Source organism: Salmo salar, chromosome 14 (genome assembly GCF_965601325.2).
Source record: "Salmo salar chromosome 14, fSalSal1, whole genome shotgun sequence".
In the NCBI taxonomy this organism is placed as follows: Eukaryota; Metazoa; Chordata; class Actinopteri; order Salmoniformes; family Salmonidae; genus Salmo; species Salmo salar.
The window spans coordinates 75,471,103-75,587,264 of record NC_138304.1 but is presented as its reverse complement, the minus strand read 5'-3'; the positions used below and the strand labels follow the sequence as shown (position 1 = coordinate 75,587,264).

At 41.4% G+C, this 116,162-nt stretch overlaps 2 protein-coding genes across 2 annotated transcripts; both read left to right on the top strand.

Annotated features, from left to right (window-relative positions):
• The first annotated feature begins 48,276 nt into the window (after nt 1–48,276).
• Nucleotides 48,277–52,978, top strand: LOC106570151 (zona pellucida sperm-binding protein 4). The gene is made up of 12 exons (XM_014142184.3): nt 48,277–48,700; nt 48,779–48,897; nt 48,998–49,214; nt 50,361–50,483; nt 50,562–50,734; nt 50,827–50,924; nt 51,247–51,395; nt 51,501–51,678; nt 52,212–52,347; nt 52,504–52,583; nt 52,743–52,799; nt 52,876–52,978. Exons 1-12 carry the CDS (start codon nt 48,355–48,357, stop codon nt 52,883–52,885), a joined length of 1,686 nt encoding a protein of 561 aa, XP_013997659.2. The 5' UTR covers nt 48,277–48,354; the 3' UTR covers nt 52,886–52,978.
• A 6,040-nt stretch (nt 52,979–59,018) lies between these two features.
• On the top strand, nt 59,019–90,630 carry LOC106569863 (cytosolic non-specific dipeptidase). Its single transcript, XM_014141540.3, has 11 exons — nt 59,019–59,165; nt 61,451–61,594; nt 65,367–65,529; nt 71,325–71,413; nt 72,174–72,374; nt 77,797–77,881; nt 78,200–78,360; nt 78,674–78,838; nt 87,271–87,412; nt 87,522–87,669; nt 89,739–90,630. The coding sequence occupies exons 1-11, from the start codon at nt 59,106–59,108 to the stop codon at nt 89,803–89,805; spliced, it is 1,425 nt and encodes a 474-aa protein (XP_013997015.1). The 5' UTR covers nt 59,019–59,105; the 3' UTR covers nt 89,806–90,630.
• The last annotated feature ends 25,532 nt before the right edge of the window (nt 90,631–116,162 follow it).

The window sequence follows — 116,162 nt, the reverse complement described above, 5'->3', positions numbered from 1 at the left end:
TTATTTCATACAATTGAATTAACACTTTGTCAATAAAGGAACCTTTGCAACAATGAACCACGTTTATCCATGCTTGTGTCGTTAACTACTGATGTTTTAATAAAAGCATCCAAAATGTCAACCTTTCTTTAGAAAAGCTCTTTGAGTACATCAATCGGTCAAAAGGCGCAATATAAATCCAATCCATTATTATTAATGTGCTTGCTGAAGGCAAGACCACTAGATTTCTTACATACTTCTTCTAATTATTAGATATATTTAGCCCTCTCTAGCACTTAACCACTTTAAGCTATACACATGGAACTAACTTTCAAATGTGCAGATGTCCCCAACTTAAATAGCTTGAGAAAATATTTTAGATGGCATTTATACTTTTTGTACTACAACAAAAAACAAATAAAGTAACACCTCACAGCACAACAACTCTCCCCTGTGTCATACTTGTGTGTATGTACTGACATGTATGTGTAACTGAAATATGAACTCACACGCGCACACACACAGACACACACACACACACACACACACACACACACACACACACACACACACACACACACACACACACACACACACACACACTACATGTTAATTTCTTTAAATGTATATAAATTGTAAAGTATTTTGTCTGTAATGTCTTTTTCTCTATATGTCGGAACCCAGTAAGACTAGCTGTCGCCATCGGCATCGACAAATGGGGATCCTATTTAGTCAAATCAAATAATATTTCAAATCAGCACCCAATGCATTTCAATGGCAATAAAATGGACAAAGACTTAGATGGAGAAAATTTGGCCACGCTACTCCTCCTTAACCGTTTAAGCTATCAACAGCAATCCAACATTTATGTGTTCAGATTGACCCATTTTAGATTGCTTGTCAAAAGCTTCAAGTTCTCAAAAGCGTTTATAGATTGTAACAATTCAATTTGCATAAATTGGCATAACACTTCATGGATTCAATGACAACCATGAGAACACAGTAATAAACATTTAAAATGCTGCTGCTCATTAACAATTTCAGCTGCAAACGTTTAAAACAGCTTTAACATTTTCAGAACTTTATAAACTATAACAATTTAAAATGAGCATAAATTAGCATACAATAACCCGTCAAAAACATTAGTTACTCTTGAACCGTTCAAGCTAGATAGACCGAACCAACTTTCATATGTTCAGCCTATCCTATCCTTATCCATCAATCAATCTTTCCACCTACCTACTTTTTCCAATTATAACCAGTCACTACCATTACTATTGCAGTGACTGCCAATACTATAACTTTTTGCACAACAATAAATACTTTAAGACAAGCTAGCAAGCACACACATTTTCTTTAGGAAATGTAATTTTCCATGTATTATTATTTTCTCTTAGATTCGGTACAGTGGTGGTTTTTGTTAAACTGATATTCAAGCTCAAAACGCCAGTCCCCACTGAGGATGATGTCCTTGGTGCCGTCAAGCAGCAACTGTCCCCTCGATTCAGGACCACTCAAACCACCTACCAGAATGCAACTTATATCAGTGAGTTCAACAAATTAGGCTTCATGAAGACATTTATCTTCACTCTATAAAATAATTTCTTAATAAGTAAACATTCAACTGCTCCTGCTATCTAAATACTTCTTGAATATTTTTTAATGTTGTTGAAACTCCTAAATTGTAGCAGTTCATTTGATCTGTTGCTATAGTGACCATTTTTTTGTGTGCTCACAGAACTTACAGATACTTCATTTGCCATCGACCTTGGTTTCAAAATAACCAATGTAACCCTGGAGTCTCTAAGTAATAGACTCACATTCACCAATGAGACCTACGTCCAGATACAGGATTCAATTAACATACTAGTAAGATACTGTACTTCTATACTTAAGATACATCCATGGTCATGTTCATGTCATGATAGTAATTGACAACTTGATGTTTTGTCCCCTTTTAGCTCCATAACCTACTCAGTGAACCAGACGGCAAACAGTTTCAATTTCCCAACGCCAACTTCATGTAAGTACAACGTCATGCCCTTGAACCAACCCATCTTTCTCAACTGCACTCTTTAGAATTTCTGCAGATTTCATTTAGCTGCTGCTTGTACAGCTAAGCTGGATGAATGGAACATGTTTAACTCTCACACAAAACCCATGTTTACGTCCACAGTGCTGTTGGCACTGAAATCAGGGCAAATGTGCTGTATGTATACAAAGAGGACGATGTCAACCAGCCTAGTAGTTTTCTACAGGAAGTCTTAAAAGTCTCAGGTATGCTGCTTTTGTTACCATACTGTTGACATTTCTATGTTTTTTATGACAGTGAGTTATCAAACACCATGTAACGTGTATAATACTCAATCTCGAAAACACTTATATATCTATGTTATATGACATATTACACGTTTATAATCCCTTCAAAATGTATTTTAATTCATTTTCTAGGTCTCCTGACCACCACTGTTGCCCCAACAACAACTACCAGCACCACACCACTTCCTACCCTTTTGCTGACTACACCTTTCAATACCACAAGTGTTGGAGGTTTTCCTGGCTGGGCTTTGGCCATTATCATTCCTTGCGGCATCGCTATCATTCTGGTACCCCTGTGGATCCTGCTATGTGTACGTATAGGCTTTTATTCACATGTGTACTGTGAAAATAGCATACAAGGTTTTTAATCAAATAAGCTGTTTAATTTCTTCAATGATATGTTGCATGTGAATCATGCTTCCCCATCTTTCTTTTGCAGTGTATGCTATGTGGCTGCTGTGCAGCTGTAAGGAGACGCTGGCACAGACGCAGATCTTACAATGTACAGTACACCACCAGAAACGGACTCTTCTGAGGTGACAACACTAACATCAGTGGGCAACTGTCATCACAAGAACAGCCAATTATCTATCTATATCTGCTAATCAGGAGACTTCATTGGGTGCTTGCATCTATTTTTTATCACGAAAAGAAAATTCATAATGGGCTTAATAATCCACAGGCTTTTGCGCATTGTACAATATTTTATATTATACATCTGATTGTTAATCAAGGTTACAGTTGAGCTGAACAGTATGTATGTTTATGAATTTATTAGCTATGTACTTTATGTGGTTTCAAGCTCTGCTGTCCACTGACTAAAACGGTTATCAGTTATTTATTTAATGTATAATAAGGTAGATTAAAATATTTATTTGAGTTTTGTTATTTCCTCTCTTGATTAACTTAACTAACTTATTTTCAACTGCAATACAGTACTTGTTTCTTCATCACACAGTTTGACAAATGTAATAAAGGCTTTGCAAATCAGTATTAAGTAAACATTTTATGAATTGGTTTGACTCATGAGGGTGATTACAGCCAGCACATCTAAACATCAAAGGAAGTCAAGATTGTCCGACCTGGCACCTTACGCTCAGAAATATCTAACACAATTTAATATCTACAGTACCAGTCAAAAGTTTGGACACACCTACTCATTCAAGGGTTTTTCTTTATTTTTACAATTTTCTACATTGTAGAATAATAGTGAAGATATCAAAACTGTGAAATAACACATATGGAATCATGTTGTAACCAAAAAAAGTGTTCAAAAAATAAAAATATATTTTAGATTCTTCAAAGTAGTCACCCTTTGCCTTGATGGCAGCTTTGCACACTCTTGGCATTCTCTCAACAAGCTTCACATAGAATGGTTTTCCAACAGTCTTGAAGTAATTCCCACATATGCTGAGCACTTGTTGGCTGCTTTTCCTTCCCTCTGCAGTTCAACTCATCCTAACCATCTCTATTGGGTTGAGGTCGGACAGATTTTGGAGGATAGGTAATCTGATTTAGCACTCCATCACTCTTCTTCTTGGTCAAATAGCCCTTACACAGCCTGGAGGAATGTTGGGTCATTGTCCTGTTGAAAAACAAATGATAGTCACACTAAGCGCAAACCAGATGGGATGGCATATTGCTGCAGAATGCTGTGGTAGCCATGCTGGTTAAGTGTGCCTTGAATTCTAAATAAATCACAGACAGTGTCACCAGCAAAGCACCCCAATACCATCACACCTCCTCCAAGTCTCTTCTTATTATTGGTGTCCTTTAGTAGTAGTTTCTTTGCAGCAATTCGACCATGAAGGCCTGATTCATGCAGTTATCTCGCTCTCGCTCTCTTCTCTCCCCTCTCTCTAATGTCGAGAACTGTTCTATAATTTAATATGTTTCTTGTTTGTCTATCTTTTCTATGTCTTTGTCTACATGTTTCTATATATTTACAACAAGCAAGGGGAAGATATCAGAATAGCGACATTGGGGAATAATAATATATTGTACGGGATACATTTGTACTGTAGTGAAGCCGTCTCCATAGTAATGCCTCTTTCATGATCATGTGAAACGTCAATTGCTATGAAAATGCTGGGATGTGTTTTTCAATGATGTTACTGTCACGGCTGTCGAAAGGAGCAGACCAAAGTGCAGCGTGGTTGTAGTTCCACATTTTATTTAATCCGTGAATCTTTGCAGTAATTAAATAACTGAATAGACAAAACAACAAACCGTGACGCAGAGAGAAACAAACACTACTCAAAATATAATAACCCACAAAACCCAGGAAGAAAACCCCTACTTAAATATGATCTCCAATTAGAGACAACGAGGACCAGCTGCCACCAATAGGAGATCAACCCAAAAAACAACAACATAGAAATAGAAAAACTAGAACTTAAACATAGAAATACAAAACATAGAAAAACACAAAACACCCCCTCTCACGCCCTGACCTACTCTACCATAGAAAATAACCTCTTACTATGGTCAGGATGTGACAATTAAAGGTAATTATGATGCAACTATGATGGTGATACGATATGGATTACAATTATCATCCTCAATATTAAGGCTATACGTACTACATGTTATACACATAGACTCAACCATGCAAATTGGCGGGGTTATTATTTATTTGGACATCACACATTATAGTCTTACTCTTAAACAGACATCGTACACACACTAAATCACATCCAATATACACATCAACCTACTCAGATTTACTACACACATAATATCTTGTCTCAATTTTCTAACATCTGTGGCATTGGCTCACAGGCAAACAGGCAAGGGAATAAAACAAATATTGCTAGAACCTATTCCTTGAATTCTAAATATCAAACATTTGAAAGCTCTAATTTTGACCGTCATAATACCTCTTATGGCAGTAACTTTACAAGCACTGATTATGGTCAATTTAGACTGAGAATAGTATCAAGTTATGGTAAGGGGTGAAATAAGTATAGCCAGTTATAATTGTAACGGTTTAGCAGATTATATAAAAAAAGAAGATCAGTCTTTAAGTGGCTTAAAGAAAAGGAATATAACATATACTGCTTCCAGGAAACTCACTCTGCATCCTTAGATGAAGTTGCGTGTAAAAAGGAATGGGGTGGTGAAATAATTTTCTGTCATAAACAAAGGAACTCAAAAGTTGTGCTGATATGAACTAACAAAATAGTCAGGAAATAGTCAGCAATTAGTCAGGAATGATTCACAAGGAAGGTGGATCTTTTTGAATATGAAAGTGGACGAAAAATACATTTGGCTCATTAATCTCTATGGTCCAAATCAGAATGATCCATACTTCTTTGAAAGTATTTATACCAATTTATTGAACTTACAGGCAAACAAATGATCAAATCATTATGGTGGGAAGAGTCAATGGACCATAAATGAAATCACTCTACAAACTATCATCACTGTGCCCTTAAGGAAATCACAAATGTTGTGGATATTTGGAGACTAAAAAACCCCGACCTAGTGAGATATACATGGAGGAGACTTAATCAAGCTAGTCATCTTGGCTACTTTCTTGTCTCTTTCTCTCCTGCATCAAAGGTTAAAACAGTTTCAATAGGAGACAGAATGCAATCGGATCATCATCTAATTGGCCTTCACATAATAAGTTTACTGGAGGACACCTTATTTTTAACTAAGACAAAATAATTTATAACAGAATTTTTCCAGTAGAATATAGGTTCAGCAAATCCCCTTATTGTTTGGGATATCTTGAAATGTACCGTCAGAGGTCATTCAATTCAATATTCATCAATAATAAAAAAGCAGTTTCTGGCTAAAGAGACAAGACTAACAAGGGAAATAAATGAACTAATAGTACAGGTAGATAAGAATGAAAACGATACTACAGAGATACAAAATAAGTTAGAGGAAAAACAAAAAGAACTTGAGAAACTTATTCAAGAACTCTCTAATGTAATCTATTACAAAAATAAAGCAAACTGGGTGGAATATGGAGAAAAATGCACAAATGTCTTCCTGTATCTCCAACACAGGAACGCTAACAAAAAGAATTTGCAGAAAATCGTTACGGAAGACGGAGTCATCTATGATTCTCTGAAATATATTTTAAAAGAGGAAGATAAATATTTTAAGCAGATGTTCTCTTTTCTGTCTCATCCTCTCCCACTGAATGAAGATTATGGTAAGGAATTCTTTCCAAATAGTAAAATAGTAAAAAAAGAGGAAAATTAACAAATGTACAGAAAGATCAGTGTGAAGGCCAAATTACAAAGGAATAACTTTTTGAGGCTATAAAAATCCTTTCAGTCTGGAAAATCTCCAGGGCTTGATGGCATACCAGTAGAGGTATACAGTGGCATTTTTCCTATTTACATACATCCTATTTCGTTGCCTTACAACCTGGAATTAAAATGATTTTTTGGGGGGGTTGTATCATTTAATTTACACAACATGCATTGTGCATTGAATCCCGCCCTAGGTCTTTATGAATCAACAGAACAGCAATATTCATAAACCACATGCAAAAAAAAAAACATTGCTCCAACTTTTATTTCAGATAAGACTAATAGAAAACAGACTAAAAGTTGATATTTTTACACTTTGAAGATGCAAAATATTTTTATTGTGAAACAAACAGGAAATAAGACAAAAAAACTGAAAACTTGAGTGTGCATAACTATTCCCCCCCAAGTCAATACTTTGTAGTGCCACCTTTTGCAGCAATTACAGCTGCAAGTCTCTTGGGATATGTCTCTATAAGCTTGGCACATCTAGCCACAGGGATTTTTACCCATTCTTCAAGGCAATACTGCTCCAGTTCCTTCAAGTTGGATGGGTTCCACTGGAGTACAGCAATCTTTGAGTCATACCACAGATTCTCAATTGGAGTGAGGTCTGGGCTTTGATTATGCCATTCCAAGACATTTAAATGTGTTGCTTTAGCAGTATGCTTAGGGTCATTGTCCTGCTGGAAGGTGAACCTCCGTCCCAGTCTCAAATCTCTGGAAGACTGAAACAGGTTTCCCTAAAGAATTTCCCTGTATTTAGCGCCATCCGTCATTCCTTAAATTCTGACCAGTTTCCCAGTCTCTGCCGATGAAAAACATCTCCACCGCATAATGCTGCCACCACCATTCTTCACTGTGGGGATGGTGTTTTTGGAGTGATAAGAGGTGTTGAGTTTGCGCCAGACATAGCGTTTTCCTTGATGGCCAAAAAGCTCAATTTTAGTCTCATCTGACCAGAGTACCTTTTCCATATGTTTCGGGAGTCTCCCACATGCCCTTTGGCGAACACCATACGTGTTTGCTTATTTTTTTGCTTTAAGCATTGGCTTTTTTCTGGACACTTTTTGGTAAAGCCCAGCTCTGTGGAGTGTACGGCTTAAAGTGGTCCTATGTACAGATAGTCCAATCTCAGCTGCTTTGCAGCTCCTTCAGGGTTATCTTTGGTCTTTTTGTTGTCTCTCTGATTAATACCCTCCTTGCCTGGTCCGTGAGTTTTGGTGGGCAGCCCTCTCTTGGCAGGTTTGTTGTTGTGCCATATTCTTTAATATGGGATGTTCAAAGTTTCTGATATTTTTTTTAGAACCTAACCCTGATTTGATCTGTACTTCTCCACAACTTTGTCCCTGACCTGTTTGGAGAGCTCCTTGGTCTTCATGGTGCCGCTTGCTTGGTGGTGCCGCTTGCTTGTGGGGGCCACTTGCTTAGTGGTGTTGCAGACTCTGAGGTCTTTCAGAACAAGTGTACATAAACTGAGATCATGTGACCGATCATGTGACACTTAGATTGCACACAGGTGGACTTTATTTAACTAATTATGTGACTTCTGAAGGTAATTGTTTGCACCAGATCTTATTTAGGGGCTTCATAGCAAAGGGGTGAATACATATGCACCCACCACTTTTATTTTTTTTATTTTTTTTATTTTGTCACGTCCTGACCAGCAGAGGGTGTATTGTGTTAATCTTGGTCAGGATGTGGCAGGTGGTTTGTGTTTGTTAAATGTTGTGTGGGTGATTGGGACTTCCTATTGAAGGCAGGTGTGTTGAGTTGCCTTTGATTGGAAGTCCTATATAGGTGTGTGTGTTTTTCTTTGGGGTTGTGGGTGGTTGTTTGTGTGCACTGCGTTGGTTTGAGCCTGCCACACTGTTACCGGTGTAAGTACTGTTTATTGTTTTTTTGTTCAAGTGGATGCTTTACATGTTTTCTTTAACCTGTTAGGGCTAGGGGGCAGTATTGACACGGCTGGATAAAAAACATACCCGATTTAATCTGGTTAGCACTCCTACCCAGTAACTAGAATATGCATATACTTATTACATATGGATAGAAAACACCCTAAATTTTCTAAAACTGTTTGAATGGTGTCTGTGAGTATAACAGAACTCAAATGGCAGGTCAAAACCTGAGAGATTCCTTTACAGGAAGTGGCCTGTCTGACCATTTCTTGAACTTCTTTTCCATCTCTATCATTTACTAAGGATCTCTGCTCTAACGTGACACTTCCCACGTTGTCCATAGGCGCTCAGAGCCCGGGAAAAAACAGAATGTCTTCATTCCAGCCCCAGGCTGAAACACATTATCGCCTTTCTCAAGTGGCCGATCAAGGGACACTGGCTTATGCGCGTGACCCCGACCGCCCCCGCCTTTGGGATTTTTTCCTCTGTTTGCCGAAAAGGAGATTCCCTGTCGGAATATTATCGCTTTTCTACGAGAAAAATGTCGTAAAAATTGATTTTAAACAGCGGTTGACATGCTTCGAAGTACGGTAATGGAATACTTAGAATTTTATTGTCACGAATTGCGCCATGCGCGCGACACTTCTTTACTATTTCGGATAGTGTCTGGAACGCACGAACAAAACGCCGCTATTCGGATATAACGATGGATTATTTTGGACCAAACCAACATTTGTTATTGAAGTAGCAGTCCTGGGTGTGTATTCTGACGAAGACAACAAAAGGTAATCAAACTTTTATAATAGTAAATATGATTATGGTGAGTGCTAAACTTGCCGGGTGTCTAAATAGCGAGCCCGTGATGCCTGGGCTATGTACTTAGAATATTGCAAAATGTGCTTTCACCAAAAAGCTATTTTAAAATCGGACATATCGAGTGCATAGAGGAGGTCTGTATCTATAATTCTTAAAATAATTGTTATGCTTTTTGTGAACGTTTATCGTGAGTAATTTAGTAAAATGTTAGCGAATTCCCCGGAAGTTTGCGGGGGGTATGCTAGTTCTGAACGTCACATGCTAATGTAAAAAGCTGGTTTTTGATATAAATATGAACTTGATTGAACAAAACATGCATGTATTGTATAACATAATGTCCTAGGGTTGTCATCTGATGAAGATCATCAAAGGTGAGTGCTGCATTTAGCTGTCTTCTGGGTTTTGGTGACATTATATGCTGGCTTGAAAAATGGGTGTCTGATTATTTCTGGCTTGGTACTCTGCTGACATAATCTAATGTTTTGCTTTCGTTGTAAAGGCTTTTTGAAATCGAACAGTGTGGTTAGATTAACGAGAGTCTTGTCTTTAAATGGCTGTAAAATAGTCATATGTTTGAGAAATTGAAGTAATAGGATTTTTAAGGTTTTGAAAATCGCGCCACAGGATAGCAGTGGCTGTTACGTAGGTGGGACGAATTCGTCCCGCCTAGCCTAGAGAGGTTAATAAACATGAGTGTCCACAATCCCGCTGCGCCTTGGTCCTCTTCTCTACATAACAACTTCTGTGACAAATTTTCTGAAACTAATCCATTTTTTCATTTCACTTCAGCAATTTGAACTATTTTGTGTATGTCCATTACATGACATCCAAATAAAAATCCATTTAAATTACAGGTTGTAATGCAACAAAATAAGAAAAACGCCAAGGGGGAATACTTTTGCAAGGCACTGTATCAAGTCTTTTTTTATATACTAATAGCTCCATTGTTAGATTGTTTTAACTATTCCTATAGAAATGGTAGTCTGTCAGGTACTCAGCAAGAAGGTCTGATTTCACTATTATTAGAACAGGACCCAGATGGCAAATATAAAGGCAGTCTATCTAAAAAAAAAAAAAAAAAATGGAGGCCCCTTACACTTCAATGTGGTGATGCTAAAATACTAGCGAAATGCAAAGCACGTAGAATTAAAAAGGTTTTACCAGGTATTGTTCATCCTGATCAGACAGGTTTTTTACATGGACGATACACTGGAGATAGTATATGACAACTACTAGAAATAATAGAACATCAAACATCTAAGAAGCCAGGCCTGGTATTTATAGCAGATTTTGAAAAGGCCTTTGATAAAGTAAGACTGGATTTTATTTATAAATGGCTGGGGTTTTTTCAATTTCGGTGATTCTCTTATAAAATAGGTAAAACTAATATATAGCTACCCCAGGTGTAAAATAGTAAATAGCGGCTACTTCTCAGAAAGCTTTCAGTTCTCAAGAGGAGTTAAACAAGGTTGTCCACTGTCACCATATCTATTCATTATGGCCATCGAAATGCTAGCTATTAAAATCAGATCCAATAACATTAGAGGATAAGAAATCCAAGGCTTCAAAACAAAGGTGTCCATGTATTCCGATGACTCAAGTTTTAAATAAGTCCACCAGCTAGACCCCTGCAATATCTCATTGAAGATCTAGATGACTTTCTGGACTCTCTGGACTAAAACCAAATTATGATAAGTGTACAATATTACGTATTGGATCTTTAAAAAATAACTTTTACATTACCCTGCAGTTTACCTATAAATGGGCTGACGGTGAAGTAGACATTCTTGGTATTCATATGACAAAACATATAAATGAGCTCTCCACAATGAATTTCAGTAGAAAACTAGATCCTGCAACCATGGACAGGTAAATATTTATGGAAAAATTGCCCTGATTAACTCTTTGGTCATAGCTTAAATTCTTGTTAATATAACTGCACTGTCCAATTGACATGAGCTATTACTGCAAAAAAAATGCCAAGCTTTTGATTGAGGAGAGCTCCTAACAACAAAACACTTTTTTCACCGCGATAGGTTTGATAAATTCACCTCTGAAGGTGCATTGCGTACTTACATTCTGAAATAAGTGTAGTATTGTTAGATGAAATCCTTTTTGTTAACCTAAAAAGGTCCATATATCATGCACGATCGATTTTGTATTTCCACTCGTTCAATTTGCAAAAAAAGGAATCTCTGAAAATCTCACCCTAAACGTTGTTTCAACGAGTCAAATCACATTTGTATGTATTCCTCAGAGATCCTAGAAGGTAACAAGACTTCACTATATCATTAGGGGTGTAGTATATCCTATAGGACACCATATTTGGTTTGAGAGCGACGCCATCATGGCACGCCGATGACGTGGGCAGCCATCACTTGAACGACTGTATCTTTGTCAAACAAGCACCAATCGTGGTCAAACAAAGCTAGCTAGATAGCCAATGAGCTGGGCTTTACGGGAGTATCCGGAAACCATGTACAGTTGAAGTCAGAAGTTTACGTACAACTTTACCAAATACATTTAAACTCAGTTTTTCACATTTCCTGACATTTAATCTAAGCAAAAATTCTGAGGTCAGTTAGGATCACCACTTTATTTTAAGAATGTGAAATGTCAGAATAATAGTAGAGAGAATGATTTATTTTAGCTTTTATTTCTTTCATCACATTCACAGTGGGTCAGAAGTTTACATACACTCAATTATTATTTAGTAGCATTGCACTGAAATTGTTTCACTTGGGTCAAACCTTTCTGGTAGCCTTCCACAAGCTTCCCACAATAATTTGGGTGAAGTTTGGCCCATTCTTCCTGACAGAGCTGGTGTAACTGAGTCAGGTTTGTAGGCCTCCTTGCTTGCACACGCTTTTCAAGTTCTGCCCGTAAATGTTCTATAGGATTGAGGTCAGGGCTTTGTGATGGCCACTCCAATACCTTGACTTTGTTGTCCTTAAGCCATTTTGCCACAACTTTGGAAGTATGCTTGGGGTCATTGTCCATTTGGAAGACCCATTTGCGACCAAGCTTTAACTTCCTGACTGATGTCTGATGTTGCTTCAATATATCCACATAATTTTACTTCCTCATGATGCCATCTTATTTGTGAAGTGCACCAGTCCCTCCTGCAGCAAAGCACCCCCACAACATGATGCTGCCACTCCCGTGCTTCACGGTTGGGATGGTGTTCTTCGGCTTGCAAGCATCCCCCTTTTTCCTCCAAACATAACGATGGTCATTATGGCCAAACAGTTCTATTTTTGTTTCATCAGACCAGAGGACATTTCTCCAAAAAGTACGATCTTTGTCCCCATGTGCAGTTGCAAACCGTAGCATTTTTATGCCGGTTTTGGAACAGTGGCTTCTTCCTTGCTGAGCGGCCTTTCAGGTTCTGTCGATAAAGGTCTCGTTTTACTGTGGATATAGATACTTTTGTACCTGTTTCCTTCAGCATCTTCACAAGGTCATTTGCTGTTGTTCTGGGATTGATTTGCACTTTTTGCACCAAAGTACGTTCATCACTAGGAGACAGAAGGCGTCTCCTTCCTGAGCGGTATGACAGCTGCGTGGTCCCATGGTGTTTATACTTGCATTCTATTGTTTGTACAGGTGAACGTGGTACCTTCAGGCATTTGGAATCTGCTCCCAAGGATGAACCAGACTTGTGGAGGTCTACAATTTTTTTTCTGAGGTGTTGGCTGATTTCTTTACATTTTCCCGTGATGTCAAGCAAGAGGCACTGAGTTTGAAGGTAGGCCTTGAAATACATCCACAGGTACACCTCCAATTGACTCAAATGATGTCAATTAGCCTATCAGAAGCTTCTAAAGCCATGACATCATTTTCAGAAATTTAACACGCTGTTTAAAGGCACAGTCAACTTAGAGTATGTAAACTTCTGATCCACTGGAATTGTGATATGGTGAATTATAAGTGAAATAATCTGTCTGTAAACAATTGTTGGAAAAATTACTTGTGTCATGCACAAAGTAGATGTCCTAACCAACTTGCAAAAACTATAGTTTGTTGACAAGAAATTTGTGAAGTGGTTGAAAAAAGAGTTTTAATGACTCCAACCTAAGTGTATGTGAACTTACAACTTCAACTGTATATAATGAATATGAATTGGGTGGGTTGAGATGATTAAATATAAAAGCACTAAACCTCACTCTAAAAGCTTAACTTATTCCAAAGTTTTACTTGAACCCTAAATGGTTCTCAGGTATATTACTAAGAAATGCTCATTCATTGTTTAACACTGTCCTTTTTACCTTTGTGCAGATTGCCATGTCTGATTTTTGATTAATTGAAAATTATGCTTTTATCAAAGTATCTCTTTCAAACAAGCATTGCAGAGCTGGCTACAATTTAAGTGTCATACCCCTAAAAAGATATAACTAATATTACAACAAATATTATGGCTGAACTCAAATGTGCTGGTTGATAAAATACCTGTATTTATGGGATTTTTTTTTAAAGGGTATTGTTAGGGTTGAACTGGCTATTTGTTTGTATAACCTATATAATATAACGGAGAAGCTATGCTACAATATTAAGTATATAAACTATGGATAAGTCAACTGCTGAAGACAAGAACTACACCCGGCAACAGGAAGTGCGTCACGAGGTTGGGACCAGCCTGCACGCCAACGATAGGATGAGTAAGTTTAAACCAGGCTCATCCTCCCTCTGACAGGCCAGCAGTGAGCGGGAACTATCTCTGTCAGAGTATATAAGAGAGAACAAAGGATGTGACGTTCTCTTCGCTGTTTTGCCCTGCGTGGTGTTACAGTGAGACCGTATATACGAACAACATATTTACCATTGAAGTGTTTGCAATAATTAAAGTACATAGAAAACATGAGTTACTCTTTGCTAAATAATTTGTTCTAATACCAGATTCGAATTGACGCAACCCGACAGTATTTTGTTCTTAACCTCTCTGGACCAGTGGGACGCTTGCGTCCCACCTACTCAACAGCCAGTGTAATCCCGTGGCGCGATATTCAAATACCTTAGAAATGCTATTACTTTAATTTCTCAAACATATGACTATTTTACACCATTTTAAAGACAAGACTCTCGTTAATCTAACCACACTGTCCGATTTCAAAAAGGCTTTACAACTAAAGCAAAACATTAGATTATGTCAGCAGAGTACCCAGCCAGAAATAATCAGACACCCATTTTTCAAGCTAGCACATAATGTCACATAAACCCAAACCACAGCTAAATGCAGCACTAACCTTTGATGATCTTCATCAGATGACAATCCTAGGACATTATGTTATACAATACATGCATGTTTTGTTCAATCAAGTTCATATTTATATCAAAAACCAGCTTTTTACATTAGCATGTGACTAGCATGTGCGCCCCACCGAACACTTCCGGTGAATTTACTAAATTACTCACGATAAACGTTCACAAAAAACATAACAATTATTTTAAGAATTATAGATACAGAACTCCTTTATGCACTCGCTATGTCCGATTTTAAAATAGCTTTTTGGTGAAAGCACATTTTGCAATATTCTGAGTAGATAGCCCGGCCATCACAGGCTAGCTATTTTGACACCCACCAAGTGTGGTACTCACCAAACTCCGATTTACTATTAGAAAAGTTTGATTACCTTTGCTGTTCTTCGTCAGAATGCACTCCCATGACTTCTACTTCAATAAAAAATGTTGGTTTGGTTCAAAATAATCCATAGTTATATCCAAATAGCGGTGTTTTGTTCGTGCGTTCAAGACACTAGCCGAAGGGTAAAGAAGGGTGACGCGCCCGACGCATTTCGTGTCAAATTTTTTTTCTAAATATTCCATTACCGTACTTCGAAGCATGTCAAACGCTGTTTAAAATCAATTTTTATGCTATTTTTCTCGAAAAAAAGCGATAATATTCCAACCGGGAGTCGTTGTTTTCGTTCAAAGAGAGAGAAAGTAAACATGGTGTCGGCTCGTGCACGTGCCTCCAGTCTCATTGTCCTCAGATCGACCACTTACAAAATGCGCTACTGTTTTTCAGCCAGGGCCTGCAAAGCCACCATTCATCGTTCTGGCGCCTTCTGAGAGCCTATGGGAGCGTTAGAAAATGTCACGTCATGCCAGAGATCCCCTGTTTTGGTTAGAGATGATCAAGAAGGCCAAGAAAAAGTCAGAGAGAGCGCTTCCTGTTTGGAATCTTCTCAGGTTTTGGCCTGCCAAATGAGTTCTGTTATACTCAGACACCATTCAAACAGTTTTAGAAACTTTAGGGTGTTTTCTATCCAAAGCCAATAATTATATGCATATTCTAGTTACTGGGCAGGAGTAGTAACCAGATTAAATCGGGTACGTTTTTTATCCGGCCGTGCAACTACTGCCCCCTATCCGCAACATGTTAATTGATATTGTAAATTGGAATGGTAGAGTTATGTCTTTCATGGAGTTATCAGAATTGTGTGGGAAGGTCTACTCAATCCAAGAGTACAACCAATTGATTACAGCATTACCCCAAACATGGAGGAAGCAGGTAGCAGGATGAGGTTGGGAACTGGTCTGTCTGCCCAATATAAAGGATCAAAACTGTCTGAGGAATAAAAATAGCATAAATAGGGAAGTATACCAGTTTAATTTGAGGACCAGGATGTTGACAACTGTGCCATTGTAACGTCCATCGTTAGCGTGAGACCAAGGCGCAGCGTGGTTTGGGTTCATCATATTTTAATATAAACGGTGAACCAGCAAAAACAATAAACAAGAAGCAACACAACGAACAGTTTCGCAGGCTACTAACAGCAATGCAAAATCAACTTCCCACAAAAGACAGGTGGAAAAAGGGCTACTTAAGTATGGCTCCCAATCAGCGACAACGATGTACAGCTGTCCCTGATTGAGAGCCATACCAGGCCAAAACAAAGAAATACAACACATAGATAGGGAACATAGAATGAACATAGAAATAGAAAATATAGAACATACATCAAAACCCCGAAACACACAAAACAAACACCCCCTGCCACGCCCTGACCAAACTACAATAACAAATAACCCCTTTTACTGGTCAGGACGTGACAGCCATACAGATTGCAAAATAGTTGGGAAGAGATTTTTGATGTACCGATTCCATGGTACAGGGTGTAAGAATTGATATATGAAATGACGCAGGATTCAAGACTTCGTGCTTTTCAGATAAAATTATTATATAGAATTATTGAAACCAACAAAATATTGAATATTTGGGGCATAAAATCATCGAAGCTCTGTAGATTTGTTGTGAGGATACAGAATCAATAAACCATTTATTTTGGTATTGCCCTCAGGTAGCCTGTTTCTGGTCTCAGGTTCAGGAATGGCTGAAAATGCATAACATTGATCTAAAATGTACCCTAGAAATAGTCCTGATGGGAGATCTGGAGAGACCGGGTCAGTCAATTACTAATATACTAATACTTTTAGTAAAAGTATTTATCTTCAACTCGCAATCTGTGGATTCTATTCGATTAGATAGATTGAAATTGTAGGTTAAACATCACTGCATATTTGAAAGATTTACACTACCGTTCAAAAGTTTGCGGTCACTCCAGGATGTTGGCCTTCTAGGCAGAGTTGCAAAGAAAAAGCCATATCTCTGTCCAGTGTCTGTGTTCTTTTGCCCATCTTAATATTTTATTTTCATTGGCCAGTCTGAGATATGGCTTTTTCTTTGCAACTCTGCCAATAAGGCCAGCATGCCGGGGGTCACCTCTTCACTGCTGATGTTGAGACTGGTGTTTTGCGGGTACTATTTAATGAAGCTGCCAGTTGAGGACTTGTGAGGCGTCTGTTTCTCAAACTAGACACTCTAATGTACTTGTCCTCTTGCTCAGTTGTGCACCGGGGCCTTCCACTCCTCTTTCTATTCTGGTTAAAGCCAGTTTGCGCTGTTCTGTAAAGGGAGTAGTACACAGTGTTGTACGAGATCTTCAGTTTCTTGGCAATTTCTCGCATGGAATAGCCTTCATTTTTTATAACAAGATTAGACTGACGAGTTTCTTCAACAAAGATGGCTGACAAAACATTACGGTGGAACCAAATGTAAGTTGTTATAACGTCATAACGAGTCAAGCAAAACATTTACAATTGAGAGGAATATTTTAGTTAATGTAGAGACAAACGTTTGTGCATATTTTTTTGTGATCAAGTTAATTTACGAGAATCGCTATTTAGCAGGTTATCTGACTAGCTTACATTAGCCAGCTAGCTAGTGTTAGGAGAATGAATTTGTAATTAGTGTTGTTTAATGTTTTAGGGACTCCTGAGAAAACCAGCAAATCAGGCTGTCGTCTTGTGAAACAGTGGATGTAAAGAATCTAGCTAGCTAAAGCATTTACTACAAATTGAATGACAATTATGTAAGCTTGCCTCGCAATGCAGCTGAAGTAACATAGCTAACTAATTACTTGATTATTGTGTAGTGGAGGATAAAAATAACTGTTTGCCTATGGATGTGTAGCTAGCTACAGTATGTAGCCAATCTGTGTATGGACCCTGAAACGTTTGGTATGAATATTACTTCAGAACCTATCTATGAACCTCAGCTATCATAGTTGTTGTACTACTTTTAAACTCAGACAAAACAGAGATGCTTGTTCTAGGTCCCAAGAAACAAAGAGATATTCTGTTGAATCTGACAATTAATCTGGATGGTTGTACAGTCGTCTCAAATAAAACTGTGAAGGACCTCGGCGTTACTCTGGACCCTGATCTCTCTTTTGAAGAACATATCAAGACTGTTTCAAGGACAGCTTTTTTCCATCTACGTAACATTGCAAAAATCAGAAACTTTCTGTCCAAAAATGATGCAGAAAAATTAATCCATGCTTTTGTTACTTCTAGGCTGGACAACTGCAATGCTCTACTTTCCGGCTACCCGGATAAAGCACTAAACAAACTTCAGTTAGTGCTAAATACGGCTGCAGGAATCCTGACTAGAACCAAAAAATTGGATCATATTACTCCAGTGCTAGCCTCCCTACACTGGCTTCCTGTTAAGGCAAGGGCTGATCTCAAGGTTTTACTGCTAACCTACAAAGCATTACATGGGCTTGCTCCTACCTATCTTTCCGATTTGGTCCTGCCGTACATACCTACATGTACGCTACGGTCACAAGACGCAGGCCTCCTAATTGTCCCTAGAATTTCTAAGCAAACGGCTGGAGGTAGGGCTTTCTCCTATAGAGCTCCATTTTTATGGAATGGTCTGCCAACCCATGTGAGAGACGCAGACTCAGTCTCAACCTTTAAGTGGAAAAGGAGGAGGTCAAAGGGGGGTGAGTGTAACCGGTGTGAAATGGCTAGCTAGTTCGCGGGGTGCGCACTTATAGCATTTCAATTGGTGACGTCACTCGCTCTGAGACCTTGAAGTAGTTATTCCCCTTGCTCTGCGAGGGCCGTGGCTTTTGTGGAGAGATGGGTAACGATGCTTCGAGGGTGGCTGTTGTCGATGTGTGCAGAGGCTCCCTGGTTCGAGCCCAGGTAGGGGCGAGGAGAGGGACGGAAGCGAAACGTTTACATTTGGATAGAGTAGAATATAATAATTTTATTGTGCCAAGGATGCAAGTCCTATATACACATGTACTGTAGTTATTACCACGCATGAGGTTCCCATATTGTAGCCTGTACATTGAATATATTCACTGATCATGTACTCTTCCTTGGCAAATAAATGTGCGGTTCAGGTATAAATCTCTGAGACATTATTTTTCAGTCATATCAAACTCCATTATTTGAATGATGCTGTGTCTGCATGTATGTATTACAATTATACACTTCAACAGTGTTTACCACTCCTGCTCCTGGGACATCAATGATTACACATTGTAACTATGCAATAGACTAGAAACATGATTGATATGTATTTCATATATACAGAAAAAAAACGATGCATATCTAACTCCCTTCATCTGCGGACACAGGATAATATTTCAATGAGATACTTAATTTCAACCAGTGGAGAATGTGAAATGCTTTATTGAAAGAACTTCATTATCCAGGTGTTATAAATGCATAAATGCATTATAATTACGATAATTGTAATATTATATTATGAATACAAGTTCAATCTGTACTTCAATGCACATATGGTGTGCATTATAAAACGAGGAAGAAAGACAAGGTGGGGAGAGAGGTGTTGAAGACAAAAAGGGAAAGAGGTAAGAACAGGGACAGACAGCATATGATTCATGAATTACAGTGCTACCCTGATATTCTCTCAGTTCATCACAATTGCGTTGTCTCCTAACCAGCCTTGGGGCCCCAGTTGACCCGAAGGTTATCTTAAGAGTGGGTGAGGTGGTGATGACGGGACTGGCTTCCTCTCTCACATCAAAACATACCTGAAGACGAGTGACAGATGGATAGAGAGAGCATGATTAAGCCTTGTTTTTTTATTCAAATTTATTCTTATTTCAATGTAAAGCATCTCTTTAATAATACTTTCTGTTGACCTGACCAAGTGACATCTTACTTATGATCATGCTGTGCCCTCTGTGTCAGCCAGTTCAGATGCAGGAGGGCTTCACCAAAACAGCTGATATAACCTAGAGGATTTAGGGAGAAGGGGGAGAGGGATGAAGTGAAAAAGAGAGACTGGTATTGTGTGTGTGTGTGGTCTCACCTGGTGTCCGCACTAAGTGGCTACAGAGTACTTTATGCTGAAAAACAGACACATGAGGACAAACAATAGAAGATAATGTCAATAGAAGATACTGTATGTGATGGAGACACTTACCTGTAACATTTAAATATAGAGGGCTGTGTCTCACCACTTGGTTATTGCAAGGCTAACCCCCAGGGAAATCATGACTTGGCAGCAACAGATAGTCCAGTGAAAATGGCTGTGTTCACGTGGTGTAAATCTGAAAATTAGCAGCTGACATCGTACGTTTAAAAAAAAATGAATGCATGTAAGACAGGTACAACAAGACAGGCCGAGATGGAGAAAAAGAACACAGAACAGTTTAATTACCTCTGGTTATGGACACTTTTGCCAGCAATAAAGCTTCCACGGAAAAAAGCTTCCTGTTCCTCGGACAGTGAACATATGACAATATCTACATTTTCGACCCCTTGATCTGTTCGGTCTCTGAAAGTAAAGTAAACAGCTTATTTTTTATAGATATGAAACAATAACTGAGATATGACCATTCAATCTAAAGCAGCAGATTTTTAGGATACGTCAATACAGCCCAGTGCTGCTTACCTGAGATGCCATCTTTGTAGGTGTCCGCTTTGACTTCCTTTGTGTCGGAAAAAAGTTGCTTTCAGAACAAGGTTTTGCTCTCGACAAAAAGACACAACCGAAGATGCTGCCATATCCTGCCAGCACGCCCACAAGCGAGCCACTCAGGAGCAGAATGATGATGCGTGGAAGAGGGAAAGGAATGAGATGGGAACAACAATTTGTTGCAGGTTGGGGAGGGGGGCTAATAGCTGAACAATAGACTATTCAACCTTTACTAAAGAATAGTCTAATAGCTGAGCTAGGTGTGAAGAAAACCCTCCTATCACAGACCAGATTTGCCCTAATGACCAAGGGGAAGCTTGCTACGCAATGTAATAAAGTAATGACTTTTCAAATAAGTTACCTTACACATTATGTTGGCTGACAATTTATTAGCTACGCTGTCCTTACGACAATAGAACGAGTCAAAATTCACCCAAGGCTGAAAAACGGCTTAAGAACGTTGGCTAAACTGGAACACTAGCGTGAGCCCATAGCAAAGTAATGGAATCGAACGTACGCAGAGCCTGTTTTGACTGGGGTGATGGTTAGAATTACATAAAAAATGTATCCCTTTTTATTTTACCACTACAATCTGATCGTCGGACGAAACTGGAAAACAACTTGTGTAGAAAGTAAACATCCGCACCTCGATGGTGTCAACTGTTCTTATGTCTGCGTAATGAAAACGTAGAGAAAAAATAAAAACTTCGGACTATTTCTGGTCTAGCGATTGATGACAAACGAGCTCGCTGCCCAGACTTACATAATTACAAAGAGGAGATTCTCCTGATTAAAATGGTGCCTGTGTAACAGTTTTGCTTCCATCCCTCTCCTTGCCCCTACCTGGGCTTGAACCAGGGAGCCTCTACACACATAGACAACAGCCACCCTCAAAGCATCATTACCCATCGCTCCACAAACGCCACGGCCCTTGCACAGCAAGGGGAACAACTACTTCAAGGTCTCAGAGCGAGTGACGTCACCGATTGAAACGCTATTATCGCTCACCCTGCTAACTAGCTATCTATTTCACACCGGTTTCACCCGACTTCAAAAAAACTAAATATACACAGTGAGATATTTGGCGAAAAAGACCGGCATGCCTCTCCATAGGAAAATGAGTTCCAAGGGCAAAAAGTATTTTGGGGCTAGCATTTGATGACAACCAAGCTAGCTGCCCAGGCTTACATAATTGGAAAGAGGAGATTCTCATGATTAAAATGGTGTCTGACTTGAAAAAAATCCAAATATACACATTGCGAGATATTTGGAGAAAAAGACAGAATATTTCTCCCATAGGAAACAATGGGAAGACCGCAGAGTTCCAAAATTATTTTTGTTGTTTTCATTGCCAACAATAGCGAAGCAGGCATTGTGACGTTGAACAATAAGCTGGGAATAGAACATTCAGAAGGCGAGTTGGTGCCACGGTGCTCAATAGAACTAATAGGAGCTGGCAGGGTGAAAAATCCAGATGTTGATTTAGTTATGGATCCATAATGAATTACTATGGAAATAAATATCACTGATTTACAGAAATATTGGAACAAAGTTGTCTAATGAAGGCAAAACAATTTAGAATCCTCCCATCCTGTAGCCTACTCCCGACAATCACGTTGTACAGCTCCATATTTTCCATTCCATCCTAACGGAAACCCTTAGGATTTTGTTTTTCATTTTAATCTGAATGAAAACACCATAATATTAATCATATTAATTAAGCCACATTTAAAAAAAATCAATCCCATATACTATGTTATTACAAAAATGGTTTTAAATTCTCTGGTAATGCCAATACGGAATACTATCAAATGCTTCTCAAAGATGCCCTCTGGTGGTCAAACTAGCAATAACTTGCAGTAACAGAAGAAATGGCTGAGAATTAAATGACGTGCCACAGAATGCTGCAGCAGCACGCAGGGTGTGCCGCAGTATGACGCAACTTCTAACAGAGGAACCACTGTAAAAATCTGCTGTTTCCAGCTACAATAGTCATTTACAACATTAAGAATGTCTACACTGTATTTCTGATCAATTTGATGTTATTTTAATAACCAAAAATGTGATTTTCTTTCAAAAACAGGAACATTTCTAAGTGACCCCAGACTTTTGAATGGTAGTGTATGTTGCGTAGAAATCCGAGGAGGATGGCCAGCAGAGATAGGTGGGATGGGCTGTGAGAAGCTCAAGGTTGGGATGTGGAATTGGAGACAAGTGGGAGGGGAGTTGCTGGGTGGGGGATAGAATGATGATAACAGTATAAAAAAATAAAGTAAAAATAAAACATAATAAAAAGTAAGTTTGAATGATACTGAGGGGCAGTGTTTTTACAGCTAATGCTGGTTTGCCTGAGGCTGATGCCGTGCAGGTGTTTGTACACATGAATATACACACACTCTCATTCAAATGCACACATACATGGACCAAGACACATGTAAATAGTGCCAGACATGCACTCAAACATATACAGTTGGCCTTGCTGTTATGATTTTAGTTGGCCTTGATGTTCTTTGTTTTTTGCATTGTTGTTTTCTGTTGTTAGGTTCTTATTTTTCAGAGTAAATAACCCACGGACACTAGAGAAGCTTTAACCAAGTTTAATTCTTCCCAAAGGTTCTGTAGCTGTAATGAGACAACCCAACATTTGTCCCATCCAGATATTTATATCCCACTTAAGACACTCCTCCTTCTCTCCAATCCTTACATTTTATGGCTCTACAGGAAGCGAATAAAGAGCGTAACAGGATACCAAACATTTATTACTCTCTTAAGAGAATCTGTCCTCACCTCCTGACCTCAACCCCTCCTTCATCTAATCCACAGATATCCATATGTCTTCCCTATATCAACACGTCGCTCTCTATATCAACACTCCTCCATCAAACACATTCCAAAGCCTTCTGGCTTTCTACAGAGAACCCTTAACTTTCTCCTTTGATTCTGTGCTTCTTCTCTCATTTATTTAATATCTCAATATTCACAATATACCTTCGCTGGAGGCTCCAGGCCGTTGACCGTCGCTGGAGGCTCCGGGCCGTTGACCGTCGCTGGAGGCTCCGGGCCGTTGACCGTCGTTGGAGGCTCCGGGCCGTTGACCGTCGTTGGAGGCTCCGGGCCGTTGACCGTCGCTGGAGGCTCCGGCCCGTTGACCGTCGCTGGAGGCTCCGGGCTGTAGAGGCGCACTGGAGGCTTAGTGCGTCGAGCCGGCACAGGACGTGCCGGGCTGGGGAGGTGCACTGGAGGCCTGGTGCGTGGAGCCGGCACAGGTGGCACCGGGTTGGTGACACGCACTTCAGGGCGAGTGCGGGGAGCTGGCACAGGACGTACCGGACTGGGGAGGCGCACTGGAGGCCTGGTGCGTGGAGCCGGTACAGGTGGCACCAGACTGGTGACACGCACTTCCGGGAGGGTGCGGAGACCTGGCCCATGATGCACCAGACTGCTGACAGGATCTTCAGGTCTAATGTTGTGCAGAACACACTTGACCAACATCTCTCCCAACTTCTCCATCGCCTCGCTGACGGTCTCTGGCTCTTCAGGATGAGTGCGGAGAGCTGGCACAGATTGCACCGGACCGATGACCCGCTCTTCAGGGCGAGTGCGAGGAACCGGCACAGGACATACCGGGCTGGAGAGGCCCACTGTTGGCCTGGTGCGTGGAGCCGGCACAGATGGCACCGGACTGATGACACGCTCTTCAGCACGCCTGTGCTGCAGCCTACTCCTCGCCAACATCATTCTCCGATATCCCTCATCACATTGTTCCATCGACTCCCAGGCGGGCTCTGGCTCTCTCCTTGGGTCGACCGACCACTTCTCTATCGCCTCCCTGACGGTCTCTGGCTCTTCCCTCTGCTCAACCGCCAGCTCCAAAAAATCTTGGGGTTTCTGTGGCCGTCGCTGTCCTTCCATGCTCCTTTGTGACTCCCGCCAAGGAAGGGTCTCGTGTCCTCCCATGACTTCCTCCCATGTCCAAAACTCCTTTACCTCGTGCACACGCTGCTTGGTCCTTTTGTGGTGGGATATTCTGTCACGTTCTTCAAAATGAGCGGACCAAGGCGCAGCGTGTGTTGAGGTCCACATATTTATTTAACGTGAAACTTCTTCAACAAAACAACTAACAAGCAACAAAACGTGACTATGTGGTGCAACAAGCACAAAACCAAACAATATCCCACAAACACAAGTGGGAGAAATGGCTACCTAAATATGATCCCCAATTAGAGGCAACGAATACCAGCTGCCTCTAATTGGGAACCATACAAAACACCAACATAGAAATATTGAACTACAACACCCCCTAGTCACGCCCTGACCTACTACACCACAGAGAACCAAGGGCTCTCTATGGTCAGGGCGTGACAATATATTTCCACACTATGAGGTTGAATAGCGAGAGTGGCGTATGTTGAGCCATTTTTTACATTCAGCATCACTCCGACAAGGGAAATATCGTATTCTTTCTAATAAAGATATCTACATATATTTCAGGATGTTATGTATCCCTGGAAATAATCTGAATTTGTCCAAAAAAAGTGGTATCCTGGCATTCAACCTACCCCATAACTGGGTATGGGGTAAATTGAACCGCGGGAGAGGGTAAGTTAAGCCATCTACAAATGTGTGTTCTGAATGAAATATTACCACTACCCTTTTAAAACCATGTCTATCTTATTTCCCAAACACAATTCAACACAATCACTCTTTTAACTCAGTCTTAACAGCTAACAAACACTTTGTACTTTTTAAAAACACTTTTAACATAGGCCAGGCCCTGTTGTTACCTCATATTCCAGCTATAATGCCTTGCATTACGCCTAGGAAGTAAACACTTCAATTTGCTCAACTTGCCATTGGCTCAACCATTGGCTCAACTTACCACAACATTTTGACTATGTTAGCCGACACAGCTACAAGGATGCACTTTCACACTAGGTTTAGAACCCCATATTGAAGCTTATAGAGACCCCAACTGATGTACAGAAAAATCTTTCAATTATTTACTTTGGTTTGGAAATAAGCATCATGAAACCTCAAACACAATAAATTCATTTGACTCTGTTTTTTAGACCTTTTTTGGACCACTTTTTCCATGTGGTTTCTTCCTTCACAGACTCCATGAAATGATGACCTCTTCCTAAATATTTGATGAAATTATAAATTGTGTAGGTTGCTCAACTTAACCCACTCTCCCCTAATACTGTAACATTGTGAAAATGATAATAATGCCCTTTCAGTGTAAGAACTGTTTGAAAAGGCCGCCGGACATTTCAGCGGGATGGAGGTTTGGCATGCTAGGTAACATCACCAGGTGGTAAATTAGTTAATAGACCAATAAGAAATAGAGTTCCAAACCTCTCTGCTAATGTAATGTAACCTTTATTTAACAGGACAATGACCCAACACAACTCCAGGCTGTGTAAAGGCTATTTGACCAAGAAGGAGAGTGATGGAGTGTTGCATCAGATGACCTGGCCTCCACAATCACCCGACCTCAACCCAATTGAGATGGTTTGGGATGAATTGGACCGCAGAGTGAAGGAAAAGGAGCCAACAAATGCTCAGCATATGTGGGAACTCCTTCAAGACTGTCAAAGCATTCCAGGTGAAGCTGGTTGAGAGAATACCAAGATTGTGCAAAGCTGTCATCAAGGCATAGGGTGGCTACTTTGAAGAATCTAAAATATATTTTGATTTGTTTAACACTGTTTTGGTTACTACATGATTCCATATGTGTTATTTCATAGTTTTGATGTCTTCACTATTATTCTTCAATGTAGAAAATAGTAAAAAAAAAGAAAAACCCTTGAATAAGTAGGTGTTTCCAAACTTTTGACTGGTATTTTATATAAAGCTAAGTACTTCCATGTCTAAGGGCTCTTTAAGTGAACATGACTGTCACTATGAATATGAATTTTTCAGCTTGCTTCTCTATTACAGATATAAATCAAAGATGGATTAACAATATTTTCCCCACCATGCTTAAAGGAGAGCCAGATATTCCAGTTTGGGTGTTTTCTTTCCGAGGTAGGTCGTTACAGAAATGTGAAAAGGTTAGTCCTACTAAAGTGATAGCTCTACTGAATAATAAGGCCTTACATGCGTTATAAATCCGTGAGAAAGAACTTAGGTCAACATTCTCAGAGACATACTGACATTTAAAAGAACATTTAATTAGATACAGTATGCACAAACTGTGTAAACAAAGATTTAATCCCTATCAAACTTTCAATCTAAAACAATCCAAGACTTCAATGCATTTTTTCACACATGATGATGACATTGTCAAGTGACATTGTCGTGTTTCTCTTCAGAGCGGAATGTCTTTAGATTGTTTCCCTCTAAGGGCTACAGTGTTTTTACACAACAGCTTTTACATCACATGAATGCTTATGGGTTTAATCAATTTAATATATTTTCCTTATCACTGTCTGTGTATACTCATTAAACAGAGACATTATCCAAACATAGATTTATGCTCGACATTGAAGATATCTAAAGCTAGATTAAAATTGTGGAGATGGGAGGATTTATGGGGCATTCACATGCTTGTAGGAAGTGGGAAACTGGGTAGTGGGATGTTGTAAATCCGATATGATTGTGTTCAAGTGCTTTTAAGGTTGGAACAAATCTTCAACTAATAACATTTTAAATTGCTTGATAAGCTAACTAATAATGAAGTTAGCTAGCTTGCTTAACATTGACAACATGGTCAAACTGGCTACATTATCCATATTGATTGAAGTTAGTAATTATCAAAAATTGATTTGTTGTCATCTTTTGGTTGAAAGGGTAAAAGGTCAGCGGTGAAAACGAACATTCCCAGTTTCCACGAATTGGAGCGTCGATCAAGTGAAACTTCCCAGGCGGAACTACGAACTTCCGATAACTCCAATTGCATGTGAATGCCCCATAATATTGTTGCATTCAGACCCCTTGAATTTTTACAGCCTTATTCTAAAATGTATTAAGTCGTTTTCCCCCCTCATCAATCTACACACAATACCCCATAACGACAAAGCAAAACAGGTTTTTCTAAAACGTTGCTAAAAATCCAATAAAATTAACTGAAATATCACATTTGCATAAGTTTTCAGAACCTTTACTCAGTACTTTGCTGAAGCACCTTTGGCAGCGATTACAGCCTTGAGTCGTCTTGGTTATGATGCTACAAGCTTGGCACACCTGTATTTTGGGAGTTTCTCCCATTCATCTCTGCAGATCTTCTCAAGTGTACAAATAGTTGGGGGTGTGGTTGGATGACAAGCTGAGCTTCACTGTTCATGTGGAGAACTTGATAAGGAAGCTCAAGCTGAGAATAGGTTTTTATTACGGGCATAAGGCTTATTTTTCTCTGGAGGCCAGGAAGGAGCTGGTACGATGTACATTACTGGCGGTTTTAGATTTTAGTGATGTTATACATATGCAGGCCTCAACCACTACCATGAGAGCACTTGATTCAGTATATCATGCGGCCCTCCGGTAATGAACCTATCAAAAACATCTAACACATCATTGTGATCTCTACAGTGCCATTGGCTGGTCGTCATTGACCTAGCGTAGGCTTAAACACTGGTATACACTGATTTGTAAGGCCATACTGGGTAAAATGACACTTTATCTCTGTTATTTTTTAATCTGGTCAGTAAATAAATATAAATGACATTCTCATTTGCTTTTAACAGTACCAAGAATTAGAACAGGTCATGGTAGGAATAGTTTTAGTTACTCAGCTCTGTGGTCCCGGAGCTCTCTCCTGAACATTTAAAAATGTGATGATTTGGTCATGTTGGTGGAGTTTAAACAGTTTGTTAATGTAAATATCATAGAAGAGTGTAATTGTCTTTAGTACAGCTGTTTTTTAGTTATGACATTCATGTTTCTTTATGTAATTGTTGTACTGTATGTGTGTCTATAGTTTTGTTCAATGTTGTGTCAGTGTATGTAAGTTGTTTTATCTGAAACTTTGTTCCCCCAGCTGCTGTTGGACCAGGTCTCTCTTGAAAAATAGATTTTATCTCAATGAGAAAAACCTGTATGAATAAGGAACTCTGAAGAGTTCTGCCAGAGTGACCATTGGGTTCTTGGTCATCTCCCTGACCAAGGCCCCTCTCTCCCGGTTGCTCATTTTGGCCTGTCGGCCAGCTCAAGGAAGAGTCTTGGTGGTTCCAAACTTATTCCATTTAAGAATGATGCAGGCCACTGTGTTCTTGGGGACCTTCAAATCTGCAGACATTTTTGGTACCCTTCCCCATATCTGTGCCTCAAACTTATTTAGACAGGTTTGTGCCTTTCCAAATCATGTCCAATCAATTGAATTTACCACAGGTGGACTCATGTCAAAACATGTCAAAGATGATCAATGGAAACAGGATGCACCTGAGCTCAATTTGTACAGGCTTCCTTATTTACACTCAGTCATTTAGGTTAGTATTGTTAGGGATTTTCTCCTATCATCACAGCCATTAAACTCTGTAACTATTTTAAAGTCACCATTGACCTCATGGTGAAATCCCTGAGAGATTTCCTTCTTCTCTGACAACTGAGTTAGGAATGATGCCTGTATCTTTGTAGTGACTGGGTGTATTGATACACCATACAAAGTGTAATTAGTAACTTCACTAAGCTCAAAGGAATATATATGTTTTTACCCATTTACCAATAGGTGCCTTTCTTCGTTGAATCAGCGTTTGAAATTCATTGCTCAACTGAGGGACCTTTCAGATAATTGTGTGTGGACTACAGAGATGAGGTAGTCATTGCACACAGAGTGAGTCCATGCAACTTATTATGTGATTTGTTAAGCACATTTGTACTCCTGAACTTATTTTGGCTTGCCATAACGAAGGGGTTGAATACTTATTGACTCAAGAGATGTCAGCTTTTCATTTCAAATGAATTTGTAACAATTTCTAAATCATAATTCCACTTTGACATTATAAGGTGTGGTGTGTAGGCTGGTGACACAAAAATGTATCAATTTTCAATCCAGGATACAACACAACAAAATGTGGATCAAGTAAAGAGGTGTGAAAACTTTCTGAAGGCACTGTATGTTGTTTAATAGCCTGTTGAAATCTTGAAAGTCAGTTGATATTGACAGAATAACACATTTTTTGTCTTCATAGCTATAGAAAGTTGTAGTGCAGCCTCTGCATGTCATAGAGCCAAACCAAATATATCCCATATGCATCTGAGTCTTTTCCCAGTATTTTGCATTGTGTTTCTAGCATAAAGCATTGTAGACTAAAACTTCATTATAGATCAGGGCAATTTCATAAAAATAAAATCTTATGCTGACAAGGGGTAGGCTTATGCTTTTAGCCATTTTATTTAACAAAAGCCACAATGTCCTCACATACCCCTTCAAGTTGAGGCCTTGAAACAGGTAGGCCTACCTCTTATTTCTAGAATAGGAAGAAATAGGCTCCAACACAAAGTCTTCTTGTTGTTAAAGGGGCCTAAAGTCAAATTAAAATGAAGACTGATTAAATGTATGAGGCCTTCTTGAATTAGCCTACTATCAGCACCCATGCGCTGTCCATATCCATGGCTGCCCGCTTCATAGTAATGTCATTTATGTAAATTACTAAAATATTGCTAAGGGGCTAGGAGACATTTTTTTTAAATTAAAATCAATTACGGCCCAATCACGACTTAGGAAATTAAGGCTTTCCTATACATGCCTTTCCTAAGCTCTTCTCAGTAATTGGTATTCAGACCTCCCTTATGAAGTTGCGTAATGGCTTTGCAGGTTCCCTTTCGCACACGGAATAAATGTAATTCAACAGCTAAAAACCCTCACACTTGCTGGCCAACATATGTTCTAGGATTTTCATATTCAGTAGGATTTTCAGTACATTTATGTTAAGCTATCTCTTTAAATACGATGTACCTTTAAGGGTCATTCTTGGGCTCGGGTAATATTTCAGTCCCTCTGACTTTTTATATTATATTTCAAGTATTGGATCACCAAAATGAAATGTTAAAAGAGATTGTATATAAATTGAAATGTCCAGTATAATTCATTGAAATAAATATAGCATTAATTTAAACTTTATTATAAAAAATCTTATATTTTAACTGACACTAAGAATTGTGTCATGTCCCCCAGGTGTTTCACAAAATTTTTACTTGGAAATTAATATTAAAATATGCACATAATTAATAACTTTTGCCATTAATGCAAACATATATTTGTGTTCTTTTGTTGCGAAGGTATTATTGTCAAATAAATGCATGATTATTGAATATAATCAAACAATTTAGCTCTGTCCCGCAGTCTACACTCAACCCCGTCACGCCAACCAAACTCTGCCAATAAAAATGGTCAGTCCAACCTTATGTGCCATCATTAATAGGAAGTGACATCATTCAACAATTTTCAACTGCATGGTACATTAACAGGCAAGTAATTACATTCTTTTATATCTGTATTATTATAATTTTTTAAGTCAGGTGGGGATCATCGAGCTGACCAACTCAACCCTGTTACATGAAATAAAGATGGAAAACTAGTACTTATCGAAATGATACTTTAACCCATAAAAATATACAATCTTTTAATTTCATGCACACCGTGTGGTCTCCTGTCCTTCACCACATGAGAAGCAGAGTCCATTTTGAGCCAAAAAACACAACCCCGTCACACTCAACCCCATCACGGGGTTGTAAACCTATGACAGGGTTGAGTTATTTACTTTTTTTATGAATATTGAATCTAAACAAATGAATTATTCATTATTAAACATTATATATTGTTTATATTCACTTATGAAACATGCTGTAATGTGTTCCATGTGAGCAAAAAATATATTTTAAGGCAGGTAGCCTAGTGGTAGGAGAGTTGGGCAAGGCTCTTAACTTCAGTTGTTCCTTTAAGTCACTCTAAATCCTAAATTACTCAAGGATTAAAGTGTATACTTGTATATATTCTAAGAATCTTTTATTTAACGTTATCCATTGAAACATGTAGGAAATGATGGCACCCACATCAGCAGCAGAAAACAAAGACAGTGTCAAGCATTTCAAAATGCTGAACCAGAAAAAGGAGAACAATACCTTGAGAGAGAGCGTCAGAGATGGAAAATAAATTTTGAGGCAGGGAAAAAGAAAAACATCAGTGATTTAAGTGAGAGAGACCAGGGTCAGAAGTGTAAACAGTGGAGAACAGTATACAAAAGAAGCAAGGAGAGGAAAGGAGTACTGAGGAACCATTCCTCCACAAAGTCCAGATCAGGTCATCACCCTTGCTCCTGGTGAGCTGATGTCTCGTGATGTCAGCTGCCTTTGTTCAACAAAGAAGGACCTAAACTGTACATGCTTTAACACACAGCACTTCAGTTTCAGGCAGAAGTTCCTGGCTGCTACAGAACAGCCAGCCAATGAGGAAAATCCACAACCTGTGGACAAAATCCAGGTTTTATTGGGCAGTGTGTGGTGGAATACGAGGATGACCTTTATCCAAGCATCATCCTCAGCACGGATAAAAATGTGTGTACAAGTGAAATGTATGCATCATGAAGGACCAAGCAGGTTTTTCCGGCCTTCTCGAGACGACATCCACAGGTACCAGCGTTTGACATCCCGCCACGTAGAGGTTGAGAGAGATGTGTGGGCCAGACTCTCAGGAAGAAAACCATGAATGAACGAATATGGTGCTCCTGAGAAGAAGGATAGTCATGCTGACACTAGTGCTGTTCTAGCATTCTAAATGCCCTTGGAAAATGTTCCTACAGTTTGATGACACGTTGAACTTTTCGGATGAAACCTGTTGAATGTTATTAATAACCCTAATGCCTGATGTGTTTTTATTTGTTTCAATATTTACTGCAGTTTGGTTAATAAAACCAAGATTATTCTAAATATATATCTAATGTCCTTATTACATGGTTGAATACAATGAAATGAAAGGTTTTAGGGTAAATCTTGGATGGATTTTGATAGCAAACTAAACTAGTTTATATGTAAACTGATGTGTCTCTTCAACCCCGTTACAGTATTCAACCCTGTCACCCTAGTCTCAACCCGTCACATGACAATATTTTTTTAATAAAATGGCAAAGATTAATAAATATGAATTTAATGTTTTCTGAGCTCAGTGTGAAATGTTAAGGACAATCCCAAGAAGATTATATTTGTTAATATTCTGAATTGAAAGCATTTTTTTATTTCAGGGTTTAATATAGCAAAATGTTATATTTATAATAATTGAATTGGTTTGGAGGACACATGAGCATTAGGTAAATGTTGATTTTATAACAAGTATCTTTTATAATCATATTCAGACTACGTCCATATTGTCTGTGACTGGGTTGAAGATAAATGTTGTCCATCAGACAAAAATGGACAATAATAAAAGGGATTTTATGCCTGGAGGGGAGAAAATATGTTTTCTTGAAGGTTTAATATGTACTTAATGTTGTGGGGTGTTCAGAAAATGCATTTATTCTCGTAAAAAAAAAAAAAGTTTATTTGTGAAAAATATTACTGCAATATTAAAATGCAAATCATTTTATAACATTTTTCACATGCATTTTTCTGGATTTTTTGTTGTTGTTATTCTGTCTCTCACTGTTCAAATAAACCTACCATTAAAATTATAGACTGATTATTTCTTTGACAATGGGCAAACGTACAAAATCAGCAGGGGATCAAATACTTTTTTTCCCTCACTGTACAATGACAAAGCAAAAGCAGGTTTTTAGACATTTTTGTACATTTATTAAAAATGTACATTAGTATTCAGACCCTTTGCTAAGACTCGAAATTGAGATCAGGTGCATCCTGTTTCCATTGATCATCATTGAGATGTTTCTACAACTTGATTGGAGTCCACCTGTGGTTATTTCAATTGATTGGGCATGATTTGGAAAGGCACACAACTGTCTATATAAGGTCCCACAGCTGACAGTGCATGTCAGAGCAAAAGCCATGAGGTGGAAGGAATTGTCTGTTGAGCTCCAAGACTCGATTGTGTCTAGGCACAGATCTAGGGAAAGGTATCAAAAAATGACGGCAGCATTGAAGGTCCCCAAGAACACAGTGGCCTACATCATTCTGAAATGGAAGAAGTTTGGAAGCACCAATACTCTTCCTAGAGCTGGCCGCCCGGCCAAACTGAGCAATCGGGGGAGAAGGGCCTTGGTCAGGGAGATGACCAAGAACCCGAAGGTCACTCTGAAAGAGCTCCAGAGTTCCTCTGTGGAGATGTGAGAACCTTCCAGGAGGACAAGCATCTCTACAGCACTCCATCAATCAGGCCTTTATGGTAGAGTGGTCAGACGGATGCCACTCCTTAGTAAAAGACACATGACAGCCCGCTTGGAGTTTGCCAAAAGGCACCTAAAGACTCTCAGACCATGAGAAACAAGATTCTCTGGTCTGATGAAACCAAGATTGAACTCATTGGCCTGAATGCCAAGTGTCACATCTGGAGGAAACCTAGCACCATCCCTATGGTGAAGCATGCTGGTGGCAGCATCATGCTGTGGGGATGTTTTTCAGGGGCAGGGACTGGGAGACTAGTCAGGATCAAGGGAAAGAGGTACGGAGAAAAGTACAGAGAGATCCTTGATGAAAACTTGCTCCAGATGTGTGCCTTGCATGTAGCGTCATACCCAAGCTGTAATCGCTGCCAAAGGTGCTTCAACAAAGTACTGAATAAAAGGTCTGAATACTTATGTAAATGGGATATCAGTTTTTTATCTCTAATAAATTTGCAAAAAAATTCTATACACCTGTTTTTTCTTGGGGTATTCTGTGTAGGTTGATGAGGAAAACACTATTTAATACATTTAACGTAACAAAATGTGGGAAAAATCAAGGGGTCTGAACACTTTCTGAATACACTGTACATATTCACACCCGAGTCAATACTTTGTAGAAGCACCTTTTGCATTGATTACCGCTTTGAGTCGTCTTGGGTGTGTCTGTATCAGCTTTGCACTTCTGTATTTGGGGATTTTCTCCCATTTTTCTTTGCTCTGTTGAGTTAGATGGGGAGTGGCGGTGAACAGCAATCTTTAAGTCGTTCCAAGGATTTTAAATGGGATTCAAGTCTGGGAGTCTGGGCTTTTTTAAATGGGATTCAAGTCTGGGCTTTGGCTTGGTAACTAAAGGACTTTCACATTCTTGTTCTGAATCCATTCCAGCGTTGCTGTGGGGTCACTGTCCTGTACAAATGTAAATCTTTGCCCCAGTCTAAGGTCGTTTGCACTCTGAAGCGGGATCTCATCAAGGATTTGCCTGTATTTGGCTCCGTTCATTGTTTCCTCTAACCTTATACCAGCCTCCCAGTTCCTGCCGCTGAAAAGCATCCCCATATCATGATGCTGCCCCCACCACTCATCACAGTAGGAATGGTGTTAGATGGGTGATGAGCTGTGCCTGGTTTTCTCCAGATATAGCGCTTTACATTCAGACCAAAGAGTAAAATTGTCTCATCAGACCACAGCAACTTTTGCCTTATGATCTCAGTCTTTCACGTGCCTTTTTGCAAACTCCAGGTGTGCTGTCATGTACCTTTTTCTCAGGAGTGGCTTTTGTCTCGCCACTCTACCATGAAGCCCAGATTGGTGAAGTGCTGTAGAGTCTGCTGTTTTTCTGGCAAGTTCTCCAATCTCAGCTATGGAACTCTCTAGTTCTGTCAGAGTGGTCATCCGTTTCTTGGTCACCTCCCTGACCAAAGTCCTTCTTGGCCATTTGCTCAGTTTGGTCGAACGGCCAGGTCTAGGCTTAGTCTTGGTAGTTCCATATTTTTTCAATCTCCCAATGATGGAGACCACTGTGCTCTTGGAAACTTTCAACAGTCTAGAAATTGTTTTATACCCTTCCAAATCAAAGTTTATTGTCACGTGCGCCAAATACAACAGGTTCACCTTACAAGCCCTAACCAACAGTGCAATTTTAAAGTAAAAAATAGGTATTAGGTAAACAATAGATAAGTAAAGAAAAAATAAAGAAAAAACCCAGTAAAATGACAGTGAAAATAATAGTAGCGAGGCTATATACAGGTGGCACCGGTACAGAGTCAATGTGAGGGGGCAACGATTAGTCAGGCTAATTCCACAGATATATCTCGGAGATCTACGGGCAGTTCCTTGGACTTCTTGGTATAGTTTCTGTTCTGACATGCATTGTCAAATGTGGTTCAGACAGCTCTAGAGTTATGCTTAGATATGCAGAAAAATAAACATTATTACGTTAGAATTTAGCATAATGATTATGGCTTTAGATTGCAGGAAAAAGTTGTTTCAGGTGTTTGAAAAATGCTAAATTCTCCAACTTCCCCACAGCCATCCTCACGTACTTTGTGCCCCCTCAGGTTTTTGGGGCGGATGACACCCCTGATGACCAGTGCCTGAATTTGGTTGAAAAATTAATCACATCGGCTGTAATGTCGAACAAGCCCCAAAATTATGGAAAGTGCATCAGAACTGCTAAAATTAAAAGACTGGAGAAAGCTCGTGATTTTTTGAGGGACGCTATTAACACAGCAGCGCTACTACTGAACCTGTGGCTAAAACGAGTGCACTGCTTTGCTATGTAGAAAGCCTGCGCTACAGCGTGAAAGAATTTGAAAGGCAATGTTCCCACGTTTGCAGCGACTGCATTCACAGTAAACGCTGCATATTCCAGATCAATCGGAAATTACCTTTACATTTCAATCGCGCTAGAGTGCTGATCTTCAGCGGTATGGATTGAAACGATCCCCCAAAGTTGTATTTTTTTGTTAAGAAATTGTAGTGTTAAAATACCTATCACATTACACATTTAGTAATGACAGAATGCATTTGAAACTTGACGAACAGAATACATTTTGTTCAGCTGAAAGACAATGTCCAGAGCTTACCCATGATGTTGCACAACACTTTAAGTCAATGAGTCATTGTTTTAGTCAAAGTATGATTTATTTGGGCTTAAAGTGGGAAATCTGCAGTGGGTACTTGTGTCAGTGCCGTGTGTTTCCCCTATGAGATGACGTGCAAATGCTTTTCAGACTAAGTTTATTTTTAGGGCTGGGTTTTATTCTAATGTTAGCAGCCACCAGCATGGCATCGTTTATTAATAACAAACACCAGCAAAGTTCTTCCACTTCACGAGTCGCGACTGAGCTGAGCCCAACAGCCTTTCAACGTGCACTTTTGTGCCTGAGCCATGGAGCAAATTAAAGCGGGGGTGCAATTTGTTTTTTGCACCTCCACTTTTTTGCAGGTAATTATCATAATCCATTGGATAATTTCTTAATTTTGATTTATTTTTTAGCTAGTCTGTATAAACAATGTACACAATGGGGTCCATTATTATTGGCACCCTTGATAAAGATGCGCAAAAAAAGACTGTATAAAATAAATAATACAAATACTGAGCTATATTGTATGTTCCAAAAACATGTATATTATATATATTTTATACTAATGCAATTTCTCAGAGAAAGAGATTGTTTAACAAGAAAGCGATATTGTTTAAAAATGGCCAAGACCTTTATTTTCATGTCATCTGACCATAGTACCGGTTCCAATCCAATGCCGTTTATCAAACTCCAGGCGGTGCTATGGTCAGATGAAATGAAAATAGAGCTCTTTGGCCACACACACAAGTGGTGGGTTTGGCGTAGAAAAGGTGAAGCATATGCAGAAAAGTACCTAATACCTACAGTAGAATATGGTAGTGCATCTTTGATGTTATGGGGCTATTTTGCTTCCACTGGTCCTGTGGCCCTTGTTGAGGTCAATGGCATCATTAACCTTACCAAGTACCAGGACATTTTAGCCAAAAACCTGCTCCAACATCGCCTAAACAAAAGCAATGAAACTGCTATGCAGTTGTCAGTCATCGAAGGTTAGAGTTGGAACTGATTGAATCTAGGCCGAGGTGTTGCCCCTGCCCTACCCAGACACAAAAGGCCAAAGCCATTGGTAGAAACCAGGGGCCTCATTTACAAACGTTGAGTAGGTACAGAAGAAGACGTATACCACTTTCTAAGCAAACTTTGGGATTTACAAAAAACAAACTTGACGGGAGAACGTGTCAATGTGATAATGGCCCTGTCATTGTCAGTTACAATCAGGGTAATTACCACACCTGAAGGTGTTACGCAATTGGGTAGCTTTGACAGTCAAATGGATGGGTATAAAAAGGCATGCAATTACAATGCGTAATGACGCACAACAGCTGCTTTGACACTGTTGAAAGATTTGGGGAATGGAAGAATTCGGAGAGAGCGAATTTTCAGAGACCAGCAAGATTTACTAGCCAATGATGATGAGTGGCTTATGAGCCGGTTCCGATTACCAAGAGCTGTTCGCTTGGATCTCTGTGCTGCAGCGGGCCAAGCTTTACAGAGAAGCACCCGCAGAAACCAAGCCGTGCCTGTCCCACTTCAACTCCTTAGCAACCTTGTTAATTGCATCGATGGTGTCTCTTTACGTTTGCAGGACTACATCTGTGAGGACACGGCTGCTGGAGGGTTGTGACGCACGATGTGCAGCGGAGACGGCTGGGCTGGGTGCACTCAGCTCCTGCTCAGCTGCAGCACCACCGACCCCGCTGGAACACACAGCGACTAAAAAAAAATGACAATGTCAATTGTTTGTGTAAATAAAATGTTTAAACAACTTGAATGCATTTGAGTGTGTAAACACTTTATGTGTTTCGTCCGTATGCCACCTTTTGACGTGAATCCTCTGCACAGTTTTATAAATTAGGCCCCAGGTGAATAGAAATCTGGACATTGAAGCCAGTTCCACTGCTGATTTTCATTATTCCCCTCTAATCAATGAATTATTTAGACCTGGAAACAGGTGATGAAATTAATTATCAGGTAGAACAGAAAACCAGCATTACTCCAGACCTAGACCTAGGTAGGTTTAACTTCAGATTAATGCACAGTGTCAATGGAATGGAGATTTCCAGCTTTCCCTGAAGCAATCTCAGGCCATAACCACCTGCACATAGCTCACATAGCACATAAAAAAACGAATTAGTCAAGGACTCCACAGTCTAGAAGTCAATAATCTGAAATGTTTTAGAAATCCATTTTTAATTATGGTTCCAAGCACAACGGTGCAGGAACCCTACTGTTTTGCTATTGGTTAGTCTTATTATTCTAGTAGATTGGTAAAACATAAATGGTAGAATCCATCAAGAGTTACTGAGAATGTTCATTGGAGCCAGACACAAATGTGTGTTCAAAAATAATTTGAAGTATCTGTGTTATAAACAGGATAATCAACTCCGGCCTGTGAAAATCTACAGTAATAGTCAACTGCATGGAGGTGTAATGGTGTTGTGTCAGGTCGGCATCTCAGCCCTGCATCGCTGATTACTTCCTTAGAATGCAACAGCCCAAAGTTTATTAAATTCCTTACAAATGACCTGTCTATCAAACCTATGTTTTCTTTCTATCCAGAGAACACCCACATGAGCTGTCAAAATGAACACACTGACTTTGAGAGCAAATTTCCACCTTGGGTATGTTCTGTTTGTTTTTACAATCAAAATAGTAATTAAGGACTATTTTTGTAGTGGAATTAGAAAGTGCTTCATTGAAAACAGATCATAACATTTTGGACAATGTTATAGTGAGAAATTATGCAAAAACACATTTGTGTCAAAGTAAATGGCAGGCCAATTTTTTAAACGACATTTAAGAATGAAGAGATCCGAACTAGGCTGATCTTAAGGTTCCCAAGGTTCAATTTAAGCGATAATGCCCGAGAAGCCGGTGTTTGGAGGATATATTGGCACGGGTGTTGTTATCACATTTATACAATGGGTTACCAACATATTCAAACAATGATTGACATATGTTCCTTAAAAAGTTATTTTGATTAATTTATTCATACTATTTCATCCTTCCACAATATATAGTCCTGACACAATTCTAGGGTTGCAACCCAGTCATTCAGTGTTTACATTTAAATCATTTAGCAGACGCTCTTATCCAGAGCGACTTACAGTAGTGAATGCATACATTTCATACATTTATTTCCCGTACTGGTCCCCCATGGGAATCGAACCCACAACCCTGGCGTTGCAAACACCATGCTCTACCAACTGAGCCATAGATGCATCCATAGATACAGAACAAAAAGAATGAACGGCTTTGTTCTGTATCTATGGACGTGACCCAGTTGTTCGTTCTAAATGTTCCATTGCCATACTGGCAGGTAACGTTCTTATCCCTTGCTTGCTAGCTAGCCAACTATAGCTAACCTACAGTCATGTCAAAAATAACAGCCAGAATAACAGCAAAGTAGCTGCATTTGTTATGGGTGTAAGATGGCACAGTGATGCCATCTGTTGGAAATTGTTAATTACTGCAACTCCAGTGTTTTTACCTGTGTGCTTGAGATACCCGGATGTATTGCAATGTACTGAACAAGACTGGTTACTCACATCAATGCCTGTCTCGTCATTTAACATCCCGACACTTGCTAGACACTTGCTATGGCTGGGTTGCTAGAGACGCAACCCAGCCATTCAGTGTTTTTGTTCTGTATCTATGGACGCAACCCAGTCGTTCATTCTTTTGATTCTGTATCTATGGACGCATCCCAGTTGTTCATTCTTTTGGTTCTGTATCTATGGACGTGACCCAGTTGTTCGTTCTTTTGATTCTGTATCTATGGACGCAACCCAGTTGTTCGTTCTTTTGATTCTGTATCTATGGACGCAACCCAGTTGTTCGTTCTTTTGATTCTGTATCTATGGATGCAACCCAGTTTTTCATTCTTTTTGTTCTGTATCTATGGACGCAACCCAGTTTTTCATTCTTTTTGTTCTGTATCTATGGACGCAACCCAGTTTTTCATTCTTTTTGTTCTGTATCTATGGACGTGACCCAGTCGTACGTTCTAAATGTTCAATTGCCATACTGGCGAGCAACGTTCTTATCCCTTGCTTGCTAGCTAGGCAAATATAGCTAACCCACAGTCATGTCAAAAATAACAGCCAGAATAACAGCAAAGTAGCTGCATTTGCATAAGCTGTTTTCTAGTGACATTTATTTGGATACATCCATAACAATGAGCTAATGAGGAGCAAATTTAAACTGACATAGAAAATGTGCTCACTCGTTAGGACACTGTTCTGTTGTTCAGAGGAGCTAGCCAACAACACACCTACAGTAACACAATCACTTCAAACTGAAGCTGGAAAGACTGCAAATTAGCTGTGTTTAATTTGACCTTTTTTTCAATTTGTTTGTATATATCCATAAAAATGATGCCAGCTGATTCATGATTTCGACTGGCTGAGAAATCCTTCCTGCATGTCTGTCTCGTCCCGACTCGTTCATTACTATGGGACAGCAGGAGATGGAATTTGAATATTGAAACAATGTTTTAAATGTCGGAGAGACAGACAGCTACTATGACAAGTTGAACTGCTACTACCACAACAACGGCTGTAGCTCCTAAACAAGAATAACCACTGCAGGTCCTCAGTGCTTGTGGCGTCACTACAGACACCCTGGTTCGAATCTAGGCTGTATCACAACCGGCCGTGATTGGGAGTCCCATAGGGCGACCCATATTTGGCCCAGCGTCGTCTGGGTTTGGCCGGTGTAGGCTGTCATTGTAAATAAGAATTTGTTCTTAACTGACTTGCCTAGTTAAATAAAGGTGAAATAAAATATATATATTTCACAATACATTTACCATTCATTTTTACTGGGAACAACATAATCTGAAACGCAACCAAAACAAACCGCAAAAGCATCCAAGAAGTTTGTAGTCACTTGATGTAGTCATTGCATGCTAGGAATGCGACCAAATACTACAATTTTGATTACTTTAATATATATATATGACAACTAGAACTGAAGCCTCTTCTACGACAACAACTGCAGCTCCTACAACAACTACTACAGCTCCTATTACAAATGACCACAACTGCAGGTCCTACTACCACGATAACGACTGCAGCTCCTACAATGACAAGCACAACTGCAGCTCCTACTACGACAACTGCAGCCTTTACTATCACAACAATGTCTGCAGCTCCTGCAATGACAAATGCTGCTCCTACTACCAAAACAATGACAACAGCTCCTACAACAACCACCACAACTGCAGCTCCTACTATCATAAGAACTGCAGATCTTTCAACAACAACCACAGCTCCTATTACGACAACCACTAGTACGACGGCCTCTACTTCAGCTCCTACCTCGACAACAAGCGCAGCTCTAACTGCTACAAGCACATCTGCAGCTCCTAACAACACAGCAGTAGGAGGTGCAGTTGCAGGAGGTGCAGTTGTGCCAGTTTCTGCTACAACTCCTGCGACGCCTATTACGACCACCACTATTGCAGCGTTGACCACCACAACAAAGTATGCAGCTTCTACAATGTCAACCAAAACTGCAGCTCTTATTATGACAACTACAGCTCCTAATACCACAACAACTACTGCAGCTCCTATTACGACAACCACACCTTCAGCTCCTACTACGACAATTACAACTGCAGCTTCTACTACCACAACATTGACTGCAGCTCCCACTACAACAACCTCTACCACAGTTTCTACTACCAAAACAACAGAAAGCGACGTGAGAGACTGATCAACAACTACAGGAAGCGTTTTGTTGGAGTCATTCCAGCTGAAGGTGGGGCACAACCAGTTATTGAGTGTAAAGGGGCAATTACTTTTTCACACAGGGGCGTTGGGTGTTGCATAACTTTGTTTAGGAAATAAATGAAATAAGTATGTAATTGTTGTGTGATTTTTTCCATCAGGTTGCCTTTATCTAATATTAGGTTTTGGTTGAAGATCTGATAACATTCAATATCAAAAAACTGCATGGAACGTTATATGGTTGAATCTGTGTTTGAAATTCACTGCTCGACTGAGGGATCTTACAGATCATTTTATATGTGGGGTATAGAGATGAGATAGTTTTTAACATGATTTTTGAATGACTATTATTGCACACCGAGTGAATCCATGCAACTTATGTGACTTGTTAAGACAATTTTTACTCCTGAACTTCTTTAGGTTTGCCATTAAAAAAGGGGTTTAATACTTATTAACTCAAGACATTTCAGCTTTTCATTTTTAATAAAAAAAATGTAAAATTCAGAAAAACGCCTTTCCACTTTGACATTATGGGGTATTGTGTGTAGGCCAGTGACACACAATCTCATCTGAAGTATTTTTAAATTCAGGCTGTAACACAACAAAATATATATACAGTGCCTTCAGAAAGTATTCATACCCCTTGACTTATTCCACATTTTGTTGTGTTACAGCCTGAATTGAAAATCGATTCAATATATTTTCTCACCCATCTACACACAATACCCCATAATGACAAAGCGAAAACATGTTTTTCGAAATTTTAGCAAATTTATTGAAAATTAAATACAGAAATATATAATTTACATAAGCATTCACACCCCTGAGTTAATACTTTGTAGATGTACCTTTGGTGGCGATTACAGCTGTGAGTCTTTTTGGGTAAGTCTCTAAGAGATTTGCACACCTGGATTGTACAGTATTTGCCCATTATTCTTTTAAGCTCTGTCAAGTTGATTGTTGATCATAGATTTTCAAGCCACTTTAAGCCAGAACTGTAACTCGGCCACTCAGGAACATTCAATGCCGTCTTGGTAAGCAACTCCAGTTTAGATTTGACCTGGTTTTAGGTTCTTGTCCTTCTGAAAGGTGAATTAGTCTCCCTGTATCTGTTGGAAAGCAGACTGTAATAGGATTTTGCCTGTGCTTATAGCTGTATTCCGTTTTGTTTTATCCCCCCAAAAAGCTCCTTAGTCCTTGTCGATGACAAGCAGTGGCGGTTCTAGCATGTACGTCTCCCTGGGTGAACCCCCCCTTCAGCGCCCACTGCCGCCACCAACAAAAGAAAAAGCACAATTCTGCACTAACTGTCATTTTAATTCTGACATTTTGAACAACACAAATAAATAATCCTAACATTTAAAACTACATAAATATACAAATATGTACAAAAATAAGACTCATAAATATCAAAAAGAAGTAACAAAGACAAATAGAAACAAATGTGTTGATTTGGCACTTCAGCATTAATACATTATCCATCCCCAACACTGTCAACCAAGAATCAAGACTAAACCAATTCACCTTGGTGGTGTGCATGCTGGTTTTACATTATTCTTAATGATTTCGCACAAACCAGAAAACAATGCCACAATATGTCTGTGAAACGATATATTCACAATATTATGAATGAATTGTGGTTAATTTGGTAGCATTTCATAGTGTGACTGATTTTACTAATTGCATTAGTACTGTACAAAGTTAGAGGTGCACTATTTGATAGACATTCCCAGGCAGTAGCCTGCCTAGCTCACAAACTGAACTCAGCAAAAAAAAAGAAACGTCCTCTCACTGTCAACTGCATACATTTTCAGCAAACGTAACATGTGTAAATATTTATATGAACATAACAAGATTGAACAACTGAGACATGAACTGAACAAGTTCCACAGACATGTGACTAACAGAAATGGAATAATGTGTCCCTGAACAAAAGGTGGGTCAAAATCAAATGTAACAGTCAGTATCTGGTGTGGCCACCAGCTGCATTAGGTACTGCAGTGCATCTCCTCCTCGTGGACTGCACCCAATTTGCCAGTTCTTGCTGTGAGATGTTACTCCACTCTTCCCCCAGAAATGTCCGGGAACTTGCAGGTGCCTTGGTGGAAATGGCCCTAGCCCTCACCCTCCGATCCAACAGGTCCCAGACGTGCTCAAATTGATCCCGCTCCAGAGTATTGGCCTCAGTGTAAAGCTCATTCCTTCGACGATAAATGCGAATCCGACATCACCCCTGGTGAGACATAACCGCAACTCATCAGTGAAGAGCACTTTTTGCCAGTCCTGTCTGGTCCAGCGACAGTGGGTTTGTGCCCAAAGGCGACATTGTTGCCGGTGATGTCTGGTGGCCTTACAACAGGCCTACAAGCCCTCAGTCCAGCCTCTCTCAGCCTATTACGGACAGTCTGAGCACTGATGGAGGGATTGTGCGTTCCTGGTGTAACTTGGCAGTTGTTGTTGTTGCCATCCTGTACCTGTCCCGCAGGTGTGACGTTTGGATGTACCGATCCTGTGCAGGTGTTGTTACACGTGGTCTGCCACTGCGAGGATGATCAGCTGGCCGTCATGTCTCCCTGTAGCGCTGTCTTAGGCGTCTCACAGTACAGACATTGCAATTTATTGCCCTGGCCACATCTGCAGTCCTCATGCCTCCTTTCAGCATGGCTAAGGCACATTCACACAGATGAGCAGGGACCCTGGGCATCTTTCTTTTGGTGCTTTTCAGTGTCAGTAGAAAGGCCTCTTTAGTACCCTAAGTTTTCATAACTGTGACTTTAATTGCCTACCATCTGTAAGCTGTTAGTGTCTGAATGACCGTTCCACAGGTGCATGTTCATTAATTGTTCATTGAATAAGCATGGGAAACAGTGTTTAAACCCTTTACGATGAAGATCGGTGAAGTTATTTGGATTTTTATTAATTATCTATAAAAGCCAGGGACCTGAAAAAGGTAAGTTTGCTGAGTTTAGAATCAGGGCGCCCACTCCGACAAGGTTAATTGACCCACAGTCCCACACGGTGACATGGTATCATTGACGTGACGTGCAAATGAGCAATAGAAAACTGATCGAGCAAATGTCACCATTCCGAATTTTTGTGTGCGTGTGCCCTGTGCCGCCGCCCTGGGCGGCTGCCCATGTCATCTATACCTAAATCCGCCACTGACGGCAAGCATACCCATACCATGCTTAAAAATATGAAGAGTGGTACTCAGTTATGTTGGATTTGGCCCAAACGTAACGCTTTGTATTCAGGACAAAAAGTTTATTTCTTTGTCACATTTTTTGCAGTATTACTTAAGTGCCTTGTTGCAAACAGGATGCATGTTTTGCAATATTTATATTTTGTACAAGTTTCTACACTTTCAGTTAGTATTGAGGAGTAACTACAATGTTGTTGATCCATCCAGTTTTGTTAAACAATTTTAAAATCACCATTGGCCTGCTAGTGAAATCCCTAAGCAGTTTCCATCCTCTCCAGCAACTGTGTTAGGAAGGAAGCCTGTATCTTTGTAGTGACTGGGTGTATTGATACACCATCCCAAGCCCAATTAATAATTTCACCATGTTAAAAGGGATATTCAGTGACTGCTTTTTTTTCTACCAATCGGTGCCCTTCTTTGCGAGGCATTGAAAAACCTCCCTGGTCATTGTGGTTCAATCTGTGCTTGGCAAAAGGGGGCATGAATTGTTGATATAATTGCAAAACAAACCCAACCTTAATTTACTCATAGTGACGCAACTCAGGTTCCAAACTCTGTTTTAGACGAGATTGACAATTTTTGTATAAATTATATTTATACTTTGTAGTCAATTTTGACACTAGAACAGATTTGACAGAAATCAATGCCACATAGTCTGTTTTCAAAGGGATTAGTTGATTTGTAACTCATTGCAGTCGCTCTTTAACTAATTATTTTTGAAAGTCTGCAATATAGTACTTATTTCTTAATTATACAATATATGATGACATTTAGTCATGACTGGTTAATTCTACTTAAATTAATCCAGAATGCAACATTTCTTTTAGATTACTGACCTTTAAGTTGCATTTACACATGCAGCCCGATTTTGAATTTTTGCCACTAATTGGTCTTTGCCCAATCAGATCAGATCTTTTGCCAAATAACTGGGCAAAAGATCAGAATTGGGCTGCCTGTGTAAACGCAGTTCTAGACTATGGAGTCTGACTAATTAGATTAACTATGTGCAGGTGGTTATGACCTGAGGTTGCTTAAGAAGCCTAAGACCACAAATATTGAAGCATTACATGTGAGCATGGATTGGAGCATACGATCAAAATCAAACAATGCAGAAGATAAAATAAAACATTCAAAACAATATTTTGTGAATAAAGGATTAGCCCATTACAGCATGATTCTGCAACAGAAAGATAGGAAAAAGAACACTTGGACTACCATATGCAGTACACAGGAAGTTGGTGGCACCTTAATTGATGAGGACAGGCTCATGGTAATAGCTAGAGTGGAATCAGTGGAATGGTATCAAACACACAGGTTTCATGCTGTTCCATTTGCTAATTTCCAGCCATTATTATGAGCCATCCTCCCCTCAGCAGCCTCCACTGATGCAGTGAATTTAATGCAAATGAAATTCTAACTTTCAACTGTCAGGGAAAGCAGGGAACCTCTTGCCTGGCTGCCCAAACGCCACGCCGACAGACAGTTTATTTGCAGCAATGAGTCTGGATCTGTGTAACTCCGCAATGATTTCTATAATGCAAACACATTCTAACCGTTCTGATTGATCCCAGAGACCGATAGTGTAAAGCGATGTTTTGGGTTATTGGCTTTGATACTTGTGGTGGTTAATTTCATACTATCAAATGAGGAGAGACAAACTTGTCACACAAGTCAGAGTTATACTTAAAACTAAATCTTTAATAATAAGAGCTTTGCAATAGCAATGACTTTCAACGATTCACCATTTATAATGATCCGTTGAGAGTGATAAAACAAAAGTACAAAGGTCTTTTATAGATGTCACAAAAATATGAATAGAAATACTGATAATGAAGATATCACCTGAAGTTGTACGATTCTTGTGGTTACATTTTCATTTCCATTGAATTCACTGCAAATCGCAGCCCAACCACTCTTTTTCTTTTGCTCAGTAGCAGTAGTATGGTTTTTACTTTCAACAACTGGATGGTTTGACAGAAATATTTTAGTAACATTTTTTTCATATTCACAAAAGTTTTTTTTTATAACTAATTATTTTTGCCTATGTCATTGTTTTGTCATTGTTTTGTCTCAATATTCATTCCAGTAATGGTGTTTTCTATTCCATTCCGGGTTTTTATGCACACCATTAGACCAACAGCATGTGCTCATACTTAACCTAATCAGGCTTAACACAGGTGTTCTCATTTAGGCTTACTTACCTTACTCCAGGACTCTACAGTCTCTGACTAACTGAGCCAAATTTCAGCCACGTTCATGTAAGCTCCTTAAATGTCCTAGTTTAACTACCACACATTAAGGCCTACTCCTGGCTTAATCTAAGCCCTGTCTGTCAAACCGGCCCCATATCTATCTGTATCAAACACATACAAAATGTGTACACAAGTACTACTTTTTTTTAATAAAGTAATGTCACATCACCAACCAATTTACATCTGATTAAAATGGATTGTGTATAAAAACAAATGAATCATGAAGGAAGGACATAACTAATATATTTGAGCTGAGCCCAGGGCACTGCTGGAATACTTTAAACGTGTCCCATTTCCTTCACGCTTCCTGTCAGTAATCCCCGATTTGACAATACTGGACAGTGAAAGCTTTGTCGTGAACCTATCATTTGCATTCACCTGTCTAATCACGTTAGGATCATTGTTTATTATTACTATTCAGAGGGAGGAAGAAAGAATGCCGCTTTTAAGACATGCAGCCCAATTCTGATCTTTTTTTTTTACTAATTGATCTTTTGACCAATCAGATCAGCTCTGAAAAAGATCTGATTTGAAAATATCTAAAGTGATCATTGGAAAAGAATATCAGAATTGAGCTGCCTGTGTAAACGCAAACATAGAGGCGCGTAATAGATTATTAACTCCAGATGTTACCGTTTAGCTTGTGAGAATGTATATTCGGATGCAGGGTAACGTCGTTCCAATTGGTAGAAAGCTGCAGCCAATTGCAAATACTTCCTAAATATACCTAGGAGAGATATCAATTGTCATACCGTGTTCAGCATTCGGTGAGGCATTGTATGAAACCATGGCTTGGCAAAGGGGCGCACTGCTTTTTTTCCCGGCTTGGCTTTGCTTTGCATTGACTGCAGCGGGATGGGAGCGCGTTTCCGAAGAGGCAACTTTTTTCCACCATAACCTTAACTCAGAGGAGAATTATACCAAAGACAAGGCTATAGTTCAACTTGGAGACCCCGCCAATGTCAGTCTTAACGCCGACCGTGGATTCCAGGTGCAATTCGAGGAGGTGTCAGATGCAAACAAGTGGGTATCCGTTACCGAAGCTGCCCCAGCCAGTTTAGCGGTTCTGTGCGGTGAGGATGAGTTTAAAGTAACACTTCCAGCTGGTCCAATGAGTGAAGTCAAGATTTTGGGTAAATTAATTAATTTATAGGTTTAAAGATCATCAAATGCAATTTGGCTACTTTGCTCATTCTTAACTTTCCCCACAGGACCCAACAGTATGCTCTCTGTTCTTGAAGCCCCAGAATCCTGTGGATACTCCTTAAATCGAGGACAATATCAGAACGCCTTAACTGTCCGCTTTTCAGGCTGCCTCATTAGGCGTCAGGTAGGGTTTTTGCCTTTCCACGTTTTAAATTATATAATTTAATGTTGTAACTGTGTCATTAGAATGATTGTACATTTCTTGCCACACTGAATCTCTGCAGGCTGGGCGGTACACCTTGATGGTGTTGTTTGTCAATGAAGCTGGCATAATGGATGTTTCTACAGTGTCCTGTGCGGCTAGCCCCAAATCCTCTTTGTCCTCGACCGTACACCTGCCCCTCTCTAATGGTCTTCGCAATGCCCATGGTGGGCCTCCTTCAAAGTGTTTTAAACCCAACCCTCGCAATCTCAGCCCTCAAAATCCCACCAAGTCTCCTGGTGAGTCATGAAATGTTCTGGGCCTGGTTTCCAAAAACCATCATAAGGTTTCACTTGAAAGAACTCATAATTTAACGCCTGCCTCAGTCGACTAGAACTGCTAAATGCGTTGAATGCTTCCCTCCTCTCCCTCCTACATTACTTTATACACAGATCCCCCCCCCTGAACACAGAATCCCATGCTGTCTGTTTCTGTGACTGCAGATCACTTTAGAACAAATTTGCCAACGTCTTTGCAAGTGATACAAACAAGTGACCTAGATGTATGACTCAAATCGAGATGACTGCATTAAAATGTAGGCTAAACCTATTGAAAAGCATCTTAATGTTCAATTGAGTTTTGCTACTGTATGTAATTTGTCTCAATATATTTAATGTGTGGCTTATGATGTGCCAAGTTTATTCTCTTTCTTTGGCTAAGCATTAGAATATGCCGCCTCAATATTTGCTGTTCTAGTGGTCTGAGGCAGTCGGTAAAGGAGCATTTTGTGAATTGCATTTAATTTAGGTCCTAATCTATGGATTGCACATGACTGGGCAGGGGCGCAACCATGGGAGGGTATAGGCCCACTCACTGGGGAGCCAGGCCCAGCCAATCAGAAGATTTCCCCACCAGGGCTTTATTACAAATACTCAGTTTCATCAGCTGTCTGGGTGGCTGGTCTCATACGATCCCACAGGTAAAGAAGCTGGATGTGGAGGTCCTGGGCTGGCATGGTTAAACCTGGTCTGTGGTTGTGAGGCCCGGTTGGACAAAGCCTAATTCTTTAAAATGGAGGTGACTTATGGTAGAGAAATGAACATTCCTGCAGTCAGCATGCCAATTGCATGTTCCCACAACTTGAGACATCTGTGGCATTGTGTTGTGATACAACGGCACACTTTATTGTACCCAGCACAAGGCGCACCTGTGTAATGATCATGCTATTTAATAAGCTTCTTGCTATGCCTCAGGTGGGTGGAATATCTTGGCAAAGAAGAAATGACTAACAGGGATGCAAAGACATTTGTGCACACAATTTGCTTTCTTTACAAATGGAACACTTCTGTGTTCTTTCAGCTCATGGGACTGACAATTTTTTTTCTTCAGTATAATTAGTTGGCTACTGATCCTCAACTCTACTTCCAATATTTTTTGTATTTCAGGCTGCAGTATTCCCCAGAACCAGCACTTGGCTTGTGGTTCCACTGGAATCTCATCCTCCCAGTGTTTGGTGATGGGTTGCTGTGTGGATTCGGCAACTTCCGCCTGCTTCTACCCAATGGATGGTAAATACTCTTTCACAGGGCAAGATCATGTTTGACTTTGAATAGTGAGGACTGATGTGTACTGCTCTCCCTCCCCAGAGTGCACTGCAGACAGACAGTTTATCTTTGCCGTTTACCATAACATCACCACTTTCCCGGTGTCTCCCACCAAACTTGTGGCTGCTGGGAAGTCTCGCTGTGGCCCAGTCATTGTCAATGACAAGTTTGTGGTCTTCAAGTTCTCAGTCACTGAATGTGGAACTCGCTCATATGTAAGTGGACAAGAATATTATGCACTCTGGAACCCTCCTGGTGTAGTTCTTGTTGATCCCCACAGTCATTTTATTGTTTTTATCTTCATTAGGAAATTGGTGAGACCGTGATCTACACAGCAGAGGTACAGACGGCCGTCCGAACCCTAAACCTGAAGTTTGGCATAATATCCAGAGACAACGCCCTCAGGTAATCCAGAAGTCACACATTGTGCAACAAACAAAATGGGCATTGCTTATTGGACAGTTTCTACAGTTTGGTGTTTAATATACATCTCAATGTCTACACCTTTTTCTACATTTCTGTCTTTGCTATATGCCTCTGTCATAGTATTCCTATATATTGAGCTGATTCACCAGTTAAGTAACTCAGTGTATGACTTCAAATACTGCTGTTGCAAATGCCACAAATACTTGCCTCTTGGCACTTTCAGAATGTAATTTAATCTCACTAATTGAGGAATCATTAAATGCACCTGCTGAGATTGACTTGTACCCATGTTCATCTCTAGAGTCATGGTTGAGTGCCGCTACCCTAAAGCTCTGGGTACCCTGCCAACAGTGGCGAGTGTTGGCTACATGGTGAAAAGCCCCAGTGTAACGTTCCCTTCAAAGGTGACATCCAAGGGACTGTTTGGTGTTGAACTCAGGATTGCTGAAGGTATCTGGCTGGCATGTAAACACGCAATGGCTGGAATATAATGGTTGCTGTTCCGAATACTTTACATTGCTGAAATTGCTCTTTTACCCATCCCCCCCCCACCAGACAAAACCTATACCAAGTACCTCAAGCGGCACCATCAGCCCCTGCGTCTCTTCCTGGGCCAACTTGTATATCTAGAAGTTCGTCTGACTTCTCCAAATCCAGAGGCGACACTTTTGGTCAACTACTGTCTGGCTTACCCCCGCTCTGCCAAGAACGTTCTGGTGCTTCTTCACGAAGGGTAAGCACTGCAATGACTTGGTGTGACTGATTTGCCTAACGTACTGTAGATTGCGTATTGGTGGGCTACCTTGCTCTTGAACAGCCAATGTTCTCTTAATTTTGGCAATGAGTCCCTTTATGTACTTACCCAGAGTCAGGTCAACTTGTAGCTCCATTTGTCTGTGTATGCAGTTGAAGGAAGTTTCTAACTAGCGTTGGCACAATAACTATAGACTTTATCTGCTAGCTTTGGCTAAGGACACTACTGATCACTTCCTTCATATTGGCCATAGGGGCAGACAAATGGTATCCAAGTTCATCTGACTCAAAAGTAGATAAGGGGCCTCATTGCCAAAATCCTGAAGGATCCCTTTATGTCTGAACTTTGCCCCATCCAATGTGTAGCCCTTTCCATAGCCAAAGCATGACAGCCATTTTGTGACAGACCTCCTTATACCAAGGGTATTCAACTCTTACCCTATGAGTTTGAGGGCCTTATGCTGCCAAGAGGAAGTTGTCATTGAGTTTCCTTGACCAATTTCTCTCCTCTAGATGTGCGAACCCTCAGGACCCCAATGTCTCCATCCTTAAATTCAGCAACCTGCCACAGAACCGCCACCAGCGTCGCTTCATGGTCCAAGCATTCCAGTTCATGGATCAACAGACCAACAAGTATCTGGATGAGGAGGTGAGGAAGCAGAATGGGGACTGGGATTCACACCTTGATTGGTGAATGAGGCTTTGAAAAAGCTCTATTGTGTGCAATAGTAACTTTTTTTTTTTTTTTGCACAAAGTCTAACATGTCAAGTTGGTATTGAATCTCACTTCATTCCTCCCCACCAGATCTACTTCATGTGCTCTACTGAAGTGTGTATGCCCACAGAAAAAACTTGTGAAGAGCGCTGCTTTGATGGAATTAGGAGGTGAGGAAGAAGACTGGGGACTTGCATCTTGATTCCCTGGATTGGTGTATTGTGACATGGAGACTGAGGCACAACAAAAGTTGGCCTACATGTTATACAATTTGTCCCATCTTTAGTTCTTTAGTTAGTATTTAGTCTCACTTTATTTCTTCCCACCAGATCTACTACATGTGCTCTAGATAAAATAACTGAGAAGAGTGCTGCTTTAAATGAAAGGTGAGTCTTTTGTTCCCAGATTTGAAAGTAACCTGCTTCAGTAGGAGCACATAGCTTTCACACCTTTGTTTTCCAGGTCTGACTAATCTACAGGGTGACAAATCTGATACTTGAACATACTAAAGAAATGTGGTAATTTGACTAATGTATGTTGAAATAAATTATATTTTGCTTATTTATCTGAGTTTTATATTTATTGTAATGTGACTTTCTGCTTTCTAACCTTGTGAGATTATACAAACTCTGAGTGTATGGTATACTGGCTTGCTCAGCTGTGTAGCTGACTTGGGTGACGTAACTAATTACTGTAGCCACTACGCCCTCATAATTGTCAGCTTTGGTAAAATTGTGCATATGGCAGAGGTGTGTATAACAAATTGATGTCTTGAGGGGAAGTGGGCTGTTTGACAGACTTCTGGGTGCATTTTGATGCAGCCTAGAGGGATTTGTCTGATTCAAGGACCTTATACCAAGGCACTGTCAACAATGCTAATCATTCCTGGTCTGGTGTCCTGCGCTTAGCGACTCTCTGGATACGGTTTCCCAAAAGCATCTTAAGGCTAAATTCACATTAACCATAGGATTCTAATTTTAGCCTTAAGATGTTTTTGGGAAACTGGGACCTGTGCAAGGCAGGTCCCTTCAGCTCATGTTCATTTGACTTCAGTAGCTTTTGACAGCCCTGAAAAGGTTTTTGGTTGCCCTTGCTGGATTGGGGTGTAGTCATTATACAGAGACCTTAGCAAATAGTTGCAAAATGTTTAGCACCAAACCATTTACTCAATGAAAACCATCTATTGGACATTCAGGGGTGTATTCACTAGGAAGCAAACAAACTGGGAGGGGCCTACTTTGTCCAATAGACAATTCTGGTTCACTTTTTCAGTTTGAGTAAAAGCTTGTTTTGGGACAGTATTTGTCTAAAGGAAGACACCCCAGGTAGGTCCCTCCCCATTTACCCCTGGTGATGTGTCACACCTGCACAAACAATAATTCAAATGGACCAAGAAGCTCACGAATCCCAAATCAGGCCCTAGCAAATTGCCGTTGTCATGTGTTGCTGAGACAATTCAGAAGTTGACTTTCAGAGTGGCACGGTGATCACTAAACCATGAACTTGAACACACCAACTTCAATGATGCAATTCATGCCCCCCCCCCCCCCCCCCAATGGTTTCCAAGATATAAACAAGTTACATCTAAAATTGGGAGCATTTGTGTGACGTCTCAGACACGCACGTGTCGCAATTATGCACACCTTACAAAATAATTGAATGTAATTTGCGAACTCAACATGTTGGGATAGTGTTTCGCTCTGGAGCCTGCAGCCTTGGTCATTGTGTCTAATTAGCCCCTACATAAGTAAACTTCCACTCCCTCAGCATTGGGACATTTGTGCATATGGCAGAGGTGCTTGTGAACCCGCAAATGGGGTGATTTAGGTTACCTCAGTCACAAATCCTGCCCATTTCTTCAAGCCAATTGACCTGACTTAACCACACTGCTAACCTTACATGAAGACCAAAGCACATTTTTATGAAATAGCCCATTTTTGGCTGTGGAAACAGATTTGGGTTTCAGCCTCAAATTTCCAAATTGTATCAACAGCAAAAGATGCCAGGCATGTGCATATATAGAGCCCTAGGGGTGGTGTTTTTGTAAACTGATTTAAATTCAATCTAGTCTTTTCTCTAACTTTAACCCCTCAACTACCAACATTTTAAATGTATACCTGTTACGGATCCCTTTGGCCCTGCAGTCTAGGGGGATGGAAATGAGACCTGTAACATAACTCATGCAAATTATAATAGTGAAAAGGAACAGAAAAAAACCCAACTTAAATCTACTGTCAAACTAATGGTTTATTTTTTTAAACACACGGTAATGGGGTTGAGCTGGACCCAACAATAACCCAAAAACACCCCTAAGCTAGACTAGCGTACTTCAGTACAGCTAACTAACCAAAAATAGTGGGTGGTTTGCCCAGTTCTAACTAGTGTATTTAGTTTTCCTATGTGTAATGTAGGCCTGTGGGCGACTGGTCTTGGTACCCCCTTTTCCCACCATCAGTCAACACTTCAACAAAACAGTACTCACAGGTACTGGACAAATGTGACATGTATGGGCAAAACAAACGAGCAATCTGCATACAGAGAGATGGCGAGCGCTTAAGACAGATTTAAACACAGATCGAGACTCAGAAAACAACTGTTTTTAAACCAAGGGAAAGGATGTCATAGGGTAAATGAAAAGGTGCGGGTGTCTTCTGATTAGTGACTGATTGGGTAATGATTGTCACCTGTGAGGAGAGAAAATAAATACACACTCAGGATACTTGTATCGTAACAAAACCATTCAGAAGTTTGGGGTCACTTAAAATTGTCCTTGTTTTTGAAAGCAAAGCACTTGTCAATTAAAATAACATCAAATTGATCAGAAGTACAGTGTAGATGTTTAAAATGACTATTGTAGCTGGAAACAGCTTTTTTTTAAAATATGGAATATCTACATAGGCGTACAGAGGCCCATGGCACGTTGTTAGCGTTTTAAAATGCTAAACTTGGATCAGCTAATTGATCATTAAACCCTTTTGCAATTGTTAGCACAGCTGAAACCTGTTTTGATTTAAAGAAGCACTAAAACTGTCCTTTAGACTAGTTGGGTATCAGCATTTGTGGGTTTGATTAGAGTTAATAAAGCCCCATACAAACATGGTCTCTTGTTTTCTTGAGTAAGGCAGTAGCCATCATTACTCAGAACAAGAAAAAAAAACTGACGAGTTTCAGAAGAAAGCTCTTTGTTTCTGGCCATTTTGAGCCTGTAATCAAACCCACAAATGCTGATGCTCCAGATATTCAACTACTCTAAAGAAGGCCAGTTTTATTGTTAAAGAAGCAAGTTTGTTTGTAACGCATGTCTACTAGGGTTGTTAGCCCACCTGTCTAATGATTATTTGGCCGTGTCTTTTTTTTTTTTTTTTCCCAAAAGCAACACGGGCCTAATATGAGAAATGGCTACCTGTAAAGTAATGAGTAACCATTTTAGAAAATCATGGGACATATAGTCTTTGGTTGCATGCTATTTTATGTCAATTATGTTGCTGCAAAGCCTATAATTGATGCTTCATGTTCTTATGCTGCCATCTATTGGAAATATTTAGCAATTAAGTTAATTCACATAAAGACATTGGTGAAGTAGCTTAGAAACAAATGTTCTTATTCATTCCCGAGATCCATCTCAAACCTGCCCCACCTATCCCAGCCAATTGCTGGACTTTCACATAGGTTACCCGGTCGCACCCAGTTCAAACCACATTTAAAAAATGTAAATGTGGCTTGTTTATCAAGTGTTCTGCCTTGCAATAATACATATAAAATAACTAATAACACGTTAACCTAGGCAAGCATTTTTTATAAAAAAAAAAACTAGGCTAGGCTACTCTACCCAAGAATTAGGGATTAGGGTTAAGGCTAAAATAGGTTATACCTATTGTAGGGTTTGACCCACATCAAATTACCCAGCAGCCATTTAGAAACATCAAATTGTAAAAAATAAAAATAAAAAAAAAACATCTGGCAGTTTAAATCGGCTACATTTTGATAAAGGACAGGGACATGCGTTTTGTTTAGGTTTACACCTTTTATGAAAGTAAATATGGTTAACCATGACCAGACAATGTTTAACGTTTTAATGGCCATGAGCCAGCCATCATTAGCACTATTGGTCATATCAATGTGTACCTAGGTGAACAGTGAGCGTGCTCACCGACTAGCTGTAACTTTGTTAATACGTTACTTGAGTTAAGCAAAAGAGTTTAACGTGGACATATCTTATTACCAACAATAGCGAAGCGGGCATTGTGACATGGAATAGAATGTTGTTCGGAAGGTGAGTTGGTGCTCATTAGAACGAATAGGAGCTGGCAGGGTGAAAACTGCCCTAAAATAAGGCCTGTTTTTTTTTCGCGAAAACTTCTAAATTACAGCAAACAGATGGTAATATTATGAAACTGGGCTCCACGGCAGATGCAATGAACTAGTTTGTATCAGAAAAGCGTTAATTTCATGTGTCCAGTTTACTCTTGATGCTGGCATCGGCTGTAACTGAGCTTCTAACGTTAGCTAAATCCATCTCCTTGTTTTGAATCCTCTTCGCTATATTCCGGTTGAAACATGTAGGGTTGGCTGTCACCATGTTGATAATAGATGCTCCATCATCGAATTTGAGTCGATGAGAGAAACCACTTGAAGCCATTGTGTCTGGCCAGTTCTTTCAGGTTTGCCCAAAGAATTGTTCTTCGATGAGGTTTAACGGCGGTTGGCATCCAATATGTTGCATTACAGCCACCTACTAGACTGGAGAACAACTCCCTAATACTATGCTTGAAAGAATAAATAAATACCCTACCATATAACACTACACTCACAAAAGACAAAAAATAACACCACCCTACTCTGCTATTTAAATCTATTTAGTTCTACCTCATGCCAACAACCTGAAAGGATGGGACATTACCACTTAACACACCTTGTAAATGATCTCCCACACCCAAATACCTCTGCAGCTGCCACCACAACCTCCATTTTCTGCGATTTACATTCCATCCCTGCAGTACAGTTGATAACCATTGGTATACAGGCTAAAAATCAGTTCAAAATGTGTTTCCCAGTCGGATCTCATTTATTCACGACTTCACTGTTGTCTTGAACTCACTGAAGTCAAGTTCTGAGTTGTTTTTTATGCACGGCACAAATCATGCTTAATTTGCAGCATAACCAATGTTGAATGTTTATCATTTTAAACTTGGAAAAGAGCCCCTTAATCCCAGATTTGGGACCCCACAGCCACTCTACTGAATAGCTGGCTAGTGATTGCTTTGCAATGCTTGCAGTTAACGTTAGCCACTCACTAATTCCTTCCAAACCCCTCATTGTTGAATTTGCAATTTCTAACTTGTTGTGTAATGTTTGTCCAATGGCTGATGGGCACGTATATGTTTTATCTATAATTTCTCTTCATATGACAAGGATTAAAAGGATTTGCCAGTAGATTGTCAACTTGATTCATGATAATGACTGCTAGCTAAGATGTTGACATGGTCAGTCCAATCAAAGCTACTGTACATATAACGTGATTTGACGTCATTTTATCTGTGACCAACGACCTTGAGCCTTCTTGGGTCGGCACATCTAATGTAACTCTATGGCAGCACCCAAGGGGCTAGAATTTTCTAGCTCTCCCCTTAGACTTGGCGGTGACGTAGTGTCCCCATGAGTGACAGAACACTGAGCCAATCACAGCGCAACGCTCCGTAATTTCTGCTGGCTTGCCCCAGCACCACAGAAAGCACTGAGCTAGGCTGAAACACCAGCATTTTGGAGCTGCCTTACTCAAGAAAACAAAAAAGAGGCCATGTTTGTATGCGGCTTTATTAACTCAATGATATACATATCTTTTACATTGTTTGCAAACTGATGTGACAAATGTGGGGCTCAAAACAGGTGTGGCTCTGCTCGACCTGCCCTGAATGACAGGTCGCCACCACTGCACCTGAGCCGTCATAGTGTATAATTATTTAATGTATTTTTATTTATCTAGGCAAGTCAGTTAAGAACAAATTCATATTTACAATGATGGCCTCCGAAAGGCCTCCTGTGGGGACTGGGCTGGGATTAAAAATAAAAAAATATATAGGTCAAAACACACATCACAAGAGATACAACACTAAATAGAGACCTAAGACAGCAACATAACATGGTATCATTCTCGCACATCTCGCTGTTCTAGAAATGACTCAGATATTATGAAAACAAGCCCAGATTCCCTCGGGGGAATAAAATCCCCTTTAATTATGTCATTTTTGTTTTGAGCCGTGGGCTTGAACGGGGCATCTAGCTCATGCCCGGGAGGCAGCTGGTTACAAAAGAAATGCAATCAATTTTCACCCGGTACACAACTTTTTTTATTGGTACATTACTTTTTCTTATCCTGAAAGCATACTGAGATGACTTTCCTCTGTCTGTTCTTTATCATCTGTTTCTGAAAATGTTTCAAAACTATTGCCAACAAGAAACTCACTTGGCTATGAGTATGAAGATTCCACATTGTTATTTGCAACGTTGGGGGTTTCTGAGATAATACCATGCCATCACAACTACTTGTAGTGTCACAGTCAGCAGTTTGGGAGGAGCTAATTGTCAATAAAAAGTTACAAGAGATTGAGGCATGTGCATTGCTCTGTTAATTCGTAGTTCAAATAGTCTTTGTCCCAACAGCTCTCAGATTCCAGTAAACTCTTCAGCCAAAGATGGCTCATCTTCAAGCACTTTTTAAATATGTGGATGAACACCAGGAGCTATACATTGAGGTAGGGATTTCTCACTACTTGAATTATAATGCATTTAGTCATGTAACGTTATTACTATCTCCGACTTGACTGAGTTTAGTAATGCATTAGTAATGCATTTGCTAGCCATAGTAATATTTTAGCCAAAACATTACTTTCCAGGTGAATCTCATATTAAATTCTTAATCTTCAGATTCAGAAGGACTTGATAAAATCCTAGCCTGACATGCCTAGGCTATTGCTTTCACTTCTCCAACCCCTTTAGATCACAAGAGTAGCAAGAACTGACATGGTAGCACAACCTAGTCTCAGAGCATTTAATGTTATTCTGTGCGTAAATCCGAGACTTCATATAGTATGGTATGTTACGTTTTGTATGGTATGTATTCATTTGTGGATGTCCGTCACCCATTTCGTAAATGTTACAAATTACAATTCATATTATATATTACGAATTTGCAAAACGTATGATATTTTATGAATTCTAGCCAGCTGGCCAATGTTAGCTAGGCTATGGGTTAAGTTTAGGAGTTAGGTTAAAGGGTTGAGGTTAGGGGAAGGGTTAGCTAACATACCAAGTAGCTAAAAAGTAGTAAGTAGTTGAAAAGTTTCTAATTAGATAAATTGCTAAAGTTGTCTGTGATGAGATTTGAACTTGCAAACTTTGGGTTGCTAGACGTTTGCGTTATACATCCTCCCCGACCATCCACCCTACTTTCATTTTTGCCTTAACCATACCAAACTTAACATATATTAATTTGGGTGTCCCGGATGTACGTTTTCTATGCTACAACTGGTCTATTAGACCAGGCTGGGTAACAAAAACACCAGCGCATAAGATAGGACACCAGGGTATTAGGTTTAGGTTTAGTGCCTAAGACTTCACTTCCTTGCCACAATAACAGTCATGTGCTTGTGGGTTTTCCTATTAATACACTTGAAGAACATGTATAGAGCAGGGACCTCACAATATAATATTATAACTATACTTTGGTGCCAATACGATATGTATTGCGATTCTCACAATTCTATATGTATTGCTATTCGATACTGTGATAAATTTTTTTTATTGCGATTCAACTTTCCAAGCATATTGCTCACCGTATGTCTGCTGCAGAGAGATGAGCGAGCCATGAGAACTAGTTCTGATCAGTCATGGAAATTAAAGTGCTGAAAACAAATTTTCTCCATATTTAAAAAGATGGAGAACCAGCTATGAAGGACAAATACTGGAGTTTGGATGCAGGTACAGCCAACTAGTGCAAAAATAATATCCCAATATGTAACAATTTCCTCCCCCCATCACTAAACAAATACCGATCTGAATGTGTCCTATAGGTTAAAATGTTTTAATTTAACCTTTTAACTAGGCAAGTCAGTTAAGAACAAATTCGTATTTATAATGATGGCCTGCCAGGGAACAGTGGGTTAACTGCCTTGTTCAGCTTGGGAATTAGATCCAGCCTATTTTCAGTTACTGGCCCAACGCTCTAACCACTAGGCTACCTGCCGCCCCTGTAAGTTGTCATGGAAATTCATGCTGAGAGAGACTTGGACAACCGTCTTCAAACAATAATCTTTATATAATATCGATTTCATTATTGCAATAATGAAGCTGGTCGACACACACCGAAGTGTGTGTTGCCGAGAGCTTAACATTTACAGAAGTGCAGAGTTATTTTATATAGTAGATCTAAAAATCCTTAGTCATGGCAGGTTCCACCCCTACCATGCAGATTGGGGCATCATAAGCCCACTCTGCACAGGGGTTGTTGTCTTAGTTTCCCAGATGCCAGGATGATTTAGAGATGATGAAGGATTGTTCTAAACTATTCCAGGCTATCTATCTCGGTTACACCCACCACATCTTGTCTATGGAATGCAGTCTTTAACTCATTTGTCAGCTCAAGCCATCTCTAGTGACACATACACCCAGATTAGCTGCAGGCGGTGGAAACCATCCCTTCACAGCATTAAAAGAACAGAAATGTCTTACTATTTGTAAAGTATTAATTGTTAACTATTAATATCAAACAAATCAGGTAAATATGTACTTTTTCTCTCACAGTATTCCTTGATTATTGCCACTAACATGAACTCAGTGCGTATGAATTTATGAAATTGGCTTCAAAGCCTCTGTCAATTGAAAATGTATTTATATTGGCATGACAAAAATGTGTGTTGCGTAAGCAACAATGTTGAACAATTCATCATGACATAGCCTACATTTAAAAAACAATAATCAGAATTGGGTCTAATGTTCATCTCTGTCTCTCTCTCTGTCCTGCTATCCTCTCTGCCTTTAGCGTCTTGCCCAATGGGTGGCTGTGCAGAGTGTGTCCGCCTGGCCGGAGAAGCGAGGGGAGATCAAGAAGATGATGGAGATGGCAGCCAAGGACATTGAGAAGCTGGGGGGCACGGTGGAAATGGTAGACATTGGCAAACAAAAGGTAGGCCTTTGCACTGTGCCTTGATACAGTGCCTTCAGAAAGCATTCATACCCCTTGACTTATTCCACATTTTGTTGTTACAGCCTGAATTCAATACCCCATAATGACAAAGTGAAAACATGTTTTTAGAAATGTTTGCAAATTTATTGAAAATAAAATACAGAAATATCTAATTTACATAAGTATCCACACCCCAGAGTCCATACATGTTATAATCACATTTGGCAGCAATTACATCTCTCTAAGAGCTTTGCACACCTGGATTGTACAATATTTGCATTATTCTTTTTAAACTTCTTCAAGCTCTGTCATGTTGTTGATCATCGCTAGACAGCCATTTCCAAGTCTTGCCAGAAATTTTCAAGACGATTTAAGTCAAAACTGTAACTAGGCCACTCAGGAACATTCAATGTCGTCTTGCTAAGCAACTCCAGTGTATATTTGGCCTTGTGTTTTAGGTTATTGTCCTGCTGAAAGGTGAATTTGTCTCCCAGTGTCTGTTTTAAAGCACACTGAACCAGGTTTTCCTATAGGATTTCACCTGTTCTTCACTGTGTTTCATTTCTTTATATCCTAAAAAAAACTCCCTAGTCCTTACTGTTGACAAGCATACCCATAACATGATAATGCCACCACCATGCTTGAAAAAATGAAGAGTGGTACTCAGTGGTGTGTTGTGTTGGATTTGCCACAAACATAACGCTTTGAATTCATTTCTTTGCTAAATTTGTTGTAGTTTTACTTTAGTGCCTTATCGCAAACAGGATGCATGTTTTGAAATATTTTTATTCTGTACATGCTTCATTTTCACGCTGTCATTTGGTTAGTATTGTGGAGTAACTACAATGTTGTGGATCGATCCTCAGTTTTCTGTCACAGCCATTAAACTCTAACTGTTTTAAAGTCACCATTGGCCTCATGGTGATATCCCTGAGTGGTTTCCTTCCTCTCTGGCAACTGAGTTAGGAAGGATGCCTGTATCTTGGTAGTGACTGGGTGTGTTGATACACCATCCAAAGTGTAATTAATAACTTCACCATTCTCAAAGGGATATTCAATGTCTGCTTTAACTTTTTTTTACACATCTACCAATATGTGCCCTTCTTTGCGAGGCATTGGAAAATCTCCCTGTGGTTGAATCTGTGTTTGAAAATCCCTGCTCGACTAAGGGACCTTACAGATAAATGTATGTGTAGGATACAGAGATGAGATAGTCATTCAACAATCATGTTAAACACTTTTTGCACACCGAGAGTCCATCCAACTTATGTGACTTGTTAAGCAAATTTGTGCTCATGAACTTATTTAGGCGTGCCATAATAAAGGGGTTGAATACTTAGACACAAGACATTTCAGCTTTTCATTTAATGAATTTGTAAAAAAAAAATAATTAAAAAAAAAAATTAAACATAATTCCACTTTGACATTATGGGTATTGTGTGTATGCCAGTGACCCAAATTCTAAATGTTAATAACTTCAGGCTGTAACACAACGAAATGTGGGAAAAGTCAAGAGGTGTGAATACTTTCTGAAGGCAGTGCATATGTTGTAACGGGGTTAGGGAAAGGGGGATACCTAGTCAGTTGTACAACTGAATGCCTTCAACTGAAATGTGTCTTCCGCATCTGAATCAGAGGGGTGCAGAGGGCTGCCTTAATCGACATCCACGGCTTCGGCACTTGGGGAACAGTGGGTTAACTTCCTTGCTCAGGAGCAGAATGACAGATTTTTACCTTGTTAGCTCAGGGATTCGATCCAGCAACCTTTCGGTTACTTACCCAACGCTCTAACCACTAGGCAGCGAGAAGCCTAGAAATAAGAGGCACGGGCCTGCTACCGATAGCTGTAGCCTTATCTCCTGACCTTGAGCAAGGCACTTAGCCAACCCAAGGTCCAATGAATCTGTTTTTATCTCCATATCAAATCATTTCTGGGTAACAATTAAGTACCTTTCTGTAATGGTTTTTAATTAAAATGGTCAAAAATAAACAAAAATGGGATCTTTAGAAAATAGCAATTTCTCAAGCAAGAATGTTGCTAAGACTTGACTGGCAGTGGTCTGATTGGGGAGGAGAAACCTGGAAACGAGTTGTTATTGGCAGAGCGGTTTGGAACCCTCTCATCCTTATTGGTCTATTAATTAGTGGTGATGTCACCAGGCAGGTCAAATCTCCATCCCACCAAAACGAGCTGAAATTTCATGTGGTCTTTTCAAACAGCTCTTACACTAAAAGGGCAATATCATAATTTTCACAATTTCACAGTATTATTCCAACCTCATAGTGTGTAAATATATAAAAATCACAGGAAAATAAAGTTGTTGACTGCAGTGGGCCTTTTAAGAATTCTTCTTCTTGGTTCTTAAGTCAGGAAGGGGGAGATTATATGATATGGTCGAGGTATGTGTGCCACAGTCAACATTCTGTGTGTAAAACAGCCACTACCACCGACTGCATCTTGAAACATGGCTACAAACACAGCTTTGATTAGATACGCTTTAAGCAACATTAAACATGCGCACAAAGCATGAAGAGATTTGTTTTTGTATAGATATTTGTTATGGATTAGTGTTGCACTTTAGGGCTACTTGGTCTTTCTTGTATTTTAAATATGTGGCGTTAACATTTTTATCAATCAGTACTTGTTTCCCAGCTACATTGTCTGCATAGATTGTGTCAACCACCAACATGGGTCCCATTATGCCTGGCGATAACCAAACACTGCATTCCAAAGTAAGAACCTTATACCAACGGTCAAGCATGGTGGTGGTAGTGTGATGGTTTGGGGATGTGCTGCCTCAGGACCTGAACAACTAGCCTTAATAGAATGAACCATGAATTATTCTCTGTATCAGATAATTCTACAGGAGAATGTCAGGCCATCTGTCTGTGAGCTGAAGCTGAAATGCAGCTCTGTCATGCAGCAAGACAATGATCCGAAACAAACAATCAAGTCTACATGAAAACGCCTAAAAACAACAAATTTAAGGTTTTGGAATGGCCTAGTCAAAGTCCAGACCTAATCTCAATTGAGATGTTGTGGCATGACTTGAAACGAGCAGTTCATGCTTGAAAACCTACAAATGTCGCTGAGTTAAAGCAGTTCTGCATGGAAGAGTGGGACAAAATTCCTCCACAACGACGAGAGATTGATCAACAACGACAGGAAGCCATTCCAGCTGAAGGTGGGGCACAACCAGTTATTGAGTGTAAAGGGGCAATTACTTTTTCACACAGGGGCGTTGGGTGTTGCATAACTTTGTTTATGAAATAAATGAAATAAGTATGTAATTGTTGTTATTTGTTCACTCAGGTTCCCTTTATCTAATATTAGGTTTTGGTTGAAGATCTAACATTCATTATCAAAAATATTCAAAAGTAGAGAATGAATAAAGGGGTAAATACTTTATCACAGCACTAACATTTTGAGTTAAACTGCAACCCATCAAATGAAATGCAACTGCTCCCTTGACTTTCATTCATGTAAATCATTTACCCTAGGGTCTTTACTCACTTAGTCCTCTTCATCCCTGTGGATGCATGAGAGGCTTCCAGGAAAGAACACTGCTGCCGATCCTCTGACTGGACTCAGACCCCCTTCATCTCCTTTAACCCTGACTACTTTGCTGTATCACTGGCTCTTGAAAATCTGTCTCCTTCCCTTCTTCTTTTACCTGGTAATTTCTTTCATGTCGGTGCAATGAAGGAGAAGAGGAAAATATGGATTTTTAGACCATTGAGAATGAAACCCTTTTTATATTTACCCCCTCAGCTTCCCTCCGGAGAGAAGATCCCCTTGCCACCCATCGTCCTTGGCTGCTTGGGCTCTGACCCGGGCAAGAAGACGGTGTGCATCTACGGCCACCTGGACGTCCAGCCAGCCGCAATCGGCGACGGTTGGGACACAGAGCCCTTCACGCTGGTGGAGAAAGATGGTGAGAGCAGATATTTCAAAGCACCTAAAAGAGAACAGTGCTGAAACATCAAAATCCATGCCAACATTGAGATTTGGACTTTGATGTTTCAGTGTTCTCTTTTTTGGGGAAGTATGTTTCTGATTTGCATTTCTCCTTGCATCAGCTTATAGGTGTCATGATTTCTGTTGGATCTAGACTTGTGAAATATAGGCTTATGGCATTGTTTTCGTTTTATAATAATTTTTTTATCAAAAAACATTCCTACATGACATCATGCTGCATGATTACTGAATCAAAAATCAAATCTGCTCGCAGACTGCAGTTGTATGTGGCACACCTTTTAATCATTTCGCTGCTAGTCTAGGAAAGCTACAGGACACACTGTATGCTGCTTTCTGTGCTTGGCCCTCCTATGTTGAACATAATAAACAGTTCTCTATCCACCGGATGTGTACCAAACTCACTAAAAGTGGCAGTAATAAAGCCTCTCTTGAAAAAGCCAAATCTTGACCCAGAAATTATAAAAAAACTATCGGCCTGGTTTTAGACCCCATCATAGCACTGACTGCACTTGTGAAGGTGGTAAATGACCTTTTAATGACATCAGACCGAGGTTCTGCGTCTGTCCTCATGCTCCTAGATCTTAGTGCTGCTTTTGATACCATCGATCACCACATTCTTTTGGAGAGATTGGAAACCCAAATTGGTCTACATGGACAAGTTCTGCCCTGGTTTAGGTCGTATCTGTCGGAAAGATATCAGTTTGTCTCTGTGAATGGTTTGTCCTCTGACAAATCAACTGTAAATTTCGGTGTTCCTCAAGGTTCCATTTTAGGACCACTATTGTTTTCACTATATATTTTACCTCTTGGGGATGTCATTCGAAAACATAATGTTATGCGGATGACACACAGCTGTACATTTAAATGAAACATGGTGAAACCCCAAAATTGCCCTCGCTAGAAGCCTGTGTCTCAGACATAAGGAAGTGGATGGCTGCAAACTTTCTACTCTTAAAGTCGGACAAAACAGAGATGCTTGTTCTAGGTCCCAAGAAACAAAGAGATCTTCTGTTGAATCTGACAATTAATCTGGATGGTTGTACGGTCGTCTCAAATAAAACTGTGAAGGACCTCGGCGTTACTCTGGACCCTGATCTCTCTTTTGAAGAACATATCAAGACTGTTTCAAGGACAGCTTTTTTCCAACTACATAACATTGCAAAAATCAGAAACTTTCTGTCCAAAAATGACGCAGAAAAATTAACCTCTATGGGCTAGGTGGGACGCTTGCCTCCCACCTACTCAACAGCCAGTGTAATCCCGTGGCGCGATATTCAAATACCTTAGAAATGCTATTACTTCAATTTCTCAAACATATGACTATTTTACACCATTTTAAAGACAAGACTCTCGTTAATCTAACCACACTGTCCGATTTCAAAAAGGCTTTACAACGAAAGCAAAACATTAGATTATGTCAGCAGAGTACCCAGCCAGAAATAATCAGACACCCATTTTTCAAGCTAGCATATAATGTCACAAAAACCAAAACCACAGCTAAATGCAGCACTAACCTTTGATCTTGATCAGATGACACTCCTAGGACATTATGTTATACAATACATGCATGTTTTGTTCAATCAAGTTCATATTTATATAAAAAAACTGCTTTTTACATTAGCATGTGACTAGCATGTGACTAGCATTCCCACCGAACACTTCCGTTGAATTTACTAAATTACTCACGATAAACGTTCACAGAAAACATAACAATTATTTTAAGAATTATAGATACAGAACTCCTTTATGCACTTGCTATGTCTGATTTTAAAATAGCTTTTCGGTGAAAGCACATTTTGCAATATTCTGAGTAGATAGCCCGGCCATCACAGGCTAGCTATTTTGACACCCACCAAGTGTGGTACTCACCAAACTCAGAATTACTATTAGAAAAATTGGATTACCTTTGCTGTTCTTCGTCAGAATGCACTCCCAGGACTTCTACTTCAATAACAAATGTTGGTTTGGTTCCAAATAATCCATAGTTATATCCAAATAGCGCCGTTTTGTTCGTGCGTTCAAGACACTATCCGAAGGGTAAAGAAGGGTGACGCGCCCGACGCGTTTCGTGACAAAAAAATTCAAAATATTCCATTACCGTACTTCGAAGCATGTCAAACACTGTTTCAAATCAATTTTTATGCGATTTTTCGCGTAAAAAAGCGTTAATATTCCGACCGGGAGTCGTTGTTTTTGTTCAAAGAGAGAGAAAGTAAACATGGAGTCGGCTCGTGCACGCGCCTCCAGTCTCATTGTCCTCAGATCGACCACTATCCAAATGCGCTACTGTTTTTCAGCCATGGCCTGCAAAGTCATCATTCATCGTTCTGGCGCCTTCTGAGAGCCTATGGGAGCGTTAGAAAATGTCACGTTATGCCAGAGATCCCCTGTTTTGCTTAGAGATGATCAAGAAGGCCAAGAAATAGTCAGAGAGAGCGCTTCCTGTTTGGAATCTTCTCAGGTTTTGGCCTGCCAAATGAGTTCTGTTATACTCACAGACACCATTCAAACAGTTTTAGAAACTTTAGGGTGTTTTCTATCCAAATCAAACTTATATGCATGTGTCTTATATGCATATTCTAGTTACTGGGCAGGAGTAGTAACCAGATTAAATCGGGTACTTTTTGTTATCCGGCCGTGCAAATACTGCCCCCTATCCCCAACAGGTTAATCCATGCCTTTGTTACTTCTAGGTTGGACTACTGCAATGCTCTACTTTCCGGCTACCCGGATAAAGCACTAAATAAACTTCAGTTAGTGCTAAATACGGCTGCTAGAATCCTGACTAGAACCAAAATATTTGATCATATTACTCCAGTGCTAGCCTCCCTACACTGACTTCCTGTTAAGGCAAGGGCTGATTTCAAGGTTTTACTGCTAACCTACAAAGCATTACATGGGCTTGCTCCTACCTATCTTTCCGATTTGGTCCTGCCGTACATACCTACACGTACGCTACGGTCACAAGACGCGAGCCTCCTAATTGTTCCTAGAATTTCTAAGCAAACAGCTGGAGGCAGGGCTTTCTCCTATAGAGCTCAATTTTTATGGAATAGTCTGCCTACCCATGTGAGAGACGCAGACTCAGTCTCAACCTTTAAGTCTTTACTGAAGACACATCTCTTCAGTAGGTCCTATGATTAAGTGTAGTCTGGCCCAGGGGTGTGAAGGTGAACGTAAAGGCTGGAGCAACGAACCGCCCTTGCTGTCTCTGCCTGGCCGGTTTCCCCTCTTTCCACTGGGATTCTCTGCCTCTACCCCTATTACGGGGGCTGAGTCACTGGCTTACTGGTGTTCTTCCATGCCGTCCCTGGGAGGGGTGTGTCACTTGAGTGGGTTGAGTCACTGACGTGGTCTTCCTGTCTGGGTTGGCGCCCCCCTTGGGCTGTGCCGTAGCAGAGATCTTTGTGGGCTATACTCGGCCTTGTCCCGGGATGCTATGTTGGTGGTTGGAGATATCCCTCCAGTGGTGTGGAGGCTGTGCTTTGGCAAAGTGGGTGGGGTTATATCCTACCTGTTTGGCCCTGTCCGGGGGTTTAATCGGATGGGGCCACAGTGTCTCCTGACCCCTCCTGTCTCAGCCTCCAGTATTTATGCTGCAGTAGTTTATGTGTCGGGGGCTAGGGTCAGTCTGTCACATCTGGAGTATTTCTCTTGTCTTTTCAGGTGTCCTGTGTGAATTTAAATATCCTCTCTCTAATTCTCTCTTTCTCTTTCTTTCTTTCTCTCTCTCTCTCGGAGGACCTGAGCCCTAGGACCATGCCTCAGGACTACTTGGCTTGATGACTCCTTGCTGTCCCCAGTTCACCTGGCCGTGCTGCTGCTCCAGTTCCAACTGTTCTGCCTGCAGCTATGGAACCCTGACCTGTTCACCGGACGTGCTACCTGTCCCAGACCTGTTGTCCCAGACCTGCTGGACCCTGACCTATTCACCGGACGTGCTACCTGTCCCAGACCTGCTGTTTTCAACTCTCTAGAGACAGCAGGAGCAGTAGAGATACTCTCAAAGATCGGCTATGAAAAAGCCAACTGACACTTTCTCTTGTGTTACTGACTTGTTGCACCCTCGACAACTACTATGATTATTATTATTTGACAATGCTGGTCATTTATGAACATTTGAACATCTAGGCCATGTGCTGTTATAATCTCCACCCGGCACAGCCAGAATAGGACTGGCCTCTCTAGGTTTCTTCCTAGGTTTTGGCCTTTCTAGGGAGTTTTTCCTAGCCACCGTGCTTCTACACCTGCATTGCTTGCTGTTTGGGGTTTTAGGCTGGGTTTCTGTACAGCACTTTGAGATATCAGCTGATGTAAGAAGGGCTATATAAATAAATTTGATTTGATGATTTGATATGCAAGGTGTAAAGAGCTATGAAGGCATGGCTTGCCTATAATTGACTATGTGGTATGTCGTTCTTAAGCCCTTTAGACATGCCCTGGACTATTGGCTATTATCTGCATGTTTTCCAAAAGTCTGCACCAATTAACCTAAAGACTCCAAAGTACAGGTTACATGGTTGGCAGACTAGGCTGTGATCAGTGTCACTCTCGTTCAAATGGGTTTATAATGATTGCATGAAATTAGTGTTCGATAAGGAACTTTCCTCAATGGTCCAGCAATCAATCACCTGTCTGTAAAATATGTTCCTTACTGGAAACCTAGTGTTCCCATCAAGTCTGGGCAAGTGAGACACAAATCATTCTGTTTTGATGTCTTGGCCTGTGGTTGCACAACATCCTGACCATGTTAGGCCTACATTGGTGACATTTGAGTTAGAATTTAATTGTGAAAACTGCCATTTGTGTGGATACATAGAATTTTTATTTTATTTTTTCAAACCAACATTTTATTAGCATATCATTGGAAGGACATAAGTATCAGTCAGAGCTATGTTGCTGTATACATGTCAGTGTGTCAAATGCAGAGATGTGAAAGCAGCACTTTCCTTTCATGCTGACACACTTTTCTGGATCAAAATGGGACTTAGGTGGTGGGAGCGTGGCCAAGTGCGAGGCCAATGCTGTGGTCGCCCTTCTGCTGGCTGCAGTGACAAAATGTAGCTATTTTAAAGCACATTTCCTGCAATTCTACAGATTTTGCCATGGTATATGTTATCTGAGTGACTCAAACATTATCAATGGGGGCCCCATGCCATGACAAAAATGTTAGATTCCCTGACTGTCTAGTTTTTAATTTGGTGATTGTTAGTTCTCAAAGATGATCTTATAAAAACAATATATATATTTTGTCCATTATCTTTTCTACATACTTTATATCTGGTTTTAGTCGTTGAAGTTTACACAGTCATTTTCGATCCCTAAAATTACACCCCCCCCCCAATCAGGTGACTGACACAAGACAGTTTTTTTACCGCCGAAGACTTTTCTATGCCAACAAAACCCTGTTGATGTCTTGTGACAGTCAAAATCCTCATTTGCTAAATCCTCATTTCCTTTTTTTGGCTCTTGATGTGTTTCACAGGGAAGCTAGTAATGAATTTTTTCTCTCCATTTAGTAGCATTTTCCCCATTTATTTTATTGGTCTATAATGATATCTTTTAAATGACTAAAGGGTAAAATAGTTTTCTTAGATAATATAGTAGATCATTATCATTGCTATATATTTTTTAATGGTTTTAGTCATTGACATTTAGATTTAAGTCATTTTCTTACTAAGACACCTACGGCTTGCAGATTGCGTAAATTGTCATCATAAAAAACATAATCAGCAATTTAATCCGCTGCAGGGAAGCTCTATGGCCGAGGCTCGACAGACGACAAGGGCCCAGTGTTGGCCTGGTTCAACTGCATTGAGGGCTACCAAAAGATCCAACAGGTAAGACACAGCACCACGACTTGATAAGTACCACTCACTCAAGCTAGCCCAGGACAAAGAAAAACCCATGGTATTGTGTTTGCAAAACTGTTTTAGTACATGTGCTCTTTTTTATGGTTAGGCACCTAATAACAAGCCTATAACCAACAAGCAAGGTTAAAAGGACTTGTTGATATGATGTCAGCTCCATGGTAAAAAGCCTCTTGGCTTGAAGACTTTTCGTCTTGATGATCACATCAGTGTTGTCAGCAGCATGGCCGTCAAAGTCCTCAAGTCATTTTTATGTCCTGTCATCAGCCTTTAATGATTGAGCTGACCTACATTTTATACTAGCTCCCTGACATAGTAACCATTTGAGGTACAGCCAGAGGAGGATGGGCCTCCTCTCTGAGTCTTATTCCTCGTCTAGATCATTTTTTGGGGTGTAGGCACTTTGTGACAATGACGCTTGAAAGCTAGGGCTATATACATTTTAATTGAATGATTTGATCTCTATTTGTCATAAAATTTAAGCACATGACTGAAAAAGTTGAAGCAGTCTTTTGTCAGCCCCAACAGTGACATTCATTTCGAGGCTTTAATAGTTTGTGGTTAACAGAAAACAAATGAAAAAGACATCTCTACCTGGTTGTAACAGAGACCAGTTGGTTGTAATCTGCTAATGTGATGTTTTCTCAACAACAACAAAGCATTTTACAACCAGAAAATAGTGCGGTATTTTTCCCGCTGAGATACTCATCCATGCCTCTCATGAAAACAGGAGCTTCCGATCAACATCAAGTTCTGCTTCGAGGGCATGGAGGAATCAGGCTCGGAGGGCCTGGACGAGCTGGTGTTTGCCCGCAAAGATACCTTCCTGAAGGACGTGGATTACATTTGCATCTCAGACAACTACTGGCTGGGCAAGACCAAACCCTGCATTACCTATGGACTGAGGGGGATCTGCTACTTCTTCATTGAGGTGAGGCCATAGAGTTAGAAAAATCTAGACAGTGCAATTATCACAATAAATAGTGATTGCATGGGTCATAAAATCAAATCAAATTTTATTGGTCACATACCTGTGTTTTGCAGATGTTATTGCGGGTGTAGCGAAATGCTTGTGTTTCTAGCTCCAACCATGCAGTAATATCTAACAAGTAATATCTAACAATTTCACAACATATACCTAATACACACATCTAAGTAAAGGAATGGAATTAAGAATATATAAATATATGGACGAGCAATGTCAGAGCGGCTGAAATAATCTTATTAAATACTTTTTTCTTTACATAGTTGAATGTGCTGACAACAAAATCACACAAAAATAATCAATGGAAATCCAATTTATCAACCCATGGAGGTCTGGATTTGGAGTCACACTCAAAATTAAAGTGGAAAACCACACTACAGGCTGATCCAACTTTGATGTAATGTCATTAAAACAAGTCAAAATGAGGCTCAGTAGTGTGTGTGGCCTCCACGTGCCTGTATGACCTCCCTACAACGCCTGGGCATGCTCCTGATGAGGTGGCGGATGGTCTCCTGAGGGATCTCCTCCCAAACCTGGACTAAAGCATCCGCCAACTCCTGGACAGTCTGTGGTGCAACGTGGCGTTGGTGGATGGAGCGAGACATGATGTCCCAGATGTGCTCAATTGGATTCAGGTCTGGGGAACGGGCGGGCCAGTCCATAGCATCAATGCCTTCCTCTTGCAGGAACTGCTGACACACTCCAGCCACATGAGGTCTAGCATTGTCTTGCATTAGGAGGAACCCAGGGCCAACCGCACCAGTATATGGTCTCACAAGGGGTCTGAGGATCTCATCTCGGTACCTAATGGCAGTCAGGCTACCTCTGGCGAGCACATGGAGGGCTGTGCGGCCCCCCAAAGAAATGCCACCCCACACCATGACTGACCCACCGCCAAACCGGTCATGCTGGAGGATGTTGCAGGCAGCAGAATGTTCTCCACGGCGTCTCCAGACTCTGTCACGTCTGTCACATGTGCTCAGTGTGAACCTGCTTTCATCTGTGAAGAGCACAGGGCACCAGTGGCGAATTTGCCAATCTTGGTGTTCTCTGGCAAATGCCAAACGTCCTGCACGGTGTTGGGCTGTAAGCACAACCCCCACCTGTGGACGTCGGGCCCTCATACCACCCTCATGGAGTCTGTTTCTGACCGTTTGAGCAGACACATGCACATTTGTGGCCTGCTGGAGGTCATTTTGCAGGCCTCTGGCAGTGCTCCTCCTGCTCCTCCTTGCACAAAGGCGGAGGTAGCGGTCCTGCTGCTGGGTTGTTGCCCTCCTACGGCCTCCTCCACGTCTCCTGATGTAGTGGCCTGTCTCCTGGTAGCGCCTCCAGGCTCTGGACCCTACGCTGACAGACACAGCAAACCTTCTTGCCACAGCTCGCATTGATGTGCCATCCTGGATGAGCTGCACTACCTGAGCCACTTGTGTGGGTTGTAGACTCCGTCTCATGCTACCACTAGAGTGAAAGCACCGCCAGCATTCAAAAGTGACCAAAACATCAGCCAGGAAGCATAGGAACTGAGAAGTGGTCTGTGGTCCCCACCTGCAGAACCACTCCTTTATTGGGGGTGTCTTGCTAATTGCCTATAATTTCCACGTGTTGTCAATTACATTTGCACAACAGCATGTGAAATTTATTGTCAATCAGTGTTGCTTCCTAAGTGGACAGTTTGATTTCACAGAAGTGTGATTGACTTGGAGTTACATTGTGTTGTTTAACCTCTCTCGGCTAGGCGGGACAAATTCGTCCCACCTACGCAACAGCCAGTCTAATCCAGTGGCGCGATTTTCAAATACCTTAAAAATCCTATTACTTCAATTTCTCAAACATTTGACTATTTTACAGCTATTTAAAGACAAGACTCTCGTTAATCTAACCACACTGTCCGATTTCAAAAAGGCTTTACAACGAAAGCAAAACATTAGATTATGTCAGAAGACTACCAAGCCAGAAATAATCAGACACCCATTTTTCAAGCTAGCATATAATGTCACAAAAACCCAGAAGACAGCTAAATGCAGCACTAACCTTTGATGATCTTCATCAGATGACAACCCTAGGACATTATGTTGTACAATACATGCATGTTTTGTTCAATCAAGTTCATATTTATATCAAAAACCAGCTTTTTACATTAGCATGTGACGTTCAGAACTAGCAAACTTCTGGCGAATTCACTAACAATTTACTAAATTACTCACGATAAACGTTCACAAAAAGCATAACAATTATTTTAAGAATTATAGATACAGAACTCCTCTATGCACTCGATATGTCCGATTTTAAAATAGCTTTTTGGTGAAAGCACATTTTGCAATATTCTAAGTACATAGCCCAGCCATCACGGGCTAGCTATTTAGACACCCGGCAAGTTTAGCACTCACCAATATCAGATTTACTATTACAAAAGTTTGATTACCTTTTGTTGTCTTCGTCAGAATGCACTCCCAGGACTGCTACTTCAATAACAAATGTTGGTTTGGTCCAAAATAATCCATCGTTATATCCGAATAGCGGCGTTTTGTTCGTGCGTTCCAGAAACTATCCAAAATGGTAAATCAGGGTCGTGCGCATGGCGCAATTCGTGACAAAAAAAATCTAAATATTCCATTGCCGTACTTCGAAGCATGTCAACCGCTGTTTAAAATCCATTTTTATGCAATTTTTCTCGTAAAAAAGCGATAATATTCCGACCGGGAATGTCCATTTAGCTAAACAGAGGAAAGTAAACAAAGCTTTCGGTCGACGCGGGCACGAGCCTGAGTCTCACAGTACTGTAACCAGCCACTACCCAAACGCGCTACTTTGTTTCAACCAGAGCCTGCAAAGCCACGATTCAGCATTTTGCCGCCTTCTGAGAGCCTATGGCAGCCGTAGGAAGTGTCACGGGACAGCTAAGATCCTCACTCTTCAATAAACAGAGACAAGAAGAATGACACCTTGTCAGACAGGCCACTTCCTGCATGAAATCTTCTCAGGTTTTTGCGTGCCATATGAGTTCTGTTATACTCACAGACACCATTCAAACAGTTTTAGAAACTTTAGGGTATTTTCTATCCAAAGCCAATAATTATATGCATATTCTAGTTACTGGGCAGGAGTAGTAACCAGATTAAATCGGGTACGTTTTTTATCCAGCCGTGTCAATACTGCCCCCTAGCCCTAACAGGTTAAGTGTTCCCTTTATTTTTTTGAGCAGTGTATATGAGATGAGTAATGCAAGATATGTAAACATTATTAAAGTGACTAGTGTTCAATTTATTAAAGTGGCCAGTGATTTCAGGTCTATGCATGTAGGCAGCAGCTTCTAATGTGCTAGTAATGGCTATTTAGCAATCTGATGACCTTGAGATAGAAGCTGTTTTTCAGTCTCTCGGTCCCAGCTTTAATGCACCTGTACTGACCTTGCCTTCTGGATTATAGTGGGGTGAACAGGCAGTGGCTCGGGTGGTTGTTGTCCTTGATGATCTTTTTGGCCTTCCTGTGACATCGGGTGCTGTAGGTGTCCTGGAGGGCAGGTAGTTTGCCCCCGGTGATGCGTTGGGTAGACTGCACCACCCTCTGGAGAGTCCTGTGATTGTGGGTGGTGCAGTTGCTTTACCAGGCAGCGATACAGCCCGACAGGATGCTCTCAATTATGCATCTGCAAAAGTGTGTGAGGGTTTTAAGTGCCAAGCCAAATTTATTCAGCCTCCTGAGGTTGAAGAGGCGCTGTTGTGCCTTTTTCACCACACTGTCTGTGTGGGTGGACCATTTCAGTTTGTCAGTGATGTGTACGCCGAGGAACTTGAAGCTTTCCACCTTCTCCACGGCGGTCTCGTTGATGTGGATAGGGGCGTGCTCCCTCTGCTGTTTCCTGAAGACCACGATCATCTCCTTTGTTTTGTTGACGTTGAGTGAGAGGTTATTTTCCTGGTACCACACTCCCCGAGCCCTCACCTCCTCCCTGTAGGCTGTCTCGTTATTGTTGGTAATCAAGCCTACTACTGTTGTGTCATCTGCAAACTTGATGATTGAGTTGGAGGCGTGCTTGGCCACGCAGTCATGGGTGAACAGGGAGTACAGGAGGGGGCTGAGCACGCACCCTTGTGGGGCCCCAGTGTGGAGGAGGTGTTTTCTACCTTCACCACCTGGGGGCGGCCCGTCAGGGAGTCCAGGACCCATTTGCACAGGGCGAGGTTCAGACCAAGGTCCTCGAGCTTAATGATGAGCTTGGAGGGTACTATGGTGTTGAATGCTGAGCTATATTCAATGAACAGCATTCTTACATAGGTATTCCTGTTGTCCAGATGGGATAATGGCATTGTGCATTGTGATGGCGATTACATCATCTGTGGATCTATTGGGGCGGTAAGCAAGTTGAAGTGGGTCTAGGGTGACATGATCCTTTGACTAGTTTCTCAAAGCACTTCATGATGACAGAAGTGAGTGCTACAGGGCGATAGTCATAGTTCAGTTACCTTTGCTTTCTTGGGTACAGAAACAATGATGGCCATCTTGAAGCATGTGGGGACAGCAGATTGTGATAGGGAGAGATTGAATATGTCCGTAAACACTCCAGCCAGCTGGCCTGCGCATGCTCTGAGGACGCAGCTAGGGATGCCGTCTGGGCCAGCAGCCTTGCAAGGGTTAACACGCTTAAATGTCTTACTCACGTCGGCCATGGAGAAGGAGAGCCCACAGTCCTTGGTAGCGGGCTGCGTCGGTGGCACTGTGTTATCCTCAAAGCGGGCGAAGAAGGAATTTAGCTTGTCCGGAAGCAAGATGTTGGTGTTCGCGACATGTCTTGTTTTCCCTTTGTTGTCCGTGATTGTCTGTAGACCCTGCCACATATGTCTCATGTCTGAGCCGTTGAATTACGACTCAACTTTGTCTCTATACTGATGTTTTGCCTGTTTGATTGCCTTGTGGAGGGAATAACTACACTGTGTGTATTCTGCCATATTCCCAGTCACCTTGCCATGGTTAAATGCAGTGGTTCGCTCTTTAAGTTTTGCGGGAATGCTGCCATCTATCCACAGTTACTGGTTAGGGTAGGTTTTAATAGTCACAGTGGGTACAACATAATTTCCTGATAAACACAGTCACCGTAGCAACTCACTCACCGTATCAGTATATTCGTCAATATTATTCTCGGAAGCTACCCAGAACATATCCTAGTCCGTGTGATCAAAACAAGCATGGATTCCGATTTTTGTCAGACCAGCGTTGAATAGTCCTTAGCATGGGTACTTCCTGTTTGAGTTTCTGCCTATCGGAAGGGAGGAGCAAAATGTAGTCGTGGTCAGATTTGCCGACATGAGGGCGGGGGAGGGCCTAGTCCTGCTTTAAATGTAAAAATGAAATAACCTTGTTTTGTCAGATGGAGTGCTGTGACAAGGACCTCCATTCTGGGGTGTTTGGAGGCTCGGTCCATGAAGCCATGACCGACCTCATTGCACTGTTGGGTGAGTTGAATCGGGTGTGCTGGAATAGAATTATCATAGAGATATGTAGGTATGAAATGATTTGATAGGTATAACAATAGGTTTGTAGCCCTCTGATAGAATCAAATAAAATGCTTGAATGAAGTCTACAAAGTGCCTAGGAGGTTCTATAGGGACTGTGGGTTGTAGGACTGGGGTTTGTTTCCGGACAGGGTACAAGATATCGCTGCGGGGTTCATAATGCACCGAACAAAAGAAAACGGACTGAAATTGGGTGGGATTAGTTTTCTTTTCTCGCTGCAAAATGAAATCAGAACACTGTGGTGTGTCCTCCTTCAGGCTCCCTAGTGGACAAGAAGGGGAAGATCCTGGTCCCGGGGATGTACGAGGAAGTGGCCAATATCACTGATGAGGAGAAGAAACTGTACGAGAAGATCGACTTTGACATGGTGGAGTACGCCAAGGACATCGGAGCTGGGAAGCTCCTACACGACACCAAGGTATGGAGAGCATGTCCCTGTTCGAATACTTCAGAAATGAAACATTCCTCTTTATTTTCTACCTCCCTTGAATCAATCACTGATCTTAATTGGTTGGTTTGGGGAAAGTAATAGGGTGCTAACCATGCTCTCACTTATCCAATGTGCTTACATATGCATTTCTGAAGAACTCAAACAGGGCCAATGTCTGAAATGACAAATAACTAGATTTAAAAGCAATGCTGGTTGATTCTTAGTCATTTGTAAGTGATTCATTCCCAACATTATCTGGTTCATAATGTCCTTTGCCCTTTCCTCTGACCCTCGTCTGCAGGAGGCTATCCTGATGCACCGCTGGAGGTACCCCTCCCTCTCTCTGCATGGCATTGAGGGGGCCTTCTCTGGCGTGGGTGCCAAGACCGTCATTCCCCGCAAGGTCATCGGCAAGTTCTCCATTCGCCTTGTCCCTGACATGGATCCCAAAGTGGTGGAGAAACAGGTAGAAACCTCCATAGAGTTGAGTTCTACCTAAATTCTAGATCAGGTTTTTAGATGCTTTACTCGTCTTTTAAGTGCAGATCTAGGATCAGTTCCCACCGTCGCTGGACCAGACAGGACTGGCAAAAAATGCTCTTCACTGACGAGTCGCAGTTTTGTCTCACCAGGGGTGATGGTCGGATTTGCGTTTATCGTCGAAGGAATGAGCGTTACACCGAGGCCTGTACTCTGGAGCGGGATCGATTTGGAGGTGGAGGGTCCGTCATGGTCTGGGACGGTGTGTCACAGCATCATCGGACTGAGCTTGTTGTCATTGCAGGCAATCTCAATGCTGTGCGTTACAGGGAAGACATCTTCCTCCCTCATGTGGTACCCTTCCTGCAGGCTCATCCTGGCATGACAAGGCCACCAGCCATACTGCTCGTTCTGTGTGTGATTTCCTGCAAGACAGGAATGTCAGTGTTCTGCCGTGGCCAGTGAAGAGCCCGGATCTCAATCCCATTGAGCACGTCTGGTACCTATTGGATTGGAGGGTGAGGGCTAGGGAAATTCCCCCCCAGATATGTCCAGGAACTTGAAGGTGCCTTGGTGGAAGAGTGGGGTAACATCTCACAGCAAGAACTGGCAAATCTGGTGCAGTCAATGACGAGGAGATGCACTGCAGTACTTAATGCAGCTGGTGGCCACACCAGATACTGACTGTTACTTTTGATTTTGACCCCCCCTTTTTTTTCAGGGGCACATTATTCCATTTCTGTTAGTCACGTGTCTGTGGAACTTCTTCAGTTTATGTCTCAGTTGTTGAATCTTATGTTTATACAAATATTTACAGATATTAAGTTTGCTGAAAATAAAAGCAGTTGACAGTACGAGGACGTTTCTTTTTTTGCTGAGTTTAGTTTCCAACAGGCCAATATTCTACATAATTTGCACAGAAAACCTGGTAAATAACTACAATGGTCATAATCGTTCCGGAACTCCAATTTGAGCAGCAGTAGCTGAAAAATGAGCTCCTACAAATATTGAAATTTACATGGTTTTTAGAGTGAAGTACATCGAAAAAAAGCAAAAGAAAACTGCAAGACTGAATAGGAGAAAAAACAAGCAACAAACAAAGAAGATAGGCTTTTGAAAATAACTATTTTTCATAAAATTGTAGTTATCTTAGCAAGCTGAATTGTTTACCAGTTGCTAAGCAGTTGCTAGGGACTCTTTTGGAAGAAGCTAGCTAGCTAACGAAGAACAACAAAGAATATCTAGTTAACAGAAGAAAAGAAAGAGAAAATCAGGACAGAAGAAAAAGGATATCAAAGTGAAACAGTTCTCTAAAGACACAGGAGACAATAATACAAGAAACAACACTTCTGTAGCTTGTCAACTATGTGTCTGTCTATCCCTGTTCTCTCCTCTCTGCACAGGCCATACAAACGCTTCACACCGCGTGGCCGTTGCCACTCTAACCTGGTGGTCCCAGCGCGCACGACCCACGTGGAGTTCCAGGTCTCCGGCAGCCTCTGGAACTGCCGGTCTGCAGCCAACAAGGCTGAGTTCATCTCAGCCTATGCTACCCTCCAGTCCCTAGACTTCCTGGCGCTGACGGAAACATGGATTACCACAGATAACACTGCTACTCCTACTGCTCTCTCTTCGTCTGCCCACGTGTTCTCGCATACCCCTAGAGCATCGAGCCAGCGGGGTGGTGGCACTGGAATCCTCATCTCTCCCAAGTGGACATTCTCGCTTTCTCCCCTGACCCATCTGTCTATCTCCTCATTTGAATTCCATGCTGTCACAGTTACCAGCCCTTTCAAGCTTAACATCCTTATCATTTATCGCCCTCCAGGTTCCCTTGGAGAGTTCATCAATGAGCTTGACGCCTTGATAAGTTCCTTTCCTGAGGATGGCTCACCTCTCACAGTTCTGGGTGACTTTAACCTCCCCACGTCTACCTTTGACTCATTCCTCTCTGCCTCCTTCTTTCCACTCCTCTCCTCTTTTGACCTCACCCTCTCACCTTCCCCCCCTACTCACAAGGCAGGCAATACGCTTGACCTCATCTTTACTAGATGCTGTTCTTCCACTAATCTCATTGCAACTCCCCTCCAAATCTCCGACCACTACCTTGTATCCTTTTCCCTCTTGCTCTCATCCAACACTTCTCACTCTGCCCCTACTCGGATGGTATTGCGCCGTCCCAACCTTCGCTCTCTCTCTCCCGCTACTCTCTCCTCTTCCATCCTATCATCTCTTCCCTCTGCTCAAACCTTCTCCAACCTATCTCCTGATTCTGCCTCCTCAACCCTCCTCTCCTCCCTTTCTGCATCCTTTGATTTTCTCTGTCCCCTATCCTCCAGGCCGGCTCGGTCCTCCCCTCCTGCTCCGTGGCTCGACGACTCACTACGAGCTCACAGAACAAGGCTCCGGGCAGCCGAGCGGAAATGGAGGAAAACTCGCCTCCCTGCGGACCTGGCATCCTTTCACTCACTCCTCTCTACATTCTCCTCTTCTGTCTCTGCTGCTAAAGCCACTTTCTACCACTCTAAATTCCAAGCATCTGCCTCTAACCCTAGGAAGCTCTTTGCTACCTTCTCCTCCCTCCTGAATCCTCCTCCCCCCACCCCCCCCCCCCTCCTCCCTCTCTGCGGATGACTTCGTCAACCATTTTGAAAAGAAGGTTGACGATATCCGATCCTCGTTTGCTAAGTCAAACGACACCGCTGGTCCTGCTCACACTGCCCTACCCTGTGCTTTGACCTCTTTCTCCCCTCTCTCTCCAGATGAAATCTCGCGTCTTGTGACGGCCGGCCGCCGAACAACCTGCCCACTTGACCCTATCCCCTCCTCTCTTCTCCAGACCATTTCCGGAGACCTTCTCCCCTTCCTCACCTCACTCATCAACTCATCCTTGACCGCTGGCTACGTCCCTTCCGTCTTCAAGAGAGCGAGAGTTGCACCCCTTCTGAAAAAACCTACACTCGATCCCTCCGATGTCAACAACTACAGACCAGTATCCCTTCTTTCTTTTCTCTCCAAAACTCTTGAACGTGCCGTCCTTGGCCAGCTCTCCTGCTATCTCTCTCAGAATGACCTTCTTGATCCTAATCAGTCAGGTTTCAAGACTGGGCATTCAACTGAGACTGCTCTTCTCTGTGTCACGGAGGCTCTCCGCACTGCTAAAGCTAACTCTCTCTCCTCTGCTCTCATCCTTCTAGACCTATCTGCTGCCTTTGATACTGTGAACCATCAGATCCTCCTCTCCACCCTCTCCGAGTTGGGCATCTCCGGCGCGGCCCACGCTTGGATTGCATCCTACCTGACAGGTCGCTCCTACCAGGTGGCGTGGCGAGAATCGGTCTCCGCACCATGCGCTCTCACCACTGGTGTCCCCCAGGGCTCTGTTCTAGATCCTCTCCTATTCTCGCTATACACCAAGTCACTTGGCTCTGTCATATCCTCACATGGTCTCTCCTATCATTGCTATGCAGACGACACACAATTAATCTTCTCCTTTCCCCCTTCTGATAACCAGGCGGCGAATCGCATCTCTGCATGTCTGTCAGACATATCAGTGTGGATGACGGATCACCAGCTCAAGCTGAACCTCGGCAAGACGGAGCTGCTCTTCCTCCCGGGGAAGGACTGCCCCTTCCATGATCTCGCCATCACGGTTGACAACTCCCTTGTGTCCTCCTCCCAGAGTGCTAAGAACCTTGGCGTGATCCTGGACAACACCCTGTCGTTCTCCACTAACATCAAGGCGGTGACCCGATCCTGTAGGTTCATGCTCTACAACATTCGCAGAGTACGACCCTGCCTCACACAGGAAGCGGCGCAGGTCCTAATCCAGGCACTTGTCATCTCCCGTCTGGATTACTGCAACTCGCTGTTGGCTGGGCTCCCTGCCTGTGCCATTAAACCCCTACAACTCATCCAGAACGCCGCAGCCCGTCTGGTGTTCAACCTTCCCAAGTTCTCTCACGAAACCCCGCTCCTCCGCTCTCTCCACTGGCTTCCAGTTGAAGCTCGCATCCGCTACAAGACCATGGTGATTGCCTACGGAGCTGTGAATGGAACGGCACCTCCATACCTTCAGGCTCTGATCAGGCCCTACACCCAAACAAGGGCACTGCGTTCATCCACCACTGGCCTGCTGGCCCCCCTACCTCTGAGGAAGCACAGTTCCCGCTCAGCCCAGTCAAAACTGTTCGCTGCTCTGGCACCCCAATGGTGGAACAAGCTCCCTCACGACGCCAGGACAGCGGAGTCAATCACCACCTTCCGGAGACACCTGAAACCCCACCTCTTTAAGGAATACCTAGGATAGGATAAAGTAATCCTTCTACCCCCCCCCCCCCCCCCCCCTTAAAAGATTTAGATGCACTATTGTAAAGTGGTTGTTCCACTGGATATCATAAGGTGAATGCACCATTTTGTAAGTCGCTCTGGATAAGAGCGTCTGCTAAATGACTTAAATGTAAATGTAAATGTAATAATCCATTGTGCTCTTACTTGTCTGGTCTGTGTTTGTTTTATGCCTGGTACATAAGAGACAGAAGAATGTGCGATCGAGAGGAATAGAGCAGTTGCTTCACAAGGCATCTGTACCTGAAAATACATTATCTAAGTGATTGATAGTTGGTATTCAGCAGTCCTAAAAGTATTCCTTATTTTTTTGGAACTACTAAAATAGTTATTTTGTCAGACAGCATTGGCAGCAGCTCTATCGAGATGATTACTTGGAATGAGTCATCAAATAAAATAAATGTAGTTTACGCAATCACTGAAATATATATTTACTTCAACTGTATATGTTGTGAATGTATTGTAATGTTTTTTAAAAAAATGTATAACTGCTGTAATTTTGCTGGACCCTAGGAAGAGTAGCAGCAGCTAATGGGGATCCATAATAAATACAAATAATGATTTTTATTTGTGATTATTTTTTGTATTGTATTTATTATGGATTCCCATTAGCTGCTGCTACTCTTCCTAGGGTCTAGCAAAAATACTGCAGTAATACATTTTTTAAAAACATTACAATACATTCACAACAGATTTCACAACATATACAGTTGTAGTCGTTAAATGTATACGTTTAAACTCCGTTTTTCACAGTTCCTGACATTTAGTCAGAGTAAAAATTCCCTGTCTTAGGTCAGTTAGGATCATCACTTTTTATTTTAAGAATATGAAATGTCAGAATAATAGTAGAGAGAATGACTTATTTCAGCTTTTATTTCTTTCATCACATTCCCAGTTGGTCAGAAGTTTACATACACTCAATTAATATTTGGTAGCATTGCCTTTAAATTGTTTAACTTGAGTCAAATGTTTCAGGTAGCTTTCCACAAGCTTCCCACGATAAGTTTGGGTAATTTTGGCCCATTCCTCCTGACAGAGCTGGTGTAACTGAGTCAGGTTTGAAAGTCTCCTTGCTCGCACACGCTTTTTCAGTTCTGCCCACACATTTTCTATAGGTTTGAGGTCAGGGATTTGTGATGGCCACTCCAATACCTTGACTTTGTCCTTTTTTCCCTCATGATGCCATCTTATTTGTGAAGTGCACCAGTCCCTCCTGCAGCAAAGCACCCCCACAACATGATGCTGACACCCCTGGTCTTCACGATTGGGATGGTGTTTTTCAGCTTGCAAGCTTCCCTCTTTTTCCTCCAAACATAACGATGGTCATTATGGCCAAACAGTTCTATTTTTGTTTCATCAGACCAGAGGACATTTCTCCAAAAGATACCATCTTTGTCCCCATGTGCAAATGCAAACCGTAGTCTGGCTTTTTAATGGCGGTTTTGGAGCAGTGGCTTCTTCCTTGCGAGTGGCCTTTCAGCTTATGTCGAAATAGGACTCGTTTTACTGTGGATATAGATACTTTTGTACCTATTTCCTCCAGCATCTTCACAAGGTCCTTTGCTGCTGTTCTGGGATTGATTTGCACTTTTCTCACCAAAGTACGTTCATCTCTAGAAGACAGAACGCGCCTCATACCTGATCGGTATGACGGCTGCATGGTCCCATGGTGTTTATACTTGCGTACTATTGTTTGTACAGCTGAATGTGGTACCTTCAGGCGTTTGGAAATTTCTCCCAAGGATGAACCAGACTTGTGGAGGTCTACAATTTTTTTTCTGAGGTCTTGGCTGATTTCTTTTGATTTTCCCATGATGTCAAGCAAAGAGGCACTGAGTTTGACTCAAATGATGTCAATTAGCCTATCAGAAGCTTCTAAAGCCATGATATAATTTTCTGGAATTTTCCAAGCTGTTTAAAGGCACAGTCAACTTAGTGTATGTAAACTTCTGACCTACTGGAATTGTGATACAGTGAATTATAAGTGAAATAATCTGTCTGTAAACAATTGTTGGAGAAATTACTTGTGTCATGCACAAAGTAGATATCCTAACCGACTTGCCAAAACTGTAGTTTGTTAACAAGAAATATGTGGAGTGGTTGAAAAACGAGTTTTAATGACTCCAACCTAAGTGTATGTAAACTTCCGACTTCAACTGTAAGTATTTGGCTTAACCTCGTGGTGCACTCCATCAACAGCAGGTGCATTTCAAGAGCGGCAAATTTGAATCCAAATAAATGTCAAAATTCAAATTTTTCAAACATACAACTATTTTACACCCTTTGAAAGATAAACATCTCCTTAATCTAACCACGTTTTACGATTTCAAAAAGGTTTTACGGCGAAAGCATAAATTTAGAGTATGTTAGGACCCTACATTTACAAGAGTTGTGTGTAATGTTTTGTCAATTCAAAGACAGGGTCACCAAAACCATAAAACCAGCTAAAATGATGCACTAACCTTTTACAATCTCCATCAGATGACACTCCTAGGACATTATGTTAGACAATGCATGCATTTTTAGTTCTATCAAGTTCATATTTATATCCAAAAACAGCGTTTTACTATGGCATTGATGTTGAGGAAATCGTTTCCCTCCAATAACCGGCAGTCAAGTCAGCAACACAAATTAAATAATTAAAATGAGAAAACATTGGTAAAATATTATATTGTCATTTAAAGAATTATAGATTTACATCTCTTGAACGCAATCAACTTGCCAGATTTAAAAATAACCTTACTGGGAAATCACACTTTGCAATAATCTGAGCACTGCGCCCAGAAAAATACGGGTTGCGATACAGACAAGCCGTCATGTTGGGGAGATCTCAAATCGAAAATACTATGTAAATAATCCATTACCTTTGATTCTCTTCATCAGATGTCACTTCCAGGTATCACAGGTCCATAACGAATGTAGTTTTGTTCAAAAAAGCTCATCATTTATGTCCAAAAATCTCAGTCTTGTTAGCACATGATCTAAGCCCGCCGGACTTCACTTCATGAACGAGGGGAAAAAATATATTTCCGTTCGTTCAAACATGTCAAACGTTGTATAGCATAAATCATTAGGGCCTTTTTTAACCAGAACATGAATAATATTCAAGGTGGACGAATGCATTCTCTTTTATAACGTATTGGAACGAGGGTACCCAACATGAACTCGCGCGCCAGGTGTCTAATGGGCCATCATCGTTCCATGGCTCTTGTTCGGTCAGATCTCCCTCCAGAAGACTCAAAACACTTTGTAAAGGCTGGTGACATCTAGTGGAAACAATAGGAAGTGCCAAAATATTCCTCAGCCCCTGTGTTTTTCAATGGCAAAGGTTTAAAGGTAATACAACACATCAGGTATCCACTTCCTGTCAGAAAATGTCTCAGGGTTTTGCCTGCCAAATGAGTTCTGTTATACTCACAGACACCATTCAAACAGTTTTAGAAACTTTAGAGTGTTTTCTATCCATATATAATAAGTATATGCATATTCTAGTTACTGGGTAGGATTAGTAACCAGATTAAATCGGGTACATTTTTTTTATCCAGCCGTGCAAATACTGCCCCCCTAGCCCTAACAGGTTTTAAGGCAGTAATGGGCATTCACTACCATCATGGGCCAATTAAAAAAAAATTATGTATTCTGTGTTAAAGCATTCAACCCACAGTAATCTTTAAAAACATTGTAGCATTTAAAAAAAATTATCGAACCATCCTCAAAGCACTGATCGCTCAGCACATGTGCCATACACAGAAATTCCATTCCGGTTTATTTTTAATTTAGTCTTTATTTAGCTAGGCAAGTCAGTTAAGAACAAATTCTTATTTACTATGACAGCCTAGGAACAGTGCCTTGTTCAGGGGCAGAAAAATGTTTTTTTGCCTTGTCAGCTCGGGGATTCGATCCAGCAACCTTTCGGTTACTGTCCCAACACTCTAACCACTAGGCTACCTGCCACCCCCATCTGATTGTGTATTTTCTTTTCATTACTGTTTATACAATATTTTATCTCAATGAGACTTTAATATGAAGGTCAAAACATATTTAAAATATATATAATCCTCTCCCATCAAGGTTACTTGCCACCTGGAGAAGAAGTTTGCTGAACTAGAGAGTCCCAACAAGCTCAAGGTGTACACGGGCCATGGGGCCAAAGCCTGGGTGTCCGACTTCAACCATCCCCATTACATGGCTGGTAGAAAGGCCATGAAGACCGGTGTGTGGACACACAGGCAAACCCTCTCTCTCACACACACACTGGTCTTACTTAAATATTTATAATAACATGTTGAGCAATAATGTCGGTCTCTCCCTCTTTTCCACAGTGTTCGGTGTGGAGCCTGACCTGACGCGGGAAGGCTGCAGCATCCCGGTCACCCTGACCTTCCAGGAAGCCATCGGCCGCAATGTCATGCTGCTGCCCATGGGCTCGTCTGACGACGGAGCACACTCACAGAACGAGAAATTCAACAGGTTGGCTGCCACAATTGTCTTTTTATCTATACTATGTCTGGAATGTTTACCATGGGACAGCGCGCAAGATTTGACTCACATCCTCCACACGCTGAGGTCCTGGATTTGACTCTGAGCCATAACTAACACTTAACTCAGTTAAATCAGGTGTGTCACTGCTGGGCTGCAACGCCAACTTGCTCACCTGGTTATTCCCCTAGGAACTGTATTTAAGAACACTGCTCTATTGAGAACAAACTTCTATAAACCGCAGCAACGTATCAGAACTATAAGCAGCAGGTAGCCTAGAGGTTAGAGCATTGAGCCAGTAACTGAAAGGTCGATAGTTCAAATCCCAGAGCCAACAAGGTAAAACATCTGCCGACCTGCCCTTGAGCAAGGCGCTTAACCCAAATTGCTCCTGGCCGTGACCCTACTCTCTGAGGGTGTCTCAGGGGAGTTGGGATATGCAAAAAACATATTTCCCATTAAAATACACACTTGTACATGTGTGAAATATAAGAACCCACCTAAATATTATTGTTATTAATTGTATTTCCACGTAATCTACAGTGTTTTCCACTACCGTCAGCTATTCAGACGATTAACAGACTCATTTTCAGCCAGGTACCTTTTCCACTTAAATTAACTAGGCTACTTTTTAATTCGCTAATCAAAAAAGTCTGCAAAGCCTTCTCCCTCTACAACTGCAAAAATCACTGAAGCTGGAGACTCATATCTCCCTCACTAGCTTTAAGCACCAGCTGTCAGAGCAGCTCACAGATCACTGCACCTGTACATAGCCCACCTGTAAATAGCCCATCCAACTACCTCATCCCCATACTGTATTTATTTATTTATCTTGCTCCTTTGCACCCCAGTATCTCTACTTGCACATTCATCTTCTGCACATCACTCGCTCCAGTGTTTAATTGGTATGTTGTAATTACTTCGCCACCATGGCCTATTTATTGCCTTACCTCCCTTATCTTACCTCATTTGCACACACTGTATATAGATTTTTTCTACTGTATTATTGACTGTATGTTTGTTTTTTCCATGTGGTGTGTTGTATGTGTCAAACTGCTTTGCTTTATCTTGGCCAGGTCACAGTTGTAAATGAGAACTTGTTCTCAACTTGCCTACCTGGTTAAATAAAGGTGAAATAAAAAAAATAAAAAAATAAAGATATGCATCTTCTTGTGATCTATTGATAGGACCGGTGCTTTTCAGTCAAAGTGAACGATGACAGGGTAACACTGCTGGTTTGAGTCTGCTGTTTTAAAAAAAAATATATAATTCACCTTTATTTAATCAGGTAGGCTAGTTGAGAACAGTTCTCATTTACAACTGCAACCAGCATTAATGCTGGCCTGGGGCCAGTCAAAAATATGTCCGGCCAGTGAATCTCATCAGTAACTTTTCAGCGCATTTTTTGCATTCCAGTTCAACATTTACCTGCTCTGTCGCAGTCTACCATTAGAAGACTACATGAGTAAATGTCATGCTATTTGTATTTGAGCAATATGATAGGCAGATCAGTCAAGCACCACAATGCTGCCGCAAGTCACAACTTCTGGAGTAGTACACGTGTTGATGCATTCCATAGCATACACAAGCTGTCCAGAGCAAAAAGAAGGGTCTATCAATATTCTCACTGAACCTATTTATTTCAAGGAAAGTGATTTACAAAAGTAAACCTTCAATAGTGGACATACTAGCAATATGCTGGCCACTATTGATAGTCTACAAAAAAGAAACCTACCATTCCTCTTAGCAAGCCTATTGTAGCCATTTCGATGTTTCGTTTGGAACGTTTGTCTTAAAGGGGCAGTGTCCTTTTTTCAAATCTTATCAATGACATACTTTAGAAACAAAAATGAATGCAATTAATACAATGCAATTCTAAAGAATAGATTAATGACTTCCATTGCTAAATTATATTACACAGCTTTTTAATACATTCTCAATTTGGCTGGCTACTCCATGTGCTTGTGGAAAACACTGGATCTATGGAATGTCTTGTTTAATTCAGTGATGTACACATCTATGTAAATGTATATGAATATATGTCTATGGTTTACTTTCAGGACAAACTACATCCAGGGCATCAAGATGCTCGGCGCATACTTCCACGAGGTCTCCCAGTTGGAGTAAATGAACTATCCAGACCTGAGTGAGATGTGTCGTTCCACCTCCAGAACTGTGGACCCAACTGTTTACTTTTCTATCCGATGCAAGTTTCATAATGTTTTCCATGTACTGCTGCTGCTGTACAGCAAAATGGAGCTTTGAAGATCTTCCTTAGTAATTGGTAATTTCATCTTCCATCAAGAAGATAAGTAGAGGAAAATAATATAAAAGTATTGATTATTGTACTGTAGAAGCGCCATCGTATAGCGTCATCTACTGAATCGGAGTGTTATAGACGAGATCTAAACCAAACTCGAAGGAAGCGTGAACAGTATACCCATTACACTTCCATGTTGTGGTGTATTTATGAAAGTGCTAACAGACAACAGTACACGTACAGTATACACACTCGTTTCCTCCATTTGGGGGACTTGGAGATGATTTTATACCTACTTATCTTATATCTTAAGATGTTAGCTTGTTTGGGAAACCTCCAACTGTAATGGAAAAAAGCACACCATCTTCAACTCCTATTTTATTCCTGTTTAAATATTATGGGTAATCATTTATGAAGCAGAACACTGCAGTATGTCTGAAAACATGAGTAGAACAGAGAAATACACACACAGGACATAGCCATAGACATCCGCAGATATTGGAGGCATATGGAAGTATTTGAAGTGATGAAAATAACTCAATACTTTTGCATTACGTTGAATATTCCAGTATACAAAATCGTTTCTTGATTTATCCATTCAAGGTTCTCTTAACTGGAGCTTGAATTGACTTGTGTATGCATCTATTTTCTCCCTTGTCACAAGCCAATATATTCAATAAATCATAACATCAGTCTGTCTTTTATCATGCTTTCAATATCTTGAATTCCCAAGTCATGCCATCATGCCAAAGAAAACACAATCAATACATTTCAAATGTGATTTCGCCTGTACATTTGTAAAACCGTAGAAAATAATGTGACGATGACCCTTCCCACTGGGCATACTGGTTGAATCGACGTTGTTTTTTGAGTGCGAACCCATTACACTATTTTTGTTTGTCTGAATTTGCAGGTTTTACGCACTAGCCAAGCTTCAGGGAGAGTGTGATGGTTCATTTTTTTAATCAACGTTTCCACGTCATATCAATGAAATGTCTGTGTCCGGTGGGCTGAGGCTCAATCACAAACCGATCCCTCCTCCTTTAGGCCCTTTATTTGACAGTCATCATGAAGGGGAGGCAACAGGGGCCTAAGGACAGTGGAGGGATCGGTTAAGGCTTGAACCCAGGAGTGACTGAATGGGGTTGATGTTCCTACTCAAGCTACAGGATGTGCCCTTGGTTGATTTCAAGTGTGTGTATGTGTGTGTGCAGGGGTGGAAAAAGTACTCAATTGTCATACTTGAGTAAAACTAAAGATACGTTAATAGAAAATGACTCAAGTAAAAGTGAGTCACCCAGTAAAATACTACTTGAGTAAAAGTCTAAAAGTATTTGGTTTTAATTATACTTAAATATCAAAAGTTAATGGAATTGCTCAAATGTACTTAAGTATCAAAAGTTAAAGTATAAACCATTTCCAATTCCTTATATTATGCAAACCAGACGGCACAGTTTTTTTTTATTGACGGATACCCAGGGGTACACGCCAACACTCAGACATAAATTACAAACAAAGAATTTGTGTTTAGTGAGTCCTCCAGATCAGAGGCAGTATGACCAGGGATGTTTTCTTGATAAGTGTGTGAATTGGACCATTTTCCTGTCAAAATGTAACGTGTACTTTTGGGTGTCAGGGAAGATGTATGTAATACAAAAGTACATTTATTGTCTTTAAGAATGTAGTAAAGTAAAAGTTTGCAAAAATATTAATAGTAAAGTACAGATACCCCAAAAAAACAACTTAAGTAGTACTTTAAAGTATTTTTACTTAAGTACTTTACACCACTGTGTGTGTCTGACCAGTGGAATGACATGTAACCAGTGGGGTTGTCCTGTTGTAGACAGGTGGTCAGATGCATCCCACTGGGCACAGACGTCATTTTAAGGTCTTTGTTTTTATTTGAATTTGGTTGAAAGTAGTGAAATCATTGGAATTAGGTTAAAAGTTGGGTGAAGAAAAAAAATCCCTTCGGTTAATCCAATCAGTTTTCCAAGTTGATTCAACATAACAGATTTTTTTTGACTCAAGCAGTTTTTGCCTAGTAGGATCCTCCACAACCCAGAGGTGCAGAAACCTTACTGCGAGAGGAGTTTGGTGCCTAATGAAAACAACCCTGCTCTCAGGTTGGATCTGGAGACGGGCTAGCATTTGACAATACCAACATGAGACAGAATACCCATTCTGATCTCCCCAACAGAAGAACAACTGAAATGCGGAGGTACAGTCTGCACTTGTCCAATAACAGTTTTTCATTTACCAAACATTTTGCTAGCGTGTGCCCTAATGAGCACGACTCATATCTCTGCCAGTGAGTTTTTTTGCTTAAGGTCCTTTCCTGAAAATCTAGGATCAGATTGACCAGCCCAAATCCCATCATTGACCACTAGGAGGTAGAGAGAAATCTGATCCTGGACCAGTGGTTTTGGGGCAATTTCTACCAACTAGTGTTTTAGGAGGAAAAATGACAGTACCTGTCATGGCATTTGTATAACTAAGAGAACCAAGGTCCTCACTTCCCCAAAGCCTCCTGCGTTTGTGGCATTGCCATAGACATTACTATTCAGATGTGTTCGCTTGCAACGGAGAAGCTGAACGTGCCCGGAGCATGCGGTTAGCGCGTTTTTTTTTTTTAAACGAGGCTAACGGGAGAGAACATGAATGTTGTGCTAAAATAGTTGATTGCAATTGATTGCAACGTAAAACCCAGAAGACTAAACCAGTGATTTAGCTGATCTCATGTTGATACTAGACCGCTGCAATTTTCTTTATCTAGGTTTTCTATTCCCACCCCCAATGAAATAACAACCTACCAGGAACATCAAAACTGATGAATGTAAAATACTAGTAGAAGTATACAGCATAAGAATATGAGTAGTAGGCCTATACTTCAGTCAAATGTTTAATCTTCAATGGTAAAATAATGTGCCATTTGAAATAACTTTTATTAGACCACATTTGATAAAAATTACATAACTCATTCACAATTGGGTTGATTTAGTTACACATTTCAAATATGGTCAGTGCAGGGATATCCCCCCATGCTTTCTAGGCCAGCTGTAATTAGATTTGGCTACACAAACATGAGTTTTCCATTAATAAAATGCAACGCCTTCAGAAAGTCTTCATACCCCTTGAAGTATTCCACATTTTGTTGTTACAGCCTGAATTCAAAATTGATGAAATATACACTGCTCAAAAAAATAAAGGGAACACTTAAACAACACAATGTAACTCCAAGTCAATCACACTTCTGTGAAATCAAACTGTCCACTTAGGAAGCAACACTGATTGACAATACATTTCACATGCTGTTGTGCAAATGTAATAGACAACACGTGGAAATTATAGGCAATTAGCAAGACACCCCCAATAAAGGAGTGGTTCTGCAGGTGGGGACCACAGACCACTTCTCAGTTCCTATGCTTCCTGGCTGATGTTTTGGTCACTTCTGAATGCTGGCGGTGCTTTCACTCTAGTGGTAGCATGAGACGGAGTCTACAACCCACACAAGTGGCTCAGGTAGTGCAGCTCATCCAGGATGGCACATCAATGCGAGCTGTGGCAAGAAGGTTTGCTGTGTCTGTCAGCGTAGTGTCCAGAGCATGGAGGCGCTACCAGGAGACAGGCCAGTACATCAGGAGACGTGGAGGAGGCCGTAGGAGGGCAACAACCCAGCAGCAGGACCGCTACCTCCGCCTTTGTGCAAGGAGGAGCAGGAGAAGCACTGCCAGAGCCCTGCAAAATGACCTCCAGCAGGCCACAAATGTGCATGTGTCTGCTCAAACGGTCAGGTGGGGGTTGTGCTTACAGCCCAACACCGTGCAGGACGTTTGGCATTTGCCAGAGAACACCAAGATTGGCAAATTCGCCACTGGCGCCCTGTGTTCTTCACAGATGAAAGCAGGTTCACACTGAGCACATGTGACAGACGTGACAGAGTCTGGAGACGCCGTGGAGAATGTTCTGCAGCCTGCAACATCCTCCAGCATGACCGGTTTGGCGGTGGGTCAGTCATGGTGTGGGGTGGCATTTCTTTGGGGGGCCGCACAGCCCTCCATGTGCTCGCCAGAGGTAGCCTGACTGCCATTAGGTACTGAGATGAGATCCTCAGACCCCTTGTGAGACCATATGCTTTTGCGGTTGGCCCTGGGTTCCTCCTAATGCAAGACAATGCTAGACCTCATGTGGCTGGAGTGTGTCAGCAGGTCCTGCAAGAGGAAGGCATTGATGCTATGGACTGGCCCGCCCGTTCCCCAGACCTGAATCCAATTGAGCACATCTGGGACATCATGTCTCGCTCCATCCACCAACGCCACGTTGCACCACAGACTGTCCAGGAGTTGGCGAATGCTTTAGTCCAGGTCTGGGAGGAGATCCCTCAGGAGACCATCCGCCACCTCATCAGGAGCATGCCCAGGCATTGTAGGGAGGTCATACAGGCACGTGGAGGCCACACACACTACTGAGCCTCATTTTGACTTGTTTTAATGAGCCTGTAGTGTGGTTTTCCACTTTAATTTTGAGTGTGACTCCAAATCTAGACCTCCATGGGTTGATAAATTGGATTTCCATTGATTATTTTTGTGTGATTTTGTTGTCAGCACATTCAACTATGTAAAGAAAAAAGTATTTAATAAGATTATTTATTTCATTCAGATCTAGGATGTGTTGTTTAAGTGTTCCTTTTATTTTTTTGAGCAGTATATTATTTTCTTGCCCATCTACACACACTTTTTTTCATTTGACATTTTTTTATTTAACTTTTATTTAACTAGGCAAGTCAGTTAAGAACAAATTCTTATTTACAATGACGGCCTATAATACCCCTTAATCACAAAAGGAAAACATGTTTTAGACATTTTTGCATATTTGTTGAAAATGAAGTACACAAATATGAAATTTACATAAGAGTCAATACATTAGAATCACCTTTGGCAGCAATTACAGCTGTGTCTTTCTGGGAAAGTCTCTAAGAGCTTTGCGAACCTGGATTGTACAATATTGGCACATTATTATTTTTAAATTCTTCAATCTCTGTCAAGTTGGTTGTTGATCATTGCTAGACAGCCATTTTCAAGTCTTGCCAAAGATTTTGAAGCCAATTTTAAGTCAAAACTAACTAGGCCACTCAGGACAATTCAATGTTGTCTTCGTAAGCATTTGTCCTGCTGAAAAGTGAATTTGTCTACCAGTGTCTGTTGGAAAGCAGACTGAACCAGGTTTTCCTCCAGGATTTAGACTGTGCTTAGCTCTATTCGGTCTCTTTTGATCCTAAACTGCCTACTCCTTGCTGATGGCGAATATACCCACAAAATGATGCCGCCACCACCATGCTTGAAAATATGAAGAGTGGTACTCAGTGATATGTTGTGTTGGATTTTCCCCAAACATAGCGCTTTGTTTTCAAGACATAAAGTTCATTTATTTGCCACATTTCTTGCAGATTTACTTTAGTGCCTCATGCTAAACAGGATGTATGTTTTCGAATATTTGTATTCTGTACAGGCTTCCTTTTTGTCACTCTGTCAGTTAGGTTAGTATTGTGCAGTAACTGCAATGTTGTTGATTCAACCTTAGGAGAAAACTATCACAGCCATTCAACTCTGTGACTGTTTTAAAGTCACAATTGGCCTCATGGTGAGAGGAAGGATGCCTCTATCTCTTTATTGATTGGGTGTATTGATACTGTACACCATCCAAAGTGTAGTTAATAACTTCACCATTCTCAAAGGGATATTCAATGTCCGATTTTTTCTATATTTACTCATGTACGAATAGGTGTTCTTCTTTGTGAGCCATTGGAAAACCTTCCTGGTCTTTGTGTTTGAAATTCACTGTTCAACTGAGGGAGCTTACAGATAATTGTATGTGTGGGGTACAGAGGTGAGGTAGTCATTCAAAAACCATGTTAAACACTGTAAAAATGTCTAAAAACATAATTACACTTTGATATTATGGTGTATTGTGTTTAGACCAGTGACAAAATAGTCAGGCTGTAATACAACAAAATGTGGAAAAAGTCAAGAGGTACATTTGGTTAATTATGTTTGTCCCCCATGAGACACTGTAGCATATTTCACTTCCTCAAAATCCCCAGAATGAATCTAAGAATTTGTAATTAATTTGAACGTTTTGGCCTAGTATGTTTTACTTGCACAATTTTACATCTAACTAATGTGTTTGGTGCTGTATTTGTCTCCTGCACTAAACAGTCAGTCTCACTGTCTATGCTATTGGATAGAGCGCAATCACCGCAGTTCTTCACCCCATGTTACTGGGCAAATGGACATCATCAAATCTTAACCCAACCTTAATTTACCCGATGTGGCGCACAGATGTTCCAAACTCCCTTTTAGACAAGACTGACTTTATGACCAAAATTATCCTATTTACACCTTGTAGTCAATTTTGGCACTAGAAAAACTGTTTCTGACTTACATCGTTGCCACAGGCCATTTAATAAAAGGGATTAGTTGCTTTTTAAAGGCAGTAACTTTAAATCTACTGTTGGTCTGCTAAAAAAGGTTTAATTTAAACCGATGATAACCACCAGAGGGCGAGATTGTATTGGTCAATGATGGTTGCAATTGATGGTTTAACCAGTGGCGGTTCTAGACCATTTCAACTGGGGGGGGGGGGCAAGCTTGGGCCAGTTGTACTGTTAGAGGGGCCAGTTACATTAGACGTTATTGTTGTCATATAGTTTTCTTCACTGCATTGCAGGCATTAGCAGGCAAAAGACCATGTTCATCATCATTAGTGTTCTGCGTTGCCACTGTCTGTCTAATAACGGATGTAAAAAAAGAACGATTGCAAAAATTTGTTATGTAAAAATGATTTAATTCTCCACATTTAGGGGGGCTGCAAGGGGGTCCAAAATTGTTGTCACAGGTGCACTGCCCCCCCCCCCGAACCACCCCTGGGTTTAACGAGAGATTACTTTGTATTAGTACACTGGCCAACGCTGGTTGCAAATGACCCATGTAGGCTAATTATGGTACTATCCTGGAAATGCATTTGGAAGATGTAAGGTAGCAAAAACAACCCAGCTACTCACCCTGTAGAATGAGAACCTTGTTGCATTATGGGCACCAGAGGGCGACACAAAACCATGTATTTTCCTTGAGTTCACCAGGGGTTGTGTTGTGGCACAGCCGGTAGCTGAACTATAAACTCCAGGAATATTTTGAGTAGGCCGCTGGTATGAGTATTGAATTGCTTTTGCTATACCAATTGGTGTTCAAAACTATTGGCCTATCAGTCTAGGCAATCTTGTCTAGATCAGTGTTTTCCAACCAGGGGTACTAGGACCTCTGGGGGTACTTGGCCTATCCAGAGGGAGTACTCGAAGACTCATGAGACCATAGGCCTACTGGTAAAATTCACTTGAGGGGGTCCTTCAAGGGTACTCTGGGTAAAGCAAAATGTACTTGGTGGTACAGTAACCGAAAAAGGTTGGGAACCACTGATCTAGATCAATGCTATTTAATTTGTGACATTTCTAACATAATTTCAAATCAGTCATGCAGGATTGCCAAAAGTTGTCAAATTGCTTCCCTTAAATCAGTCAGCTGTTTGTGAAGGTTTCTATTTTATTCATAGTCCTGTGATGTAAGTTGCCTACATTTATTTGAACATTGAATTACTCTGTAGCCAATATTTACAGTTAGTTGCCCCCCTATCCCCATGAAAATGCTTACAATTCATGTGAGAACTCCTAAAATATGTTTAGAAACCCCCCAGTATCTTCCCAGTATCTTTAATGACAATGGTTACCCTTTAACAAAGGCAGCCTGCCCATAAATGTGAAAAATGAATGTGCAGGGTAGTGGTAATCTGTTTAGTCTGTTTTATCAACGCCAGGTTCGTTACAAAATGTCGTTCTTACTTGATATGTTTAAAATATCCTTTGATAAGAATTTAGTTATTTGTATATATTTTTAAGTAAAAGTATTTTGTTATGAAGGTTAAAGAAAGGAAATGAACTAGATTAATGCTTCCAAACTAATGGTCAGGGATTTAGGATTCCCAAAGTAATGTCTACTCAAGACGTTCAACGTGTAATTGATGTGTCCATTACGTGAAGAATTCGCTGTAATTATAGTCAATAAGTCATGTAAATGGGTTAAAGCTCACTAAAAGCATACCAAATCCCCAAAAGAGAGTCTAATAATTCTAAATAATCAATGCAGAAGGCTGAGTACAGTTAATTTGTGTGTGTGTGTGTGCTTTCCATTAAATATATATTCAGTTGGATCTAAAACAAAATAGCTCTGCGCCAATTATAGATGCTATTCAAGACACTTGGACAGGTTAAGTGTTCATACACCATTATTCTTCCTCTGTGATATAGGAAAGCTTACCTCTTAAGCCTCATTTGAGAGGGAGCATTGGCTAGCAGACTGTTGCCAAAATGCTTATTTTTTTATTTATTTTAATGCAAAGCTGGAATTTTTGGTGAATTATTTACATGCATTTTTGGCTTGAGGGTTGACTGTATATTTTATGTACACATACTGTATGTCATAATGTTATTTGATTACTTTCCACATTAAACCACAATGCTTAGTTTTAGGCTAACGTTTGCAATGTATGGGTCCTACTATTTACCCCAAACAATCGACCACAAATAACCACAAACAGGTACCCCAAACAAACACAACCAACCAAAAACAGCCACAAACTGGTACCACAAACAGGCACCCCAAAACAACCACAAACAGGCACCCCAAAACAACCACAAACAGGCACCCCAAAATCTGTCACTAGCTCTGGTCCAGGGCATAGGTAGTAGCTCTGGCCTGAACTAACTCTGGTCCAGGGCATAGCTAGAAGCTCACTAGCTCTGGTCCGCACTAACTCTGGTCTAGCTCTGGTCCGCACTAGCTAACTCTGGTCTAGCTCTGGTCCGCACTAGCTAGCTCTGGACCAGAGCTAGTTAGTGTGGACCAGAGCGAGCTAGCTAGCTAGTAGCTACACCCTGGACCGGAGCTAGGGCGTTAGAGCACTGCATGCGCACATACCAACAGATATGCAAAAGTAAAAATCTGAGATGCATGCACTTTAAGGTTCGCGGGGGGGTACCTATTTGTGGTTGTTTGGGGTACCTATTTGTGGTTGTTTGGGGTACCTATTTGTGGTTGTTTGGGGTACCTATTTGTGGTTGTTTGGGGTACCTATTTGTGGTTGTTTGGGGTACCTATTTGTGGTTGTTTGGGGTACCTATTTGTGGTTGTTTTTTTGGAGGCCCCATTTCTTTTTCTTCTTTTAGGGGTCAAAAAGTCACAGACCTTTTATTTCACATAATCTACTGTTTTGGCTTTCAGTGTGTAACCACCAGACATCTTGAATTGGCTGCTTCTAAACACTCTTAGTATCAATCTGTGTAGGCGAGATGGCACGCAGGGACTTATATTTAATGGAGATTACATCAGAGGGGAATCAAGGCAATGAATAAGTCATTCTTGGTCTAATTTCAAACCTAAAAGATTCATACCACCAATTTAGATGACAGTATTAATTTAACATGACACTGCATTAATGGTCAATTTCAGTTTCACGGAACTCATTTAAGTGGATTGGAGTCCCTTAATTTGATGAGATGTGATGGCTGAGCTGTAATGTCTCTCTCTACTCTCTTTCTTTTCCTCTCTCTCCCTTTGGCGTGTTTAATGAAAGCAGGCGTCCCAGCATGGGACGTATGCTGGGGGCTAGACCCGCTGTGTGTGCGCCTGTGTGCATGTGTGTGTCAGAGTATCTGACAATGAAGATACATCAGTATTCCAGATCCCACCACTCAACTGTGAAACACACACCCGGTTTTCTAGAATCTTCAAATCAAAATGTATGTGTCACATGTGCCGCATACGACAGGTGTAGATATTACCGGGAAATTATTACTTTACAAGCCCTTAACCAACAATGCAGTTGAAGAAAGGGAGATAAGAAAATATTGACTAAATAAACTAATGTAAAAAATACAATTAAAAGTAACACAATAAAATAACAATAACGAGGCTATATACAGGGGGTGCCGATACCGAGTCAATGTGCGGGGGTACAGGTTAGTCGAGGTAATTTGTACTTGTAGGTAGTGAAAGTGACTATGCATAGATAATAAACAGCGAGTAGCAGCAGTGTACAAAAAGGGGGGTGGGAGGGGGGTTCAATGTAAATAAAATATTCTGGGTGGCCATTTGATTCATTGTTCAGCAGTCTTATGGCTTAGGGGTAGAAGCTGTTAAGGAGCCTTTTCGTCCTAGACTTGGCGCTCCGGTACTGCCTGCCATGCGGTAGCAGAGAAAACAGTCTATGACTTGGGTGACTGGAGCCTTCCTCTGACACAGCCTAGTATATAGGTCCTAGGTGGCAGGAAGCTTGGCCCCAGTGATATACTGGGCCGTACGGACTACCCTCTGTAGCGCCTTACGGTTGGATGTCGAGCAGTTGCCATACCAGGCGGTGATGTAGCCGGTCAGGGTGCTCTTGATGGTGCAGCTGTAGGACTTTTTGAGGATCTGAGGACCCATGCCAAATCTTTTCAGTCTCCTGAGGGGGAAAGGTTGTTGTCGTGCCCTCTTCTCGACTGTCTTGGTGTGTTTGGACCATTATAGTTTGTTGGTGATGTGGACACCAAGGAACTTGAAACTCTCGACAGCCCTGTCAATGTTAATAGGGGCCTGTTCGGCCCTCCTTTTCCTATAGTCCACGATCAGCTCCTTTGTCTTGCTCACATTGAGGGAGAGGTGGTTGTCCTAGCAACAGTTGCCATTCATTCTTGGTTAGAGCTTCAGGATCTGATTTGTCACATTCCATACTTGCAGTAAGTACTTGCAGTACATAAATGTATTAGCAGTCCACTATGCCTGCAGCTCTCCTCAGAAAGAGTTTGTCTTCCAGCATGTCTCCCAGCATTGTCTGAGTAGTTGTTAAAACCTTTTTGCTTTTCATGTAGCACCTTAACTAAACTGGTATTATGCAGGCCCAATCATGCTTTGCTATAAAGCCCACTAATGCTTGACTAGTCTGGCTTTGCTAACATTGTCAGTTCCGCCTAGCCCTATTAGGTACTGTAGTCTAATGACAAGACCTGAGGCTAGTCAGGCCAAGCTAGTACAGTCCGAGGAATTTCTGCTAGTAAGCAGCAATGACCCTCTCAGCCCTGTGGTTCATCCTTAGCCATGCTACCCCCAATAGCAAGTAACTGGGCTACAGGCTAGTTAGTAGCAATGACACCCTCAGGCCTGTGGTTCATCCTTAGCCATGCTACCCCCAATAGCAAGCAGCTGGGCTACAGGCTAGTTAGTAGCAATGACACCCTCAGGCCTGTGGTTCATCTTTAGCCATACTACCCCAATAGCAAGTAGCTGGGCTACAGGCTAGTTAGTAGCAATGACACCCTCAGGCCTGTGGTTCATCCTTAGCCATGCTACCCCCAATAGCAAGTAGCTGGGCTACAGGCTAGTTAGTAGCAATGACACCCTCAGGCCTGTGGTTCATCTTTAGCCATACTACCCCAATAGCAAGGAGCTAGGCTAGACTAGTTAGCAGCCATGACACTCTTAGGCCTGTGGTTTATCCTTAGCCATGCTAACCCAGTAGCAGATAGCTGACAGTGGCCTGATAATGAGTCTCTGTGCCCCTGGTGATGGATGGCATGCTCGGACGCACTCCCTCTCATCCTGACAGGCCGCCGGCTATCTGATTTATTAATGACAATAATTAGGCGTAAACCTCTACAACCAAACCAGAGTGATTAGTGTCTTAATTACGGAGGGGAGTGGTGTGGGAAACCTGATTAATGTTCACCATCCTGACCTTTTGCATTCTGCCTTTGCAGAGCGAGAGAGCGAGGCGGAGAAGAGGTGGAGGATGAGAGGAAGAGGAGGAGAACACTGTAGACGTCCCATACGAGTAAAGGGTGTTCATTGTCACTATCTTCAGTTTTAAACTGAGTGGTTATTGCAAGTCCCTTCCTACTACATCACTCAACTCTGCAGAATTTGTGTGATATTTACTTTTGCTTCATTAGTACTGTATAATGGAGTTTGACAGGTTGATATAGCCATTGATTCTTGGAGAATAGAACTTATAAATGAATGCCTTAGTGAGCCTAGTTCAATCGTCTTACCCCATCAGAACCAAAAATATAGGCTTGTTTTACTCCTTTGATTGTAAACAATATACTTGTAAACATACACTATATAGTCTCAAAACATGGTTAAAACTATAATTTTGATCTCATGGGATGGTCAATGCTTGCATCCACAGCTCTGTCTATGCATTTGAGAGTCATTACATTTCTCCAGAACCATCCTTCAACTATTTACAAAATCAGTGTCAGGGTGCTCACTTTCTTATTGCAGTGCAGATTTAAGTAATGGTAAATCAGATTTGAGAAGCAGCTGACAGATCTCTCAACTCAAATAATTAGAAATTGAATTGAGGACAAGCTGAACAACAACTTAAGTTGGGATACAGTGTCAGTAGGTGAAAAGACACAATTAAATTCCGCAAGTCTATCACAATGTTCACAAGTCAGAAAAGAGAAAGCAATGCCACCAGTTTCAGTAAAACAGAAGCTTGGTCGAACCATATCACTTGTGCAATAACTGGGCATATGCTCCCCCTTCTCATAAAAGGCAGCATCCAGTGGCTGACTAACTGCGAAGAAGACAAAAGGTCGGCGTCTTTATTTGGGTCAGACTTGAGTTGGAGAAGCCGGCAACTAATGAACTAGAGAAAATGGAGATCAAAGTGAGGAGGACACTGGGTGGCCATTTTATGGTGCTGATGTGCTTCAGATTAGACTAGCACTGACTTTATCAGTGTACTCCATCTGTGGGATAAAGGCGTTCAATAATCACAACACAATCTATGGTGGTTGGATTTGACAACAGCCAAAAATGTAACTGGTGTGGGTTATCAAGAGAATATGACAGATTTCTCATAGTTTAGAAACTGAAATACGAAAACAGTGATGTTGTGCTAGTGTAAAATTAGGTCAATGTAGACAAATACTTGTCATGACAAGCTTTGGCTCAGATGAAAGTGATGTATTTCATACAAACATGAGATTTCCCCCCTGGTTATAACATTTAATATCCACTCAAATATACCCAGTTCATGTTCTTCAAATATTTTTTTTCTCAGCATCTGAGTTTCTTGTTTTCTGTGGCTGAAAATCAAGTGGTGCAATCACTCCCCATGTGGTGGTGTGGCGATTCAAAAGGTGACAAGTCTTTAAATCAAATATACCTGCACATATCTTTTCACTCTTTTACATTTTAATTTCATCATCTGATGTAGCCTATCACAAGTAACCTCCTAGGCATGCTTCTGAACCCACGTTAGTATCCCATTTCTATCACCAATGTAGCAAAGTGTTTACTATCCCACGTCTGACACTAACATACTGTAGAAAAATCTCCAGTATTCAAATTCTAACAATAATGTAGGAAATAGGCTAAATACACAACCGGTCAAAAGTTTTAGAACACCTACTCATTTAAGAGTTTTATTTGTACTATTTTCCACATTGTAGAATAATAGTGAAGACATTAAAACTATGAAATAACACACATGGAATCATGTACTAACCAAAAAAGTGTTAAACAAATCAAAATATATTTGTCACGACTTCTACCGAAGTCGGTCCCTCTCCTTGTTCGGGCGGCGTTCGGCGGTCGACGTCACCGGCCTTCTAGCCATCGCCGATCCACTTTTCATTATCCATTTGTTTTGTCCTTGTCTTACACGCCTGGTTTCATTCCCCCAATTACTTGTTCATTATTTAACCCTCTGTTCCCCCGTGTTTGTTTGTGAGTGATTGTTTGTATGTAATACGGTCCGTTATTGTGGGCTAGATTATTGCGTTGTATTATTGATTCTTTGAGTAAATTACGTTTATTACTCATATCTGCTGTCCTGCGCCTGACTCCTCCACACCAGCTACACACAGGTTTATTACAGAATCACTCACCACCGAATGGAGTCAGCAGCAGCAGACGCCCTCCCTGTAGCGGTAGAGGAGCACGTCCAGCAGCACGCGACCATGTTGCAATGTCTATGCACCTCCATGGATCGCGTGCTGCAGACAATGGATCGTTGGGAGAGAGGAGGAGGTCTTCCAGCGCCTCCACCAGCCCCACTACAGCAGACCCCCCTATCCACCCCTCCTTCACCCGGTCCCAGCGGGATTCGGCTCGCGCTCCCGAGGGAGTATGATGGGACGGCTGCCGGATGCCAGGGGTTCCTACTCCAGCTGGAACTCTACCTGGCGACCGTCCACCCGGCTCCTTCGGGACGTGAGAGTGTGTCCGCCCTCATCTCCTGCCTCTCAGGCAAAGCCTTGGAGTGGGCCAACACCGTATGGAGTGAAGGAGACGCGGCGTTGGACCATTACGCAGAGTTCACCCGCCGCTTTCGTGCAGTTTTCGACCACCCGCCTGAGGGTCGAGCGGCGGGTGAACATCTGTTTCACCTGAGGCAGGGGACGAGGAGCGAGCAGGATTTCGCTTTGGACTTCCGGACCCTGGCAGCCAGCGCGGGATGGAACAACAGCACCCTGATCGATCACTACCGGTGCAGTCTGCGTGAGGACGTCAGTCGGGAGTTGGCCTGCCGAGACAACACCCTCACGTTGGACCAGCTGGTGGACCTGTCCATCCGGCTGGACAACCTGCTGGCTACCCGCGTACGTCCGGATCGGGGCCTGTCAGTTCCATCCCCCAGCACCTCCGCTCCGACGCCCATGGAGCTGGATGGTGCTGCGCTTAGGGCGACCGGAGGAGGGGCCATTCCCTGCACCATCTGTGGCCGCAGAGGGAACACTGCTGGTCGGTGCTGGGGGGGTTCCTCAGGGAGTTGAGGCAGCAGGCAGGGCACTATCGTGTCACCCCAGGTGAGTCGGCACCAGGCTCACCCAGAGCCCCCTGTTGCTACACATGTATGTGTTTATTACATTTCCTGAGTTTTCCCTCACATTCCCAGCATAAGGCACTCGTAGATTCAGGCGCAGCTGGGAATTTTATTGACCGTTCATTTGCCCATAGTTTAGGGATCCCCCTTGTTCCTGTGGACATGCCCTTCCTTGTGCACGGCCTAGATAGTCGACCATTAGGGTCAGGGCTGATTAGGGAGGCCACTGCTCCACTAGACATGGTTATGCAGGAGGGTCACAAGGAGAGAATCAGTCTCTTCCTTATTGATTCTCCTGTGTTTCCCGTGGTGCTGGGCCTACCCTGGTTGGCCTGTCATGACCCCACTATTTCGTGGCAACAGAGAGCTCTCAAGGGGTGGTCACGAAAGTGCTCAGGAAGGTGTGTAGGGGTTTCCATCGGTGCGACTACAGTGGAAATTCCAGACCAGGTCTCCACCGTGCACATCCCCTCAAAATATGCCGATTTGGCTCTTGCCTTCTGTAAGAAGAAGTGGTCGGCTGAGGCGGACAGGGCTTTTGGTCACCTGAGGGCTCTGTTTACCTCGGCTCCCGTGCTGGCTCATTCAGATCCCTCTTTGGCGTTCATAGTGGAGTTGGACGCATCCGAGGCTGGGATAGGAGCCGTGCTCTCTCAGAGAGCACGCCACCGAAGCTCCACCCCTGTGCCTTCTTTTTGAAGAGGCTCAGCCCGGTGGAACAAAACTATGATGTGGGGGACGGGGAGCTGTTGGCTGTCATCAAGGCTCTGAAGGCGAGGAGCCATTGACTTGAAGGGGGCGAGAAACCCTTTTCTCATCTAGACTGACCACCGCAATCTGGAGTACATCCGGGCGGCGAGGATACTTAACCCTCGCCAGGCAAGGTGGGCCATGTTTTTTACCCGTTTTGTGTTCACCCTGTCCTACCGACCAGGTTCCCAGAACGCTAAGGCAGAAATACTGTCCCAGATGTATGACACAGAGGAGCGGTCCATGGATCACACTCCCATACTCCCGGCCTCTTGTCTGGTGGAACCGGTAGTGTGGGAGCTAGACGAGGACATCGAGCAGACGTTACATACAGAGCCCACTCCTCTCCAGTGTCCAGCTGCGCATCTGTACGTTCCGTCTGCTGTCCGTGACCAGTTGATCTATTGGGCCCACACGTCACCCTCCTCTGGTCATCCTGGCATCGGTCGGACAGTGCGTTGTCTTAGTGGGAAGTACTGGTGGTCCACCTTGGCCAAGGACGTGAGAGTTTATGTTTCCTCCTGCTCAGTGTGCGCCCAGTGCAAGGCTCCCAGGTACCTTCCCAGAGGGAAGTTACAACCCCTACCCGTTCCACAACGGCCATGGTCGCACCTGTCGGTGGCCTTCCTGACGGATCTTCCTCCCTCGCAGGGCAAAACCACGATTCTGGTCGTTGTGGATCGGTTTTCTAAGTCCTGCAGTCTCCTCCCTTTGCCCGGTCTCCCTACGGCCCTACAGACTGCGGAGGCCCTGTTCACTCAGGTCTTCCGGCACTACGGGGTGCCTGAGGACATAGTCTCTGATCGGGGTCCCCAGTTCACGTCCAGGGTATGGAGGGTGTTCATGGAACATCTGGGGGCCTCAGTCAGCCTCACCTCAGGTTTTCACCCCAAGAGTAACGGGCAGGTGGAGAGAGTAAACCAGGATGTGGGTAGGTTTCTGCGGTCATATTGCCAGGACCGGCCGAGGGAGTGGGCGGCGTTCATCCCCTGGGCAGAGATGGCCCAAAACTTACTCCGCCACTACTCCACTAACCTCTCCCCCTTCCAGTGCATACTGGGGTATCAGCCGGTTCTGGCACCTTGGCATCAGAGTCAGATCGAAGCTCCTGCGGTGGACAAATGGTTTAACCTGTCTGGGCTAGGGGGCAGTATTGTCACGGCCGGATGAAAAACGTACCCAATTTAAACAGGTTACTACTCTGGCCCAGAAACTAGAATATGCATATTATTAGTAGATTTGGATAGGAAACACACTGAAGTTTCTAAAACTGTTTGAATGGTGTCTGTGAGTATAACAGAATATTTCTAATACTAATTCTAAGTTTAGGTTGCCCCAAACTTGGCGGATGTCTGAATAGCTCGCAGTGATGGCTGAGCTATGTACTCAGAATATTGAAAAATGTGCTTTCTCCGTAAAGCTATTTTAAAATCTGACACAGCGGTTGCATCCAGGGGTAGTCTATCTATAATTCTTGAAATAATTGTTATATATTTTGTCAACGTTTATGATGAGTATTTTTGCAAATTGATGTGCACTAGTTGATGTGCACTAGTGGGACACTAGCGTCCCACCTAGCCCATAGAAGTTAAGTGCTCGGAGGAGACCTGGGACACCGCTCATGTGCACCTGCAACGGGCCGTGAGGCGGCAGAAGGCGAGCGCCGACCGCCACCGCAGTGAGGCCCCAGTGTTCGCACCGGGGGACAGGATCTGGCACTAGTTGATGTGCACTAGTGGGACACTAGCGTCCCACCTAGCCCATAGAAGTTAAGTGCTCGGAGGAGACCTGGGACACCGCTCATGTGCACCTGCAACGGGCCGTGAGGCGGCAGAAGGCGAGCGCCTACCGCCACCGCAGTGAGGCCCCAGTGTTCGCACCGGGGGACAGGATCTGGCTCTCGATCTGAAACCTGCCCCTCCGCCTGCCCTGCCAGAAGCTGGGCCCGTGGTTTGTGGGGCCATTCAAAGTCCTGAGGAGAATGATCCAGGTATGCTATAGGTTACAGCTTCCCCCAGATTACCGTATTAATCCCTCGTTCCATGTGTCTCTCCTCAGGCCGGTGGTGGCTGGTCCACTCCAGGAGTCTGAGGTGCGGGAGGTTCCTCCGCCCCCTCTGGACATCGAGGGGGCCCCGGTGTATGCTGTTCGAGGCATCCTGGACTCAAGGTGTCGGACGAGGGGCCTTCAGTACCTCGTGGAGTGGGAGGGTTACGGTCCGGAGGAGAGATGCTGGGTCCAGGTGGAGGACGTCTTGGACCCTTCGTTGCTGCAGGAGTTCCACCGTCTCCATCCGGATCGCCCTGCGCCTCGTCCTCCGGGTCGTCCCAGAGGTCGGTGTCGGCACGCTGCTGGAGCGGCGCGTCAAGGGGGGGTACTGTCACGAATTCCGCCGAAGTCGGTCCCTCTCCTTGTTCGGGCGGTGTTCGGCGGTCGATGTCACCGGCCTTCTAATCATCGCCGATCCACTTTTCATTTTCCATTTGTTTTGTCCTGGTCTTACACACCTGGTTTCATTCCCCCAATTACTTGTTCATTATTTAACCCTCTGTTCCCCCATGTTTGTTTGTGAGTGATTGTTTGTATGTAATACGATCCGTTATTGTGGGCTAGATTATTGCAATGTATTATTGATTCTTTGAGTAAATTACGTTTATTACTCATATCTGCTGTCCTGCGCCTGACTCCTCCACACCAGCTACACACAGGCTTATTACAATATTTTATATTTGAGACTCTTCAAATAGCCACCCTTTGCATTGATGACAGCTTTGCAAACTCTTGGCATTCTCTCAACCAGCTTCACCTGGAATGCTTTTCCAACAGTCTTGAAGGACTTCCCACATATGCTGAGCACTTGTTGGCTGCTTTTCCTTCACTCTCCTTCACTCTGCGGTCCTACTCATCCCAAACCATCTCAATTGGGTTGAGGTCGGGGGATTATGGAGGCCAGGTCATTTGATGCAGCACTCCATCACTCTCCTTCTTGGTAAAATAGACCTTACACAGCCTAGAGGTGTGTTTTGGGTCATTGTCCTGTTGAAAAACAAATGATAGTCTCACTAAGCCCAAACCAGATGGGATGGTGTATCACTGCAGAATGCTGTGGTAGCCATGCTGGTTAAGTGTGCCTTGAAGTCTAAAGTGTCCCCAACAAAGCACCCCCACAACATCACACCTCCTCCTCCATGCTTTACAGTGGGAAGTACACGCGGAGATCATCCGTTTACCCACACCGGGTCTCACAAAGACACTGTGTTTAGAACCAAAAATCGCACATTTGGACTCCAGACCAAAAGACAAATTTCCACCGTTCTATTTTTTTTTTAACTAGGCAAGTCAGTTAAGAACAAATTCTTATTTACAATGACGGCCTAGGAACAATGCGTTAACTGCCTTGTTCAGGGCAGAAAGACAGATTTTTACCTTGTCTGCTCGGGGATGCAATCTTTCGGTTACTGGCCCAACACTCTAACCACTAGGCTACCTGCCGCCCTTGAGTCTGTCCTTTGCTCGTGTTTCTTGGCCCATGCAGGTTTCTTCTTCTTATTGGTGTTGTTTAGTAGTGGTTTCTTTGCTGCAATTTGACCATGAAGGCCTGATTCACAGTCTCCTCTGAACAGTTGATGTGTCTGTTACTTGAACTCTGTGAAGCATTTATTTGGACTGCAATTCACGAGGCTGGAAACTCTAATGAACTTTTCCTCTGCAGCAGAGGTAACTCTGGGTCTTCCATTCCTGTGGCGGTCTTCATGAGAGACAGTTTCATCATAGGCTTGATGGTTTTTGCGACTGCACTTGAAGAAACTTCTCAATTCTCTATTAACTGACCTTCATGTCTTAAAGTAATGATGGACTGTCATTTCTCTTTGCTTATTTGAGCTGTTCTTTCTGTAATATGGACTTGGTATTTTACCAAATAGAGCTATCTTCTGTATACCCCCCTACCTTGTCACAACACAACTGATTGGCTCAAACGCATTAAGAAGGAAAGAAATTCCACAAATTAACTTTTCACAAGGCACACCTGTTTATTGAAATGCATTCCAGGTGACTACCTCATGAAGCTGGTTGAGAGAATGCCAAGAGTGTGGAAAGCTGTCATCAAGGCAAAGGGTGGTTATTTGAAGAATCTCAAATATATAAAATATATTTAGTTACTACATGATTCCAAGTGTGTTATTTCATAGTTTTGATATCTTCACTAATATTCTACAATGTAGAAAATAGTAAAAATAAAGAAAAACCCTTGAATGAGTAGGTGTCCTAAAACTTTTGACCGGTAGGGTATATTCCACTTCTGACACCAATGCAGTAAATGTATTTTTTATTTTACCTTTATTTAACTAGACAAGTCAGTTATAAGAACAAATTCTTATTTACAATAGGTTAACTGCCTTGTTCAGGGGCAGAACATCAGATTTTTACCTTGTCAGCTCGGGGATTCGATCTAGCAACACTGGCCCAACACTCTAACCACTAGGCTACCTGCCGCCCCAGGTAGCTTGAATCAAATCAGCACACATCGAAGCCCAGCACACTACAGCTATACCAGGACAATAAAGACTGTGACAGTGTTAGCTGTGGTTGCCAAGGCTAAGTCGACCAGTGAATTTTGTGTCACTGAATTTAATGACTCTCCCTTTCATTAAATCTCTTGTTTTTTTGTTCTCTCCAAAATATGAGTCTGATCAAAGGCCCATAAAGTTGCTCAAAACAACATGACCTGCAGAAGTAGCAGAAACAGTTGGCAGGACGACCTACAGCAAACTGCCAGCAGGCAAATATTACCCCAATCCTTCATCTTTAATGGGGGAAAACACGAGGCTGCATGGTGATTTCTGCCCGGCTCTTCCAACGGTGCACGGCCACTCACACTAGACCAAAGCCACTTAATGAGAGCATTCCTTTTCTCTTCCATCATGAGTACTCAGCAGCCCAAATGATCCTCCCCACTCGCTGTGTTTCTCTGCACTCGTTAAATTATGTATCAGGTCTTAAAATTCTGTGAAGCATTGGTTTAATACGGACACACTACACGTAAACAGCCTCGTAGAGTCATTCAAGTTCTCATTTGCATTCAAGTTCTCATTTGCATTTCCCCCCCCCAACATGGGAGTTGTTGGATGTAGTGGGCGCCTATAACGACCTCATGCAACTCTTAAACTTTCTCTAAGCGTATGAATTTATAGTATTTTTTTCTCTCTCTTAATCTCAAATGTATTGTGATATCCCTGCATCTTAAAAGCCTAAAGGATGTACGTCTCAACTCAAGCCTGCATTTGATATCTCTCTTCTTTGCCCTGTTCAGATTAAACCGTCAATTCTGCATTGTCTGTAATGTGTGTGTGTGTGTGTGTCTGTGTGAGAAGCCTAGTCCTGACAGCAAAGGGCCACATCTCACTAGCTTCTTCTCCCAGAGCAGTCGCCACTTAACTCAGCCTATATTGTTTGGACCTTCCACTGTACCATCTTATAATCCTCAAATGGAATGTAGTTAAAAGTACAGCAGAAACTATTTTTACTTTCAGCTATTTTTACATTATAATCTCCCCGTTAGACGATTATAATGTCACTCCCATGATCCTCCGTGCCCATGTAATTGTAAATCATGGCCTCATGGTGTGTCAAAGGATGTCAGTACCATGCAATTAAATGGCAAAATATAATAGACCAAATTATTGGCTGTTAGATTTTGAACAACACAGTCGGTATTGGAATTACACTTAATCATTATGTGCATTAGCGGTATCATTGGAATCCTGCTTAAGGATGAACATGAAACAGACTGCATTATTAATACCTCTTATTGTGATGTCCATTTATTTCTGGGTTACAGTACAACAAGCAAGGTTTTTGTCAAACACAGAATTCTTAAAAGCCAACAGCACCCAAAGTCAATCAAGCACATAAACCAAATTGTTAAAAATAGCAAATTTCCTTGGCTTGGGAAATACTTAAAAATGATACATTTTGCAGAATATTTTAAAGGAGATATTAAATATTTACTTTTAACCAGCAAGGAGATGAGACCCTTTTTTGCATAATTAATTTATCCATACAAACGAGGTTACATTCTGACTAGTAAACCTACTCATCTGTTTTTAATAAATCTTTAACTTTTGGCTTTGGAAGGGATCGTTTCATTTCTCCTCATTAGGACCGAAACAGACGACACTTTCTCGTCTTTTAAAAAGAGAGATGAGACACATGCTATTGATAATGGAAAAGTGTGATTTCAGGACAGGGCAAATATTTTGTCAGCTTGTGATATTGTATCATATGTTACATTTTGTGAAGACTTTTGTGAAGAGTTGATAGACACTTGGGTAAGTGTGTTAATGTGTGAGAAACATTATATGATAAAAACCAAATACTATTTTGAATGCCTTACCATACACTCATTTGATCGAAGATCACATAAATAAGTAATTATTATGATAAGCTTTGTGGCATGCATTATCTAAGATAGGTCCTCTACAAAAGACCCCTCTCGGCTGCAATACAAATAGGTCCTTCAATTTGTCTTATTCAGCTTCTTATTATCCAATTGGAGGAAATACGATTGAGCTATAAGATTTGTTAGAATTCAAATTATCTCACAATCACTTAACTTTTCCCTTGGCCTAATTCAGCTTTATGCCCTTGAGCAGTACGTTGAACATTTCTCTTATATCGTGTGAACAATTTGATGTAGCTTTGATATTCATCGCAGTTCTTGGGAGAAAAGTGTATCTCGTAATAATTTATGCCCTTGTAACTGCTCCAATGATAACTCACCATATGGGTTTTCCTGCTTGCATCCATTATATTCAACTGTTTGACATCCCAATAAGTCACAGCCCCTGGTGCTCTTGTCTGTGTCCCCCCTAGGACGACATGTAAAGTAGGTTAACTTATACAATGATAACACAGTTTCTGTTACAATTAAACATTGTCTGTTAAAGACTGTATCTCGCTGTACGATTCCTCAAGAGCCAAATGTTGCAAGCTTGGAATGGAATGCAGATTTAGTTTGGAGAGAGAGAATTTTCACTCTCATATCGTTTAACTCTGTTACCAAACTTTCATCTAACTCTAACCTGAGCAGAGGACATTTTTCCAAACCTACTGTATTTTCCCTTTCCTGAAAGCCTGCATGGGCACCCTAGAAGACTTTCCTTCAGAATTGGAACACCTTTCGTTTCCCCCCTGCTGCACTTACAGTACAGGTAGCCGCCAATCACCATCTTCCAGACACTTCATTAGCAACAAAAGCATCTCTCACACGGGACACATACTGTACTTGGCACATGCTAACTACTGTTGTCTCAGTGAATCAGCTAAGCTCACTGATTATAATTGAACGTTAGCGGTAGAGCGTGACGTGTGTGTGATGACAAAGGGAAGTTAAGGTTAATTTATTTTAAAGATTTTTTTAAAAGTCATGGAATGACAGAAAGAAAACTCTTGCCAAACTTTAACCCCTGAATGTGTGGTACACCGTCTGTAATGATGGTCTAAATCAAATTCTAATCAGTAAAGATCAAGTCAATAATATGTGTTTCTGTACTTGTTTGACTTTAGCTCATAGGGTTATTTAGTCCATGGTAATGTCATAGCTATGCCAGCTCTAAGGAATAAGTCAGGGGTTCCCAAACTGTTTGTGTCGGGGCCCCTTTCATGATATAAAATTCATCAGGGACCCTCTCATAATATTAGAACACATCTCCTCCTTTAGAGTGCGATTAAAAATAGCATACAAACAGTTTTACTTCTAATCAAGTCTCGGCCCCTGGGAAAGAAAATTAATTCTTCCCTCCTGGCATCAGAGAGAAAATTTTTGCAGTTTCAAAGCACATTTGTTTCAGCAATTCTACATATTTTGCCAAGGGGCAGAGAGATAATTTTGCAGTTTTAAAGCTGAAATTACAGTGCATTTATTTTCAAAACAACTATTAACCTGATATGGATAGGGGGCAGTATTTTCACGGCCGGATGAAAAAACGTACCCGATTTAAACTGGTTACTACTCTTGCCCAGAAATGAGAATATGCATATTATTAGTAGGTTTGGTTAGAAAACACTCTGAAGTTTCTAAAACTGTTTGAATGGTGTCTGTGAGTATAACAGAACTCATATGGCAGGCAAACACCTGAGAAAAAGTCAACCAGGAAGTGTAGGATCTGAGAAATGTAGTTCTTCTTTCTAGTCCCTTTCGAAACTACAGTATCTGTGCTGTTACGTTGCACTTTCTAAGGCTTCCATTGGCTGTCTAAAGCCTTCAGAAAGTGGATTGAGCCTTCTCCTGTCTCTGGGCAGAGTATAGGAGCTCAGGTACTGAGTGGTCTGCCTAAGGACAGAGATTGGATATGCGCGTTCCCTCGAGCAAACTGTTTTTTTTTTTTCTCCTTGAATGAATACACTATTGTCCGGTTGGAATATTATCGCAATTTTATGTTACAAATACCATAAAATTGATTTTAAACAGCGTTTGAAATGCTTCTAAGTACGGTAATGGAACATTTTGACTTTTTGTGTCTCGAATTGCGCTCGCACGTTACCCTTTGGATAGTGACCTGAACGCACGAACAAAACGGAGGTATTTGGACATAACTATGGATTATTTCGAACAAAAACAACATTTCTTGTGGAAGTAGCAGTCCTGGGAGTGCATTCTGACGAAGATCAGCAAAGGTAATACAATATTTCTAATAGTAATTCTGAGTTTAGGTTGCCCGAACTTGGCGGGTGTCTGAATCGCCGTGATGGCGAGCTATGTACTCAGAATATTGAAAAATGTGCTTTTGCCGAAAGGTTATTTTAAAATCTGACACAGCGATTGCATAAAGGAGTTCTGTATCTATAATTCTTAAAATAATTGTTATGTATTTTGTCAACGTTTATGATGAGTATTTTTGTAAATTCACCAGACGTTTTTGGTGGGAATACATTTTCTGAACATCACGCGCCAATGTAAAAAGCTGTTTTTGGATATAAATATGAACTTGATTGAACAAAACATACATGTATTGTATAACATAATGTCCTAGGAGTGTCATCTGATGAAGATCATCAAAGGTTAGTGCTTCATTTAGCTGTGTTTTGGGTTTCTGTGACATATATGCTTGCTTGGAAAATGGCTGTGTGGTTATTTTGGTCTATGTACTCTCCTAACATAATCTAATGTTTTGCTTTCGCTGTAAAGCCTTTTTGAAATCGGACAACATGGTTGGATTCAGGAGAGGTTTATCTTTCAAATGGTGTAAAATAGTCGTATGTTTGAGAAAATGTAATTGTGGTATTTTAGTTGTTTTTGTATTTCGCGCCATGCGATCCTATTGGCTTTTGGCTAGATGTAAGAAGTTAAGGGAATATAAGAACAATTGAGTTGGAAAAAAAGTATAATTGATGGAGTACTGTGGATACCAATATCCCCGGGAGCCTCCCAAATCCCTGTGCATCTAAGGGGACATAAACTATGGATGCATATTACGTTGTTTTGTATTGCACCCTCTAAACTTTTCCCACAGATCCCTGCTCAAAAAGGTCTTTAAACTGTTGCTAGCAATATTAATAAAAAATTCAAATAAATGTACTTTTATAAATAAAAAATAAAATAAATGGTGTGATCTGGTTGCGGACCCCCTGCAGTACTTCCATGGACCCCACTTTGGGAACCATTGTAATAGGTTATGAAGCTTTCTACATTAAGCACATTAGCCCCACACGTTATGGCACATTGCTTCAAACCTCTCTCTGTAACACTACAGTATGTGTTCTGAAAGATGGGGCACTGTGACAATGCCGTGTTTTGCGCATTCCATTACAATATGCATAATGCATTTAAAGTAATGGAGTGTGCCACTCTTCGAGATGTCTGGATGACTTCGCTCTTAACACACCAGTGACTCTTCTGAGTGTGATTGAACTCACTCTCAGCAGAACTAATAGTTCAACTGCCTGCCTCCTGTTACCTGGATTTTCACATTCTAAGTTACTCTTAACTTTAACCTGGTACAGCCAGAAGAGTTGGGGTCTTCCCTCTGCGCCTGGTTCCTCTCAAGGTTTTTTCCATCAAGAGTTATTACATAGTCCATGTAACACATGGACAACAAAGTTCTATTCTAGTGTTCCTAGCTAATCTTTGACGTTTGGGATTGGGCCGCAGGGTTAAATTAAAGTCTAAATATCTTTGTGTGTTTCGTAACATTTTAATCTGTATCCTTTAACTGAGTTAATGCATTTCAAAGAATGTGGAATTAAAGCAAAGCAAGAAGGAAGTTGATATTTTCATTGATTTATCTTCAAGTAACTTTTGGATCCAGTGGCGAGACTAATACACACTTCAAATTACCCTTACTTTAAACATAGCGGAAATAACATGTTGGTTTATTGGCTGTAGTTTCTCAACTCACTCTTGTAGACTTTGAAGTTCAAGTTTCCTCTCTTCATCCGTAGCACCACCACTCCATGACTAATGTCCTCTCTCTAAGTCTGTGTTGTTTAGTACTACTTGTGATTTGCATAACATGATGTCAGCATGTTCAAGTAGTTATATTGGTTTTATATA

What these genes read in the sequence shown, in the direction of transcription:
- LOC106570151 (XM_014142184.3), top strand. Translation starts at nt 48,355, where the DNA reads ATGGCTTGGCAAAGGGGCGCACTGCTTTTTTTCCCGGCTTGGCTTTGC. An exon ending in TCCAGAGACAACGCCCTCAG is followed by an intron (nt 50,925 to 51,246) that starts GTAATCCAGAAG and finishes GTTCATCTCTAG; the next exon opens with AGTCATGGTTGAGTGCCGCT. An exon ending in ACAAGTATCTGGATGAGGAG is followed by an intron (nt 52,348 to 52,503) that starts GTGAGGAAGCAG and finishes CCTCCCCACCAG; the next exon opens with ATCTACTTCATGTGCTCTAC.
- LOC106569863 (XM_014141540.3), top strand. Translation starts at nt 59,106, where the DNA reads ATGGCTCATCTTCAAGCACTTTTTAAATATGTGGATGAACACCAGGAG. An exon ending in ACCAGGAGCTATACATTGAG is followed by an intron (nt 59,166 to 61,450) that starts GTAGGGATTTCT and finishes CTCTGCCTTTAG; the next exon opens with CGTCTTGCCCAATGGGTGGC. An exon ending in TAGACATTGGCAAACAAAAG is followed by an intron (nt 61,595 to 65,366) that starts GTAGGCCTTTGC and finishes TTACCCCCTCAG; the next exon opens with CTTCCCTCCGGAGAGAAGAT.